The sequence below is a fragment of the Tursiops truncatus genome, chromosome 4 (assembly GCF_011762595.2).
Source record: "Tursiops truncatus isolate mTurTru1 chromosome 4, mTurTru1.mat.Y, whole genome shotgun sequence".
Classification (NCBI taxonomy): domain Eukaryota; kingdom Metazoa; phylum Chordata; class Mammalia; order Artiodactyla; family Delphinidae; genus Tursiops; species Tursiops truncatus.
The window spans coordinates 127,966,522-128,110,700 of NC_047037.1; the positions used below are offsets into that span (position 1 = coordinate 127,966,522).

General features: G+C 37.0%; 1 long non-coding RNA gene across 1 annotated transcript; it reads right to left on the reverse strand.

Moving 5' to 3' along the window:
• Positions 1-23,424: 23,424 nt before the first annotated feature.
• Positions 23,425-94,801, reverse strand: LOC141278609 (uncharacterized). The gene is made up of 4 exons (XR_012331579.1): positions 94,087-94,801; positions 72,830-84,603; positions 62,232-62,330; positions 23,425-23,874 (listed from the first exon to the last, which is right to left on the reverse strand). It is a non-coding gene; the product is annotated as an uncharacterized lncRNA (long non-coding RNA).
• Between the last annotated feature and the right edge of the window lie 49,378 nt (positions 94,802-144,179).

The window sequence follows — 144,179 nt, forward strand, 5'->3', positions numbered from 1 at the left end:
AACAACAAATGCTGGAGAGGGTGTGGAGAAAAGGGAACCCTCTTGCACTGTTGGTGGGAATGTAAATTGATACAGCCACTATGGAGCACAGTATGGAGGTTACTTAAAAACTAAAAATAGAATTACCATATGATCCAGTAATCCCACTACTGGGTATATACCCAGAGAAAACCATAATTCAAAAAGACACATGCACCCCAATGTTCATTGCAGCCCTATTACAATAACCAGGTCATGGAAGCAACCTAAATGCCTATCGACAAACGAATGGGTAAAGAAGTGTGGTACATATATACAATGGAATATTACTCAGCCATAAAAAGGAACGAAACTGAGTTATTTGTTGAGATGTGCATGGAGCTAAAGACTGTCATACAGAGTGAAGTAAGTCAGAAAGAGAAAAACAAATATCGTATATTAATGCATGTATGTGGAACCTAGAAAAATGGTACAGATGAACCAGTTTTCAGGGCATAAGTTAAGACACAGATGTAGAGAACACACGTGTGGACACCAAGGGGGGAAAACCACGGTGGGGTGGGGATAGTGGTATGCTGAATTTGGCGTTTGGGATTGACATGTATACACTGATGTGTATGAAATTGATGACTAATTAAGAACCTGCAGTATAAACAAACAAAAACAACGTATACTAAACTTTCTTTGGGTTATTTGTATGGAAATATGTTAATATAAATGTTTCAGACATTACATGAAATTTCTAAAAAAAAAAAAAAAAGTGAGTCATGCCTGAAGAGAGATTGGATCCTGCTCTGTGGTAGCCTCAAAAACAATCCCAAAATGCCTGATCATCTCTGCCATATGTACCCTGAAACCTTGTGTTCTGAGAAGCCCAAGACAAAGATGTGAAGCTTGTGTTCCAGATCCTCACATTTCCTTTACTGTCTCTCTCTTTTCTCACCTCAACCTCCTAGGAACTCAAGGCCTCCATTCTTTTTCTGACTGACAAAAGCCCTACAATAAACCACCTACTTTCCCTTCAAAATGTTCCATACTCCAAAAGTTACTTGCTTTCTTCCCCGACTGAGTCCTTACCAATGTCACCACTCTCACTAAAGTGTCCTTTACCTCACCGTAATATCTGGTAGAAGATTTCTACTAAAGCAATTAACGTGAAAGAGCATTAGCTTAATAAATTAACTTGAACAAGTGTTCGCATAAAGGAGACACTTGTTAATAAAATTATACCAGTGATGATGATACTATGTGTGGCAGAGTTTGCTATCTGCTTACCATAATATTCTGTTCTATTTTCCTTCCTGGGAACACAGCCTACTTCATATCCAAGGTTACTTTGGAAGCTGCCTGTTGAAGAACTTGCATTTACCAGGTTCCCTGAATGACTGTGTGGAGGAGGGCATCTTGCTAACCTGTTAACTGTTAATATGCACTACACAGAAACTTTGACTTTGTTTATATTCAAAAATATTGGGGTTAATTTGTATAACAGCTATAGTTACCGTTAAGTAATACATCATTCTTTTTTTTTTCAACTCACACACACACACTGTATTTTATTTTTATAAGAGATAAATAAACTGACACCAAGCATTGTAAATGGATGACCACAACAAAAGCAACAATGATTGCAAAATAATACACAATTCTTTTTTTCATAATATGACCTATTCTTTTCATGGCACTTTATGTCCATTCATTCACAAACAGAAGTACCAAACTTTTTCCCTATAAGGCCAAATAGTAAATATTTTAGGCACTGTAAGCCATAGGATCTCTGTTGTGACTGTTCAACTCTGTCACTGTAGCATGAAACAAGCCACAGACAATCCATCAAACAACCAGGCATGGCTGTGTTCCAAAACAACTTTATTTACAAAAAGAGGAGAAATGCTGGATTTAGCCCATGGTGTACTTTGTCAACCCCTCTGATAAATGATAGGTAATCAAAAATTGAACAACAGTCCCTTCACAAAAGAAACTAGAAACTTAGCTTTCAGGGTGCTTGATTGGGGCTGGAACTTCTAAGATGGTTTCACACTCTGATCTGGTTTCTCACCCGTTGTGACTGAAACATCTGGGGGCTGACTGAGCCCAAGCTTCTTTACACAGATCTCTAGAGGTCAACAACGGAAGCTGCAATCCTTAAGACCTTAAAACATGTAAACTGCAAAATGGTGGGCTGAGTGCATTGCTAGAGGTTTGTGCAAGGTAGAGTAGGAAGAGCAAAGAGAGTGAAGAGTGGTAAGGAAAGTACTACAGAGGCTTCATACAGGAAATGATGCTTCAGCTGAGCCCTGAGTATAGCTGAAGTGTAAAGTACTATGTAATCAAATGTTCATTTCAAAAAAATTATTGGTATGAATACAGAGAGATTAAAAATTAATAAAAGAGAAAAGCAACTTCAAAAACTGACTTTTGAAACTGTCTAGGCAAGAGATCTTAGCTAAGGCCGTGGAATTGGAAATGACCAGCAGAGGTGGAAATCATAATATATTTAAGACACAGAAACTGATAAGATTCAGAAGGTAAGGGGAAGTCCAGAAGAGTAGGATCAAGCCCATGTTTCTGACCTGGCAAAATGATTATGCTAACAAACAAAACACAGGAGCCAAGGTTTAGCGAGTGTCAGGGGTGGTAGCAAGAAATTACTGAGTTTGAATTACCTCTCACATATTCAGGCAGAGAGCTTCAAAAGACAGTAGGATAATTCAATAACAGGGACTAGAACAAAAACATACATTAATAATCTTCGGCATGTAACATAATAAATGAGTTAAATCAGGGAAAGTCTAATGAGAAAAGAGGCTTGAATAAAGAACAGTGGTCCACAACCCTACATTAAAAAAAAAAGTGATTAAAAAAAAAAAAGTGATTGATGAGCAGTTAAAACATGACTGGAAACAAACAGTGAGAAAGATGAGTGGAAAAACCACAAAAGCACTGGGAAAAATAAGTTTACAGGTGAGGTGAGTATTCTCACTAGATTTGGAAGTTCAAAAATCATGGGTGAGTTGTTCTGGCAAAAGTTCAATTGAGATGGAAATTTACTTAGAGTAGGTGATAAAAAGTGAGGAAAGTGTGTGTAAATAATACCCATAGAACTCAGCCATGAAGCAAAGAAAAGAAAAGAATTTAGAAAGAGTTCAAGGTGAGAGAAGAATCATATAATAGTGGAGAGACTTGAAATATTGAGGAGGAGCTATTGCAGAGGTTATGATAGAAAATAGAGAAGGAAGAAGTGCTATTTTATGAAGCAAATCCATAAGGAAATAAAGTGGGAGATAGCAAAGAGAAGAGATGGAAAATTTAAATAGAGGAACACCTCATCCTCCCATGAAGAATGTATCTGTGTGGAGGCAGAGTTCATGCCCTATCTCATCTCTGAAGAAGGACTTGAGGTCATCTGCATGGAGGGATGTGAACTGTGAACTCCCACATGGCACAGAGGACCTGCCTAAACACTGTGCTAAGAGACTTGACCAAACTTCAACTTGGCTTCCACCTGCACTAGACCATAATCCTAAAAGTAACCCTAACCCTCAGGCTATCTTTGCTCAAGAAAACACAAAGCTGCCAAACTGCAAAAAAGTACATTGTCCCAACCCACCTTGCTAAACCATTTTCAGTAATTATCTGCCTATCTCCTTCTGTAATTTTTCTACTTCCACTTTCCCCCCTAGTCTCTTCCCATTTTACTTCCCTATGGTCCCTTTTTGTTCCCTATCTGTTCTCCCTTTAAAAACCTCAGTCAATGTTGTCTTAATTGGAGTGAAACTCAGTTTATACTGGAGTCTCTGAATACAGTCAGTTTTGCCTCATTTAACAGTCAGTTTTTCTTGAACAAGGGTATGGGAGTAAGTGGGGGAAAACCTGAAGAAGGGCTCCATCATCCCCAACAACTACTTCACTAAACCACACTCTATTTCACCTCTGAGAATGGAAGTGTATGTGCAAGCAAAATCATGTTTAGACTTGGTGATTGTATCAGTTATCTATTGCTGCCTAACAAACTATCCCAAGTCTTTGTGGCTTAAAACAACAACAAGCTTTATAGTTTTCTTAATTCCGTGGATTGGCTGAGCTCAGCTAGGTGGGTGGTTTGCTGGTCATGATATTACAGTACATTTAACAGGATGTTGGACTGGAGCTGAACTTCTAAGATGGCTTTACTCTCAATATTTGGTGACATCCACAGTGACTAAAAATTCTAGGAGCTGATGAAGCTCAAGCTCCCTTGCATGATGCTGGATTTCAAGAAGCCAATAATGCTCTTTAAAACCTAAGTCTGACAACCCTCAGAATGGGAGAAAATATTTGCAAATGAAGCAACTGACAAAGGATTAATCTCCAAAATTTACAAGAAGCTCACACAACTCAATATCAAAAAAACAAACAACCCAATCCAAAAATGGGCAGAAAACCTAAATAGACATTTCTCCAAAGAAGATATACAGATTGACAACAAACACATGAAAGAATGCTCAACATCATTAATCATTAGAGAAATGAAACTCAAAACTACAATGAGATATCATCTCACATCAGTCAGAATGGCCATCATCAAAAAATCTACAAACAATAGATGCTGGAGAGGGTTTGCAGAAAAGGGAACCCTCTTGCACTGTTGGTGGGAATGTAAATTGATACAGCCACTATGGAGAACAGTTTGGAAGTTCCTTAAAATACTAAAAATAGAACTACCATATGACCCAGCAATCCCACTATTGGGCATATACCCTGAGAAAACCATAATTCAAAAAGAGTCATGTACCACAATGTTCATTGCAGCTCTATTTACAATAGCCAGGACATGGAAGTAACCTAAGTGTCCATCAACAGATGAATGGATAAAGAAGATGTGGCACATATATACAATGGAATATTACTCAGTCACAAAAAGGAACGAAACTGAGTTATTTGTAGTGAGGTGGATGGACCTAGAGACTGTCATAAGTGAAGTGAGTCATAAAGAGAAAAACAAATACCGTATGCTAACACATATATATGGAATCTAAAAAAAAAAAAAAAGAAAGAAAGGTCATGAAGAACCTAGGGGCAAGACAGGAATAAAGACACAGACCTACTAGAGAATGGACTTGAGGACACGGGGATGGGGAAAGGTAAGTTGGGACGAAGGAAGAGAGTGGCATGGACATATATACACTACCAAATGTAAAATAGCTAGTGGGAAGCAGTCGCATAGCACAGGGAGATCAGCTCAGTGCTTTGTGAACACCTAGAGAGGTGGGATAGGGAGGGTGGGTGGGAGGGAGACGCAAGAGGGAAGAGATATGGGAACATATGTATATATATAACTGATTCACTTTGTTATAAAGCAGAAACTAACACACCATTGTAAAGCAATTATACTCCAATAAATATGTTAAAAAAAAAACGAACTCTGAGATCTCACAGTTGCATCTTCTCTGTGTTCTATTGGTCAAAGCAAGTCACAGTGTCAGTAGGAAGGGAAATAGGCTCCCCTTCTTGAGAATGGAGTGGCACATAACCAACAGACATGGGAAGAATTGGCAGCCATATTTGCAGACATCCTACCATGACAATTCACATCTTTCCCACATGTAAAACCCTCTCACTCCCCTCCCAGCACCTTGAAGACCTCCCAGTATCTTGATCACCTAGTGTTATTAAGTGCTCATGGGAATATCCCACACTTAGATGGAGGAGAAAAAAACGGTTGATCAAAGTTTGGAGTTTGTGAAAGGCTTCAATGGGAGAGAGTAAAAAGAAAGGCTGCTGGGGCATGGAGTGCAAACCTTGAAATAGCTCACTTGAAGGAACATGGGGTGGGTCCAGGATGAGTAATGAAGGCTGTAAGGTGAAGAAAGAGATGATAGACTTTTACATTTATCCCATTTGATGAGATAAATCATCTGTTAAGTGGGGAACCTTTATCTTTATCCTTATCCCCTTCAATTACATCATTGGCACTGGTCCTAATCCAAGGGAGTGACAGTTTCCAGTATAGTCACTCTCTGCAAGCTTCAGCTTGAAAAATAAAAATTAAGAAGATGAAGTTCAGCACTTGCCTTTCAAAAAGGCAACTGTACAAACTGCAATAATACTTTCAGATGCTTGTTATGTCTCTAGCATCTGCATTTCACAACTATTCTGAACACGTAATTATAGTTTCTAGCAATTTTTTTTCCCATTGGGTCAGGAAATTCACTATTTTATGAAAGAAAAAATCAACCACATTTGATATATGTTATGCAAGGACAAGGTAATAAGCAAGATTTTCATAATGCAATGTAATATGCATCTCTAAGACAATTTATGAAGGAATAAAAGTACAGAGAGATTGGCATGAGATATCTCATCAGTTGATTTCCAAGGCAGACTGGGTCTCCAAAACCTTCTAAGGCTAAGAGATTTGGGGGAGAAAGGAAGAGGGTGAAGGTTTTTTTTTTTTGCTGACACCAAAAAAGAAACACCTTTTATTTTATTTTCTCAATGTGGTACTATAGTGTGAAGGGGAAATGTGTGGGGAAAAGGAAGAAAAACTCTCGGGAACTTCCATGGAAAACCACTCACTGGGAACATTTTGACCAATATTTCTAAATAGCTTTGTGCTGTATTTTACATCCTTCTCTTTCCCCTCTCACTGCAGAACTCTCCTAACCAAACCAATAGAAGACCCTTCTTCCTAAGGTCACAAGCCTTGACTAGGTTTTTTCCCAAACCAAGGAAGGGAAATTGAAAGTTGACAGGAAAGGAATAAATAGAGAGAAATAATAGATAGATAGATAGATAAATAGACAGGTAGATATAATTCATTTCCCATTTCATTTACTTTTTTTCTTTTACTCTCTTTATTAAAAAGATCTTCTAAAAGAAATTTCACTTATTTGAATCTAGTACTTCATTCTTAAGTCAAACTATGTATAAAGCCAGCTGAGGTATAAGGCCACACCCAACAGGCACCAAATAATACTACCAAAGCTACCACAGATGGGTGACAGAAAAAAGTTTGAGAAAATTTATTTTGCAGGGGAATTTTTTGTCCTCAGGCTATATCCCATGAGGGATGTAGAAAACCAGCTGGGTTGTGGAAACAACTGAGATGTTTAAAACCCAAATGCAAAAGATCTTCTCTGTAAAATTATGCATTAACTGGACACATTTTTATGGTCATTTATTCCATATTATTTTTAATTTTTAGATTTTTAATTGATTAGGAACCAATTTTAACTGAATTTTGTTTTATAATTATATAAACTATTTACAGGATGCAAAAATTATATCTGCAAAATGACATGTACTTAAAAAAGCCTAATTTATCCTCCAATCTCCAATGTAACTTCTTTAATTTTATGGTTTATCCTTTAATTTTTTTAATAAAAGAAGATGTATATATGGATAACACTTTTTCTCTCACAATTAATAAACTGTAGCATATTACAAAATTGGTTTCATCTCATATTTTCACTTATCCAGACAATTGTTCCATAGTAGTGTATGAAGACTACATAGAAAAGTTTCTCTGATTTTCCAAAGGGTAACCTGAATACAATATCTTTATATTTATATAATTATATTAGGCTCCATTTTTGGTCAATTATCAATTGATTTTCTACTATATACCATACAAATATAATGCATATAAATTATGTATATTTTGGTTATGAATTTCCTACTACAAACAGTATTAAAATTAACTAGTATATTCTTTTTCCCTTTCTTCTCCTGTTATCTCACATTTGGTTTGAAGTATTATCTTTTGTTTTCAATTATTAAAAATAAGGTGAATAATTTGTATTCTGTATTTTATATGGCTTCTCCACTTTGCCTCCATTTTTTATATTTGTACTATGTTGATATTGCCAGAGAATATAGCTATTACATATGTATGCTTCTCTGCTATAGTCATCATTTTATGTGACTTATACAGGTCAGTATATATTTTAAGCTCACAGTAATCCTGTTTTCAGCACTTTTCCAGTCATTTGGTTGTCTGAAAAATCTTTCTCTAGTAGATTCCTCAGGAAGCACTCATGAAAACAATGAATTCTAAGTTCTCATATGCTCATAGTAGTTTGTCTACCAGCCTTTATAGATAAAAGGTAGTTTGGCTGAATATAAAGCCCTTGGCTCATATTTTTTTCTCAAATATCATAATAGTGTTACTCCATTGCCTTCTGGCATAAAGCATTGACATAAGCAAGTCATACGAAAATCTGATTTTATTTGCATGATTAATTTGTTTTACTAAAATTTGTCTTGATATTGGTAAGTCTGGTTGATTTTCTCTGTATCAGTTTTCTGTTGCTGTGAAACAAATTACCACAAATATAGTAGCTTATATTTATTAAATATAACAATAAAATTTATTATCTCTCAGTGTTCATGGATCAGGAACCCAGGAACTTAGCAGGATTCTCTGCTCAGGGTCTCACTGCGATGAAATCAAGAAGTTTCAGGGGATGTAATCTCTTCTGAGGCCCGTGGTCTTCTTTAAAGCCCGCTGGTTGTTGGCAGAATTCAGATCCATACAGCTAAATGACTAAGATCTCTACTTTCTTGATGGTCGTCAGTTGGGGGACACTCTCAGCTCCAAGAAGCCATCCATCATTTCCTGCCATGTGGCTCTCTCCACAATATGGAAGTTTGCTCCTTCAAGGCCAACAGAATAGCCTTGTTTTAAAAGACACTATAAACATTTTTTATAAATATTTTTTAGAAGTCACGCTTTCTGTGTATTACTTGTTGAGTTATATATTTATTCCATGTTTAATGTTTAAAAGGAGTTGTAAGAGCCTAAGAAATATGTAGTATAAAAAACAGAGTAAGGAAATTAAGGCAAAGAGAAATTAGTGTAGAAGGAATAATGATTTATTAACAGGGTTCTCCAGAGAAACAGGACAAATAGGATGTATATATAAGTAGAATGAGATTTATTTTAAGAATTTGGTTCACAAGATTATAGAAACTGGCAAGTCCAAAATCTGCAGGGTGGACCAGCAGACTGGAGATCTAAAATGAATCAATGTTGCAGTGCAAGCCCAAAAATCATCTGCTGGCAGAGTCTTTCATTCTAATCAGGCCTTCAACCGATTGAATGAGGCCCACCCACATTATGGAGCATAATCTGCTTTATTCAAAGTTCACCAATTTAAATATTAATCTCATCCAAAAAACACCTTCACAGAAACAGCCAGAATAATGTTTGATCCAATATCTGGGCTCTGTGGCCCAGCCAAGCTAACCCATAATATTAACCATCACAAATGGCCAAGTTTAAAGTTATACCCCTAAATGCATAATATGAAATCATATTTATATAGCTGGTCTACAATTATATTCTAAGTTTTCTATCTAACGAAGCAGGGAATGAAATAGACTTTCCCTCTGAAAAACTTTTTTCTAATAGAGAAACTTAAGAGAAATATTTCCTGTGGATCCTGATGAAAAGGGCACTTTGCAGTACAGTAAGCAACCTACCAGTTGGCTTCTCTAAATAACACCAATGGTGAAGTTCCAACATCTAATTTCCATAAAAATAATTTTATGAGCAAACAAAAAATATGGCTTAATTCATCATCATCTAGGGTGGAATTTAGAATATTTCTGGAAGCACATGGATTACAAATTCTTTAGTCAATTCTCCATGAATATTATTACCCCCAACTCTTTTTTGATAAAAAATTGCATAGCAGGGAATTTTAAATTATATTCTCTGACTAAAACCTGAAGGTCATATGGCATGTAGGCACATAAGCAATAGCTAGCAGAGTTTTATACGTTAATGGGCCCATAGGGAGACTGACATCCCTTATTAAAATGAGAAACCCAACCAAGACTCAGGCTTGAATAGACTCTCATCCAACTACTGCATGGATTTGATCCAAGGTAGTGACTCTGGGAAGACCTAACATTTTACTTAGTTCTCAGCTGCAACTGAGGTCCCAAAGTCATCCATTATAGACCATGGCTACAAGTATTTTGACATGGAAAATATTGTGAACAGGTGTTACAAATCACCACAGCACCCATTTATAATGTCAGTAAAGCATTTGTAGAACAATGACTATTAAATCTAGAATTTAAGCTATGTTTGCCTTCTAGTGACCTTTTATAGTGAACAAAAGAGCCTTGTAAGGTACAGATTTTTCTCCAGTTCTACTAAGAAGCCAGAGTTGAAGATTGTTGAGATGTAGTGACAGATTTACCATAAATTCCATGAATGGCAGGAAAGAAAAATGAAACCAAAAGAAGGATGTTTGATCTGGAGAACACAGCAGGTCCAAGAATCTGACAATTATGGTTAAGAGTTGAAGAACAAGCAAGAAGGTAGTGAGAAAATTAGAATAATAAAATAAAGGACCCAAATGTTAAAATAGGGAAATTCCAGCTTTCAACTTCAGGAAAGACCCAGTTCCACTTAGAATTTCCAAGGTGTGATAATATAAATTAATTACTGATGTGAAATGAAGAAAAGTTTTTAGAGGAGAAAAGGCTAGGAGCTGTAAGCCTAGAGTTGCCAGAGTCTCAATGTCCATTAAGCCAACATATGCTCACTTCTCAGAATTATAAGTTGAATTTCAATGATTTACTAATTGTTATTCCCTGTTATTTAGGTAAGGTGCTTGATTGAACTGATTGGATGGAAAACAACAGCTAGAAAATTAAGCACAAATTGGTTCATAATTCATCCATGTTGTCAAGTCAATTGAACTCTGCATGTTCAGAACTTTGTCATCAGCAATAGTGATTAATGATTGAAAAGGGAAATATAGAAAAGTTAAATGAAGGAAAATGAGAGCTTGGATTTATACTGTGGTCCAGTTGGCTAGTTTTGAAATAACATTGACACACTGATAGTAAATGCAAAAGACTAGTGGTAGAGAAAGTGGTTAAAATTTCACAGAAAATTACTTCTAACAGAAATATTTTTGATTGCTCATCTTCTAAATGAATATTTTGTTAACAATCATCATTTTCAAGATGATTTTTCATCTTTCCATTGTGGTTACTAATGCAGCTGAGTGCCTTGTACATTCTTCTCCAGTGTTGTATATAAAAGGTCAACGGAAAAATAAATCACTTTTTTACAACCTATATTGTTGTAGGTTGAATTGTGTCCCCCAAGAACCCACATGTTGGAATAATGGCCCCCAGTGCCTCAGAATGTAACCTTGTTTTGAGATGTAATTGATTAAACTAAGGTCATCCTGGAGTAAGGTTGTCCTCTAATCCAATACAGTTGGAGTCCTTATAAAAAGGGGAACACATACATGCATACAGAGATTGAGTGATGTGTTGACAAGTGAAGGAACACGAAAGATTGCCAATAAACTCCAAGAATCTAGGAGTGAGGATAGAACATATTCTTCCTCAGAGCCCTCAGAGAGAAGCCACCTTGCTGACACCTTGAGCTTGGACTTCTTGCCTCCAGGCCTGTGAAGCAATAAATTTCTGTTCTTAAAGCTACCTAGTACACAGTATACTTTGTTATGGCAGCCCTAGCAAACTAATACACACAATATTGGGTCAATATTTTAGACATGGGTAGGGTGGATTAAAAGTTTGTTCATGAGGTTTAGTATCTATAAATTAATCGAATCCCTGAACTAAATAAGATATGACAGAGGCAAGAAGGACATTTCTCTGTGCTTTAAGAACACGTGGCAAATGAAAAACAAAAATTGCTGGCACAAGGAATGACAATCTTTGGTGCTTTCTCAGCTCAGACTTCAAGTATCTTCAGTTGCTAACTCCCCTGCATTTATTCTAAGACCAGCTAAGAGAAGAGAATTGCTGCCCTTCGTTGGGGAGTTTGTATTCTATCCAACCAAGTGGATAGAACGAGATACAAAGCCTCCCATTAAAAGTTTGCTAGGGGACTTCCCTGGTGGCACAGTGGTTGAGAGTCCGCCTGCCCATGCAGGGGATGCGGGTTCATGCCCCGGTCCGGGAGGATCCCACATGCCGCGGAGCGGCTAGGCCCGTGAGCCATAGCCGCTGAGCCTGCACGTCTGGAGCCTGTGCTCTGCAGCGGGAGAGGCCACAATGGTGAGAGGTCTGCGTACCACAAAAGAAAAAAAAAAAACTCTTGGCATTGATCAGGAAGTGAAGAGAAGAGAGATGAAATAGCATAACTAAGCTATGGAAATGTGAAATAATGTGGAATGTTGTTTGCCTTACAAATGTGTTTGGGCCAGGGCATCATCTTAATGTGGAAGAGTAGTGAAAGAGGAGTTTGTTCAAATTATGAATGATTTTGTATGCCATGCTGAGTTGAGACTTTATCCTCAATAATACGAGGAGACATGAAATGACTTTCAACTTAGTGGGAGGTCATTGAGTTTTAGAAATCCTATTCATATAACAGCCAGGAAGATGATTGAAGGAGTTTAAGGTTAGCAGCTGAGAGATCCTCTCCCATCAAGTCATTGCAATAATCTCATAGTGAATGCTGATGCCTGGACTAAGGTAATGGCAGTGCAAAAAGGGAAAAGATTTAGATACATATTTATGGGGTAGAATGGGCACTTGAACCAGATTGCCTGAAAAGGAGGAGGAAATCTACAAAGTGTAGCAGGTTTCTGGCTTGGACATCTGTGTTGATGTGGTGTCATCAACAAGAGTGGAACATAGAAAATGAGGGTCAGTTTGGTAAGGATGTGTAGACTCTGAGATGTCTGTGAAACATTCTTCCAGGGAGCCCTGGAACACACTTTGTGAAGTTGTATTTTCATGATATGGTGGTTGTGTATTTTGTCAAGTGGACTGGATCTCCATATCCCAGATTTTCTTCTCTTCTTGTGAGAGTAGGTGACAAGAGCCACCTTGCATAGGATTTAAAAGACAGAAGTGAAGTATCAACCAGATTTTTTTCCTTTGTAGTTGTTGTAACTGGACATGAGATGCTGTAGCTACATACCCATGTTCTACCTGGTAACTAATCATGGTGGCAGCATTCGAGCCTGCATAATCTCCTGTCCCTACTGTAGACCCCTCTTCAGCACTGCATCTTTGACTCCTGGGTCAGGTGAATCACAAATTGCCAAATTCTTCTACAGGACACCCCCCTTATCAAAGTAGGAGGCTTAGCGGTATTAGGAGACTGATGAGAGTCCCATTCCATCTGCATGTGTCCACTCATCTCATTGGCTCCAGTTTGTCCTCAAAGGTTCTACCTCATCATCAGAGGTTACAGCTTGTCCATGCTTCCCTTCTTGAATGCCTGCATTGATGACTTCAGGTTGCAGTACCAGATACAGAAGGAAGAACCTCTGATATACTGTGAACCAGCTCCCAAAATTGCATAAGGTCAAATCTCTATAGGAAATCCCTATTAGGTCTACTTCTCTGATTAAACCCTGATGGACATAACAAGAGTAGTTTTTATAGACTGCTTTGTCATTGTACACAGCTTTGAAAACATAGTCCAATGCTCCAGACACTTTGGCCCCTGGGGCAAAACGTCAAAATTTTATGGTTCCACCAGCCTAGGGCACCATTGTTCAGTTTTAACATTAAGCTAGTGGTCCATCTCCTCAAGCTGAGAAATGATGTCTACAAAAATGGGCAATTTAAAGCAGAGTGTGGCAAATGCTCTCTATAAAGGGCCAGATAGTAAATAATTTAGATTTGTAGCCCATAAGGTCTTTGTCACAACTATTCAGCCCCCATTGTTGAGCAAAACTAGCCATTGACAACACATAAATGAAAGAATATGGCTGTGTCGAAATAAAACTTTACTTATAAACACAGATGATGTGTTAGATTTAGCCACTGACCATGGTTTGCCAGTACCTGATTTAGACAAAATAGTACAAGTTCTTTATCATAAAAAGTGCACTTTAAAAATTCATTAATACATTTAGCATGGAGAAAAAAATTAATGTCGGGGTCAGATAGCCTAAGATATAATCTCAAGTCTAGCACTTTCTGATGCTCCATTTCCTCATTTTAAATGAAGATATAAAGATAAGTACAGTGTTGTAAAATATGTCCACAAAGTTTTTGACGTGTCTCTTTTCAAAAAAATAACATCTAATTCCCTTCCCCTTGAATATGAACTGGACAAGGTGACTCATTCCAAGGGAATAGAACAATGCTGAAGTGGCATTTACACAATTTCCAAGGATAAGTTAGAAAAAGGTGATTCAGCCTCAACTTGACTCTCTCTTCAGGTACTCACAACCTAACTGCCAAGATATGAGGAAACCAAGTGGCCAAATGGAAAGGTCATATATAGGTGTTCTGACCTTAACCCCAGCAGTAGTCCCAGCTGACAGCCAGCATCATCTGTCAGACATGCAAATGATCAAGATATCCCATGATTCTCATCCCCAGCCTTTGGGCTGGTCCAGTTAATGACAAGTGGAATTGAAACATTTGTCTCCACAAGCCCCACCTAAATTGCAGAAACATAAGTAAAATAAATGCTGTCATTGTTTTAAGTTACTAAGTTTTGGGGTATTAGTAACACAACAATAGATTGCTAGAATATAAAAACTCCTCAGTTATTACAGTAAAAGAATTTTGTAGGAATCTCCCAAACCTACTAACCTACTGACTTGTATCTTACTACCATACACAAGCATGTGTGTCAACTGACTATTTTTTTTTAAATGGAAGTATAGTTGATTTACAGTGTCATGCTAGTTTCAGGTGTACAGCATAGTGATTCAGTTATATATATATATTCTTTTTCAGATTCTTTCCCCTTATAGGTTATTATAAAATACTGAGTATAGTTCCCTGTGCTATACAGTAGGTCCTTGTTGATTATTATATATATAGTAGTATGTATATGTTAATCCCAACCTCCTATTTTATCCATCCCCCCACCTTTCCCGTTTGGGTAACAAGTTTGTTTTCTATGTCTATGAGTCTCTTTCTGTTTTGGAAATAAGTTCATTTGTATCTTTTTTTTTTTTTTTTTTTTAGATTCCATGTATAAGTGATATCATATGATATTTGTCTTGGTCTGGCTTACTTCACTTAGTATGATAATCTCTAGGTCCATCCATGTTGCTGCAAATGGCATTATTTCATTATTTTTTATGGCTTAGTAATATTCCATTGTGTATGTATGTATATGTGTGTGTGTCTATATATATATATATATATATATATATATATATATATATATATATCTCACATATTCTTTATCCACTCATCTTTATCCACTCATCTGTCGATGGATATTTAGATTGCCTTCATGTCTTGTCTGTTGTAAATAGTGCTGCAATGAACATTGGGTGCATATATCTTTTCGAATTATAGTTTCCTCTGGATATATGCCCAGGAGTGGGATTGCTGGATCATATGGTAGCTCCATTTTTAGATTTTTTTAAAGAACCTCCATACTGTTCTCCATAGTGGCTGCCCCAAGTTATATTCCCACAAACAGTGTAGGACGGTTCCTTTTTCTCTGCACCCTCTCCAGCATTTATTATTTATAGACTTTTTAAAGACTTTTTTTAATGTAGACAATTTTTAAAATCTTTATTGAATTTGTTACAATATTGCTTCTGTTTTATGTTTTGGTTTTTTTGGCTGCTAGACATATGGGATCTTAGCTCCCCAACCAGGAATTGAATCCGCACCCTTTGCATTGGAAGGTGAAGCCTTAACCACTGGACCACCAGGGAAGTCCCTATTCGTAGACTTTTTGATGATGGCCATTCTGAGCAGAGTGAGGAGATACCTCATTTGTAGCTTCCTAACAATCCAAAGAGAGGATTTAAGAGGCAGAACATGATGACCTAACCTGGAATTTGGCCAAAACCCGAAGCTTAACACTTCTAATTATTTCAAGAATGATGTCATGGGACTTCTGATGACCAGCCTAGAATAGGACTAGAGCTGGCCAAACCACCTTTATTTGAAATGAAACACTACTGCAAACTTAAAGCCTTGTGAATTTTGAACTAGAAAGTTTGGCCTTTACTTTATTTTGGCCAGCGTGCTTTCCAACAGAAGTGTAAATCATATTTTTTAAAAAGTTACCTCAGAAAACACATGAATAGTTACAGGTCAGTTACAATTGGTTCATTTAAAGTTCTTTCTTTCTTAAGTTCAAGATAATAAGATGGAGTCCGGGGCTTGGGGGAACAGAATGTCTACACTTTTGGTCTAAATATTGGATCTATGTTTGTGTATTTTTATTTTCATAAGGATGGAGATAATACTGAAAGTAAAAGAAAACAGAGACAGAATAAACCTAGAAACATGGGTTTGTAGTTTGATATGATGACATGTATATGACGATCAGAGAAGTAAGGGTGATAGTTGTATAAGTGAGTAGATGTGAGTGAATATAAACATTGAAATTACAGGATAACCCTTAAAGAGAATGGAATACAAGACAATACTTCAACTTTATTTCCTTATAGCACATTTTCCCTTTCCCAGAGCTACACACTGGTGACACTGGCCTACATTTTCTCCAACTTACCATTCTGTCCCAAAATGCCATAACTTTGCCACTCAAGGATCTTTTCCTGGAATGTCCTCGGGGTAGGTTTTGAAATGAAAAAAATATCAAGTCATACAGTCCTGGATTTGGAGGACAGCTGCCTCTAGCTAACTGTGTAAACTTGAGCATTTGTTATTTATGACCATCAATTTCAAGACCTGTAAAATAGAGATATAGAATATCCTTCTATATGGTGGTTATACAGTTCAAGTAAGAAAATATTCATGAAACACTTACCACTACATCATAGAATAAGATGTAGGGCAAGTTCAGTAAGGAATTATTTCCCCAGAACCCCTAATTTCTTACTCAGTGACTCCTATTTATGCTTTGCAATCCTTATGCAGTGTCACTGCCTTTTTACGGTCCTTGCCAAGACCCCCAAGCAAAGTTTAACTTCTTTCTCCAGGCTGTAATAGAATGTTGGCCACTTTGTATTGTCTTAATATGATTATGTGTCTGGCTGTCTCATGTAGATTTGGGACCTTATTAATTCCTTGTGTGTTTTATCCCTTCATGATGATAGTCTAGAAATTTTTATTTTGTAATAAAGGCATTTATAAACATGTCATTTATAAAAATTAGTATGTGCCATTTGAGAGAACTGAAGGGTGGATTACTCAGTATTTGGAAATGTTTTAGTCTGCCTTATAGAGTCCATCACTTCCCCTCATCTGGTTCCCACTTGCCCAACTGTCACTATTATTTGATTTATGGCTGGTCCCTGCTCGTCTTTATGACCTTGCCTTCATGTTTTCTCAAGTCAGAGGGTTTTTTGGTAAACCTATACCCTTATTAATGAAATACGACCAATCAATGCTATAAAGTACTCTTGAAATGTGTAAATATTATACACTGTCCAAAGGGGCAGTACTAATTGCAAAAGGAATGGATGGAAAAACCACTGCTGTACAAATTTAATTTTAGAAATACATTTTTCTCCTAAGTAAGGTGTTCACAAAAAGATTAAACTATGATCCTTTTAAATCTACATATTCTTAAGCTGCTAAATTTCTAGAAATAATAATTATTATGTAGCTAATATTCTGTAGAGATTTAATATGGCACAAGCACAAAACTGAAAACTTTTTCATCTCATTTTTATCACTATGGCAAACCTTAAGAGAGAGATATTATCATTGTGTCAATTTCACAGATGAGGAAGTCCAATTAACAGGAGACTAATTCATAGTTTATTAGCCTGGTTTGAACATTCTGTACAATTTATATACAGACTCATGTATTGGCAGAATTAACCACCACCTAGGGTTTATGATATTTTTATTATTACCTTTTCTTATATTTGGGTAAGTGTATCAATGACCTATGTGAAGACTTTATTGGTCATCAATAAAGTGAATTTGCTTATCTGATTACCTTCTCTCATCTTAGAACTTGCATGAATGGGAAAACAGATAAATACATTTCATTAGAAAAAAAGAAAGCAGAGAAAGAAAAAGTCACTAAAAGTTCAGGATTGGATGCTTCTTACTATAAGTAGTAAAGGGAAGAAATCTGGGCAGTCAGATGAGCAGATGAAACATTCAAAGAAATGTTTGTGAGCAGATGAAACATTCAAAGAAAAAATGTGGTCATCCTGGTAGTCATTTTTATTGTCTTTAACCAGTACTGCAGAGGTCTAAGACCTAAAGTAAATCATTTTTTCATTTACTCCACTGACTTTGATGTAATAAACAGAAAGCTGATCTGAGGTAGCCTTTCAAATTACTTATATATACTGTAGGATTACTCCAACATCTCAGATGATTTTCCAAAATAAAATCATGTAAGCCTGCAGACCACATATTTTTATTGATACACATTTCACCTTAACACACATATACCTTGAGGGTAGAGGTTAAAGCACCTAGATGTTCCTAACATGGTCCACTAGTCTCTAAGGAATAAAGACTTGGGGTCATTTTTGCAATCCATCAGGTGTGGTTGAATCTTTTCTCCTGGCATCTTCCTAGACCATCACTGTGGCCTGGATCCAATAGGAAATCACTCATTAGAGCAAACTCCAAAAACTTGATCTTCTAGAGGGAGGAAAGCAGAGGGAGAGAATACTGTGCTTCAGTGAGAGTAACTGGATGGAGAAATAAAAGGTAATACTCCCATTCTGTGGTTGGTTCCTCCAGGAATTTTGCTGTTTATATCCTTGATAAGATTACCTGTCTGCAAATTATAAAACACCAATATGTTGTTTCTAGATGTGATTAGTATGTATGCTGGTTTGACCACCTCATCAAAAGTGGTTATAGGTTTTATCGTATTGCTATGCAAACTAGGCATCCCTAATGTATTGATGCTGATAAGTTTAGTGGTGTTGATTACTACTGAGGCAAGAACTGGACTTAGAATCATAATTCATATATTCAAACACTCTACAACTTTGCTGTGAGACACTATAATGTAGTAAAAGACATCATCTTTGAGATCATATGGTTCTAAATTCAAATATACTTATACGATACACACACACACACAAACAAAAATTAACCTCTTTGTGACTTATTTTACACACATTTAAACTAAGAGAAGTAATATTTTCCCTGCAATATTATCTTGAGAATTACAGATAAATGTTATAAAATGCATGATGCACATGGTGGACACAGAATAAAAAAATTATTAATATTATGAAAACAGGAAAACACAACAGAGAAAATCAAAGCCCAAGTGTTGGGTTTGAAATGATTAACAAAGTATATAAACACCTAAAAAGACTAATTTTTAAAAAGAAAGGAAGGTAGAATGGAAAGAAGTGAAGAAGGGAAGGAGGAAGGAAGGAAACATCAGTAACCAGTTACCAACATTAGAAATGAATGTGGGGACATAACTACAGATCCTACATCAAATGGTTATTAAGGAAATATTTTGAAGACATTTATGTTCAAAATAATTCAGTAAATTTGACAACTGAGATAAATAGATAAATTCCTTGAAAAAAAAAACACAACTCACAAAAACTGATGCAAAGTAAGAGAAAAATCTGAATAGCACTAAAGAAATTGAAGTCATAATTTGAAACCTTCCCACAAAGCTACAAAGAAAGCTTCAGACCAAGATGGTTTCACTGATGAATTCCATCAAACATTTATACCAGTCTTGAATAAACCCTTTTAGAATATAAAGGATGAGGGAATAACTTTTCAACTGATGTTATGAGATCAACACAGCCTTAATACCAAAACCTAAGAAGGACATTACAAGAAACAAAATCCCTAATGAATATACATGTAAATATTCTTATCAAAATATTAATAAGTCAAATCCAGCAATATGTAAAGGGACAATACATCATGACCAAGTATTCAAGACTGACTTTACAACTGTAAATCAGTCAATGTAATTGATTAACAGAATAGAGGAGAAAAATCATGTGCATATATCAATGCATGTAAAATAAGTTGAGAAATTCAACAAAAACTCATGAAAAAAATCTCAGTAAACTAAAAGTGCAGGAGGACTAACTCAATATTATAATAGACATCTATTGAAACCTACTGCCAGTGAAATATTGAACACTTTTTCAAGATTAAGGATGTTGACTTTCACCACTTTTATTTAGTATCGTTCCAGAGGTTCTAACCAATGAAATAAGGTTGTAAAAATTGAGTAAGGTCATAAAGATTGGAAAAAAGGAAATAAAAGTGTATTCAGACATGATTATATATATAGCAAATCCTAAGGAATATTGTTGATGTTCAGAATATCCCTAATGTCAAATTAATTCTATGCTAAGGAATGAAAGAAATATCCACTTATTGTTTGTATGCTTTATCGGTTAACATATTCATCAATATATTACAGGTTGTATTTGACTATTACTTCCATGTAGAAGAGGAATATTAATTCAGGAATAAAGCATATATAGGTTGAGTACCTACCATCAAAATTGGCCCTACCCTCAAGGAGTTTTCAGTCTTGTAAATTCCAGGGCTTGCTTAATATGGGACTTGGATCACACTCACATTTTACAAGTAAATTCACAACCAGCTAGTATGTATGTTGGTTCTGCTGCCCAGGAACTACAACTTACTGGTCAGCCTCCCCACTGTTATCATATACATAAATCTATTGTTCCATGACCATTTACTAGTCAGGTGGGATAATAAGTACATCTGAGAAGTGACAATTCTTGGGTAGGACAGGGTCCTAGAGAACTTGTCACCGAACACAAGGCAAAGGAAAACTATTATTCAGATTACCTTTAGATAATCTTCCTAGAAAATAGATTTCATATAGCTCTTTTATTGTTTCCAATTTATAGAGGAGGGCAGAATACCATCAGAGTAACAATTTACAATTTCAGGAGTCAGAAATTAAAGGCCTGGGACCATAATTTTAAAACCTGTGCAGCTTTTAATGTTATTCTTTTTACCCTCATGCCATAGGTCAGGTTGCCCAGGAAACAAACTAGACAGGGATGTGTATGCAGGTGTTAATTAAGGACAGTCCTCAGGAGCACCTGTAAGGGAGATGGGAGGAGGCAGCAGGACTGATCAGAGGGAGAGGTTGAACCATGATGTGGTTGCAGTAGAGGCTATCAGTGATGCCTCAGGGAGCTCTAAAGCTGGTTGGCCCTTTAATGATGGGTAAAGGGGGCCATCTTCTTAGCACCTTTGCACCTTCTCATCAACCAGTCATTGAAGGTGGGCTGTTCCACCCTTAAGGTTCATAACCATAACCATGGGCAATGTTGTTTCCTTTGGCAGCGGGCAATTCCTGAAGGTGGACTCAGCTGTGCGCTGTCAGCAGGTAACATTCTTTGCAGCAGGAAGAATGAGTGTCTTCAGTGCTAAAGGGAGCACCCAGTAATGTATAACAACATCCTGTACACCCCACAGTAAATTGCAATAAAATTCTGGAGCAGAAGGAATCTGTGTGTTTCAATGAAGGCATCTAAGAAGTAGGGGTTTATGGAGCTGCATCTCACATTGAAGCCAGGGGATGGAGAGAAGAACTAGAGGCGCTCCCAAGCAGAAATGAGCACGCATCAGGCTGTTTGGGCACCTGATTCTAGAAAGAAGCAGAAGCAAGGAGTAGGTCCAGGTCTAAGAGGCAGCCCTGATGCCAAGCAGTTAAAAAGTGGTTGTGTGCAGAGCTCCCTCACATGTGACAGGGAAGCAGTGACTCGAATAGATAGCAGAGCACTGTTCCTGAGCCCCATTTATGGCTCAGGCTGTACTTCTTGATAGACTGGTAGGTCATGGGAAAGCCAGAGCTTCTGGTGATGAGGTGGCAGCCACTTCAAGATGCATTGTTAGAAACTACTAAAAACGAACGAGAAACAGTGGCTATTTCAGTAGGAAGAACTGGAGAGATAGAAGATATATTTTCATGCCTTTCTTTTTATAAATTCATGGGGCTAAATATAGTAGAATTAAAGTGATTTTTACTTTTTTTGTGTGTTTTTCTGTATTTTTTATTTTTTAATTTATTTTTAATGTTTTTATTTTTTTTTACTGAAGTATATTTGATTTACAATGTATTTTTAAAATAGAGTAATTGAATTAGTATCATCAGGGTCAGCAAAATATTACATAAGAAAGGTTATATGAGAGTGTCACTTCCACCTTACAGCCATTCTACCATGCAAAGTACTCTTCTGAGCTCAAGCACTACTTGGGCCATCAAACTTTCTTACCTTGCTTTCTTTCTATTTTTATTTTTATTATTATAGTTACTAGTATTTATATTATTATAACACATAATTAATACATATTATATAATATATGGTATATTTTGCAATTACGTATTTTATGTATAAATGTAATATTTTATAATTATGATACATAATTGTTTTATATACTATTATATTTATATAAATTAATATTTATTATTCTATTGTATTAATGCACCCTATTTATCCTTTGCTTGATCTATAATAGTCCTCATAGGTTTCAATATTTTTATCCCAAAATGCATGCATTTAGGGTGAGTTAGCTAAAGAAGATAGCTTCTATAGGAAATGAAATTTTAATCTGGAAGAAATGAAAATTGCTTCATCTCATATGGAGAGAAACTCACTCCAAAAAAAAAAAAATGCAAACCCGCCCTAATGTTGCAAGACATGTCTTTGGCAGTGACCTTTTTTGTGCTGTGTAGCCACTGGGTTATCTAGAGCCCTGTTGGGTGAGCCAGAAAACTTGGAAATGTTCAGATAAGTCAGGGTCAATGTGACCTTTTATGTACTCAATTCTTGGGAAGGTTGCTAGCTTAAAACGTCTCTGAACGTAAACAAGAGAAATAGTTACTATTCCAAAACTGAAACTAAACTAACAGGTTGGAGAAGATCATTTACTGCTCCAGAGATTTGCAAAAGGAGATGATGGCTGTATAAATTTATGACAGTTTTATCAAATTACTGAAATGCCTTGCATGTGAACTTTATTTTGAACATGCTGATAGTTTTCATATAATTTCTCTGTATTATCTATCAGGTTGTTAAAATGTTTTCCATATGCAAAAATTAGTTGTAAAAAGCATCCAGACTATTATTAGTGATTGATTATTCAAGAAAAAAAGCATAGCTCTTTATGTCATATGAACAAACTTTGGCTCTGATGGTCATGTAAATACGCAAGCTGAAACATATAGGGTGATAAAAGCTGAAGAGACTGGAATATTAGAGTCAGCTTGCTGAAGTAATGTATGTCCACTTGATTTCTCAGGAAGCAATGAAATATGGTGAAGGAACAGGGGTGATATAGAAGAGACCCAGAGAGAATACTTTAAAACATTTTTATAACTTAAAGTGAAATGGTCAGGTGATGTTGTCTAGTATTTTAGAGCATGGTTTTGAAGCCAGACAAGTGTGAATTTACAGCCTGGCTTCCCACTTACTCCACACATAACTTACGAATGCATTCCCTCTGAGCCTCAGTTTACTTCTCTGTGAGCTGGGGATTAAAAGATTGCCTCGCTCATAGAATTGGTATGTGTAATAAGTGAGATAAAAATGAAAAGCAACTAGCAACTACTTATTATTGTTGTTAGAGTAAATGAGTTTTAATTGTTACATAAGCATAATAAATGGTAACTTTATTACGAAAATTGAAAGCAAAATGTCTAAACAGGATATTGTGTTTCACCTCCTTGGCTAATATTTTTTATAAAACCTGCATTTAACAACTAATATATAACATATTTTCCTTCCAAATGCAAATCTTAACATTTTGTCGCATCGTTTAACGTTCCTTTTGTTTCTACCAATCCTAACAAAACAACGTATTTCTTCCTCTCCCTAATGATTAACCTCCAATAGGATATATGAGGGAAAATCCAGCACCAGCTGCTAGCCTGATGTATTTTGCAGTTTCTAAGAGAAAAAGGAACAGAAACACTTGTTCTGACCATGCTATAGCTCCCAGGGCTGGGATGGCACCAGTAGGAGTCCGTGTGCCATGGTGCTCAGCACGGCTCTGCCAATCCTAAAAACAAGAAGAAAAAAAAAGGTGTGTTTATATTGGCTGATTCATTCATGTTTTTTTAAAAGGAGCAAGTATTTATTGAACACTCATTATATGCCAGAGCACTGTATGGATACAGATAATAAAATATATATTCCTATATGAGTAAAACATACTCCCTTATTTCAGAAGAACCTATGACTCAAGTTTCAGGCAGAAACAGATTCTCGACATGCTACATTAATCAGTTATTTTTATTTTATATCGCACACAAGGTGTTGTTCCACTCAACATAAATATGGAATATAATAGAACTATAGCTTTTTCATTAATAAAATTGAATTGTAGCATATACCATGCAATTTAAGATCAAATTCCTATTTTTAATGTTTGCACTAGCCATCTTAAATACTTTGTGGGAAAAAGTTCAACTAATAAACAATTCAATCTCTGTTGAATAAAATGGGTTAATGAATTCATTGACAATTAATAATATAATCATAGAATTAGTTGAAATAGTTTCAAAGACTACCTTCCAAAGGCCTAGATGGTTTCAGGGGTGAATTTTTTCAAATGTTTAATATATAATGTTTTGTTATTCAAACTATCCCTTATCTTACAAAAAAAAATTCATTATGTATAATCATATTAGTAATAACAAAATTTTATATATCACAAAAAATTACAGACAAATGTCACTAATGAGTATAGATTTTAAGGTACTAAATAAAATATTTGCAAATAAAAGTCATACAGTAAAACTTTATAGGTATAATTTATCACAAGTCCAAGGAGAAAAATCATATGGTTTCCCAATAGGTACCCAAAACTTAATTTGTAAAAGTTAACTTCTATTCCTGATTGTTTTTTTTTAAACTTAGAATAAGAATAGATGACTATTAATTTAATGTAGAAAATTATACACATTTATGTATATATAAATAAAATAAGCAAAAATCAGGTCTAATGGTGAAATTTAAAAGCATTTCTATTAAAATCCGTCACAGGCAAGATGCTCATTTTTCCATAATTATTTTCCTGTAAGTACCAGTCAATGAAATACAGTATAAAAATAAATGAAATGTGAAAATATTAAAGGGGAAGAAAACACCACTACAATTATTACAGGTGATATAATTTTATATCTAGAAGCCCCAGTTGGAAAATTAGTAAACTCAGAAAGGTGACGAATTGTAAAACTAAAATACCTATAAATCAACAGTTAGTTGGAGTATTCCAGTCTCTTGAAGTCTAGTTAATATGAGGCATTCTATGCACTGTGGAAGTTCAAAGCCATCCTCAACATTCTTTGTTTTTTTTGGGGGGGCGGGGGGTACGCGGGCCTCTTCACTGTTGTGGCCTCACCCGTTGCGGAGCACAGGCTCCGGACGCACAGGCTCAGCGGCCATGGCCCACGGGCCTAGCTGCTCCACGGCATGTGGGATCTTCGCGGACCGGGGAAAGAACCCGTGTCCCCTGCATCGGCAGGCGGACTCTCAACCACTGTGCCACCAAGGAAGCCCCTCAACATTTCTTTTTAATTTCCAGGAGGCTTGTGTTCTCATAAGCACATTTGGCTCTGCGCTCCTGTTTTGACATGGGCTATGTCTCTTGTGTTAGAAAATTGTATTAAATAGTAAGAATATAGGCTTTAAAGTAGAATTGTATACAGAAACAGTACTCATGTACTTATTTTTCACCCATGTTAAAATCAGGTATCATTTATAAACCTGTTAAAGAAAGAAGCAAAATATATTCTCTCTTCATTTTTTGATTGTTTATTGAAAGAGAAATGGTATAACATTTTAAATTGAAATAGTATGTCCCTTATTCTTCATTCAGTAGAGTGTTTATTTCATAAATCTTAAATTTACTGAGAGGAAGAAATTTGTTAACTCTCTTAAAGAAACAGCATGCTACTGGAATCTCCATAAGACAAGATTTCCCTTTTATACCTCTTGAAAATTCTCACTACAGATGTGAGAGATGTTTGAATTGAATGTTTAACCTGTAAATAATATGATCATAATTTCATTAGTTCATTAGTTTTAACTTGCATGCTACAAAGCTTGTACTTTTTTATTTCATTTCAGTTATCTTAATAAGCTGATTTGTCATCTCAGCATTACTTGAGAATCTGTGAATATTTTAAATTACTAATAGTGTCTTCAAAATGTGTTCCATAAGACACAGGACAGAGATTCATTCTTGGGAAAAATATTTTCTAGAGAAAAATATGTTTGAAAGTAGTTCTTAAAAAGAAATAATTTTGAGTAGCTCTTTTTTAAAAAGTTTTCCCAGTGATTAAACAAGCAAAATATTTGAAAACAATGTTATATAATTTGCAAACATGATATGTTCTTTAAAAATACATAAATCTTCTCTCAAGACTTTCTCTCTTTTTAGATATTGTTGATTGATTCTGTGTGCATGAGACCAACACTATGTGAACTGATTTGAACAAACTCTTCAACTTATTCATCAGTCACCACTCAGGAGAGTAACACATATGAGAAAAAGAAAAAGACTGATATTTCCCTATACGTACTTACCACTTGGGTTTCTACTAAGATCATTTACATGTGTAATTTTATCCAGATTGTCTCAGAGAGGATGGTGAGTTTAAGACATTTGGATGATATCAAGAGAATCTAGAGTGCAAACCTGAACCTCTTACCCTTCTCTCCAATGATGACTTGTGTTGCCTTTGCATTTTCATCTGTGTAATTTATTCTACTCACAAAATAAGAAAGAGTTCTATCATTGTCTATTTTTCTATTATCTTTTTAATTGTGGCATAATTTACATGGAGAAAAATGCCCAGCTTTTAAGTGTAGAATTCAATTAACTTTGGCCAATGTGTACACCCACATAACCACAACCCAATGAAGATACAGAGCACTTGCATCACCCCTGAAAGTTCCCTCTCTTCCCTTTTCCAGCCTATCCCACTCCATACCACCTCTGTGCAACCATTGTTTAGATTTCTGTAATATCATATAAAGTCACATAAAAGGAGCCATACGGTATGTTCTCTTTTGCACCTGGCTTCTTTCACTCAACTTAAAGTTGTGAAATGCACCCATGTTGTTCTGTGTATCAGTAGCTTGTTTCTTTTTTCACTGTTACTGCATTGTATGATCACGGCACAACTTGTTTATTCACTGGTTGATGGGTATTTGGATTTTCTTTTCTGTTTGAGTTTATCATGAATAAAACATCCATGAATTTTCTTATATAAATGTTCTTGTGGGTGTATGTTTTATCTCTCTTGTATAAATGCATAGGAGAGGAATTTCTGATAGATATTTGTTTAGTTTTATAAGAAACTGCCAAACCATTGTCCAAAGAGGTTGTACCATTTTATTCTCCCACCAGCATGTCTGAGTTCCAATTTTTCCACATCCTCGCCAACAGTACCATCAGCCTTTTTAATTTTAGCCATTCAAGTGGGTGTTAAGTGCTATCTCATTGTAGACTTCAGGAAAATACATTTCCCCGAACACTAACGAAGTTGATTATCTTTCCATGAGTTTATTGGCTGTTCATGTATCTTCTCTTGTGAAATATCTTTCTGTTTTTTGTCTTTTATATGAGGTTTGTCTTTTATTATTGAGATTTAGGAGTTTTAAGAATATTTTTAATACAAGTCTTTTGTCAGATATATGTACTTTGAATATTTTGCCCAATCTATGGATTGTCCTTTCAATTTCTTAACAATGTCTTTGATAAACAGAATTTTAATTTTTCTAAAATCTGACTTACAATTTTCCTCTCTTATGGTTTTTTCCTTCCACATCTTATTTAAGAAATCTTTGTCTATCCTGTGATTGTGAGGTATCCACTATGTTTTCTTTGAGAAGTTCTATAGGTTTAGCTTTTACTTTTTGGTTTATGATTCATGCCAAATTAATCTTTGTGATTCATTACCTTTAGACGCTGAGATTTAATAACCAGAATCTCACTTATTTGACCTTGAAAGTTAATAAACCCTACTACTTTGTTGAGTAGAACAACCTCCCTTAATATAAAGTGAAACTCATATAAAACCACAATGAAAAGCAGAAACAAGCATAACTATAGTCACCTGACATCAAAATAATCCAAGGTCAGGGTCTTCTCACCTTAGACCCCACTCATCTGCCCCTAAACAGAACTCCCTTTCACAATATACTGCTACTTTATCCTCCCATCTTTTACTTTATTCTATTTCTGACAGTTCTTCCTTTCCTCCCGAGGAAAAAAAATCAAAATATACCATGTTTTATGAAGAAGATCAAAATGTAAAATCCCCTTCCCAAAGATGTGTTTTTGAAGTGGGTTTTCTTTGTGGAATGTTTGATTTGTAATAAGCATTCATATTCTGAGTAAATAGAAAATCCTTGTTTCACTCTTCTAACAACTTCATACTTCAAAAACCTGGGAGTCATCTAACTCCTCCTTCTATCTCAACCACACATTTAGCATTGTCAAGTAAATACAGGTCACCCAGCTACATTTGAATTTCAGTTAAACAATTAATAATTTGTATGTGATCCAACAATTGCTTGTAACATACACTAAAAAAATTATTTGTTGTTTATCTGAAAATCAAATGGAAGTGAACATCCTGTATTTTTATTTGCTAAATCTGGCAACTCTACCCACATCCAATTCATCACCAAACCCACTAAATCCTAATTTCTCAATATTTCCTAAATTAAGCCCATTTATTTCCATCTCTACTATTCGTACTCTTGGAAAAGACACCATATTTATACCCAGATTGCTTTAATGACTTCCTTACTAGCTACCAATCTCTATTCTAAACATTCTTCACTCTCTGTTAAAGCCATAAAGATTCTTTTAAACACAACCCTGATCACATAACACCCTCTTCAATCATTCCTATTGCTTTTAAGATAAAGTCCAAATTCCTAAACTTGGCTTTCACTGCTACCTCTTACCCGTCCAGGTTATCTCTAAGCAATCATGATCTTGTATTCTCCATATATTCCAGTCATTTTGAAAAAACTTTCAGTCTCTTGAAGAAGCTAGACCCTTTGGTTTTAATATTCACACATGAATTTTCTTCTACCTAGAGCATTCTTTCAGCCCATGAGTCTCACTCACCATTTCTGCTGGACCTTGGTCTGTTTTCCCCTAGATGATATATTATTTTCCCTTCCCCTGCTCTGCTCTTATTCAACTCTCTAAACTGATGTTGTAATCACCCCCTATTTACCTATTGATGAAGGAGAGATTCCTACCCTCCAACTATGGTGATGGCTGAACCCTGACACCCAACACAGGACAGATAAGACTGACAGTAGCATTAGTCACAGATACTCATAGCCTGGGAGCCAAAGACATTGCACAGAGACACACAAGGGTTGCACTTGGGTGCAGAGTGAACAACCAAGGTCTGTGGGAGGCAGGCTTTGCAGTATCAAGAGGGTGAGGTGCCCCTGGTTACCACAGGAGGATGTGATTGGCTTGTTTGAGTTACTATGTGGGCTGGCAGAGAACACCATCTCTACTCAGGATTAAGCAGGAAATGTGCCTTGTCCCCTTGATAAGAAGAGTTGTTTGACTAAAGGTCAATATCAATGGGAGAAGAGTGGGGAGGAGAACTTGCGATTGGACCATTCAAGGCCCTCTCAGTTTCCTCAGATGTCAAGGCAGCACATAATATTGGACCTTAATTTTAGGCCTTACACCATAACTAATGAACTTGTAAGGATGTACAACATATCATGCCTCCATCCAAAATGACACCTGAAAAGGATTAGATTTACCTCTCACCAAAGTCAGAAATGTAATTAAATGTAATGTCAGCCCAGCAATACCACTCCTAGGCATATACCCGGAGTAAACCATAATTCAAAAAGATACATGTACCCCAATGTTCATGGAAGTACTATTTACAATAGCCAGGACATGGAAGCAACCTAAATGCCCATCAAAAGAGGAATGGATAAAGAAGATGTGGTACATATATACAATGGAATAGTACTTAGCCATAAAAAAGAACAAAATAATGTCATTTGCAGCAACATGGATGGATTTAGAGATTGTCATACTGAGTGAAGTAAGTCAGACAGAGAAATACAAATATCATATGATAACACTTATATGTGGAATCTAAAAAAAGGATACAGATGAACTTATTTACAAAACAGAAGTAGAATCACAGATGTAGATAACAAACTTATGGTTACCAGGGGATAAGGTGGAGGGGAGGGATAGATTGGGAAATTGGGATTGACATATACACACCACTATATATAAAATAGATAACTAATAAGAACTTACTGTATAGCACAGGGCACAATCCTCTGTAATGGCTGATGTGGGAAAAGAATCTTAAAAAAAAGAGTGGATATATGTAGATGTATAACTGATTCACTTTGCTGTACACCTGCAGTACACAACATTGTAAATCAACTATACTCCAATTTTTTTTTTAATGTAATGTCAGGAAAATTGTCCAACAGTTAAAAATGGGCAAAAGAGATTACTGGTTGTCCTTTCAGTGGAGTTATGGAAGCCAGGGGTTATCTGATTCTTTTTAACTATGTACATTTGATTCTATTTCTAATGATTAGGTGATTTTAAAGCTCTGCAGAGGTAGAAGTCACATTGCAGAAAACTGATGGTAATGTAAATGATTCTTATTTATATCACTGCAAATGAAGTTTGTTAGTAGAAATATTTATCCCCAGCCTGCAGATGACCCTAAACATACATCATGAGATTATATTTTATCATCCTGTAGGATATTAATCAGTTTTGTTCCACCTATTAGTAAATTCATGTCAGCACTCCTGATTATGTGTGTGTATATATGTTTATATATTCTTCAAATTTTCATTTGAACAAGTTTGAACATCTTCCTGGTTCTCTCATTAATTAGGGAGTTTAATATCATCTTTGATACATGTTTACATTTTCATGAGTCATGATTTTACCTTTTTGAAAATTATATCTTAGCAATGAAGATAACCATGATTTAAAAGAAAAAAAATATATCTTAGTAAAGGAAATACAAACATACTTAAATGTAAATGTTGTCTTGAATGAGGCAGTGAAACTAAGATTTTTTTAAATTTTATTAGTTTTTTTTAAATAATAGGCTTTTATTAGATTTTTACATTTTATTTAATTTGTGAATTTAAAATGATAAATATTTAAGAGAACTAAGTAAACATACCACAAAAAAATAAAATAAAATGGGACAGGAAAGATATATGTGCCCATTTAAAAAGTGTAGCAATTTTTATTTATTTTAAAGTATGCATATTCTCTAGTCCTTAGTCTAACACTAAGGGCATTAGCCCAGGTCCAATCCTTTGCTTGGAAATACTGAAGAATGTTTCACCCTCAGGGAGTGCAGAAGGTTCCAGTTTTGCTTTCTTCCAAATTCAAAGTTTGGCTGTTCACTCTGGTGACTGAACTTTCTTTGAAAAAGCTTAATTCCAAAACTCCCCTTACCCTTAAAGTAGCTTAGGTCACACCTGACAACTGCAAGTGTCATTTTGACTGACAAAGCATAAAAGTGGCTTGGCAGCAAATTTTCATATACAAACAGTTGCTAAATGATAATTCTGAATCTCTGAAACATCATTAAGAAACCTGACAGTATGCAAAAACTGAGATTTTGTTGCTAAAAGTGAACATCATTAATTTCCGAATATAGTTTACATGTGACTTGGCTTTTACCATTTGATGCACTTCTTATGTAAATGAGCTTGGTGAGAAGCAGTGGCTGCAGGAAACCGGTGGGCAGAGAGGTTCTTTGCGAAAGAAGCAGGTGATTCTCCACCACCATCCTCTCCCAAATCTGAACAAAAGTAAAAAGGAAGACCCTAGAAAAGTTCTCACTACACTTTCTCTTGGACCCATTCCCATCACGATGGGCCCAGTGAATTATACTTTTCCACCTCAGGGCAGGGAGCAGTTATGTACTGGGCCCTGCAAGGTCAGATGGTTCAGAAAAAGAATGTAACCTGGGGGAAGAGGGAGGATGGGATGGGCAGAGCTCCCCAACAAGTTGCTTGCTGAATCCTGTTTAGTCTCCCGCCCCACTCCCCACCCATTTAAGCAAAAAATGACAGCATTCCTGGCTTCTGGTGCACCATCCCAGCCATTTTTACCAAGTCCAACTGGCTTTGCTACAACAAGAAACTCTAATGAACTAAAGAAAGCCTTCACATGCAAAAGCAAAGTGCTTGCCGTGTTCCCTGTAAAACCAGTGAAAAGATAATGTCACTGAAACTCACCACAAACTATGCCTCCTTCACTAAACTCTCTCCAACTCATCAGCCAAAAATTACCCCTCCCCCTCAACACCTGTAAGCATTTATTGCCATTGCCCCTCATTCTGCTGTGTACATATACTGCTCCTGCTGTTATTCTCAAATTTGTGTACAAGTTTTCCTTCCTCAACTAGAAAGTTAAACTAAGAAAGAAACCAAGAGAAACCATGGGCCATGCCTTTTGTATTTAGTAAGCAAGCTCAGGATTTATACTTAAGTATATAAGAGTTTAATAATAATGAGTTCCCCATACCTCGATACCCAAGGTAGATTACAGCCTTTGCTCTGGAACCAATGAATCTTGTTATGTTAACTTAAGAAGGACAAGGGTAAATCCCTTGCCCCTCCATACCAAAAATATAAATCTTTTATATTTATGAATTAGAAAAGAAAACTGAGCTGGGTCCAGTGGTCTTAGGAAACCCTGAAATGCAAAAAAGCTTCATAGAAGCTTGGAATGGCTGATACATTAAGAAAGAAAAACAATTTTTTAGTGCCTTAAAAGTCATTGTTGATGATGTAGAGTAGATATAATTCTTTACTACATTCCTAAAGACTAGAGAATATATTTCCAAAATATGTAAACCGTTTTTATGCTTTCCCTTAAAATATTATAATCAGCACCATATAATACAAATTCACTAAAAAGGAGTCAGAACCACTGAGGTTACTCCAGCAGTTGGGGATTAGTTTATTGCTGAGTGTTAAAGAAACTTGAATAGCAAAGGACTTAGTTATTGGGTTTTCTATTTGGGGACCACTCAGTTCTTATAGTTTAAACTGAAGCTGACATTTTAAGTGAATTTATTAGTCTTACCTCATTCCAGGACCAGATGGTAGTCCATCTCACACACATGGACACCTTGGGTTATATAACTTAATCCAAAATGGACATATTAGTATCACATCTGTTTCTCAGATGGTGAACTTTCCAAGGCCAGTTCCTTAATTTGATGTCATATTCTAGCTTGCAACTGAAACTTCCTCTTATACCACCCAGGAATCAAATATGTTATACCAGTAAAATATCATTCTGCAAATTGTACATTATAGCCTTCAGGGTGAGATTAAGATACTAAGTTTCTGGTAACCTGTGATAAAAGAAATGTTCACATATTGAGATATGGGCAAGTCATTCTGGCTTATACATGAGTTAACTTGCATTTTATGCTAACTAAAATAGCCTGTTTGTGCTATCAAACATACATTGTACATCTGCTTTAATTATTAAAGAAAGGTGTGCATTGACCAGAAGTAAAGAATGTCCATGCTAAAAATAAAGATTAAATGCTTCCCTTCCTGGGATGCCAGTGCTGGTACTCCTTCCATACTAAGACTCCCTTACCAGGTGCCAAGGCATTACTGACTAATTGTGCATGAGCTGATCTGTTTTTATAAACCTTGAAGGAATGTATCCCTCACTTGCTTGATGTTCTTTGTTCTCACAAGACATAAAACTGTACTGAAAACCAGGCTTCTCTAGAGAAGTTTCTCAAAGTAATCTGGGAAGCTGGCTTCCAAACTATAGTCTTCAGTTTGGCTCAAATAAAACTCTTTTCTATTCCTATTGTAAAAAAGAAAAGGAAAGGGGACCAGCCCTCCAAGGCTCTGCAGAGGGTTTGTCAGCTTACTCAGTCCTAGAAGTAAATATTTAAAGTAAGAATGAAGTTCCCCCAGAGGGCTAAGAAAATCAAGTTAACAAGATTATATAGTAGAGAATAAATTAGGAAGGATTAAGAGGAAAAAATATAGTTGGTAGCTTTTTTAATACAAATTTTCATTTCATTCATTCTAAGATACACAATTAATGAGATCTTATAATTGCTAGTAGCCAGGCTGTTGTCATACCATAATTGCCATTACCTCATACAAGCCAAATTGATATTTTTCCTGGTGGTATAACTATCAGCCAGCAAACTATTTAAGGACAATTTGATGAAGAAATGTGAATCCTGACTGTTACCTGAAAATCTTCCCTTGATATTGGCTCATAAGATCCAGAGAGTTTACATATTGCATCAAGGTTTACAGAATAGGTGTCATTGGAAGAGAATTTCAGAAACAGCAGAGGAATATTCTTAAGAAATGCTGTGCTACCAACATTCTTAACGGCACAGATGATGATATTGTTGGAAAAGCACTAACGTCAATGCCTCCAAGTCAAAAAGCATTTCTGAAGAGATGTTATGTGAAAGCATCTTAAGAATAAACAATTTACTTGGCATATGTTCTTTTTACCTATGCTAAAGAATGATATGTGATAAAAATACATCTCTAGATATAAAAGAACTATTTTAATGACTATAAAATAAAAATTCTAGGTTATAAGAGAGCATTACTACATAGTTCAATTGGTAGGGCTCCTCTGTTGTAGTACATAAAACAATGGATCTTCTTCCAATTGACGGTGTCTTAGATTAAATGATATACAATATCTTTAGATTATTGGGCACAAAAGCAAGATTCAAGCCAGAAGACCCCCTTAGGAATTCTTTCTCTTTCATCCAAAGCATGCAACCCTCAAAGAAGGCTTTTCTGCCATCTGGTTGTCCCTGTGTAAGGGAGTCTGAGAATGTTGATGGGATTACAGAAGAAAGAAGATCCTTACAATAGGGCTAAAGGCATCACAATGAACATCTCAATAATGTAGTCTCCTGAACATGTCACCTCAGATTTTACAAATCCAAGTGCTGAAAATTGTCTCATCACTTTAATTACTTTATATAATTTCAGAGATCACATCTATCATTATATAACAATTGAAAGTTTTGTTGAGAAAAGTGCATTTAACACCATAGCCATATTTTGTTCAAACTGTGCAGCAATGCATGGTTCTGTGAATGATGTTCCTTTTATCATTAAGTTGTACCATTTTATAAAGTGTTCTCAAACAGCTACTATTTTCCACTTGAAAACTGAAAGCATCTACACTCATATGTCTTACTGTTTCCATCAACAGGACTTTACTATTCCAGGAATATAAAAGTTTATTTGCCCAGGAATATAACAGTTGCAAATCACTTTATTTTTCATTCCAAGATCTTCCTTCTTTCATTCCAAGATCTTCCTCAAATCTTCAATAGAAAGAACCAAAAGAAAAAATATAGCCCAAGACTCTTTGAAACCCTTATTTCAAAATCTTTGCTATACACAACAGAACTAAACAATTATATTATGATTCTTACCCGATCACAACCAAGTCCCTGCACTGAAAGACCTGCCTTAAACCAGAGTTCAAAATCTCACAAATATCTCAGTTTTGTCCTCCTCCACCTGAGATACTAACAAGGTTCTCTCAAAGTAGTGTTCTCTTTTCCACAGTAAGAATAAACTCAGCTTTGTTTTATCAACAATTTGGTGGTATTTTGGTGGAGCTGCCATTCAACACAATATTTTATATGAATTCTCAATAGATTTAGGATTCAGGAACTTGGGTCTAACCTGTAAAGACTTTGCTTTATTCAGCAAACCCATGCCAGTAGTAATGGAAGCAGTACTTACTAGTAAAATAAACATAGTTCTGCCTTGCATCTTCCACATATGGTTGAGGAAGAAAATTAAATGAATTTATTACAATATATAAAGGCAACTGAAAAATTTTTTTCCAGTAATTTCGTGGACTAAAGATTCCAAAATCCTCCTGAAATACATCACCAAAAAAAAATGTCAGGAAAATAAAACCTTTGAAATAAGTAGAACATACAAGGAAATAAGAGAAATCACATCTCATTAAGGTAAAAACACTGCTCCAGGAATGATAACTGTCCCATACCCTAAGAACATCATCAGAGTCTGGTGGTCTGGTGGTCAGAGGCTTGGGTAGGTGGTAGAGAGGCCTGGAGTACTAAGTCAACTAAGCCTTGGATCTGGGTAGAGCAGAGAACCAGACTAATGACAACCCTACCTAAAGCTGAGGCTGAAGGAGAGCCACACCCTGGAAAAAATAATGAAAAAGAAGAAAAACTGTACAACAGAGATAGAAAGAAAAGAAAGTTTATCATTTCTTCAAAACCCAAAATCAAAGCCACCCACCATGGCATAAATGCAAAAGCCCAGGGTGAGAATTTTAGTTAAAAATGGACACCAGTTGATGGTACCCCTGGGTATTCCATAGGAACAAGGGCAATTCCCTTCTAAATAAAATTACCTTTCACCCAAACCTCACAGGATTCCCAAAGGTGGTTACAATAAGCATATGCTCACATTAAAAAAAAAAAGTCAGAAGTAATCTAAAGTAATAAACTATGTTCAGTGAAAATCAGTTGTAACACCAAAGCATATCCATAAAGATCTGAGATATTAGATAAAGAGCATAAAGTAATTATGTATAAACAAATATGTGTAAGGAATAAGAAATATGTGTAAGGAAATCAAATATATGTAAGGAAATATGTGCAAGGAAATCAAAGAGGGGATTGAAGCAAAACTATAAAAATGACAAAGAAGATTTGAAAAATAAAGAATTTCTAGAAGTGAAAAAATATAGTAATTAAAATTTAAAACAACACAAATGTAAAGCAGAAGAATAGACAAAGTTGAAAAGAGCATCAGTGAGTTGGATGATACATCTGAAAAAATTATATGAAAAATATGAGGTTAAAAGACATGGAGAAAAGGGTAAGAAGTCTTAATATGTCTATTCTGAGCTCTAGAGGTAAATTATGGGGAGAAGGGGAAGGACAATACTCAAAAAGATGATGGCTGAGATTTCTCCCAAAGTTTTGAAAGACATGATTCCTCAGGTAAAGGAAGTCCAATGAATGTCAAATAGAATAAACACTAATATAACTATATTGAGAAGAGGGAAGAAAGCACAAGACACAGTATAAGAAAGTTCAATCCTGAGTCACCATAACATCCAGTAAGTAAATTCATGAATTATAACATGGCAGGATACACACATTATTTATGGAGATGCACATTATTTACAGAGATGCACAAATTCCAGGAGAAGCAATTAGAAAATAGAGTTAAATAATGCCTCTGGGAAAGAGGATATGGAAGCAATAAAAATGTATGAAACAGAAATAGTACATACCTAAACCTTTCCCCTTTTCACTATAAAGATTTCCCAGTTCCCTGATAACCTTTGAGTATCTACCAAACACAAGCAATGGTCGATGACTCCTTTGCTATGGTAAACTCTGAATAAATGACCTCTCTCCATTCTCATTTGGGTGGTCTTCCTTTATTTCCACAATGTATATGGTTCATCTTACAATGGGATTCTATGTCAGTGGTAAAAATAATGGAGTAGATTTGTGTTCACATATATGTAAAACTCTCCAAGATATATTTTTTTAATGTAAGTTTCAGAACATTGTATTATATACTTTCTTTTGGGTAATAAAAAAGACATAAACATTGCTAATAGTAGATAATATTGGAGAGCCACCTGGGGGTGGGTAAAATGTCCTTTACTTTTTAATTTTTTACTTCTCCATACTGCATGAATTTTTTTACTCATATAGATATTCTCTTGCAAATGCAATTCTGGGTCAGTTTTATTTCTTTTAATAATATATTAGGACTATTCCTAGATGGCAGAAGTTTTTCTCTTTTAGCTTTATACATCCCTAGAAGTTCCCCAGGCTTCTTGGGACGTTTCATTTAGAATTCCAGGGAGCCAAACAAGCTTTTCAAACATGAGAGTCTCTGCAATTAAGATATAGGCAAAGATATCCTAGAATTTAAAAACTTGAAGGTAGTTAAGGTCTTAAATGTTTCTATTTGTAGGAAGAGATAAGGCATCTCAAACTGATAACCTGATCAATCTTAGTTTGATGGTGTAGGAAAATGTGTTACATGTAAAGCTACTCATCCTTTAGAGCACAACCTTCTGTTATCTGATTCTGATTCTAAGGAAGCTCCTGATCTTTCATTGCCTTTAGTAGATAACTAATGGTGATACAAATAATTCTTGTCTATCTACATGTAAACAAATTCTCTCATTTGAAGAGACAACTCTCCCCACATCCAAAAGAGATCCAGTTTTGCAAAGATTTGCAATTCATTTCAGTATTTCTGATTCATAAATATCTCTGCTATTTTACTTTTTCTTTGAACTACTTGTATCTTCTGCCTGGGACCCTCATTAATAATGAGATAAATAAAAATCTTTAATATGTGTTCATTTTATATCTGTATGAGAGTCATGATTTTAACTTTTTAGAATGTTTTCAATGACCTGTGCTATCAACTGATGGTGAAAAGAAACAAATATTTTCTCTGGGTACTGCCATTAAACAATGAGAGCCTGGGTTATGATTCCATATACAAGTGGAAATATAACTTATCTGAATCTCATTTTGTATCTTCTCCATCAACTGAGAATAACATTTCCCCCAGGAATTCTTGTAGTGATTAAACGAGATAAAATTCATTCAATGAGAGAATTGAATGAGTCTGATATTAGAGCAGCATTGTCTACAGATAAAGAGCATTTGCTGACTCACCCACCAGGTGACTCCTGGTGGGTCCCAAAATAGTTTTAGGATGGGGGTGGGCTATGTCATGCCAGAAAGACCAACCATGCAATTGGAGGGTTGGGCCTTTCAGCCAGATAACTTCTGCCCAACCTCCAGGGAGGAAAAAAGAGCTAGAGATTGACTTCAATTGTGTGGCTTATTATTTCATCAATCACACCTAGATAATGAAATCCAGATAAAAACTCTAGACATCAGAGTTTGGCTGAGCTTCCTGATTGGTGAGACAAATGTGCCAGGATGGTGATATGTCATGATGACATGGAAGTTTTACGTTTGGGACCCTCCAGACCTTGACCTGTGCATCTCTTCATTTCACTGGTCCAGATTTGTATCTTTATAATAAAGTTGCAGTGCTTTCCTGAGTTCTGTGAACCCTCAGATTTGTAGCCATTTGTCAAAAGCATGAGTAGCCTGAGAATCCCCAGAGCTTGCAGCTGGTAAACAAAGTAAAGGCAGTCTGTTTAAATATTGTGCCCTTAACCTGTGAAGTCTGCACTAACTCTGGGTAGTTAGTGTAGAAATATGCACACTTACCCTTTCTATGGCTCTCAATTTTCCCATATATGAAGTGGAAGTAATGATGCTACTTACCACTCGTAATGTTGCTATGAGGTTCAAATGTGTTAACATTTGTAAAGCATGTTAAATTATGCCTGGCAACAACCAAGCATTATATAGATGGGTTTTTAAAAATAATAATAATAACCTTTAATATCCTTTCTAATATTAACATTCTATAATTCTATGCCTCTCAGCATAATTGTTAAAGTATGTGCTATAACACAGCTTGATAAACCCCAGACATAAATTAGAAAATGATTTTTTAAAGATATACTAGAAAGAGGGACCTTCAAGATGGTAGAGGAGTAAGAGGAGTAAGAGGATCACCTTCCTCCCCACAAATACACCAAAAATACATCTACATGTGGAACAACTCCTACAGAACACCTACTGAACACTGGCAGAAGATCTCAGACCTCCCAAAAGGCAAGAAACTCCCCACATACATAGATAGAGCAAAAGAAAAAAGTAAAAACAGAGAAAAAAGAATACAGACAGGACCTGCACCTCTGGGAGGGAGCTGGGAAGGAGGAGAAGTTTCCACACACTAGGAAGGCCCTTCACTGGCAGAGACAGGGGGTGGGCGGGGTGGTGATGTTTCGGACCCACAGAGGAGAGCGCAGCAACAGGGCTGCAGAGGCCAAAGTGGAGAGATTCCTGCACAGAGGATCAGTGCCAACCAGCACTCACCAGCTTGAGAGGCTTGTCTGCTCACTTGTTAGGGCGGGTGGGGGCTGGGAGCTGAGGCTCGGACTTTGGAGTTCAGATCCCAGGGAAAGGACAGCGGTTGGCTGCATGAAAACAGCCTGAAGGTGGCTAGTGCACCACAGCGAGCCAGGAGAGAGTCCAGTAAAAAGTCTGGAACTGCCTAAGAGGCAGGAGACCATTGTTTAGGGGTGCACGAGAGGAGGCAATTCAGAACAACACCTAAACGAGCTCCAGAGACAGGTGCGAGCTGCTGCTATCAGCGCGGACACCAGAGACGGGCATGAAATGATGAGGCTGCTGCTGCAGCCACCAAGAAGCCTGTGTGCAAGCACAGGTCACTATCCACACCTCCCCTCCAAGGAGACTGTGCAGCCCGCCACTGCTAGGGTTCGGTGATCCAGGGACAACTTCACTGGGAGAACACAGGGTGCACCTCAGGCTGTTGCAACATCACACTGGCCTCTACCGCTGCAGGCCCGCCCTGCATTCCGTACCCCTCCCTCCCCCCAGCCTGAGTGAGCCACAGCCCCTAATCAGCTGCTCCTTTAACCCCATCCTGTCTGGGCGGGAACAGATGCCCTCAGGTGACCTATACACAGGGCGGGGCCAATCCAAAGCTGAACACCAAGAGCTGTTCGAACAAAGAAGAGAAAGGGAAATTTCTCCCAGCAGCCTCAGGAACAGCAGATTAAATCTCCACAATCAACTTGATATACCCTGCATCTCTGGAATACCTGAATAGACAACGACTCATCCCAAAATTGAGGTGGTGAACTTTGGGAGCAACTGTAGAATTGGGACTGGCTCTCTACGTCTAATTTGTTCCTGGTTTTATGTTTTAGTTTAGTATTTAGAGCTTATTAACATTGGTAGATTTGTTTATTGGTTTGGATGCTTTCTTCCTTTTTTTTTTTAATATAAATATTTTTTTCTCTTCTCTTTTTCTGAGTGTGTATGAGTATACTTTTTTGCGTGATTTTGTCTGTATAGCTTTGCTTTTCTCCAAGGGTTCTGTCTCTCCACATTATTGTGTTTTTTTCATATAGTTTTTAGTGCTTGTTATAATTGGTGGAATTATTTTAAGGTTTGCTTGCTCTTTTCTTTCTTTTTTTTTTTTACTACGTTTCTATTTCTTTTTTAATACTTTTTAATTTTTTTATTTCAATAACATTTTTATTTTATTCTTTTCTTTCTTTCCCTTTCTTTCTTTCTTTCTTTCTTTCTTTCTTTCTTTCTTTCATTCTCCCTTTTCTTCTGATCTGAGTGGCTGACAGGGTCTTGGCCTGGTGTCAGGCTTGACCTTCTGAGGTGGGAGACCCGAGTGCAGCACATTGGTCCACCAGAGACCTCCAGGCCCCATGTAATATCAATCAGTGAAAGCTCTCCCAGAGACCTCCATCTCAACGCTAAGACCCAGCTCCACTTGACAACCAGCAAGCTACAGTTCTGGACACCCGATGCCAAACAACTAGCAAGACAGGAAAACAACCCCATCCATTAGCAGAAAGGTGGTCTAAAATCATAATAAGGTCACAGACACGTGAAAAACACAAGCAGACATAGTCCTGCCCACTAGAAAGACAAGATCCAGCCTCATCCACCAGGACACAAGCACCAGTCCCTTTAACCAACAAGCCTACACAGCCCACTGAAACAACCTTATCCACTGGGGGCAGACAACAAAAACAATGGGAACTATGAACTTACAGCCTGTGAAAGGGAGACCGCAAACACAGTAAGTTAAGGAAAATGAGAAGACAGGAAAATACAGCAGATGAATGAGTAAGGTAAAAATCCGCCAGACCTAACAAATGAAGATGAAATAGGCAGGCTACCTGAAAAAGAATTCTGAGTAATGATAGTAAATATGATTCAATATCTTGGAAATAGAATGGAGAAGATACAAGAAATGTTTAAAAACGACTTAGAAGAAATAAAGTGCAAACAAACAATTATGAACAGCACAATAAATGAAATTTAAAATTCTCTACAAGGATTCAATAGCAGAATAACTGAGGCAGAAGAATGGAGGAGTGACCTGAAAGATAAAATAGTGGAAATAACTACTGCAGAGCAGAATACAGAAAAAAGAATGAAAAGAATTGTGGACAATCTCAGAGACCCCTGGGACAACATTAAACACACCAACATTCTAATTATAGGGGTCCCAGAAGAAGAAGAGAAAAAAAAAGGGACGGGAAAATATTTGAAAAGATTATAGTTGAAAACTTCCCTAATATGGGAAAGGAAATAGTTAATGAAGTCCAGGAAGCACAGAGAGTCCTATACAGGATAAATCCACGGGGAAATATGAGAAGACACATATTAATCAAACTATCAAAAATTAAATACAAGGAAAAAATATTAAAAGCAGCAAGGGAAATGAAACAAATAGCATACAAGGGAATCCCCATAAGTTTAACAGCTGATTTTTCATAGAAACTCTGCAATTCAGAAGAGATTGGCAGGGCATATTTAAAGTGATGAAAGGGAAAAACGTACAACCAAGATTACTCTACCCAGCAAGGATCTCATTCAGATTCGAAGGAGAAGATGAAACCTTTACAAATAAGCAAAATCTAGAGAATTCAGGACCACCAAACCAGCTTTAAAACAAATGCTAAAGGAACATCTCTAGGCAGGAAACATAAGAGAAGGAAAATAACTACAATAACAAACCAGAAACAATTAAGAGAATGGTAAAAGGAACATATATATCGATAACTACCTTAAATGTAAATGGATTAAATGCTCCAACCAAAAGACATAGACTGCTGAATGCATACAAACATAAGACTCATATATATGCTGTCTACAAAAGACCCACTTCAGACCTAGGAACACATACTGACTGAAAGTGAGGGGATGGAAAACGACATTCCATGAAAATGGAAATCAAAAGACAGCTGAAGTAGCAATTCTCATATAAGAAAAAATAGACTTTAAAAAAGACTATTACAAGAGACAAAAAAGGACACTACATAATGATCAAGGGATCAATCCAAGAAGAACATATAACAATTGTAAATCTTTATGAACCCAACATAGAAGCACCTCAATACATAAGGCAAATGCTAACAGCAATAAAAGGGGAAACCGACAATAACACATTAATTAACACCCCACTTTCACCAGTAGACAGATCATTCAAAATGAAAATAAATGAGGAAACACAACCTTTAAATGACACATTAAACATGATGGACATAACTGATATTTATAGGAAATTCCATTCAAAAACAACAGAACAAACTTTCTTGTCAAGTGCTCATGGAAAATTCTCCAGGATGATCATATCTTGGGTCATAAATTAAGCCTTGGTAAAATTAAAAAATCTCAAGTCACATCAAATATCTTTTCCGATCACAATCCTATGAGACTAGATGTCAATTACAGGGAAAAAAATCTGTAAAAAATACAAACACATGGAGGCTAAACATTAAACTACTAAATAACCAAGAAATCACTGAAGTAATCAAAGAGGAAATCAAAAAGTACCTAGAAACAAATGACAATGAAAACACGACCATCCAAATCCTCTGAGATGCAGCAAAAGCAGTTCTAAGAGGGAAATTTATAGCAATACAATCCTACCCCAAGAAAAAAGAAAAATCTGAAATAAACCACATAACCTTACACCTAAAGCAACTAGAGAAAGAAGAACAAAAAAACCCCAAAGTTAGCAGAAGGGAAGAAATCATAAAGATCAGATCAGAAATAAATGAAAAAGAAATGAAAGAAATGATAGTGTACATCAATAAAAATGAAAGATGGTACTTTGAGAAGATAAACAAAATTGATAAACCATTAGCCAGACTCATCAAGAAAGAAACAGAGAAGACTCAAATCAATGAAAATAGAAATGAAAAAGGAGAATTAACAACTGACACTGCAGAAATACAAAGGATCATGGGAGATTACTACAAGCAACTGTTTGCCAATAATATGGACAACCTGGAAGAAATGGACAAATTCTAAGAAAAGCACAACCTTCCGAGACTGAACAAGGAAGAAACAGAAAATATAAACAGGCCAATCACAAACACTGAAATTGATACTGTGACTAAAAATCTTCCAACAAACAGAAGTCCAGGAACAGATGGCTTCACAGGCGAATTCTATCAAACATATAGAGAAGAGCTAACACCTATCCTTCTCAAAATCTTCCAAAATATAGCAGTGAGGAAAACTCCACCAACTCATTCTATGAGGCGACCCTCATCCTGATACCAAAACCAGACAAATATGCCACAAACAAAGAAAACTACAGGCCAATATCACTGATAAACATAGATGCAAATATCCTCAACAAAATCCTAGCAAACAGAATCCAACAGCACATTAAAAGGATCATACACCATGATCAAGTGGATTTATCCCAGGAATGCATGGATTCTTCTATATATGCAAATCAATCAAGTTATACACCATAATAACAAACTGATGGATAAAAACAATATGATCATCTCAATAGATGCAAAAAAAGCTTTTGAGAAAATTAAACACCGATTATGATAAAAACCTTCCAGAAATTAGGCATAGAGGGAATTTACCTCAACATAACATAGGCAAAATATGACAAACCGACAGCCAGCATCTTTCTCAATGGTGAAAAACTGAAACTATTTCCTCTAAGTTAAGAAACAAGAAAAGGTTGTCCACTCTCACCTCTATTATTCAACATAGTTTTGGAAGATTTACCCACTGCAATCAGAGAAGAAAAAGAAATAAAAGTAATCCAAATCAGAAAGGAAGAAGCAAATCTGCCACTGTTTGCAGATGACATGATACTATACATAGAGAACCCTAAAATGCTACCAGAAAACTAATAGAGCTAATCAATGAATTGGGTAAAGTAACAGGATACAAAATTAATGCACAGAAATCTCTTTCTTTCCCATACACTAATGATGAAAAGTCTGAAAGAGAAATTAAGGAAACACTCTCATTTACCATTGCAACAAAAACAATAACATACCTAGGAATAAACTTACCTAAGGAGACAAAAGAACTGCATGCAGAAAACTATAAGACACTGATGAAAGAAATTAAAGATGACACAAACAGATGGAGAGGTATACCATGTTCTTGGATTGGAAGAATCAACATTGTGAAAATGACTATACTACCCAAAGTAATCTACAGATTCAATGCAATCCTTATCGAACAACCAATGGCATTTTTCACAGAACTAGAACAAAAAATTTCACAATTTGTATGGAAAAACAAAAGACCCCGAATAGCCAAAACAATCTTGAGAAAGAAAAATGGAGCTGGCAGAATCGGACTCCCTGACTTCAGACTCTACTATACAGCTACAGTAATCAAGGCAGTATGGTACTGGCACAAAAACAGAAATATAGATAAATGTAACAGAATAGAAAGCCCAGAGACAAACTCATGCACTTAGGGTCACTTTAACTTTGATAATGGAGGCAAGAATATACAATGGAGAAAAGATAATCCCTTCAATAAATGGTGCTGGGAAAACTGGAGAGCTATATGTAAAAGAATGAATTTAGAACACCCCCTAACACCATACACAAAAATAAACTCAAATGGATTAAAGACCTAATTGTAAGGCCAGACACTATAAAACTCTTAGAGGAAAACATAGGCAGAAGACTCTATGACATAAATCACAGCAAGGTCCTTTTTGACCCACGTCCTAGAGAAATAGAAATAAAATAAAAAATAAACAAATGGGACCTAATGAAACTTAAAACCTTTTGCACACCAGAAGAAACCATAAACAGGATGAAAAGACAGGCTTCAGAATGGGAGAAAATATTTTCAAACAAAGCAACTGACAAAGGATTAATCTCCAAAATATACAAGCAGCTCATGCACTCAATATCAAACAAACAAACAACTCAATTCAAAAATGGGCAGAAGATCTAAATAGACATTTCTTCAAAGAAAATATACAGATTGCCAACAAACACATGAAAGGATACTCAACATCACTAATCATTAGAGAAATGCAAATCAAAGCTGCAATGAGAACGATACCAGGGAGAGCTTCAAGATGGCGGAGGAGTAAGACGTGGAGATCACCGTCCTCCCACAAATACATCAGAAATACATCTACATGTGGAACAGCTCCTACAGAACACTCACTGAACGCTGGCAGAAGACCTCAGATTTCCCAAAAGGCAAGAAACTCGTAGGACCTGAGTAGGACAAAAGAAAAAACAGAGACAAAAGATCAGTGACGGGAGCTGCACCTCGGGAAGGGAGCTGTGAAGGAGGAAAGGTTTCCACACACTAGGAAGGCCCTTCGCGGGTGGAGACTGCTGGTGGCGGAAGGGGAAAGCTTCAGAGCCGCGGAGGAGAGCGCAGCCACAGGGGTGCGGAGGGCAAAGTGGAGAGATTCCCGCACAGAGGATCAGTGCCGACCAGCACTCACCAGCCCGAGAGGCTTGTCTTCTCACCCGCTGGGAGGACGGGGCCTGGGAGCTGAGGCTCAGGCTTCGGAGGTCAGATCCCAGGGAGAGGACTGGGGTTGGCGGTGTGAACACAGCCTGAAGGGGTTAGTGTGCCACAGCTAGCCGGGAGGGAATCCGGGAAAGAGTCTGGACTTGCCAAAGAGGCAAGAGACTTTTTCTTTCCTCTTTGTTTCCTGGTGCACAAGGAGAGGGGATTAAGAGCACCACTTAAAGGAGCCCCAGAGATGGGCGCGAGCCACGGCTAATAGCATGGACCACAGAGACAGGCATGAGACGCTAAGGCTGCTGCCACCGCCACCAAGAAGCCTGTGTGTGAGCATTGGTCACTATCCGCACCTCTCCTCCCGGGAGCATGTGCAGCCTGCCACTGCCAGGGTCCCGTGATCCAGGGACAACTTCCCCGGGAGAACGCACGATGCACCTCAGGCTTGGGCAATGTCATGCCGCCTCTACCGCTGCAGGCTCGCCCCACATCCATACCCCTCCATCCCCCTGGCCTGCGTGAGCCAGAGCCCCCGAAACAGCTGCTCCCTTAACCCCATCCTGTCTGAGCAGGAAGAGAAGCCCTCAGGCGACCTACACGCAGAGGCGGGTCCAAATCTAAAGCTGAACCCTGGGAGCTCTGCAGTCAAAGAAGAGAAAGGGAAATCTCTCCCAGCAACCTCAGGAGCAGCGGATTAAATCTCCACAATCAACTTGATGTACCCTATATCTGTGGAATACCTGAATGCACAATGAATCATCCCAAATTGAGGAGGTGGACTTTGGGAGTAACGATATATACTTTTTTCCCCTTTTTTTCTTTTTGTGAGTGTGTATGTGTTTGCTTCTGTGTGTGATTTTGTCTGCAAAGCTTTGCTTTTACCATTTGTCCTAGGGTTCTTTCTATCCTTTTTTTTTTTTTAATTACTAAAAAAATTTTTTTCTTAATAATTATTTTTTATTTTAAAAACTTTCTTTTCTTTTCTTTTATTTATCTTATTCTTTCTTTCTTTCATTTTTTCCTTCCTTTTATTCTGAGCCATGAGGAAGACAGGCTCTAGGTGCTCCAGCCAGGTGTCAAGGCTGTGTCACAGAGATGGGAGAACCAAGTTCAGGACACTGGTCCACAAGAGACCTCCCAGCTCCACATAATATCAAATGGCGAAAAACTCCTAGAGATCTCCATCTCAACACCAAGAACTAACTCCACACAAAACCAGCAAGCTACAGTGCTGGACACCGTATGGCAAACAACTAGCAAGACAGGAACAAAACCCCATCCATTGGCACAGAGGCTGCCTAAAATCATAATAAGGCCACAGACACCCCAAAACACACCACCAGACATGGACCTGCCTACCAGAAAGAAAAGATCCAGCCTCATGCACCAGAACACAGGCACTAGTCCCCTCCATCAAGAAGCCTACACAACCCACTGAAGCAACCTTAGCCACTAGGGACAGACACCAAAAACGTTGGGAACTACGAACTTGCAGACTGCGAAAAGGAGACCCCAAACACAGGAAGTTAAGCAAAATGAGAAGACAGAGAGACACACAGCAGATGAAGGAGCAAGGCAAAAACCCAACACACCTAGCAAATGAAGAGGAAATAGGCAGTCTACCTGAAAAAGAATTCAAAATAATGATAGTAAAGTGTGATCCAAAATCTTCAAAATAGAAAGGAGAAAATACAAGAAACGTTTAACGAGGACATAGAATAACTGAAGAGCAAACAAACAGTGATGAACAACACAATAAATGAAATTATAAGTTCTCTAGAAGAGATCAATAGCAGAATAACTGAGACAGAAGAATGAATAAGTGACCTGGAAGATAAAATAGTGGAAATAAATACTGCAGAGCAGAATAAAGAAAAAAAAAAAGAATTGAGGACAGTCTCAGAGACCTCTGGGACAAAATTAAATGCACCAACATTCAAATTATAGGGGTCCCAGAAGAAGAAGAGAAAAAGTAAGGGACTGAGAAAATATTTGAAGAGATTATAGTTGAAAACTTCCCTAATATGAGAAAGGAAATAGTTAAGCAAGTCCAGGAAGCACAGAGAGCCCCATACAGAATAAATCCAAGGAGAAACATGCTAAGACACATATTAATCAAACTATCAAAAATTAAATAGAAAGAAAAAATGTTAAAAGCAGCAAGGAGAAAACAACAAATAACACATAAGGGAATCCCCATAAGGTTAACAGTTGATCTTTCAGCAGAAACTCTGCAAGCCAGAAGGGAGTGGCAGGACATATATAAAGTGATGAAGGTGAAAAACCTACAACCAAGATTACTCTACCCAGCAAAGATCTCATTCAGATTTGACGGATAAATTAAAACCTTTACAGACAAGCAAAAGCTAAGAGAATTCAGCACCACCAAACGAACTTTACAACAAATGCTAAAGGAATTTCTCTAGGCAGGAAACACAAGAGAAGGAAAAGACCTAAAAAAATAAACCCAAAACAACTAAGAAAATGGTAATAGGAACATACATATTGATAATTACCTTAAATGTAAATGGATTAAATGCTCCAGCTAAAAGACATAGATTGGCTGAATGGATACAAAAACAAGACCTGTATATAAGCTCTCTACAAGAGACCCACTTCAGACCTAGGGACACATACAGATTGAAAGTGAGGGGATGGAAAAAGATGTTCCATGCAAATGGAAATAAAAAGAAAGCTAGGGTAGCAATTCTCATATAAGACAAAACAGACTTTAAAACAAAGACTATTACATGAGACAGAGAAGGACACTACATAATGGTCAAGGGATCAACCCAAGAAGAAAATATAACAATTGTAAAAATTTATGCACCCAACATAGGAGCACATCAATACATAAGGCAAATACTAACAGCCATAAAAGGGAAAATCAACAGTAACACAATCATAGTAGGGGACATTAACACTCCATTTTCACCAATGGACAGATCATCCAAAATGAAAATAAATAAGGAAACACAAGTTTTAAATGATACATTAAACAAGTTGGACTTAATTGTTATTTATAGGACATTCTATCCAAAAACAACAAAATACAAATTCTTCTCATATGCTCATGGAACATTCTCCAGGATAGATCATATCTTGGCTCACAAATCAAGTCTTAGTAAATTTAAGAATATTGAAATTTTATCAATTATATTTTCTGCCCACAATGCTATGAGACTAGATATCAATTACAGGAAAAAACCTGTAAGAAATACAAACACATGGAGGCTAAACAACACACTACTTAATAACCAAGAGATCACTGAAGAAATCAAAGAGGAAATCAAAAAACACCAAGAAACAAATGACAAGGAAAACACGAAGACCCAAAACCTATGGGATGCAGCAGAAGTTCTAAGAGGGAAGATTATAGCAATACAATCCTACCTTAAGAAACAAGAAACATCTCAAATAAACCACCTAACCTTACACCTAAAGCAATTAGAGAAAGAAGAACAAAAACCCCTAAAATTAGCAGAAGGAAAGAAATCATAATGATCAGATCAGAAACAAATGGAAAAGAAATGAAGGAAACAGTAGTAAAGATTCATAAAACTAAAACCTGGCTCTTTGAAAAGATAAACAAAATTGATCAAACATTAACCAGACTCATCAACAAAAAAAGGGAGAAGACTCAAATCAATAGAATTAGAAATGATAACGGAGAAGTAACAACTGACACTGCAGAAATACAAAGGATCATGAGAGATTACTAGAAGCAACTATATGCCAATAAAATGGACAACTTGGAAGAAATGGACAAATTCTTAGACATGCACAACCTTCCGAGATTGAAACAGGAAGAAATAGAAAATATGAACAGACCACTCACAAGCACTGGAATTGAAACTGTGATTAAAAATCTTCCAACAAACAGAAGCCCAGGACCAGATGGCTTCACAGGTGATTTCTATCAAACATTTAGTGAACAGCTAACACCTATCCTTCTCAAACTCTTCCAAAATATAGCAGAGGGAGTAACACTCCCAAACTTATTCTACAAGGCCACCATCACTCCTATACCAAAACCAGACAAAGGTGTCACAAAGAAAGAAAACTACAGGCCAATATCACTGATGAACATAGACGCAAAAATTCTCAAGAAAATACTAGCAAACAGAATCCAACAGCACATTAAAAGGATCATACGCTATGATCAAGTGGCGTTTATCACAAGAATGCAAGGATTCTTCAATATATGCAAATCAATCAACGTGACACAGCATATTATCAAATTGAAGGACAAACACCATATGATCGTCTCAGTAGATGCAGAAAAAGCTTTTGACAAATTTCAACACCCATTTATGATAAAAAAACCCTCTAGAATGTAGGCATAGAGGGAACTTTCCTCAACATAGTAAAGGCCATACATGACAAACCCACAGCCAACATCGTCCTCAATGGTGAAAACCCGAAACCATTTCCACTAAGATCAGGAGCAAGACAAGTATGCTCACTCTCACCACTATTATTCAACATTGGTTTGGAAGTTTTAGCCACAGCAATCAGAGAAAAAGAAGAAGTAAAATGAATCCAGATTGGAAAAGAAGAGGTAAAGCTGTCACTGTTTGTTGTTGACATGATACTATATATAGACAATCCTAAAGCTGCTACCAGAAAAATTCTAGAGCTAATCAATGAATTTGGTAAAATAGCAGGATACAAAATTAATGCACAGAAATGTCTTGCATTCCTATACAATAATGATGGAAAAATCTGAAAGTGAAAGTAAGAAATCACTCCCATTTGCCATTGCAACAAAAAGAATAAAATATCTAGGAATAAGCCTACCTAAGGAGACAAAAGACCTGTATGCAGAAAATTATAAGACACTGATGAAAGAAATTAAAGATGATACAAATAGATGGAGCGATATACCAGGTTCTTGGATTGGAAGACTCAACATTGTGAAACTGACTCTACTACACAAAGCAATCTACAGATTCAATGCAGTCCCTATCAAACAACCACTGGCATTTTTCACAAAACTAGAACAAAAAATTTCACAATTAATATGGAAACACAAAAGACCCCAAATAGCCAAAGCAATCTTGAGAAAGAAAAACGGAGATGGAGGAATCAGGCTCCCTGACTTCAGACTACACTACAAAGCTACAGTAATCAGGACAGTATGGTACTGGCACAGAAACAGAAACATAGATCAATGGAACACGATAGAAAGCCCAGAGATAAACCCACACACATATGGTGACCTTATCTTTGATAAAGGAGGCAAGAATATACAGTGGAGAAAAGACAGCCTCTTCAATAAGTGGTATTGGGAAAACTGGACAGCTACATGTAAAAGAATGAAATTTGAACACTCCTTAACACCATACACAAAAATAAACTCAAAATGGATTAAAGATGTAAATGTAAGGCCAGACACCATCAAATTCTTAGAGGAAAACATAGGCAGAACACTCTATGACATAAATCACAGCAAGATCCTTTTTGCCCAACCTCCTAGAGAAATTGAAATAAAAACAAAAATAAATAAGTGGGACCTAATGTAACATAAAATCTTTTGCACAGCAAAGGAAACCATAAACAAGATGAAAATGGGAGAAACAACCCTCAGAATGGAAGAAAATATTTGCAAATGAAGTAACTGACAAAGGATTAACCTTCAAAATTTACAAGCAGCTCACGCAGCTCAATATCAGAAAAACAAACAACCCAATCCAAAAATGGCAGAAGATCTAAATAGACATTTCTCCAAAGAAGATATACAGATTGCCAACAGACACATGAAAGAATGCTCAACATCATTAATCATTAGAGAAATGCAAGTCAAAACTACAATGAGGTATCACCTCATACCAGTCAGAATGGCCATCATCAAAAAATCTACAAACACTAATTTCTGGAGAGGGCTTGGAGAAAAAGGAACCCTCTTGCACTGTTGGTGGGAATGTAAATTGATACAGCCACTATGGAGAACAGTATGGAGGTTCCTTAAAATCTAAAAATAATGCTACAATATGACCCAGCAATCCCACTACTGGGCATATACCCTGAGAAAACCATAATTCAAAAAGATTCATGGGGCTTCCCTGGTGGCGCAGTGGTTGAGAGTCTGCCTGCCGATGCAGGGGACACAGGTTCATGTCCTGGTCCGGGAAGATCCCACATGCCATGGAGCGGCTGGGCCAGTGAGCCATGGCCGCTGAACCTGCGTGTCTGGAGCCTATGCTTCACAACGGGAGAGGCCACAACAGTGAGAGGCCCGCGTACCACAAAAAAAAAAAAAAGTGTCATGTACCACAATGTTCATGGCAGCTCTATTCACAACGGCCAGGACATGGAAGCAACCTAAGTGTCCTTCAACAAATGAATGGATAAAGAAGATGTGGCGCATATATACAATGGAATATTACTCAGTCATAAAACGGAATGAAACTGAGTTATTTGTAGTGAGGTGGATGGACCTAGAGACTGTCATACAGAGTGAAGTAAGTCATAAAGAGAAAAAAAAATACTGTATGCTAACACATATATATGGAGGCTAAAACAAATTAAAAATGGTCATGAAGAACCTAGGGGCAAGATGGGAATAAAGATCCAGACCTGCTAGAGAATGGACTTGAGGATATGGGGAGGGAGAAGGGTAAATTAGGACAAAGTGAGAGAGTTTCATGGACATATATACACTACCAAACGTAAAATAGATAGCTAGTGGGAAGCAGCCGCATAGCACAGGGAGATCAGCTGGGTGCGTTGTGACCACCTAGAGGGTTGGGATAGGGAGGCTCGGAGAGAGGGGGATGCAAGAGGGAAGAGATATGGGGACATATGTATATTTATAAGTGATTCACTTTGTTGTAAAGCAGGAACTAACACACCATTGTAAAGCAATTATACTCCAATAAAGATGTTAAAAAAAAGAAAAAGCTGCAATGAGGTATCACCTCACCCCAGTTAGAATGGGCATCATCAGAAAATCTATAAACAATAAATGCTGGAGAGGGTGTGGAGAAAAGGGAACCCTCTTGCACTGTTGGTGGGAATGTAAATTGACACAGCCACTATGGAGCACAGTTTGGAAGTTCCTCAAAAAATTAAAAATATAATTAGCATATGACCCATCAATCCCACTACTGGGCATATACCCTGAGAAAACCATAATTCAAAAAGAGTCATGTACCACAATGTTCATTGCAGCTCTATTTACAACTGTCAGGACCTGCAAGCAACCTAAGTGTCCATCGACAGATTAATGGATAAAGAAGATGTGGCACGTATATACAGTGGAATATTACTCAGCCATAAAAAGAAACAAAATTGAGTTATTTGTAGTGAGGTAGAGGGACCTAACGGAACATATTTTTAAGTATACTTGATATTTTATTACTTATATACATTTTTCCAAACATATGAACAAAACAATGGGAACCAAGATTTTTTCCAAATGGTTCTTAAGACAAGTTTGACTCTCAGAGTATTTTTTCTAACAGTTTTCAAATTCCAAATTGTGGATTTATTTCAGACCCCACCTGTAAGTCTGAATTGGCTTATCTTATTAAGTACAGAACACAAGGAAAACCCTATTTGTAATGAGGATATGTAAAATAAATATGTTTTTATGCGTTATCTCTCCAGGACTATTTAAATGTGATCTTTCGAGAAGTGGGATGCGTGAAGATGGCTCAAAGTTTACAAATTGCCAATTAAAAGATTATTAAGCTCTGGGGATGTAATTACAATATGATATTTATAGTTAACAATATTGTATTTCATGTTAGGGAGTTGCTAAAAAGGAAGTGTTCAAAGTTCTCATCATAAAAAAATTTTTTGAGGTGATAAATGTGTTAACTAACCTTATTTTGATAATCATTTCAAAATATATGTTTATACATGGTAAATCATTACATTGTACACCTTAAACTAATACAGTGTTACATCTCAATTTTATCTCAATAATGCTGGAAAAAAATAAGTGAGGAGAAAAGTTATTATATAAACTGTAAAAATATTGATTTGGCCTCAAAATATGTTCTTTTATGTACAGAAATCTGCCTTATATGAATTAAAACAACTACTGTAGTAAAATCCATCTCTATAGCTTGAGAAAATGTTTAGGGAAAAAATGTTTAATATATCATATATAAAAAAAAAATCTTAATGTGGCCATTTTTTAAACTTAGACCACTGTAATCTGACAAATTTAGGTTTCTTGGTGTGCTTCTGCTTACCACCTGTGTGACCTTGCATTAGTTATTTAACCTTTCTGAGCCTCATTGTTTTCATTTGCAAAATGAGAGTCTTTGGGGGACTGTGAAAATATAGATTTACCAAAATCTGTAGGCCTTATAGGACTGCCTTCTAAGTTACAGCCAAAATTTCCATTAAATTTCCTCTGGTCACCCAAGTTGGAATTAATCACTCCCTGTCCATAAACTTAAGGAAGTTAATGGTTAGTTTGTTTGTACTTATTTTACTCTGCCTCATAGCACTTGTTATATTCCTTTTCCTCCCAGTAAGGTAGGTGTTTGTGTGTGTATCACTCTTTTTACCAATAAGATACAGCTGGTATTTACTGATCACATACTAAAAGCCAGGGTCTGAGCGCCTTGCTTACATATCAAGACTTCACATCAACCCTGTGAAGTAGATTATCCTCAGTATTATTCTAATTCTACAGATGAGCAAACCGGAATTCACAGAGGTTAAATCATTTGCCCAAGGTCAACACTGGCTAAAACATGAGCTGAGGTTCAAACCCAGGCTCTCTGACTCCACAGCTCTTGCTCTGAACTATTCAAGCCATCTATTACCAAGCTTGATGCTTTTCATGTTAGAGACATTCAATAAACTTGGGTTCTGTGCTAAATTGATTTATTATTATCTTATTCTAATCCTTATAATAGCTATGATTTATTATATGGTGTATTAATAGATATGAAATTAATTGACTGATTTCTTTAAATCTATTCCTTAGTGGTACAGAAATAATGTGAAATTACTATTGCAAATTGCTAGGACACTCACTGGTAGCATGTGACCTACAAAACTGATTTACTACATGCATAACTCTTCTTTCCTTCTGGCATGGATTATTCACCCTTCCTCTCCACAAGCTCCCAATTACGGTTACTAATGGGTGTGTGCAGACCCATCCATTTCTTTATAATTTACTGTAATCCCCAGTAAATGACATTTCCAACTATCCATAAATGCCAATGGATTTGGATTTTTCTCATTAAAAAAAAAAAACCTTTATTTGCAGCCTAGCATCTCTTCACCTGCTATATAATAAGTATTCCAGAAATCCAAAATAGAACTTGCTTGGAAACTCTTCTGAGCCCAAATAGATAAACAAATTGTCCAAGTTTTGTTGACTATCACAAGTTTCCTAGAGGTGAGTCATCTGCTTGTGGCAATTAGATACTATCTACTTTGGTGTTCTCTGCATGCAGGATATGCACAGGGAGCATTTCAGTCAAAAGATAAGGAAACTGTGATGTTGCGAGACATCAGCTGGCAAGAAGGTCAGGACTATTAAATGCAGCGTGTACTCTCTCCCATCCCAATGGACATCTGAGGGTAATACAAGCTTTTCAATAGCTGAAAGTTCACAGATCTCAAAACATCTCTTAGATCATTGAAAGATGGACTCACGAATTACATGGCAAATAAAATTCTCGCATTGTAAACAGAGATTCTACTTTCTTGAAGTCATACTTAGACAAGGTGAACCAAATGTAAGAAGAACTCTGACTTTGTGTACCATAAAAGCCTATCAAGCTTCTTGTCCACCCATTGCTTAACGCTGTGGAAAACTGCTACCCTCACACCACAGGCTCTGCCTAGGAAGCAACGCTAAGGGGTTCCTTACACATAGATGGCTTTGTTATGTAACATCCATTAACACATAGGTTTTCTGTGAGCCAACACACCTGGTTAAGCCAAAGCATCAGGACTGAGAATCTCAAGGCTTGCCATCACATCCAGTAGGTGACCTGAGATAAACAAAATTACATCCAACCAGAGATGACGATAATCAACTTAGCTGATTGATTTTTTTTCTTTTGGGGACAATTCAAACCAGAAATACAAAAGGTAAGTCAGTCAATTGGTAGAAGATGAAGAAGTTGAAAGATATACAAAGAATGAGCAGCATAGACGCCATGATACAAAAAAAAAAAAAAAAGCCATGGGTGAGAAAGAAGAAAAAAAGCTAAATGGGGGATGGGGGGAGTCACAGAATTTGGGAGAGAGGTGTAATGTGGTAGCAACAAGAGTGGTAGAGAGAGTCTAGCATCTTGGAAGAGCACCAAGCTCCTGTTGCTGAAGACACCAGAGCCTCTGTCTATTAAAGTCACCACACTAGACACTTCGGCTTCCTGAACTAGGGCTATCACCACAAGGGCTTGTCCTACAGCTCTTCCTCAGATCTCTTAAACCGGGCTGTGAAGCTGATTCCTGCTTTCTCTATCTCCATGTGACTCTTTATTTTAAAAACTTAAAAACATTAAAGTGCCTTGAGATAATCTGAAAGAGTTATCCTTGCCACTAAAAGACACTGTCTGCCTTACTGGTAAATAGAGCTAATTTCTTCTATGATGACACAAATGAGCATAATTATCTATGTCTACCTTAACTAATTCATGAAGGAAAATTTTTCAATAATTACAATTTTAAATCTTGAAAAAATAAAATGATTATTTTGGGGTTTTTTCTTACTCAAATTTTTATTTTGAGAAACACGAAAACTTTGGAAAAGATAAAAGGCTTATACAATGACCAGCGTATACTCCTTACCTAGATTCACCAAGTGTTAAAATTCTTCCACATTGGAAAGTAAGTTTGAGACAATGTGACATTTCACTGTAAATACTTAAGCAAATATTCATACTCATACATGAGATCATATAGATAAGAGCATCCACAGTACCATTCTTGCACCTAAGAACACAAGTAATATTTTACATATATATATTATACATATAACACATAAAATATGCTAAAAAATATAATGACTTTCGTTTTCTTTTGTTCTTTTTTTTAATCCAGGTTACAATTGAGTCATGTACTGAATACTGTTGATGTGTATCTTTTTGTGTGGGACAGTCACCCAAAGAGTCTTGGCCAGTCATACAATATCCCACATACTGGATGTTTCCTCTTGTTTGAGTTTGGAGTTATTTATTTGCTCCTCTATTTTTTGTGACCAGGAAATTAGGTCTAGACACTTGACTAAATGCAGGTGAACATTTTTTGAAACAATATTCCACAGGTAGGATTGTACATTCCATATTGCATCACTTCAGAAGACATATAATATCAAGTTATCCCACTAATAATGATATTGAATTTTATCCCTTGATTAAATATCAACTTCATCTACTGTTACAGAGACACATAATTTTTTTTGCAATTGTGGGGTGATAGTTTAACACTGTGCCTCATGATTTTTTTTATATAACCCAATGATTATAATATCCACATTGATACTTACCAAATTAACTATTTCACTATCTAATTTCTCCCTACATTTGTTCTTTAGAATATTGCCTTGATTTAAAAGTAAGTGTTTTTATTGCCCCCTCCTCCTTTTCTCTTTTATTGTGCCTAATTAGTCATGGATCTTTTAAAATAGTGTATTATAATCAATACACTGTCAGTATTCTTTTCGGTGCTTTTTATTTTCCCAAAATTGGAAATTGGTATCCTCTCTAAGATGCCCACGTTTGAAGTGATCCCATTAGTCTTCAAGATTTTTCTTGTTTTCTGGCACATGAAGATGACCCAGGATCACCTTGAACTTGGCTCCAGACAAAAAAAAAAATCAATACTTCTCCATAGTTATTTTTGTTTAACTTTAAAAACAATATCATTAATTCTATAATATCACTTTGGATGTTTTACTAATCAGCTTGAAGCAGCAATTATAATAACTACCATTTCTGGAGCAATCCATAAATGCTGAGACATTTTCTCATAGTATCTCATGTAATCCTTGCAGATGAGTAACTAATATTTTATTCATTTTACAACTAAAAACAAAACAGGGGAATAGGAAAATTAAGGAATTTGCTTAAGGTCACAGAATTATGTCCAAATCTTACGCCCATACTCTCTTTTTGACTTTGCCAAGGTGTTTCTCTGAGATTTATAAAGAGGAACTACCCTAGGCATTGACCTGGTCTGTAAAGCCTATATGTGTGAACATTCAATGTCCAGTTAGGTGAGATGCTGAAACAATTAGACTTAAATTTTAATATCAAATTTCTAAAGTTCCTAAGTCATTGCTCAAATGGCTAAAGTCTCAACGTATTATCCCCTTGTAATGTACACTCCTACTTGAAAATTGTAGTGCTTCATGAGTACAAAAATAAGTTCCTTTCAAAGGTATCTAACTGGCATTTGATATATATTATAGTAAAAGTATACTGGAGAGAAAAATGTCTCATGCCTCATCTGAATTGAATAAGTGATGCTTTTGAACATAATTAAATAGAAGAGTTTAAAAATTATAGAATAAATTACACTAGGTAGTTTTCTAAAAATGATTTCAAAAGACATAATTAATGACCACACTATTTTGATTGAGGTGTCATTTCTCAGGCATGAAAAACCACCTAATTCATATTCCTATACTTAGAAATATTGGCTTTAACCATCAAAGTCTAATCTTTTGAAAGTCATGACCACAGCAACCACCTCTGGTCAATTTCTGCATGTAGAGACCAATATGACCATTCCAGAAATGCAGAAACAAAAAACTCTCCCATGACCCTCATCACATGACTTGTCACCATATAGTTACTGATATTCTCCCACAAGCCTATGTCTTTTATGCTATATTTCTACATAAAGCAAGTGCATTGCACTTAATAGGTGCTTTAAGAATATGTATCAAATGATGAAAAAGCAGCAGTTCAAATGCTCATCATTGTAAATAGAATATTCATATTGTATTATATGATAAAGCCATTAATTAAACAAATATTTATCAAAGCACTTAGGGAGATACAAAACAAATAAGAACCAGTCCATAGCTTTGAAAACCTTATGGTCTGCAAATTAAAACAACAACGAGATATCACTACACACCTAAGAGAATGGCCATAAACCAGACACTGACAACACCAAATTCTGGCAACAATTCATGGCTGGTGAGAATGCAAAATGGTACAACCACTTTGGAAGACAGCTTAGCCATTTCTTATAAAACTAAACATACTCTTACTATACTATCCAGCAATTACAATCTTTGATCTTTATCTGAATGAGGTGAACAAATGAGATGAACATTTTTGTCCAAAAAAATCTGCATACTTATGTTTATAGCAGATTTATTCATAATTTCCAAAACTTAGAAGCAACCAAGCTGTCCTTCAGTAAGTGAATGGATAAATAAACTGTGGTACAGCCAGACAATAGGATATTATTCAGCACTAAAAGGAAATAAGCTCCCAAGCCATAAGAAGACATGGAGGAAGCTTAAATGCACATTACTAAGTGATAGACACCAAAATGAAAAGACTACATAACATATGATTCTAACTATAAAACATTCTGGAAAAGGCAAAAAATATGGAATAAAAAGATCAGGGGTTGCCAGGGGAGCTGGGAGGCAGGTACAGATAAATAGAGCACAGAGGATTTTTAGGGCAGTGAAAATACTCTGTATGATATTATAATGATGAGTACACATCATTTATACATTTGTCCAAACCCCTAGAATATAAGGCCATGTATTTACAGTGGCAGAAAGCACAGTAAAAATAACAAATTAGTGCTATACCTAATGACTTGTAGTGATTTCCAACAAGGAATTTTTGAGTGAAAAGAGCTATTGTAAGATCCCCTGTTGTAAAATAACCAGCAATATTCATATATAGACATATTTCCATGTATATTTCTGTATAGGCTTACACAGTCAGGGATTATTGAATAGACTAATGTGAGAAGTAAAGAGAAAGAGGATAGGCAGCTAAAGAGAATTTACAAAGGATGAATGCTAGCCACAATTGAGGATATTCAAACATTGCAGGATATTGGCTGTGAATAAAACTGCCAATGAGGAATTTAAATAAGTGAAGCCTGTCAAATCAACCACGTTGAAGGATATATACTTTCTAATATGTATGTATATACATTATGTATATATGTATATAATTTTTGTCATGTTTATTTATAGTCTCACATTTTTGGAAGTAGGTATTATATAAACCATAAATATGCAATAGATTTTTAAAACTTTCTATTTCAAACAAGGAAGAGTCTTCTTCTAGCCAGAGCATTAAGGAAGGGTTCTTTGGGTAAAATGACATATTATTTGGGTTTAGTGGAATCTGGCTTGAATTTTGAAAGAAAAGATGTCAAAAAGGTGGCGTGAAGAGAGGTACAGCAATTGGAAAGTAAAAGTCAGTTTTATATATGAAGACATTATAATCCTACTGGAGGACAATGAGGAATACCATATGTAGCAAAATTTCAGGGAACTATTCTAAAAATATAAAGAGCAGACTTTTGTATGTATTAAATAATGGGGTGAATTTGGAGAGGTTTAAAATAAACAGTTAATATCAGTTAACTTCTGACCATTGTGTACTTTCATTCAGGGAAATTATTTCTTAGTCTGATGGGAGACAATGTTTATTGAGCACTTAGTACACACCAAGTTCTATTCATATGGCATTAATCACCACCTTCCAACACCATCTAGAAGATCAATACTGTCATTATCTCTATTTAAAGATGAAGCTTAGACAAGCTATGTAATTTGGCCAAGGGCACACAGCTAGTAACTATCCAGGGATGCAAAGCCAGACAATCTTGGGGAGTGGCCAAGATGGCCAAGTAGGGAGACCCTGAACTCACCTCCTCCCATGGGCACACCAAAATTACAACTATTTACAGAGCAACTATCAAAGAGAATGACCTGAAGACTAGCAGAAAACATCTTCTACAACTAAAGATATAAAGAACGAACCACAGTGAGTCATGTAGGAGGGGTGGAGATGTGGTAGAATCAAGACCCATACCCTTGGGTGGACGTCCCACAAATGGAAGGATAATCACAATTGCAGAGGTCTTCCGCAGAGAGCAAAGGTTCCAAGCCCCACTGGGCTCCCCAGCACAAGGGTCTTGCACTGGGAGAAGAGCCCCCAGAACATTTGACTTTGTAGGCCACCAGCGCTTGGTTTCAGGAGGGCAGAAGGCTGTAGGAGAAACAGACTCCACCCTTAAATGGTGCATGCTAAGTCACACACTCCAAGACCCAGGGCAAAAGCAGTCATTTGAAAAGAGCCTGGGTCAGACCCACTCATCTTGGAAAGCCTCCCAGAGAGGCAGGAGAAAACTGGAACTCACCCTGGGGACAGAGACACTGGAAGCAGCCACTTGGGGAGCTCTTTTTACTATAAGGACACTGGTGCTGGCAAAGGCCATTTTGGAGTCCTCTCTCTAGTTTATTAGTGCTGGGACTGGTCCCACCTACCAGCCGGTTGGCACCAGGCCTGTACTCCCCATGCCAAGCAGCTAGATTGGTGGGAACACAGCCCTACCCAACAGCAGGCCAGCTGCTATAGACCTCTCTGAGTCCCCAGCTGCCCCAGGACCCAGCCCTACCCACCAATGAGCTGACATCAGCTTCCAGGAACCCTGGCCCCCAAAGCCAGAGGTTCCAGGGCCCACTTCCTCCCACCAGTGAGCAAGCACTAACCCCAGGACCTGGCCTCACTCACCAGCAGGCTGGCACCAGTTCCAAGAGCCCCAGGCCCCAACCCAGAGACATGATTAATATAATTACCACTGTTGTATGTTATATATGAAAGTTGTTAAGAGTAGAGCCTGAGCTGTCATTACAAGGAAAAAAAATTCTCTATTTCTTTTATTTTGTATCTGTATGAGATGATGGTTTTTCACTAACCTTACTGTGGTCATCATTTCATGATGTATGTAAATCAAATCATTATGCTGTACACCTTGAACTTATACAGTGCTGTATGTCAACCATATCTCAATAAAACTGAAAGGAAAAAAATAAGCAAACAAATAAATAAATAAACAAACCAGTCTTAAAATAACAATGAGATACCACTACAGACCTATTAGAATGGCTAAAATCCAAAAACTAACAATACCAATTGCTGACAAATATAAGGAGCAACAGGAACATGTGTTCATTCCTGGGCAGAATAAAAATGGTACAACCACTCTGGAAGACAGTTTGGAAGTTTCTTACAAAGCTAAACATAGCATTACCATATGACCCAGCCATCATGCTTCTAGATATTTACCTAACAGGTGTGAAAAGTACTTCCACACAAAAACGTGCACGCAAATATTTATAACAGTTTTACTTATAATTGCCAAACATTAGAAGCAACCAAAGTGTCTTTAAATAAGTGAACGGATAAGCAAACTGCAGTATATCCATACAATGGAATAAGTTATCAAGTCATGCAAAAATATCTTAAATAAATATTGCTAAGTGAAAGACACCAGTTTTAAAAGGCTATATACTATATGATTTCATTTATGTGAACTTCTGGAAAAGGCAAAACTTTAGAGTTGGTAGAGAGATTTTTACCAGTAGCTTCACTGTCATTTTTTAAGGCAGTGAAACTATTCTGTATGAGTCTGTAGTGGTGTATATATGACACTCTATATCTGTGAAAACTCAGAATTGTACTAGCAAAAGAGTGGATTTTAATGTACGTAAATTTTTGTAAAACAATCTAAGAGGTCAAGGGATACCATGATGTGACAATACAATCTAACTGTATTACAAGTATACAAAACAACATCACTGAAAGGGATGAGGAAGTAAGGTACTGATCTAAATAATTTTGGAAATTAATAAAGACTATAAGACTTTTAGGCAAAGTACTATGCATGGCTTTAGTTAGTAAAGTTGTTTCTCATGGGTACATGGGCTAACAATTCTGAAACCACTATTCATGTTTCAATTTCATGTGAAACTGAACAATTAAGTATTTGATGGTGGATAGTGGGGGCCAGATTTCTCAATGTTGTCATAAAAGTTACAGACAAGCAAGGGGGAAATGCTGGAATGATCCCCGTGTATACTGGTAGAATTGGAGACATCCATATGAACTCATGCTTAGCTTAATATAAAGATGGATACATATAGAAATATTTATAGATATGCATAGATATATGGATTGGTATACAAGTATATTTCCTTCTCTGACAGTTGAGAGAATCTAGAGGCAACAACACCCTAATAGCAGTAGGCATAGTGCTGACCTTAGTTTCTAATACCATTCTCCAATAAAAGGAACCAGGTTTTTTCTGATAGTAGTCCCTGTGATTATTGATAAGGTCAGAAAGAGCCCCAGGGGCAATAAAGATTGAAGGTAGTGGGAGATGGAATGTCAGAGTTTAGCACTTCAGAAATGATGGGTAAAGTTGCAGAGGATAACCAATCTGGTTTGTGTTCCTGGGGGTGGTGCAAGTGACGGTGAAAGCAAATATAGATGACAGGATTAAGACACCATGAGGGTCACATGGCCCAGGGAATGCAAGTACAGGCAATACAGAGGCTGACTTCGAAACAAAGAAGTATCAATGGCCTTGATGATGGAGTAGTGTCCTCTGTGTCATTTCTTCTGCTGAGCTTGCCAAATAGGTTATTATTGCCAGAGAACAAGAACAAATCACAAATTGAAGTATCATTTGCGGAAGGGATACCATATTCGTTTTCATGATCCTTATATTCTAGGCTTAGAAAGTGATTTGGTCTTATAACAACGCAATTTCTTCTCCTTAAAAAAAAAATGCAAACGGCTAATGTCAAAAAAAGAAATTCAAAATTTCTTGTGTGGTAGAATATGTGGTCTAGGCATCACAACACATCGGATATGATATTCTACCAGCAATATGTGGGAAAGGCTTACAGAGTTACTCAGAAATTTGATATGCTACCCCTACATTTGGGGTTCAGGAGGGTGGATGGAGTCCAACCTCAGTGAGAAATTGTAGAGAGCTAAACTCTCCACATGTACATCCCCTCTCATGAAATCAAGGACATTGCTCTAATAATTCTTCCTTCTGTCCTGCACCAATAATATATTTCCTTCTCCTGACACATTTCTATTTGCATACAAATATGCTATTATTTCTCCCACATTTAAAAAATAAGTTTTGTTCTATCTTAATCCTACTCTTTTTTCCAGCTACTGTGTGGTTTTCCTGTTCCCCTTTATAGAAAAACTCCCAAGCTTACTCTCCACCAGCTTCTCTTCTCCCATTTGTTCTTGAACCCATTCCAATCAGTTTTTCCTCTTACCACTTCATCATACGCTTGTCAAGGTAATAGACCTCCATGTTGCTAAAACCAAAAGTCAATGTTCTCATCTTAACTTCTTTGCAGTACTTGACATGGTTGAACACTCCCTCCTTAAAATAGTTTTTAATTGGTTTCCAGAAAACTACACTTGATTCTGCCAGTTTCCTTTCCTACCTCATAGGATGTACTCAACTGCCTTTGTAACCTTCTCTTCTTCTTCCCCTTCTAAGTGTTGAAGTGTTCCAGAACTTTGCCCTCTACTCTCTGTACTCTCTCTCTCTTGATTCAGTCTCATGGTTTTTAAAGTATCATCTATATGCTTATAACTCCCCAAAGTAAGTTTTTAATATGGCACTTTCACCTGAACACTAGGCTCCAACTGCCTACTTGATTCCTCTACCTGGACACCTAACATGTCTAAAACCAAACTCTTGATCACCACAGACCTCCACTCCCCATAATAATCCAGGTCTGTTAATGGCTACTCCATTCCTCTGGATGCTTAAGCCAAAAGTCTTGGAGTTATTCTTGACAGGTTTTTCTCAAACCACATACCTAATCTTCCAGAATATTCTGTCAGCTCTACTTCAAAATGTATTCAAATGCACTGTTTCCCACCACTTTCGTGCTACCAAAGTAATCCAAGACACCAGTGCCACTTGCCTGGTCCCCTTCCTCCACCCCTATGCTGCACCATGGCCTATTCTACCAGAGTCTATTCTCAACCCCGCAGCCAGAATGGTCCTGTTAAAACACGAGTCAGGTTGTGTCATCCAAGCACTCAGAGTAAACGCCCAAATCTTCCAATGGCTTTCAAAGCCCTACACTTCCTGACCCAGTCCTCAAACATGCTCAGGCTTTCTCTACCTGTTGTTCCCTCTTCCTGGACTTGTTCTTTCCCTGGATAGCACATTTCTCAACCTCAGGTTTTTGAGGGTTTTGTTCAGATATCATCTTGCAACTGAGACCTTCTCTATCAACACATTTTACTGTTTAAAATTGCACCACCCACCTCAGCCCCTGGCAATTTCCATCCCCTCCCACTTTTTGTTTTCCCCCTTAGCACGTGTCACCTTTTGATATCTCTCTCTTCTTTGAAATTTGTTGATGAATACTCTTCTTTTTTTAGTGTGTAAGCCCAGAGGAGCAGAGAGATTTTCTTTCCACTGCTACTTGTCTAGTCCCAAGAACTGAAGCTGGCTCCGACTAAGTACTCAACAGATACTGAATTCATTGAATTAGTGATTGTTTGAAAATCAAAGAAGAGGGCAGCATGGCTGCTCATTTCATAACTGGCAGGCATACCATTAAACCCAGTCTTCAGACACGTCCTTCCATTACCTTGTCAGGAAGCAGAAGTGTGAGGATCAAGGGAAACATACTCAACAGAGCACTATGCTTCTAGTGAAGCATGCAATGTTCCAATCTTTCATTGCCATCAAATAATGTCTTGTGCAAGCCCAATATTTTCTCTTTGTGGAGAGAATGTTGGCTTCCCAAAAAAGAAAACATTTTTTTTCTTGATGCTCTTTTAACTACAAAGGAAAAAGAGTATATTTGGACTTTTTTCTTCCTAGAAAACTGGACTTTATTGGTAACTTAAATTTGTGGGCTGTATCTTGTTAAAATTACTTTATTGTTCCATTGTACATATATTTATTGAAATCTTACAATGTATTTATTTATTTAATCATCAAATAGGTATTAGGTGCCTAATAGGTGACAAGGAATGTGCAAAACAACTCAATAAAATTGACAGATTTATTTTACTGGACTTAAAAATTTTCATTACAATAAAAATTATATAAAATAACAGAAACTTTTTACCCTTTGACCAGCATCTCCCTATTTCCCCCTCCCCTGAGTCCCTCAAAACCAGCATTTTATTCTTTGCTTCTATGAGTTTGACCATTTTAGATTACATGTTGCTATGGACTGAATGTTTCCATCCCCCAAAATTCATATATAGAAACTCTACCCCGCAATGTGATGGTGTTAGGAAGAGGGACTCTTGGGTTGTAGTTAGGATTAGATGAGGTCTTGGGCAGCACCCTCATGAATAGGATTATTGCCCTTCCAAAAAAGAGTTCCAAAAAAGCCTGCTTCTCTCTGCTCCCTGACATTTGAAGGTGGAATGAGAAGTAGGCCATGTACAAACTGGAAGAGTTTCCTCACCAGAACCCAACCATGCTGGTTCTCCAATCTTGGACTTTCAGCCTCCAAAACTGTGAGAAACAGATTTCTGTTGTTTATGAGCCACTCAGTCTGTGGTAGTTATTATGGCAGCCTGAATGGACTAAGACACACATTTAAGTGAGATCATGCAGCAAAATTTCAGTTATGTGAGATAAGTTCTGGAGGTCTAATTAATGTACAGCAATGTGACTATAGTTAACAATACTGTATTGTATACAGGAAATTTGCTAAGAGGATACGATCTTAAGTGTTCCTACCACAAAAAAAAGAAAAGGAAAGGAAAAGAGAAGAAAGGAGAGAAGACAAGAGAAGAAAAAAGAAAATGGTGTCTCTGTGTGGTGACAGATATGTTTGGCTGTGGTGATTATTTCACAATGTACACGTATATCAAAACATCAAGTTGTACACCTTAAATATAAATAATGTTACGTGTCAATTAAACCACAACAAAGCTGAAAATTATATAAAATAAAATAATGAACATTTTAGAATTTAAAATCATTGTATTCTACATTTTGTTCATAGGTATTAATCCTGAAAGTGAATAATGGTGCACTGCATGCTACTCTAAGACTGTGCCTCTCGGTATCCACTAGGCATCTCTTCATGTCCCCATGCTAAACTTTTACTGTGAATGGACAATTTACAACAACTACAGCCTGAAAATGGAATAGAAATCAGGAGCTAGATAGCTCAGGAAGGAAAATCTGGGTCACATCAGAAGGCAAGCTCCATAAGTCTGAAGAGAATGAGAGGAATCTTGGATGGGTAGTGAAGGAGATAATAGATATCAGTTATAGCCTTGGAACTAATCAGAGGAGAGGAATGACTAGAGTTCATCCCGTTAATCCTCCAGCCACCATATTGAAGTCGTGGCTGGATGTAGTGGGTTTCATGCAGTACATCTGAGCCACAGAGGCGTGCCCCTCAGTGACACTTAGGGCTCCTCCCAGATCTCCTTGAGTTCCTTTCTGTTTCTGTTAGCCCCACCCCAACTTTGGTGCCTGTTTTCTCCCAGTGGTCAGCATTTGACACTGTTCTTTGAAGAACTGCCTTCAGGGGTTCCAGGTTTGCCTATAGGCTTCCCAAGTACTGGGAAGCTTTCATCCCTTAGGTGCAGCATTAGCCAATGACTGCCAGGCAAGCGACTAAGAAAGCCCAGCTCCCTGGCCTCCAGCAGAGACAAACTGAGGCTAAGCCACACACCAGACTTCCCCTGCAGAATCAGGGGAATCCTCTGCTCTCCTCCATGATCTACTAGTTTCATCTCTACCTCTGTCTTTCTTCTCCTGCCTTCTAACAGATTTCTCCTAGGAACACTTCCTTAATAAATCATTTACCACTAATGCTTGTCTCAAAGTCCACTTTGGGGGAACTCAAACTAAATCACCCTTCTTGGTCTCACTTTCAAGCATACCCCAATAGATCACCTTTTCTTATTCTATAGTAATAGGCAACCCCTTAGTGACACTTAGTCAATGACAATATCGCTTTCCAGAATATAGCCCACAGAGCTTCCTCTCTTCCAAAATACTTTTATACTGAGGAAATATACACATGTGTTTGTGCATGTTTTAAATTGCAGGGGGGAAATGAGATAAAACATTTTAAAGCTCTGGAATATTAATTGCTTTTATTGAGAAGTGATCTCCTTTTCATATTTCCTTCTCTATACTTGCATGACTCTGCAGCCTCAGGGCAGTTTTATTTGTCTCACTCTTGTTCTCTGAATGAGCTCATAATGCCATGATATCACTCTCACTGTGGTGTTTAGTTTCAGCAGCTCAGTCGGAGCCTGCACTTGCAAAAAAATGTACTTTGCTTCTTGGTTCAAAGATGGGATGACAGCAATGTTGTCTTCATGGCAGGGCTCAGATTCCACCTGGTTCACTCCAAGATGCGTGTCTGCTCAGAGGACGGAGGTGAGCCCTGCAGGTGGCCTGTCTAAGCTCGTCGATACAGCAAGTTTCATTCACTCATCTGGTCCAGGCAGGCCGACTGCCACAGGGAGCAGTGCCCTTAGAAGGAAAGGAATCTGTGGCTGGAAGTTCATGTAAACCATCTAGTCCAAGACTTCACTTTCCGATGAGGAAACTGAGGCTGCTCAAGGTCACGTGAGGTGTTGGTGCTGGCTCTTAGTTTAGAACCAGTATGTCCATACTTCTTGGCCACCCCACTGCTGGAAAGGACTATGTTTTTGTCCCTTTCCCTTGAAAAAGGCCCCTTCAAGTTCCTGCCTGTGACAGTAGTAATTTTTACCACTCCCTCTATGAGAAAGACAGATGGAGCTCTTCCAGATGAATCACAGCTTTGGCTTTTCATTCAACAAATGTCTACAGTGAGTGAAGTTAGACATGTCTATTTTATACCATGCTGACCAGTGAGCGACCTGGTGTACAATAATGCTCAGCAAGGAGGAGGAGATTGGTAGGCATTTCTACCCAAAGTTATAAAATGGAAAGTCTTTGACTCTACGGCATTACGGTTACATAGCCAATTATACTCCTGTGCCCTGTACTAATGGCAATGTTATAATTTTTCTTTTACTATTGAAAGTGTCATTAAAAAAACTTTCATTAAAAGAACACATTTATAAACAGTAGACCACATTGATGATTTTCCTTATTCCAAGTTCTAGTGCTCTCGACTTTAAGTAGCCATTTTTATTAGTAATAAATAGTTATTATTAATATTTATAAAATAATAAGTATTGATTATTTAAATGGATCAAGTTCAAAGCAAAATATGAGATTTCAATTTCAGCAGAATGTTAAACAGAAGTAGGGCTAAGAAAAGGGAATAAACTGCATTTCTGGTCATTACAATTAATAGAATTTATCATTTATAAAGCATTCTGATGATTAATTTTATGTGTCAACTTGGCTGGGCCAGAGGGTGCTCAGATATTTGGTCAGATATTATTCTAGGTGTTTCTCTGAGGGTGTTTCTGGATGAGATTAACAACTGAATTGATAGACTAAGTAAATTTTCCTCTCTAACGCGTTGGGTCTTACCCAATCAGTTGAAAGCCTGAACAGAACAAAAAGGCTGACCTTTCCCCCCAAAAAGGGAACTCCTCTTGCCTGACTGTCTTGAGCTGAGACATCATTTTTTCCTGTCTTCAGACTCAGACTGAAACATTGGCTCTTTCAGGGTCTTCAGCTTGCAGATGACAGGTCTTGGGACTTGTCAACTTCCATAATCACATAAGCCAATTCCATCTATATAATATATAAATATCTATGTATATAGGATTGGCTCATGTGACATACAGATATAGATAGATATAGATAAATTTACTATTGTTCTCTTTCTCTGGAGAGTCCTAATACAGGCACCTACTATGTGCCAGGAATTATTGTTAATTTCACAACAAAACAATAAGATACATATTATTCTCCCTGTTTTGCATACGGGAAAACAGAAGCTATATAACTTTTAATGACTTATCTCAAGACTTCAAAGTAAAGAATATTTCCAGGTTTCAAACCCAGGTCTGTCTGCTGTCAAAGCCTGGACTCTATATACCAGTCCACCTCCCCAAAGCCTCACATCGTTTCCTTTTCAGTTCTGCACAGATCTTTCTGAAATGTCTTTGTCCTCTTTCCTGCTTTTGTGGTACAGTGGACTGATCAGAGTTGAAGGTTTCTTTGATGTGTTGGGACCACAACATGCCTCAGGACTGTTGTTCCTGAGCATGAATTTGTCTTGTACAGGTCTGTGCATGTAACTGCTTAAAGAGGAGAGGACTGCCCTAAATCTGTCCATACTGACCATAGGATATGTCCTGGAATACATCCTTCCCCTTGATTTTTAGGCATAGATCATGCAGGATTGATCCATATGTTGATGCACTTATGTTAACGAAACACCCATAATTTTAAACATACAGACCTTGGTCTGCTCTTACTCATAGCCTCATCATCTCCACAGAGTGAAAGCAGGATTTCCATTTGGGAACCAGGAGATTTGCAAAGGAGCTTTATTGACATGTGGTAAAGTGCTGGATGTTTTGTCAGACACAAGACTTCACTGAGCTCAGTTGTACAGATATTAATGCTGAGTTTCAAAAACAATGGAAGTTGAAGATGGACAGATTGTTTCACTGTGTAGTGGTTTCATGGGAAGGAGGACTCTCTTTGAAGTCAAGGAGATGGATGCCTGCGACAGATATAGAGTGCAAAGTGCAGTCAAGAATGGTGCTCACGTGTCACTCTTACATACTTTCAACTTGGCTATTTTTAAGTCAAGTGTCTTCAAATATGTCAAAGACACTTGTTCTAATTAAGAATTAAAGGCCATGGCGAGATGGGATTTTTTTTTTAACTAAGCTAATTTTTAAACACAGTTGAGTGCATCTGGAAGCTTTTTTTCAATTATAAATACCACATTTTTCCCTCCTCATGAATGGCTAATCCAAATTTCCCCGTGTTTAAATGTCCTAATGCATATATACATATATAAATATGTAATCTGTATATGTGTATATATGTTAACAGTGTGAGTAAATGTATACATAATGTGTATGTTTATGTATGTATATATGCATATCAAAAACAAGTATGGGAAGTGTTAATCCTAAGGTCAGTTTTACATGAAAAGTTCCAAATACTTCATTAATAAGTACCATAACTAGAATATTTCTATTTCAATGCCAAAATAGAAAAGCAATAAAATTATAATTATGTTCTATTAAAGGTATTTACAATATTTTGGACAAAGAAAATTGTCATCTTGACTTATTAGTGACTTGTCAAGTATGATGAATTCTCTTTGGCCAACTTGTTAAAGCAAAATCTCCATGAAAACACACACATATGTACACTCAAGTAACTTGTTTCAAGATTAAAAAAAAAAGAAATTGCTTATCACCTTAGAAAGCAGTGTTGGAGGTGCCAACTGGAATATCCAAAAATGTACAAATCTAGAAGGTAAACTTGGAGTTGTAAGAGATACACAAGAGATAGTATTGCAAAGTGGTTAGCCATTCAAATCCAAAACATGAGGAATTCATTCTGACCAGGGCTTTTAACTGGGTAAAACTGTGTGTGGATCAAGGACAAAGGTGGTGATGTCTGAAAAGGAGACATAGAGACTGGGGAAAGTATGATATATTCATGGAACAGTGAGAAAACCTTCTTGACTAGAAGCAAGTGTCCTGAGAAACATATGTCAGTGAGTAGGAACCGGCCAGATTATGGAGGCTTTTAAACATATTCAGATTGGACTAGGGATCAAGGTTTAGTCAGTTTTTTAGTGTGAATGATATGGTATAAATGGTGTTTGAGGAAAACTGATGTCATCATTGCAGACCAGAAAGAGATCAACTAGAAGGTTTTCTGACAGTTGAGACTGGGTTATCCAGTGTATGCAAACATAGGACTCTGCTCCTCTTCATCATATTTACCATGCTTCAACCCACTTCTCTGTCTACGTTTACCATTAGACTGTAAACTTCATGGAGGCAGGAACTATTTCTCTCTTATCACTGTAACCACTGAACCACCTGCCATATTGCCTGGCAGAATAGTTGGGCAATACATAGCTCTGAATAAGAGAATAAATAAATGAACGGAGCTATTATTGAATACAGGCCCATGAGATAATGAAGATTTGAATGGCAACAATAGTTTAAACAGAAGATCTGATAGAGAAAGATACTGAAACATGGAAAGTTAGACTAGCATGATTTTCTATAGAAAATGCAAACGGGGGCTGAGACAAAAATATTAATAGTCTGCATTTGGACAGAATTTAAGAATTCACATAAGTGCTTTCACAAACAACAATTTTGAGCTACTCCATCCCATATTTCCAATCCCAAATAGCCAAAATATGTCGATACCATTGACAAAACCTAAAACTTGAGTTGCAGCACGGGTTTCAAAGATTTGATAAATCAGTTGTGGTCAAGTTGAGTTTGAAAAAAGGCAGAATACTGAAATGTAAATGTCTATTATTCAATCAAACACATGGAACACTCAAGTGAAAGGGTGGGTCTAGAAATATAAACTTACAGTCTTTAAGAATCATGAGGGCTTCCCTGGTTGTGCAGTGGTTGAGGGTCCGCCTGCCGATGCAGGGGACACGGGTTCGTGCCCCGGTCTGGGAAGATCCCACATGCTGCGCAGCGGCTGGGCCCGTGAGCCATGGCCGCTGAGCCTGCGCGTCCGGAGCCTGTGCTCCGCAGCGGGAGATGCCACAACAGTGAGAGGCCCGCGTACCAAAAAAAAAAAAAAAAAAATCATGAGAAGCTTTCAAGTGAAAACTAGGCCAGTTTAAAAACATGTGTTCATTCTCCGATTATTAAAAGTTTACTTTAAGGTAGGTATCAATTGAATTTGTCAATTTGTATATCCAATAAACTAAAATCTATTAGTTTCAAGGCTAATACTATTTTTAACTAAAAGAAATGGAGTTAGTAATGTAGGCAATGTCCTCAAATCCATGTTGTAGCGTTCCTATGCTAGCTAAGCTTTCTTACTAGTATTTGCACTTCCATTGTAAAGCATCATTATAAAATTGCACTTTCTTCAGAAAGGAAGATAACCCTGACTTTCCTCCTGTGGACAAGTATTGACAATGCAATGCAGTGTTTTCTTCACAGTGAAACATTTTCATGAAAAGCCAGCAAATTAATGCTTATTTTATACACACATTAAGAGGCCCTTCTGACAAAACGTGTATGGATGAAAGTAAAATTTGCAATCTCTCTCTCTCTCTCTCTCCTCTCTCTCTCTCTCTCTCTCTCTCTCTCTCTCTCTCTCTCTCTCTCTCTCTCTCTCTCTATATATATATATATATATATATATATATATATCTTTCTCTCTCCAGGAATTGAATCCAAAATCATGATGCTATGTCCACAATTTTTTAAACAAGTCACATAACTGTCTCAGAAAAGAGGAATCATGAACAGTTTATAAAATCAAAACTACTTAAGATGTCAATTGCTATCTGTGAACTATGAACATATATATCCTTTAAGCTATATTCAGATTCTCACAATATTATTTTTTACAATTTCTATTATAGTGTTTTTACTTTTTTTTCAACTATTAGTGAAGGAGCTTATTTTTGGTCAAGATTGTTGTTTATAATTCACTTTTCTGGTTTTCACACACACGAAAAATATTGAAACCCACTCATCAAACATTTTGCAATTTAACAAAACCTTGAAGTGAAAAGTTTTCCAGAAGTTTTTAGAGTGAAAAATATGATCAAATGACTTAAGACAAAGCCATGATTTCAACTTGAGTTTTCACCATTTTCTTGGATTCTGAGGCTATTAAGAAAAACATGATAGGCAATTTGTTAAACTAAATGACATATTTTTTGGAAGAAAATGCCCTTAGATAAATTAGATTAGAGTAACATTTCACTGAAACATGAGCCACTGGAATATGAAATTTAATAGGTGACATCTGACTTAAATCTCATCCAAGAAGTTGTTATCGGAAGTAGCATAAGCGTCTCCGCAGGGCACATGGCACAGCCTTACCTAGCGAGTTAGCTAATACAGAAGCCTCTAAAGACAGCATAAAAGTGATTCTCGTTTTGAGTTTTGAAAACACTTTTGGACAGTGAGTGATATTTTTCAATCTTGTAAGCATTGCTTTTTCAGTGAGGTCTTTCCATCCTATACAGAATTCCATTTTAGAGCACAAAGTAACCAGCCTTTGCTAACTCCTTCCTAACCTTTGAGTGTTTCTCTAGAATATACAGTTTGGGAAGGCCTCTTTTTGTCTACAGGGACAGATCTTAAACGTGGAGTAGGCATGCCCTAGTATGGGGAGATGTAAGGGTGATAAAAGAGTCTTCTCCCTTTTCTCATTCAAAACTGGCTCTCCTATTGGCCACTTTAAATTCCCACCCAGAGTGACTGCATTCAGGTGACTCTTAGAAAAACCTGTAGGTAATGACCCAGAATGGAGCAGGAAGATGCTGGGATGGAGGAAGAGCTACAAAATATACTCCTCAGGATTTTACTAGAGTCATAGCTCCCTCTCCCCTCTTTTTCTCTCTTCCTCCTCTTCTTCCTTCATCTTTTCCTCTCCTCCTTCCTCTTCTTCCTCTTCATCTCCTTCCCTCTCCTTCTCTTCTTCTCCCTCTCTCTTCCTCCCTCTCACTCCCTCTTCCTCTCTCTCCCTCAAACATTGAGATTTGAATGCAGGACAATTAAAAGGAAATGTGGAGTCATAGTGCTGGAGACCATGAGCACTCCAGCATCAGCACCAAAGAGTCAGCAGAACAGGACTGGACTGAGCTCTAAAACTCTGCTCATTACAGTAAATATTTACCTCAAAAATGATGTAGAATGCAAAACATCCTTCAGGATGGTATCTACCCAGTGTGGCAGGGAGTAAATAATTGTCTTCCTTTCTCATTTATTTCACAAATATTAAATAAGAAACTACTATGTGCCAAGCACTTTTCAAAGCATTGGAGGTACAGTGATAACAAGATAGATAAACTCCTGCTCTCATAGAGGTTAGACTCCAGTCAGATGGCCATAGACAAATAGCTATTAAAATAAATAAATAAACAAGAAAAATATGACATGGACATAAGAGCCAGGGAGAGAAGTACAGCAAGGAGATAACATGGAGAGTGACTTAGTGGCTAATTTTAATTGGGTCCAGAATAGCCAGACCAAAACATCAATGAACGCTGAGTGAGAGTCCTCACCATTTGTTTTTAAGTGGAGCTGGGAAGTCTTGTGCAAAGGCCATGAGGTAAGGAGTAGCTTAGCACTGAGGAATTGAAGAAAGGCTTAGAGGAAGAAGGGAGGACAACACAAAATGAGGCTGGAGAAGCAAACAGAAACCAAATAATGAAGGTCCTTGTATGCCATGCTAAGAATATGTAATTTTATGCTGATTTTATACTCAAGATCCTTAAGGGTGTCAAATAATTAACAAATCTCTCACTGCCTCCATTTCACATTCTATAACTATTAACTGCTGGGCTCTCAATCAGCCAATTATTGACCTATAATATATATAATATATATATATATATAATATATTATCTAGCTATAATATTTCTCTCTGCACTACAAAGCATTTGATCATTGCCATATGGAGGCAGACAAAAGCCATTCCTCGTGATCCAGAGAATCTGTTGATTCATGTCTCCCTCACTGCCTATCAATGCCTGGACAAAATAGTATTTCTAAAGGTCTTCAATTTAAATTGTAGGCTATTCCTGGAAATGGCAAAATAGAAAAGCCTAACCAATGTCTAATATTCTATTATTTGAAATTCTTGAGTATCTTAAATACAAAAAGAATAAGAGGAAGAACAAAACCAAGTGGCATCAAAATCAGAACAGGAATTTAAATTTTATAGTATCAGTGGTACAATAAACATATTAAAATTAGTTTTGCTTGAAACATCACTCAAGACTTTTAATCTCTCATAAGTCTTTGTCTCTGCCACCTCTCTTTTAAAAATAAAATGTTCAGGTTTTCCTGACTTGCAACCCTATATCCACAAAAACAAATATGTTTTTTGTTTGAACTTCTTACAAGAGGAATTTGATGGCCTATTTTCTGATAATGACTGTGCACTCGTCCCTTGATTAATGGCTTATATGTTGATCCATAACTCATAGTTTGTTTTATACTTCTAAATCATTCTCCACTATAAATAAAATATTTGTGCCAAAACACAACCTGGAATCTTATTTTGAATTGACTATTAGAAAAGCTAGGTTCTCTGGTTAAACGCTGGTGACTCACAAGTGAACCTCCTCTAAATGTATGTTTTGGATTGATCTACTTTTTCGCTTAAATTACTGTGTAAAGTGATATGGTTGGAAAGACTAGTTTTAAATCTTTCATTTATCTTATAAACACTGTCCCATAACTCATCTTTGCACTTGCGTGAGAACACTCCCCTTCAAGTGAGTACTTTTACTTTTTAACCATATATCGGCACACATCTCACTCAAGACTAGTGACCATTTTTAACACATGAGTATAACAGTGGAAAATTAGACTTCAGTGCTTAAAATTTCTGGGCTTAGGTTTATATATAATAATCATAAACTAACTTTCTGGTAGGGTATTTCATGTATACTGGTTATATTTCATGTATACTGCTTATTATAAGCTGTGTCTCCTCAAAAATATTTATGTAAAGTCCTAGCCCCCAGCACCTCAGAATATGACTGTATTTAAACATAGTGACTTTACAGAGGGAATTTCATTAAAATGAAGCCATTATGGTGGGCTCTAATCCAGTATGACTGATATCTTGATAAGGAGAGGAAATTTGGACATAAACACATACAGAGGAAAGACCATGTGAAGACAGCCATCTCTCAGCCAAGAAAGAGAAGCCTGGAACAGATCTTTTTCTCACAGCCCTCACAAGGAACCAACCTTGATTTCAGACTCCTAGCCTCCAGTCCTGTGAGAAAATACATTTCTGTTATTTAAGATACCCAGTCAGTTGTACCTTTTTATGGCAGCCCTGGCAACCAATACACTGGTCTCAGATAAGCATTTGTGAAGAAGACTAGAGATAGCTCATAGAATTTTATGTCTTATGATAAGTCATTTTCTAGCTACATATATTTAAAAGCACATAAAGTAAATACCATAGGCAGCATAGAGAAATTGGGATAAATCAAAGCCATAGTAAATCTACTACCATTCTGTGAATTTTCACTTTCACCAAATCACATGATACTGTAAGAGATGACTTTTGTGAAACATTCATCTTACTACCCATTAGCATTCCTCCCAGCGATACTAACATAAACTAATAAAGGAGCTCTTACTCTTTCCTACCCATTGGCTACCCTTAAAATCTTCATTTTATCCCCACCCTTTTTTATTATACTTTGTCTCTGGGTCCTTTAAAACACTGTGTGGACAGAACATCTTATTACAAAAGGGCTGAAGAGAAGTATTGATTCAGTGCGCTCCTTTCTTCTGCATCACCAACGATAATTAATGTTCTTGAAGATGGCAGAGGAGTAAGACGTGGAGATCACCTTCCTCCCCACATATACATCAGAAATACATCTACATGTGGAACAACTCCTACAGAACAACTACTGAATGCTGGCAGAAGACCTCAGACCCCCCAAAAGGCAAGAAACTCCTCACATACCTGGGTAGGGCAAAAGAAAAAAGAAAAAACAGAGACAAAAGAATAGGGACAGGAGCTGAACCTCTGGGAGGAAGCTCTGAAGGAGGAAAAGTTTCCACACACTAAGAAGCCCCTTCGTGGGCGGAGACTGCGGGCGGCGGAGGGGGGAAGCTTCAGAGCCATGGAGGAGAGCGCAGCCACAGGGGTGCGGAGGGCAAAGCGGAGAGATTCCCACACAGAGGATCAGTGCCGACCAGCACTCACCAGCCCGAGAGGCTTGTCTGCTCACCTGCCGGGATGGGCAGGGGCTGGGAGCTGAGGCTCAGGCTTCGGAGCTTAGATCCCAGGAAGAGGACTGGGGTTGGTGATGTGAACACAGCCTGAAGGGGGATAGTGCACCAGAGCTGGCCGGGAGGGAGTCTGGGAAAAAGTCTGGAGCTGCCAAAGAGACAAGAGACCATTGTTTCAGGGTGCATGAGGAGAAGGGATTCAGAGCACCACCTAAACAAGCTCCAGAGATGGGCGCGAGCTGCGGCTATCAGCTCCAACACCAGAGACGGACATGAAATGCTAAGGCTGCTGCTGCAGCCACCAAGAAGCCTGTGTGCAAGCACAGGTCACTATCCACACCTCCCCTCCCAAGAGCCTATGCAGCCTGCCACTGCCAGGGTCCCATGATCCAGGGACAACTTCCCTGGGAGAACACAGGGTGTGCCTCAGGCTGTTGCAACGTCACGCCAGCCTCTGCTGCTGCAGGCTCGCCCTGCATCCATACCCCTCCCTCCACCAGGCCTGAATGAGCCAGAGCCCCCGAATCAACTGCTTCTTTAACCCCATCCTTTCTGGGCGGGAACAGATGCCCTCAGGCGACGGACACGCGGGACGGGCCAATCCGAAGCTGAACCCCGAGAGCTGTGCGAACAAAGAAGAGAAAGGGAAATCTCTCCCAGCAGCCTCAGGAGCAGCAGGTTAAATCTCCAAGATCAACTTGATGTACCCTGCATCTGTGGAATACCTGAATAGACAACAGATCTTCCCAAAATTGAGGCGGTGGACTTAGGGAGCAGCTGTAGACTTGGGGTTTGCTTTCTGTATTTAATTTGTTTCTGGTTTTATGCTTATCTTAGTTTAGTATTTACAGTTTATTATCATTGGTAGATTTGTTTCTTGATTTGGTTGCTCTCTTCATTTTTTTTTAATATATAGATTTTTTTTTCCTTTTTCTCTTTTTGTGAGTGTGTATGTGTATACTTCTTCGTGTGATTTTGTCTGTAGAGCTTTGCTTTGACATTTGTTCTGTCTGTCGGTTTTTTTATTTGTTTTTTTTTTAGTATAGCTTTTAGCACTTGTTATCATTGGTGGATTTGTTTTTCAGTTTGTCTACTCTCTTCTACGTTTCTTTTTTTTTTCTTATTACTTCTCAATTTTTAAATTTTTAATATATCTTTTTATTTTTATAACTTTATTTTATTTATTTTTCTTTTCTTTCTTTTTTTTCTCCCTTTTTCTCTGAGACGTGTGGCTGACAGGGTCTTGGTGCTCGGGCCGGGTGTCAGGCTTCTGCCTCTGAGGTGAGAGAGCCAACTTCAGGACGCTGGTCCACAAGAGACCTCCCAGCTCCACGTAATATCAAATGGCAAAAATCTCCCAGAGATCTCCATCTCAACATCAACACCCAGCTTCACTCAACGACCAGCAAGCTACAGTGCTGGATACCCTATGCCAAACAACTAGCAAGACAGGAACACAAACCCACCCATTAGCAGAGAGGCTGCCTAAAATCATAATAAGGCCACAGACACCCCAAAACACACCATCAGACTTGGACTTGCCCACCAGAAAGACAAGATCTAGACTCATCCACCAGAATACAGGCACTAGTCCCCTCCACCAGGAAGTCTACACAACCCACTGAACCAACCTTAGCCACTGCAGACAGACATCAAAAACAGCGGGAACTACGAACCTGCAGCCTGCAAAAAGGAGACCCCAAACACAGTAAGATAAGCAAAATGAGAAGACAGAAAAAAACACAGCAGATAAAGGAGCAAGATAAAAACCCACCAGATCTAACAAATGAAGTGGAAATAGGCAGTCAACCTGAAAAAGAATTAAGAATAATGATAGTAAAGATGATCCAAAATCTTGGAAATAGAATAGGGAAGATGCAAGAAACATTTCACAAGGACCTAGAAGAACTAAGAGGAAACAAGCAACGATGAACAACACAATAAATGAAACTAAAAATACTCTAGAAGGGATTAATAGCAGAATAACTAAGGCAGAAGAACGGATAAGTGACCTGGAAGATAAAATAGAGGAAATAACTACTGCAGAGCAGAAAAAAGAAAAAAGAATGAAAAGAACTGAGGACAGTCTCAGAGACCTCTGGGACAACATTAAATGCACCAACATTCAAATTATAGGGGTCCCAGAAGAAAAGGAGAAAAAGAAAGGGACTGAGAAAATATTTGAAGAGATTATAGTTGAAAACTTCCATAATATGGGAAAGGAAATAGTTAATCAAGTCCAGGAAGCACAGAGAGCGCCATACAGGATAAATCCAAAGAGAAACATGCCAAGACACATATTAATCAAACTATCAAAAATTAAATACAAAGAAAACATATTAAAAGCAGCAAGGGAAAAACAACAAATAACACACAAGGGAATCCCCATAAGGTTAACAGCTGAACTTTCAGCAGAAACTCTGCAAGCCAGAAGGGACTGGCAGGACATATTTAAAGTGATGAAGGAGAAAAACCTACAACCAATATTACTCTACCCAGCAAGGATCTCATTCAGATTTGATGGAAAAATTAAAACTTTTACAGGCAAACAAAAGCTGAGAGAGTTCAGCACCACCAAACCAGCTTTAAAACAAATGCTAAAGGAACTTCTCTAGGCAAGAAACACAAGAGAAGGAAAAGAACTACAATAACAACCCCAAAACAATTAAGAAAATGGGAATAGGAACATACATATCAATAATTACCTTAAATGTAAATGGATTAAATACTCCAACTTAAAGACATAGATTGGCTGAATGGACACAAAAACAAGACCCATATATATGCTGTCTATAGCAGACCCATTTCAGACCTAGGGACACATACAGACTGAAAGTGAGGGAGTGGAGAAAGGTATTCCATGCAAATGGAAATCAAAAGAAATCTGGAGTCGCTATTCTCATATCAAAAAAAGTAGTCTTTAAAATAAAGACTATTACAAGATACTAAGGACACTACATAATGATCAAGGGATCAATCCAAGAAGAAGATATAACAGTTGTAAATATTTATGCACCCAACATAGGAGCACCTCAGTGCATAAGGTAAATGCTAACAGCCATAAAAGGGGAAATCGACAGTAATAAATCATGTAGGGGACTTTAACACCCCACTTTCACCAATGGACAGATCATCCAAAATGAAAATAAATAAGGAAACACAAACTTTAAATGATACATTAAACAAGATGAACTTTATTGATATTTATAGAACCTTCCATCCAAAAACAACAGAATACACTTTCTTCTCAAGTGCTCAAGGAATATTCTCCAGGATAGATCATATTTGGTTCACAAATCAAGCTTTCATAAATTTAAGAAAATTGAAATTGTATCAAGTATCTTTTCTGACCACAACGCTATTAGACGAGATATCAGTTACAGGAAAAAATCTGTAAAAAATACAAACACATGGAGGTTAAACAATACACTACTTAATAACCAAGAGATCACTGAAGAAATCAAAAACTACCTAGAAACAAATGGCAATGAAAACCCGACGACCCAAAACTTATGGGATTCAGCAAAAGCAGTTCTAAGAGGGAAGTTTATAACAATACAATCCTACCCCAGGAAAGAAGAAACATCATCTCAAATAAACAACCTAACCTTACAGCCAAAGAAATTATAGAAAGAAGCAAAAAACAACCCCAAAATTAGCAGAAGTAAAGAAATCATAAAGATCAGATTAGAAATAAATAAAAAGGAAATGAAGGAAACAATAGCAAAGATCAATAAAACTAAAAGCTGGTTCTTTGAGAAGATAAACAAAATTGATAAACCATTAGCCAGACTAATCAAGGAAAAACGGGAGAAGACTGAAATCAATAGAATTAGAAATGAAAAAGAGAAGTAACAACTGACACTGCAGAAATACAAAGGATCATGAGAGATGACTACAAGCAACTATATGTCAATAAAAAGGACAACCTGGAAGAAATGGACAAATTCTTAAAAAAGCACAACCTTCTGAGACTGAACCAAGTAGAAATAGAAAATATAAACAGACCAATCACAAGCACTGAAATTGAAACTGATTAAAAATCTTCTAACAAACAAAAGTCCAGGACCAGATGGCTTCACAGGCAACTTCTATCAAACATTTAGAGAAGAGCTAACACCTATCCTTCTCAAACTCTTCCAAAATATAGCAGAGGGAGGAATACTCATAAAACTCATTCTATGTGGCCACTATCACCTGAAACCAAAACCAGACAAAGATGCCACAAAGAAAGAAAACTACAGGGCAATCTCACTAATGAACATAGATGCCAAAATCCTCACAAAATACTAGCAAACAGAATCCAACAGCACATTAAAAAAGATCATACACCATGATCAAGTGAGATTTTTCCCAAGAATGCAAGATTTCTTCAATATATGCAAATCAATCAATATGATACACCACTTTAAAAAATTGAAGGAGAAAATCTGTATAATCATCTCTATACATGCAAAAAAAAAAAACCTTTTGACAAAATTCAACACCGATTTATGGTAAAAACCCTCCAGAAAGTAGGCATAGGGGGAACTTACCTCAACATAATAAAGGTCATATATGACAAACTCACAGCCAACATCATTCTCAATGGTGAAAAACTGAAACCATTTCCTCTAAGACCAGGAACAAGACAAGGTTGTCCACTCTCACCACTCTTATTCAACTTAGTTTTGGAAGTTTTACCCACAACAATCAGAAAAGAAAAAGAAATAAAAGGCATCCAAATCACAAAAGAGAAATAAAGCAGGCACTGTTTACAGATGACATGGTACTTTACATAGAGAAACCTAAAGAGGCTACCAGAAAACTACTAGAGCTAATCAATGAATTGGTAAAGTTGCAGGATACAAAATTAATGCACAGAAATCTCTTGCATTCCTATACACTAATGATGAAAAATCTGAAAGAGAAATTAAGGAAACACTCCCATTTACCATTGCAACAAAAAGAATAATATACCTAGGAATAAACCTACCTAAGGAGACAAAAGACCTGTATGCAGAAAATTATAAGACACTGATGAAAGAAAATAAAGATGATACAAACAGATGGAGAGATACACCATGTTCTTGGATTGGAAGAATCAACATTGTGAAAATGACTATACTACCCAAAGCAATCTACAGATTCAGTGCAATCCCTATCAAACTACCACTGGCATTTTTCACAGAACTAGAACAAAAACTTTCACAATTTGCATGGAAACAGAAAAAACCCCGGATAGCCAAAGCAATCTTGAGAAAGAAAAATGGAGCTGGAGGAATCAGGCTCCCAGACTTCAGACGTTACACCAAAGCTACAGTAATCAAGGACATATTGTACTGGCACAAAAACAGAAGTATAGATCAATGGAACAGAATAGAAAGCGCAGAGATGAACCCACACCCATGTGGTCACCTTATTTTTGATAAAGTAGGAAAGAATATACAATGGAGAAAAGACAGCCTCTTCAATATGTGGTGCTGGAAAAACTGGACAGCTACATGTAAAAGAATGAAATTAGAACACTCCCTAACACCATACACAAAAATAAACTCAAAATGGATTAAAGATCTAAATGTAAGACCAGACACTGTAAAATTCTTAGAGGAAAACAGGCAGAACACTCTATGACATAAATCACAGCAAGATCCTTTTTGACCCACCCCTTAGAGAAATGGAAATAAAAACAAAAATAAACAAATGGGACCTAATGAAACTTAAAAGCTTTTGCACAACAAAGGAAACCATAAACAAGATGAAAAGACAACCCTCAGAATGGGAGAAAATATTTGCAAATGAAGCAACTGACAAAGGATTAATCTCCAAAATTTACAAGCAGCTCATGTAGCTCAATATCAAAAAACAAACCACTCAGTCCAAAAAGTGGCAGAAGACCTAAATAGACATTTCTCCATAGAGGATATACAGATTGCCAACAAACACATGAAAGGATGCTCAACATCACTAAATCATTAGAGAAATGCAAATCAAAACTACAATGAGATATCATCTCACACTGGTCAGAGTGGCTATCATCAAAAATTCTAGAAATAATAAATGCTGGAGAGGGTGTGGAGAAAAGGGAACCCTCTTGCACTGTTGGTGGGAATGTAAATTGATACAGACACTATGGAGAACAGCATGGAGGTCCCTCAAAAAACAAAAAATATAACTACCATACCACCCAGCAATCCCACTACTGGGCATATACCCTGAGAAAACCATAATTCAAAAAGAGGCTTCCCTGGTGGTGCAGATGTTGAGAGTCTGCCTCCCGATGCAGGGGACATGGGGTCGTGTCCCGGTCCAGGAAGATCCCACATGCCACAGAGCAGCTGGGCCCATGAGCCATGGCCACTGACCTTGCATGTCTGGAGCCTGTGCTCCGCAACGGGAGAGGCCACAACAGTGAGAGTCCTGCATACCGCAAAAAAAAAAAAAAAAAGAGTCATGTGCCACAATGTTCATTGTGCAACTCTATTTACAATAGCCAGGACAGGAAGCAACCTAAGTTTCCATCGACAGATGAATGGATAAAGAAGATGTGGCATCTATATACAATGGAATATTACTGAGTCATAAAAAGAAATGAAATGGAGTTATTTGTAGTGAGGTGGATGGACCTAGAGACTGTTATACATCGTGAAGTAAGTCAGAAAGAGAAAAACAAATACCATATGCTAACACATAGATATGGAATCTAAAAAAAAAAAAAAGGTTCTGAAGAACTTAGAGGCAGGAGAGGAATAAAGATGCAGATGTAGAAAATGGACTTGAGGACACGGGGGGGGAAGGGTAAGCTGGGACGAAGTGAGAGAGTGGCAGAGACTTATATATACTACCTAATGTAAAATAGATAGCTACTGGGAAGCAGCCACATAACACAGGGAGATCATCTCGGTGCATTGTGACCACCTGGAGGGGTGGGATAGGGAATGTGGAGGGAGACACAAGAGGGAGAATATATGGTGATATATGTATATGTATAGCTTATTCACTTTGTTATAAAGCAGAAAATAACACACCATTGTAAAGCAGTAATACTCCAATAAAGATGTACAGGAAAATATAAAGAAGAAAATGTCTTTTCTTATTTGAAAAAAAATAATAATAAGATAAATAATTAATGATCCTATTAAAGTAATATGGTTTTAATTCTGGTTTGAGTTGCTAAGAACTAAGGATAACATAAAAATCAATAGAACTTTAAAGAACTATGATTCCCACAAACCATAATCTGAAATAAACACTGTATGTCTCAGGAAATCTAAGGATATGTCCCTTAAAATTCTAATGCCAACTTGCAGTGCCAAGCAAATGCCAGCAGTTTCAGACACATGAGAAGGGAAAAACTAGAAGTCTGTAAAACTCAGAAAAATTTATTGTCTTATCAGCAAACTATTTTAATTTGTGTTTGTTATCTGTATGAACTAAAATGTATGATCCTTCTTCCAAAAGGAAGCAAACAATGACAACAAATTGTTCAGTTTTAGTCTTTGTAAAACCAAAAGTACATAGGAAAAGTTACAGTAGGATTTTATCCAGGATTTTAAAGAAAGTATGTTAAAGTAAACTACAGGAATTCTCAATGCCACGATGAAGTAGCCTCTCCTGTCCATTGAAATGTCCCATCCTCTTACCCACAAATTTTGGTATTTGACACAGTTCTAAATCATTTCTCTCTATAAGATGTAAGAAATCACATTCTTTCATTCCTGTCTAATATAATGGATAAGAAAGCACAGATACAAAACAAAGTTATGGGGTGTGTTTGTTGCTGACATCCAAGGGGACAAATCTAATTAAGGAAAGGTGGCCACAGTGGTTTCTAGGCAGTGACCAAACTCACCATCATGTATCTGGTGACATCACCATTCCAAGACAATGGTCTATTTTATATCAAGCTCCTCACAGATGACTATGATTATTTGGAATCTAGAGACTCCAAAGAAGAACTCTGGAAAGAGCTGTGGTTACTATCAATTTCCTAACTCAATGGGCTAGAGTCTGGAACAGGGCCCTATAAGGACTAGGAACACTAACCAGGAGCCCAAGGCAGAAAGTCAGGTATACCAACAGAAGCAACAAGAGGGTGTATGGGCTTTCTGCACCTGGGGCACTCACACTGGCCCATGATTCAGTGTGACTACACCAAGTACTGAAGCGACCAGCTATAGACCACACAGTGTGGAAAGTATGGGCTTCTCCTGTACTAAACAGAATAAACCTGCAGATGCCAGGGGTCAGCTGAACTGGAGAGGAAAGGCAGGATCTAGACTTTTTGTCTAATAGGTAAATTGATTTGTATTTATCATATTTTAGTTCATTATTAAAATGGGCCTTAGCCTTTTAGAAAGCCACTTGCTAAGCCTTTCACCTAACTTACTAAAATCAAATGAAGAAGTGACATCACCACTGAGTTCTGGCCATACAACCGTTAAAAAATAATAAGAAACATTAGACTGAAAAACAAAAAGGTAAGGTTTTTTTTTTTTTTGCAAAGCTGTCTTGTTTCCAGAATAAGGTTTATTTCAGGAAAAGGATTATTCCAGAGTCTTCAATGAATAAAAAGTTTGGCTATTCCAAAAGAGAATAGTTCTTAACAGATACTTGTGGAACTCATATTAAAACAAGCCCAGCAATAAAAACTTACTTTTGAAAGTTTTTTTTAAATATTACAACATGTAGGAACCCTAAATATATTCCAGTTCAATCATTCATTTTGCTTATGAGAAAACTGAAGTTCAAAGAGTGTCTTTCTATTATTTTATTTGTCAAATAAATAAAATTTGCACAAAAAGCACTATACAAATATAAGGTATATTATTATTACTATCTATAATTAGAAATAAAAATATAAATAGTTTGAGGGTGGTCAAATTGAAAAAGCACACGAAAAAGTATTTAAGAGATTTCCACTTCCAGCAAAGATAGAATTGTAGGGGCCAATTTATCCTCCGACCTAAAACAACCAAAAACAGAAAAATATGTGAAACAACAGTTTTTTAAGACCTGGCTATCAGACAATGAGAGATGAGAAATGAAAGACAGCTGTCCCAGCTTACTGCCTTGAAAGATTGTTCTAGATCACATCACAGTGAGCTGGAACATAGCAGAAACCATCAGACTTCCTGAGTTGAGGACACAGAGATGAGAGTCTGAGAAGAGCAAAGCAGCTATTCCACACAGCAAAGTATGGGATGAAACTAACAGCAAATTAGATATTACCGATGCAAAAATTAGTAAAGTTAAAGCCATACCAATAGAAATGACCAACATGAAACACAGAGCAAAGAATCCAACAAAAATTTAAAATGAACAGAGCATCAGTGAGCTGAGGGACATCTTCAAGGGGCCTCGTACTTGTGAAATTGGAGACCCAGAAGTAAAAGAGCGTGAGAGGAGGATAGAAAAAAATATTTAAAGAGTGAATGGCCAAGTTTTTTCCAAATTTGATAAAATCTATAAGCCAGCAGATCCAAAAAGAAAAAAATAAAACTAAACAAACCTCAAGCACAAGCAAAAATAAATAAATAACTACACCAAGACATATCATAATCACATTGCTCAAAACCAGTGATATTCAAAAAATTTTTGAAAAGCAACCAGAGAAAAAAAAATACTGCATTCGGAGGAACCAAAATAAAATTAGTGTCAGATTTCTCTCCAGAGGGGAGAAAAGTAAGGATAAACATCTTCACAGTACTGAACAAAAGAAATGTCAACCTACACTTTCGTACCTATCAAAAATATCTTTCAAAGATGATGACTAAATAAAGATGTGTTCAGAGATACAAAAGTGAAGTAATTCATCACCAGCAGACCCACACTAAAAGAAATGCTCTTGAGGTAGATCGAAAATGATACCAGATGGACATATGGATTTACACAGAAGAATGAAGAGCACAAGAAGTATAACTACAAGGATAAGTATATCCTTTGAAAATATCTTCTAAAAGCAAAGATCAAAAAAAGACATTTTAAGATAAACAAAAGCTGAAAGAATTTGTTAACACTAAATCTGCACTAAAAGAAATGTCAAAGGCTGTTCTTCAATCTGCAGGGGGAAAATGTGATATAAGACAGATATTTAAATCTGCAAGAATTGAAGGCCACTGGGTATGGTAAAAAAAAAAAGGGAGTAAATATGAAAGACTTTTTCATTGTTATTCTTGTAACTTCCTTAAAAGACCACTGGCTATTTAAAGTAAAAATAATAGCATTCAAAGGGGAACTTTTTACTTTAAAAGTAAAAGGTACCACAAAATAGCACAAAGGATAGCACAATTATACTACTTCAAGGTTATTGCTAGGAGAAGTGGTAAGTGTTAACTAGGAACTGTGACATGTGAAGTAGTACAACATTGATTCTAAATAGACTTAGATAAGTTTTAGGCCTAGAGCAACTACTAAAAATTACTAAAAACAAGCACTGCTAAGAAGCCAAGAGAGCACATAAAATAGATACTTTAAAATATTTGGTTAACTCACTATTAAGAAAATAGTAAGAGAAGCCATGGACTGGAAGCACATGTTTCCAATACATATGTATTTTTTTTAAAGGGCATAAATATTAATATAAAGAACTCTTACAACTTAGTGATAATCAGACAAACAATTCAAAAAAGAAATGGGTAAAGTATTTGAACAGGCAAAAGAAGCAATACAAATGACCAAAAAGCACATGAAAATGTGCTCAAGATCACTAGTTATCAGGAAAAAAAAAAGGCAGTGGCTAACTATCTATGATGGATAGGTTAAGTAGCTTGAATGTAGTGATTATTTTATAATATACATGTTTATCAAATTGTACACTTTAAACATACATGTCTTAATCGTCAACTATATCTCAATTTTTTTTTTTTTTTTTTTTTTTTTTTTTGCGGTACGCGGGCCTCTCACTGTTGTGGCCTCTCCCGTTGCGGAGCACAGGCTCCGGACGCGCAGGCTCAGCGGCCATGGCTCACGGGCCCAGCCGCTCCGCGGCATGTGGGATCCTCCCGGACCGGGGCACGACCCCATTCCCCTGCATCGGCAGGGGGACTCTCAACCACTACGCCACCAGGGAAGCCCAATATATCTCAGTTTTTTTAAATCACAATGATATACCACTTCAAACCATTCATATACCTAATATGTGACCCCAAAATTCTGCTCCTAGATACTTAAAAGAAAAGAAAATATATATCCACAGGAACACTTGCATGTGAATGATGATTCATAATAATTAAAAACTACAAATAACCCATATATACATTAATGAGGGAATGGATAAGCCAATTGTGGTATATTCATTTAATAAAATACTGTTCAGCAATAAAAAAAAGAAAAACTGAAAAGTGCAGCAACAAGAATCAATCTCAGCAACATTATACTGAATAAAAGAAGCACAAAAGAGCACATATTTTGTGATATCATTTATGTGAGATTCTAAAACAGGCAAAATTAATTACAATGATAGACATTTGAGCAGCAGTTGTTTGGAGCTGAGGGTGCTGGTTACTGACTGCAAATAAGCACAAAGGAAATTACTGGGGTTGTGGAAATATTACACAGCTTGATAAAGACCGCGGTTACACAAATGGTTAGATTTGTCAAACCTCATTGAACTGTGCACTTAAAACATATGCATTTTATAGCATGTAAATTATACTTTGATAAAGTTGATTTTAAAGTAAAAATGTGCCCTGAACCAGATATTTATAGTAACAATTCTTATCCATGCTCCAACAATAACTGCATCATTTTAGCCTCCTCAAGTTTCATTGTCCTGATGTATAAAATGAAGCATCAGTGATTTGTCCCTTCCATTTGGACAGTTTTGAACAGTTTCAAATGCTAAAATCAATTTAAGTATAGTCCATAAACTTCCTGTACCTAGAAGTTATCTGTGTACCTAGACATACATACACACACACGCACGCACATACACACAGAGTATAAGAAGCTGCCTTTTCATCTGACATGCTAACTTAATGGTATTTACATTTTAAAATACAAAAAAAAGTTTTTATTTCATAGTTTCGAGGCTGCCATAATGTTAAGTGATCTTCACAACTACTGTGAGTTGAGAATTGCTTATTGTTACTGTGTTATTATTAATAAGACCAATTTGGGGTCCTCTAGTATCCTTATGAGTCCAAATGAGATCATACTTTCTGCAGAACAGTCTTCTTTTTTTAATTTATTTTATTGAAGTATAGTTGACTTACAATGTTGTGTTAATCTCTGCTGTACAGCAAGGTGATTCAGTTATACATATACATTCTTTTTCATATTCTTTTCCATTATGGTTTATCACAGGATATTGAATATAGTTCCCCTGTGCTCTACAGTAGGACCTTGTTGTTTATCCATTCTCTATATAACAGTTTGCATCTGCCAAACCCAAACTCCCAATCCATCCCTCACCCACTCCCTTCCCCCTTGGCAACCACAAGTCTGTTCTTTATGTCTGTGAGTCTGTTGCTGTTTCATAGATAAGTTCATTTGTGTCATATTTTAGATTCCACAAATAAGTGATATCTTGTGGCATTTGTCTTTCTTTCCCTGACTTACTTCACTAATCTCTAGGTGCATCCATGTTGCTGCAAATGGCATTATTTCATTATTTTTTATGGCTGAGTACGATTCCATTGTATATACGTACCACATCTTCTTTATCCATTCATCTGTCAATGGACATTTAGGTTGTTTCCATGTCTTGGCTAGAACAATCTTCTTGAACAGTCCTGCTGCTTAGAATAAGCAAGCACCACATGCTGCCATTGACTTTTCAGAATCACAAGAAATATTTAGCACACTTCACCCTGGTACTTTGGTGTTACACGTGTTCACTACCATCACTAGTCTACTGAGGACACAATTCATAAGACACCAGAATGAAATGAATCCCAGAACATTAAAGTGGTGATGCCCGAACTTGCTTGTTTATAAGAATCACTTGCCCCCTCCCACAACAGACCTAGTGAATGGAAATCGCTGGAAATAAGGACTGGGATCTATATATTTAAGCAAAACCCTCCGTCACCCAACCCCCCACACAGGAACTGTAAAGGTCAGGCAAGCGCAGGAAACAGTGGCTTATCATGAGAAGCCACAGAATTTACTTGAGTCTCAGCGGTTCACTTCCCAGAATATTTGACAAATTTAGTGGGCTCAGATTTGGATTGTCTATTTCTCTCAAGCCTCACTGGTAATTAGAGAAGAGGAGATGGGCGGTAGATTATAACTAGATAGCCAGATTCTGAGGCCAAGGGTGAAGTTACCATGGTGTTGTTTTGTGTTACACATAAGTGTACCTGGGGCCATTTTTATCAAGCTATCACCTCCACATCGAGCAGATATTCCAACCTGGACCCTGAAAATCAAAATCAATCATGGTGAGACAGGCCTGGGACCTGGAACCCTTTGCTGCAGTGCTGCAATGCTTGTACCTGGACACACCTCTCCTCAAGCAACAAAATACAAAGAAACTATATAGGACTAAAAATAACTGTGTGCATGTGTAGTTGGGGCAAATTCTGGACCAAAAGATACAAAAAACTTAAAAAAAAAAAGCAACTAAAAAAACCCCTGTCACTTCTGAAGAGCCAGGAGCAAACAAAAATGGTGTTGGGAGCAAAAGCAGTGTACTGAGCATGGCCCCTGCACTCAACATCACCTAAGGGGTCGGCAAAACATGTAAGCCACCCCTCTGGTCTGACCCCTGGACACACTCCTACCTTCATCCCATATAAGGAACAAGCTTGCCCCTCCTCAGCCAGCCAGTGAGCAAGGGAACCTGTTACTTGTTTTCACTCCCTCCTGCAGCCAGTGCAGGAGCCCCTGTAAAGCCTTATCTGAATTTCTTGTCTGGCCTCTAGTCAATTTCTATTGATTGGGGAAGGCCAAGAACCCTGGTTGGTATCAATGGCATTTCTCACTCAAAATATCCAGAATTTGAGTTTCCAAAGCAAGGGTCCTAATGTGCTGGCAGATGTTGGATGTGTATCTGATAGCCAAATGCTAGAGCTCTGCAGAGCAGCTACTGCAGGCTGAGTGACAGGTCCAGAAGATGGCTCATTTAAAACATGCTTAAAGGCTTAAAGACAAGACTCAAATGTAATAACGGTAGCTTATCTCTAATTTAAGAGGCAGGCAGTAACCTCATTTTACAGCCCTCCTGTCATTTGACGGTTGTTTATCTTTTCATAAATCAATGACCTAGCAGCATCCAGGTTTCCTCAGAGGTCTGGAAGGCATATTAGTGAGCAGGTAAACCAAATCAGGGAGGGTCAAACTTAGTCCACTAGTCCAGTGAGAATCAATACAGCTTAGTCTCCCCCAAATCACCTGTAATCAGTTTCCTATGTCAGTTTACCAGTGAATAAGGAAACAGGAAGTCACTAGAAAGTATTAAGTCTCTCCAAAGAAAATATATGTGCCATTCTGACCAGTGTCAGTGGGGTTGGAGTGCAGAAGGAAATTTGAATACTCTGAAACTGACATAGGAAAAATTTGACCACAATCCAAGCTCTCCCTTTTCCTGGTTTACAGATGGACTGTTTCAGAGGGGCCAGCTGGTCCAGTCCTGGGAAAACTTCAAAAACATCATACCAGGAAATGTAGACAATATCCAGAATATTATCTGTGGAATCAGCTGAGGCATTTTTATTATAAAAGTTCTGGAAATTCTTCAGTAAATGTGTTAGTGACATTTTTTAAAATATCTAAACCTGTTGAATTTTTCCTACTTCTGTAATTGTTGGTTAGTCAGAATTCTCTAATTCAATAATTTCCAAGCCTAACTGATTGCCAGATCTTTTAAAAAATATATATTCCAAGTCCCACCTTAATTCCGTGGTCTGGGATGAGATCCAGGAATATGTGTAATAAAAATCCTCTAACCTGACAAAATTATAACTGGCATTTGATTTGTTCAATGCAAAAGTTGCAGAAATTAAGGAATCAGAAAAGATATGGCAGGTGGACAGCTTTAAGGTACAACAGTTTAAAATGAAACTAAAATATATAAACATATCCATTTGCTACACCTGTGGAGTAAAGAATTTTTTTCTCCTATAGGCCTCCTGAATGAAGAGTAAAACCATCTTTCTTGCACATTTCACACCCACAAGACAGGGTGTACACTTTCTGGTTTTAGTTTCTTTAAAATAGAACAAGGACTTAAAGACATTTGGAAAGAAATCTGAACATACGCCTTTAGATAGTTACAATATTTTCCATCACAATTTCCTTATGCACATACAATAATAAACATTGTGACTCTCTCCTCAGTCATATTTTATCAGTTTACATTATTGACACTGTATCATTAGTAGGATTAGGAACTAACAGCACAGCTCTGGAAAGCACATACATCAAATGGCATGTGCGGAAAAGCTTTGGAATATTCGAGAATGGGCTACAAGCTGAGAGTAGTCAGCTTGTTGTGGTCACTAGCCAGGATGTTTTACTGAAGTAAATGAGAAAGTTTTTTAAACCAGAGAGTGAGGTGAGTAAAAACTCATTAACTGAATCTCTACAGTATTTCTTATGAGCTCTACACACAGGTGATTAGGACAATTATCTGAGATTGGGAAATCTCACCCTGAACCAGAGCTTCTCAAACTTGAATGTGCATCCAAATCCCCTGAGAGTCTTGCTAAAATGCAGATTCTGGTTCTGTGTGTCTGGGCTGGAGCCCAAGAATCTGAATTTCTAACAAGCTCCTAGCTTGTTGGCAATCTGAGGGAGATGCTTTAAATGAGATTTTTATTATGTCACATGAAGTTTTTGATGAATAGCAAAAAAAAGAGAGAGAGAGAGAGAGTCAGTATGGCAGCAAAATTGTAGTTGAAAGTGGATATTCTTACACTCTAATTTTTTAAATCTTGTTAATAATATTAAATAACTTACCTTAAACAGAAGAGCTTATGAACAAATCATTTTCAATATCATGATTTTTTCCCCAACTATTGTGGGGACTAAAGTTTCTGTTTAACAGAAAGAACTTTTAGGGAGCAGTAGCAAAATGCGTTTTCATTTTCTGTTGATGTCCACATTAACGATTCTCTTCTTTTGTCCTCGCAGTGAAATAGAAATTCAACTCTTTGCTCTTGTAAGTTTTGGCTTACAGGCAAGGAAATTCTATTTATATAAAACTTCACCAGGATACCTTCTTCTAACTGTCTTCCAATACTTGCTGTACAGTTTGGGTTTAGCCAGTGAGAGTAGCTAACACAAAGCCAAAATCAGTGATTTCTTGGCAGTAAATATCTCCTTGATGAATCACCTTAGGAAAGAAAGCAGTGGAATTTAACAGTAGGATGAGGAAAGAAAGTAGAAGCAGGTTTGCTCTTACTGCAAGTGGTTTATTTCAACTGTCAATACCTCACAAAAGAAATTTTTAATCAGAGTCCCATTTCCTCCCTCTGTATGTCTCCTATCATGATTGACACTTGATTGGACATATTTTTGGCAATCCATGGCGTGACTCTAGCACCAGCAAGCATGCTCTAATCACGATATGTTCACACATTGGACAGGATATGGGGACTGGTATCTCTACAGAAGGAGCATTTGCTCCATGTGGCCTGAAGGGAAGCAAGTCTGAACCCACATGCAGGGAGGGAGAGGCTGGTCTCTATAGAGTTTAGGAACGCAGCTCTTCATCATCAGTAAGCCTTCTGGCAGCCCGTGTGGTAACCATGCAGAGCAGGTGAGCATAGCTGGGCTCTCATTACGAGCCAGAACGCTCAATGCCTCATCTGTAAAGGACATCATTTACTACTGACAATTCACATCCAAGACTTTAAACTCCTACTTAGATGAAAAGTGTTACTCTAGTGTACACAGAGCAATTCCCTTCAAAATCATGGCAAGCATTTTAGGGAATAAAAGAGATGTAATAATAAGTCTACAAGGGCTGTTATTTGTTAAGTCCAGCATGACAGTCATGTCCACATTCTCATGCATTCTAAAAATATCCATACATGAGAACTTTGAGGTTTTTTTATGTTGAGAGATGAAGATGCTACTTGCAATGGACCCTGCTACTTCAGCAGTGGTCCAGCTTTTAAAATTCTACTTCACTATAATTTGTAATAAACGTTTCTCTGTGATCTCTTAACTGTGCAATTATCAAAACACGGTTCTAATCTCTTAGAGGCCAGAGATCCCCTTGAAAATATAATGGCATCTGTGGGCCGTTTTTCCCAGGACACAAAAATAACCTGCATACAACTTTCAGGTGTTCATAAGATGCCCTCAAGATTTTTTTCCTGTACATGGCTACCAGGTTACTAATTCCTATTCTAATACAATATAGATATTCTCTGAGCCTTTTCAAAGAAAGCGATGCATATACTAAACCCTGTAAGCTCTGGGTAAGAAGTCCAGCAACTTCTATTTCACTCAAAAAACTGTCGGCTGTCAGCCCCCCACTCCAGGAAAACATTGGGGAGGTAACAGGAATCACCTACTGTGAAGTTCTGATAGCCACCGGCTTCCTGTGCTGGGTCCAATGGCCCAGGCTTCAGTTATCCAAGACAGTTCATTTGGTGCCAACAACAGTACCCGTTTAATTGTTCAATGTCTCCAAGTTCGGGAACTACTTCTCAATCACTATCTGTGGCGTCATTGCCATTCTGAATCATGCAAATGAGGATGTCATATCCTCTGACTCAGAAGGCTTTATTTCATTGAAAATTATTTTAAGAACTGCAAGCAGAGAATTGGTCTTTGCTTAGATGTGATTTCCAAAAGACATCACTTTGTCTTTTGTCACAGGGATCCACCTGATGTGGAGAGAGACTGGGAAGTGTGCAGGGGGAGATCCTGTGGATCAGAGCTTGGAACCACAAACATTTGTCAGCAGAAGAATGCACCTCTGCTGAAAGGCTGTGATCCACAGTCCTTGCCAAATTTGGTGCAGCAGCTAATAGTACGTTTCCGTGTGTGTACTTTTCTCCCTATTTTCCCCAAGGAAAGGGCGAGTCAGGATATGCACACATAGCACGCAGGACTGAAATAGCCTTGATTAAAGTAGTTCAGTAGCTATTTAGTGAGGTTACTTGGCTTTGTCCATTTCGAGCACCAAAATCTATTCTGCACTGGACAGGCAGTGTACCCCTAGGCCAACAATCTTTGTACTCTTGTACTGTGTACTGAAACCCTAGGCAGTAAACATAGTGATTATGAAAAAAAAGACATTAAAAATAAGATTTGAGTCCCAATGGGCTAGCTGTGTGAATTTAGGCAATATACTGAGACTCTCTGAACCTCAATTTGCCCAGTGACAAAATGGGGTGGTAACGGCATTTATCACAAAATTGTTGTGAGGATTAAATGAATTAACATAGTACAAGTAAAGTTCCTAGGTCAGTGTGTCACATGTATTAAGTACTATGTGATGCTTAGTTCTTATTATTACATAAGTTATCTGTGAATCATCTCTTTAACTCAGATTTAAGCCAGAAGAAACATGTGTTGGTTTTAGTTTACAGAACAAAAGACAATATAGCATAGACTTTGGAGTCTGGTAGCTCATCATACTGGAAAATACTGTAGCAGTTCCAAGTCAGTCAAGTTCAAAAATTGTCTCTTAGCTGAGTGACCTTGAGCTCAGTGTCCTCAACTATTAAGTAATACTAACAGGTGCTTCCTACTGGGATTTTATTGGCACTTAAGTCAAGCAAAGCAGATAAAGCACTTAGTCCACAAGAAGTAAGTGTGCATTTAATGTTGACCATCATTATTACTAAAAAGTAACATAAGCATGAATGTATACAAACTATAGAATATAGGCAGTAGACACCCATGCATTTTAAAACTATTGATATTACACTTACTCTGGGCCAGGTATGGTTCTTCACACTTTATTTTTAAAGAAATCTCTTGTTTGGTCGTCCTAACAACTCCAGGAAGCAAGTACTATTATTTCACCTTATTTTAAATATGAGGAAACAGAAGCCATGCCATTGCCAAGTTGCAGACTCAAAATTCAATACTAGGTTCCCAAGACAATGCTCTTCAAGAGCCATCCAGTAGAACTCTCCACAATAAAGGAGCTGGTCTGTCTGTGCTGTCCAGTACTGGTATCACTGAGCCCATGTGGCAATTGAGGTCTTGATGTGGTGAATGTGCCTGAGGAAAAGAAGTTTTATTTTATGTAATTTAAATTAATTTAAATTAATGTTAAATAGCCACCTGTGACTAGTGGCTACCATATTGGAGAGCACAGCATAGACCACCATGTTGCATTACTTTACTAAAGGGTTAATTCCACTAAAGAAGCTAGTGGAGACCCTTATCCACACTGTTTTTTTTTTTCTACACTTGTGTACACTGGTTTCAGTTCCTTGACTCAGAAGCTTTATTAAATATCTTCTTTTTAAAAAACTGGACTTTTCTGATAACACTAATTATCCTCAGTAAATGGAGACACTGCCTCCCAAACACCCACTAATAATGGCTCATTGTTTACCTTTTTACCACTTGCTCTGAGAATGACTTTTTGTTGTGCTTGCTCAATGCCAGGCACTAATCTTCAGCTACTTTGAGGACAGTTTTCTGCATGTGCCCATCGCCTGTTCTCTAGGTAAGGTAGGAGTTCTATTTTGCTCTCTTTTGCAGAACTAGTAACTTCCTGATTGGTGTCTGAACTGAAAATGGAGAGCTGATGGACAGAAACAGACATCATGACTCTCTATGTAACACCACGAAATGTGACTTTCCTTTGATCCTCCAAATTATGCTCTTGCTTTTGCTTCTATATCATAAAATCGGCTTCCCGGAACATACCTGTCTGATTGCAAATGACCAGTCCTCACCTCCTCAACCTACACCTCTTTATCCCCACTGCTGTGATTTAGCCAAGTGTGACCTGTCCAAGTTCAGAGAGACTCAGAAAAAAATCAAAAAGAGGAGCACATTTTTCCCCTGAGTTAAATTTATATTGCAATGGAGAAAAAAATTCATTTGAATGATTATCTATGCATCTTGCTGCCCAGTCTTATTTTGGCTTCATCGTTTTATTCAATTATCTGTGCTCTATCCAAACAAGCACTGTTCCATTTATAAATTGGACTAAGAGTATGAATCTGTCACTTTTACCGAAATCCCTAGTATAACACCACTCATAATTAGCATTTTCAAAACTGCATTTCCAAAAATCACTACTGGGATCACACATGACACAAACTTGAAATCCTAAACAAACTTTTAAAATATGGTATTAATGGTTATCCGGTGATTTCTCAAACAGAAGTCAGTGGCATCTCCAGGTAGTTCAGCCTGCGTTGCTGTGCTCAGAATCAACAGAGAAGTTCATGAGCAAATCTCCTGCTAAGTCATTTCCTCTCTTTGTTTTCAGATTGGATATCCAAGCAGAATATTCATATCTTGTTCTTAACACACTGACTCAGCCTTGCCACAGTTCTGTGGGCAAAGTGGGTATGTGTATTGTGGGTTTATCTTACTTAATTTTTAATGATATCAGGGTGGTGATTTTGAGAGCTTTTCATTACTCTTGTTTTCTCTGGATTCTCTCTTCTCTCCCACCTTCATTCCTATTGATGTGTTCATAGGTTATCATTTGTGTGATTTTTGAGACACAGTGAATCAGAGGGATTAACAGATCATTGTGATACACAAATTGTTTTCATAGATATAATAGAGGGCACTTGGGCTAGCACTTATCAGAAAGAAAAATAAATAAAATTAAATGAAAGTTTTTAAAAAACAAAAAATGAAGCTCACTATGGAGCTCTCAAGATACCCGAGAACCCCATCATCAGTGTAATACTTGTCATCTGGCTGCCACCAAGCTCCTTTCATGCACACAAATGCCTCTGTCCTCTGCTTGAGGTTAGCAAAGACTTTCAGTCAAAACTTGCATTTGTAACTCATAAATGTCAAAAGCTGATGAACGTTCCTGCTCGGTGGGTTTGTATGGGTAGGTAGAGGTGAACTTTAAAACACTGTAGAATTTGTCTGGGAAGCTAAACTAGGTGAACTCATCTAATGTGAGTTCAAAATTATGAAAAAGAAAGATATCAGTGTTACCCTCAAGTGTTTTAGTTTGAAGCATTTTAATGTAAGCATTATTGTTTATAATTACTGTTAGTGGAAAAAACATCCTCTGTGCTCTTGATCTAATTTGGTTTGTATCAGTACCCTCCATATCAATCAGAAAGCAACTCCTTGGTAGGAGAGAAATAGAATTCAGAGACAGAAATTAATTGATTAAAAAACATGGATTTTTGTTATTAATCTCTAAGAAACAATAAAAAGTAGCAACAAGTTTTGAGTGCTATTTTCTGCCATGTTTTATTTATTTTGATATTCCTGAAATCTAGAACATGTGTTCATTCAACAGGCAGGCAACCTGATAGGTAGTGGGAATACAAGAAAAAAATAGCTATAAACCTTGCCCTCAAGAAGCTCACAGTTTACTTATGAGGTGTAAACATACTTTTTTAAAGTCTTAAGTGCAATGATAGGGATAGAATCAGAGAACACAGAGAGACATCTGACCCATCAGGCTTCTTGGAGGAAGTGGAATCTGATCTGTGATTGGAAGGCTACATAGAAAGTAACAATGTGGAAAAGAGGTGGAGGGAGAGCACAGGGAAGTGAAGGAGGAGCATGGTGCACAAGGAGAATGAAAGCATTTCCACATTGCTGTAGAGGAAACTATAAAGTAGAAATACGCCTGAGAGGTCAGAAGAGGGGGCCAGATCTTGAGGGCCCTGTTTACAGTAGATGATAGAAAACATTTTAGGATTCTAAGGAAAGGAAAAGAAATGTCAAATTTGTTTAATTTTATTTTTTGTCAAATTCTTTTTCTGCATCTATTAAGGTGATCAGGTGGCTATTAACCTTTATTCTGTTAATGTGGTACATTGCATTTATTAATTTGCATATGTTGAGCCATCCTTGCATCCCAGGGATAAATCCCACTTGTTCATGGTGTAAGATCTTCTACAGGCAATTCTGGCTTCATAAAATGAGTGTAGGAAGTGTTTCCTTCTCTTCAATTTTTTGGAAGTGTCTGATAAGAATTGGTGTTAAGTCTTTTGAAATATTTGTTAGAAATTACCAGTGAAGCCACACAGTCCTGAGCTTTTCTTTGTTGGGATGTAATTGATTACTGATTCAACCTCCTTACTATTTATAGATCTGTACAGAGTTTCAATTTCTTCATGATTTTAATAATGTATCAGTTAGCTTGTGATGCACAACAAACAACCCCAAAACCTAGTTATTTAAATGAATGACTATTTGGTTCATGATCCTGAGGGCAGTTCTTCTGGCCAAGCCAGCTCATCTGATTCTACTTGTCTCTCCCATGTCTGTGAGTTAGCTGGCAAGTTGACTGGAAGCTAGATGATCTAGGATGGTATCACTCACATGATGGACGGAAGCTATCTGCACATTCCTTGGTTTTCCTCCATGTGGATTCACATCCACCAGCCTACTAGCTTGGGCTCATTCACAAAGTGGTCTTAGGTTTCCCAGGTCAGCGAGAACAAAAGCTACCAGGTCATTTGAGTCTGAAGCACACAGTGTGGAAAATGACATGACTATTTCTAAGTCTTTCAGGTATCTAGGAAAGGAATTGTTCATGAAATGATTCATAGATTTGAGAAAGGGTTGAATCAGCATGTAGACCCTGGAAACCATCGGAATCAAGCTAAAGTGGAATCAAGGGCTGTCACCATCCAATGGAAACATATTCACTCTAAATTTAATTCATGTATCTCAGGATCCATGATTTTGTAGAAATCTAGCTGCCTGGAATGTCTTCTCCCATCACCACAACTACCAAGCACTTCTGGGAGTCCCTAGCAGGTGTCTCATGAGGGCTCAAAAACAAATCCAATCAGCTAGAACTCACTTGGTATTCATTGGATATTTCTATTTTACCTGCCCCAGCTGCCTCTGGTTTAAGTAACATGCTAGCCTCTAACATCCCTGCCTTTTATTCTGGGTACATCCATTTATGATTAACATTTCAGCTTCTACCTGATATCTCCACTGAAGATTATAGCTTCTACCAAGGCCAATCACAATGCCAAATATATATGATGTTCTGACAGAGTTGGGGAGGATATACCTCCATTTCTTTGATATGCTCAGGCGGATACTAAAGGATTTATACTCTACCTCCAAATATTGTACATTTTATTGAAAATATTTGTAACAGAATGTAATATTAAGAAAAACTGACTTGTTTGCACTATAAAGAAGAAAAACTGGGGGTGGAGTCAAGATGGCAAACTAGGAGGACGGGAAATTCACGTCTCCTCACAACTAGGGCACCTACCAGCACTGGTGGGGGACCACAGACACCTAAGGGGACAGGAGGAACCCCCAGCACCTGGGTAGTATGTGGGGCATTGAGAGAGTGAAAGGGGAGCAGAAGGGATCCCACACCCAAAGGGGGAAATTAGGGGACCATTGGGAGGGAAGAGGATCAAAAGGGAGCATGGCCAGGTTTCCCCTGCCCACTTGAGCCCGCAGGAGCCTGTTGAGATCCTGGGCTTGATCCTCTGCCCACCGAGGCCCCCTCCAGCCAAGTGGGTCCTGAGGGAGGGGGAGGGAGGGAAGGGAGATCAAAAGTAAAGGTCAGATCTCTGGGACCGGCAACCCTGAGGGATGGCTGGGGGAGGGGAGGGGTTCCTACACCCAGCGGAACCCACCCACAGTTAGGGGTCCAGTGGGGGGATAGGGAAGACACTGGGGGAGACCCTGGAGGGGGGCCCAGAGGAATGGAAGGGAATGTGGCCAGCACTTTCCCTGTCTAATTAGGCACCAGGGAGCCTGTTGGACTCCTGGGTCTAATCCTTTGCCCTCAGAGCCACCCTTCTGCCACGCAGAGCCCAAGCACCGACCCTACACCCACACCCAGAGCACTACCTCTACACTCGGAGACTCCCTCCAAAGTTCTGGGCCTAAATCCCACCCACACACCCTCACCCAGGACCTTACCTCCAAACTCTGGAACTCCACACTCCAGAGGCTGCCCTTTGAATGTGCTGCCTCTCTCTTTCTGTGCAGGTCCTAAGCAGAGGCCCAGACCTATGGTTGAATGTCACGCCACCTAGGCCTCACCCGCAAGGCATTTTCTTGTTGTGTGGGTTCTGAGCCTAGGCCCTGCTCCACCCTAAACTCTGCTCCTGCCTAAGTTCCACCCCCGCCTAAATTCTGCCCTAGATAGCCAAGGCTTTTTTTTTTTCTCTTTTAGATTGTGGTTCTGTTTTACTTTGTTGTTGATTCATTGTTGTTGATTCATTTATATTTTTATTTTTTCTATTAAATCATTTATTTTCCTAATTTTATTTTATTTTTCATATTTTGTTATTGTTCTGCTCCTTTTCTCTTGTTGCCCTATTTTTTTTTTCTGTTGTAGTTTTGTTTTACCTTCTTGCAGTTGTTTCAATTATATTTTTATTTTTCCTAATATATTTTTCATCTTTCTAATTTTATATTGTTTTTTATTCTTTGTTATTATACTGCTCCTTTTTTTTTCTTTTTTCCTTTTTACCACACAATGCACCTTGTGGGATCATGGTTCCCAAGCCAGAGGTCAGGCCCAAGCTTCTGTGGTGGGAGCTCCCAGTTCAAACCAGTGGATTAACAGAGAACCTCAGAACCCAGGGAATATTAATCAGAGTGAGGGCACCCAGAGGTCCTCATCTTGGCACCAAGACCCAGCTCTATACAAATGCCTGCAAACTCCAGTGCTGGATGCCTCAAACCAAAGAACCAGTAAGACAGGAATACAGCCCCACACATCAAAAAAAAACCCAAAAGAGAAAATAAATGAAGATGAAGTAGGCAAACTTCCTGAAAAAGAATTCAGAGTAATGAGAGTAAAGATGATCCAAAATCTCAGGAACGGAATGGAGGAAATACAATAAACATTTAACAAGGATCTAGAAGAATTAAAGAGCAAACAAACAGTAATGAACAACACAATAACTGATATTAAAGATATTCTAGAAGAAATCAATAACAGAATAACTGAGGCAGAATAATGGATAAATGAGCTGGAAGATAAAATACTGGAAATAACTGCCAGGGAGCAGAATAAAGAAAAAATAATGAAAAGAATTGAGGACAGTCTCAGAGATGTCTGGGACAACATTAAATGCACCAACATTCGAATTATAGGGGTCTCAGAAGAAGAGAAAAAAAGGGTCTGAGAAAATATTTGAAGAGATTATAGTCGAAAACTTCCCTGACATGGGAAAGGAAATAGTCAATCAAGTCCAGGAAACAAAGAGAATACCATTCAGGATAAATCCAAAGAAAAACATGCCAAGACACATATTAATCAAAATATCAAAAATTAAAGTACAAAGTAAAAATATTAAAAGCAACAAGGGAAAAGCAACAAATAACATAAAAGGGAATCCTCATAACGTTAACAGCTGATCTTTCAGGAGAAACTCTGAAAGCCAGAAGGGAGTGGCAGGACATATTTAAAGTGATGAAAGGGAAAAACCTACAACCAAGATTACTCTAGCCAGCAAGGATCTCATTCAGATTCAACAGAGAAATTAAAACCTTTACAGACCAGCAAAAGCTACGAGAATTCAGCATTACCAAACCAGCTTTACAACAAATGCTAAAGGAACTTCTCTAAGCAGGAAACACAAGAGAATAAAAAAACCCACAAAAACAAACCCAAATCAATTAAGAAAATGGTAATAGGCAAATACATATTGATAATCACCAAGAATGTAAATGGATTAAATGCTCCAACCAAAAGACATAGACTGGTTGAAGGGATACAAAAACAAGACCCTTATATATGCTGTCTACAAGAAACCCACGTCAGACCTAGGGACACATGCAGACCAAAAGTGAGGGATCAAAAAAGATATTCCATGGAAATGGAAATCACAAGTAAGCTGGAGTAGCAATTCTCATCTCAGGTAAAATAGACTTTATAAGAAAGACTGTTACAAGAGATAAGGAAGAACACTACATAGTGATCAAGGGATCAATCCAAGAAGGCATAACAATTATAAACATTTATGCACCCCACATAGGACCACCTCAACACATAGGCAAACGCTAATAGCCATAAAAGGAGAAATCGACAGTAACACAATAATAGTGGGGGACTTTAACACCCCACCTACACCAACAGACAGATCATCCAGACAGGAAATAAATAAGGAAACACAAGCTTTAAATGACACAATACACCGGATAGACTTAATTGATATTTTTAGGACACTCCACCCAAAAGCAGAAGAATACACTTACTTCTCTAGTGCACACAGAACGTTCTCCAGAAGAGATCACATCTTGGGTCACAAATCAAACCTTGGAAAATTTAAGAAAATTGAAATCTTACCAAGTATTTTTTCCAACCACAATGCTATGAGATTAGAAATCAATACACGAAAAACACAGTAAAAAACAGAAATACATGGAGGCTAAACAGTGCACTGCTAAATAACCAAGACATCACTGAAGAAATCAAAGGGAAAATTTAAAAAATACCTAGAAACAAATGACAATGAAAACATGATGATCCAAAACCTATGGACACAACAAAAGCAGTTCTAAGAGGGAAAGTCATAGCAATTCAAGCTCACCTCAAGAAACAAGAAAATCTCAAATAAACTATCTAAGTTTACACCTAAATCAACTAGACAAAGAAGAACAAAGGAAATCCAAAGTTAGGAGAAGGAAAGAAATCATAAAGATCAGAGTAGAAATAAATGAAATAGAAACAAAGAAAACAATAGCAAAAATCAATAAAACTAAAAGCTGGTTCTTTGAGAAGATAAACAAAATTGATAAACCTTTAACCAGATTCATCAAGAAAAAAGGGAGAGATCTCAAATCAATATAATTAGAAATGAAAAAGGAGAGACTACAGCTGACACTGCAGAAATCCAAAAGATCATAAAAGACTACTACAAGCAACTATATGTGAATAAAATGGACAAACTGGAAGAAATGGACAAATTCTTAGAAAAGTGTTGAACCAGGATTGAACCACGAAGAATTAGAAAATATAAACAGACCAATCACAGGTAATGAAATTGAAACTGTAATTAAAAATCTTTCAGCAAACAAAAGTCCAGGACCAGAAGTCTTCACAGGAGAATTCTATCAAACATTTAGAGAAGAGTTAATACTTATCCTTCTCAAACTCTTCCAAAAAATTTCAGAGGGAGGCATGCTCCCAAACTCATTCTATGAGGCCACCATAACCCTGATAACAAAACCAGACAAAGATATCACAAAAAAAGAAAATTAGAGACCAATATCACTGATGAAGAGAGACGCAAAAATCCTCAACAAAATACTAGCAAACAGAATCCAACAACACATTAAAAAGATCATACACCATGATCAAGTGGGATTTATCCCAGGGATGCAAGGATTCTTCAATATACACAAAACAATCAATGTGATACACCATATCAACAAATTAAAAAATAAAAACCATATGATCATCTCAATAGATGTAGGAAAGGCTTTTGACAAAATTCAACACCGATTTATGATAAAAAAAACTCTCCAGAAGGTCGGCATAGAGGGAACCTACCTCAACATAATGACAGCCATGTATGAAAAACCCTCAGCAAACATCATTCTCAGTGATTCAAAACTGAAAGCATTTCCTCTAAGGTCAAGATCAAGACATGGATGTCCACTCTCACCACTATTATTCAATATAATATTGGAAGTCCTAGCCACAGCAATCAGAGAAGAAAAAGAAATAAAATAATACAAATTGAAAAGAAGAATCAAAACTGTCACTGTTTGCCAATGACATGATACTATACATAGAAAATCCTAAAGATGCCACCAGAAAACTACTAGAGGTAATCAGTGAATATGGTAAGGTTGCAGGATACAAAATTAATGCACAGAAATCCCTTGCTTCCCTATACACTAACAATGAAAGATAAGAAAGAGAAATTAAGGAAACAATCCCATTTACCATCGCAACAAAAAGAATAAAATACCTAGGAATAAACCTACCTAAAGAAGAAAAAGACCTGTACTCAGAAAATTATAAAATACTGATAAAAGAAATCAAAGATAACATAAACAGATGGAAAGATATACCACAATCCTGGACTGGAAGAATCAATATTGTGAAAATAACTATACTAACCAAAGCAATCTACAGAGTCAATGCAATACCTATCAAATGGCATGTTTCACAGAACTGGAACAAGAAATTTTACAATTAGTGTGGAAACACAAAAGACCCCGAATAGCCAAAGCAATCTTAAGAAAGAAAAATTGAGCTAGAGGAATCAGGTTCCCTGACTTCAGACTATACTACAAAGCTACAGTAATCAAGACAGTATGGTACTGGCACAAAAACAGAATTATAGATCAATGGAACAGGATAGAAAGCTCAAGGATAAACCCATGCACATATGGTCAACTTATCTTTGACAAAGGAGGCAACAATATACAGTGGAGAAAAGACAGCCTCTTCAATAAGTGGTGCTGGGAAAACTGGACAGCTACATGTAAAAGAATGAAATTAGAACACTCCCTAACACCATACACAAAAATAAACTCAAAATGGATTAAAGACGTAAATGTAAGTTCAGACACTACCAAACTCTTAGAGGAAAACATAGACAGAACACTCTATGACATAAATCACAGCAAGATCCTTTTTGACCCACCTCCTAGAGAAATGGAAATAAAAACAAAAATAAACAAATTGAACCTAATGAAACTTAAAAGCTTTTGCACATCAAATGAAACCATAAACAAGATGAAAAGACAACACTCAGAATGGGAGAAATTATTTGCAAATGAAGCAACTGACAAAGGATTAACCTCCAAAATATACAAGCAGCTCAATATCAAAAAAACAAACAACCCAGTCCATAAATGGGCAGAAGACCTAAATAGACATTTCTCCGAAGAAAACATACAGATAGCCAACAAATACATGAAAAGATGTTCAACATCATTAATTATTAGAGAAATACAAATCAAAACTACAATGAGGTATCACCTCACACAGGTCAGAATGGCCATCCTCAAAAAAATCTACAAACAGTAAATACTGGAGAGGGTGTGGAGAAAAGGGAACCCTCTTGCACTGTTGTTGGAAATGTAAATTGATACAGCCACTATGGAGAACAGTATGGAAGTTCCTTAAAAATCTAAAAATAGAACTACCATATGACCCAGGAATCCCACTACTGGGCATATACCCTGAGGAAACCATAATTCAAAAATATACATGTACTACAGTGTTCATTGCAGCACTATTTACAATAGCCAGGACATGGACCCAACCTAAATGTCCATTAACAGGTAAATGGATAAAGAAGATGTGGCACATATATACTATGGAATATTTCTAAGCCATAAAAAGGAATGAAATTGAGTTATTTTTAATGTAACTCACTATTTTTAATGAGGTGGATGGACCTAGAATCTGTCATACAGAGTGAAGTAAGTCAGAAAGAGAAAAATAAATACCATATGCTAATGCATATATATGGAATTTTAAAAAGTGTTGCTGATGAACCAAGTAGCAGGGCAGGAATAAAGACGCAGATGTAGAGATGGAATTGAGGGCATGTGAGGGTAGGGGAAGCTGGGATGAAGTGAGAGAGTAGCATTGACTTATATGCACTACCAAATGTAAAGGGGATGGCTAGTGGGAAGCTGCTGCATAGCACAGGGAAATCACCTCTGTTCTTTGTGATGACCTAAAGGAATGGGAATGGGAGGGTGGGAGGGAGGCTCAAGAAGGAGAGGATATGGGGATATATGTATACATATACCTGATTCACTTTTGTACAGCAGAAACTAACACAACATTGTAAAACATTTATACTCCAATAAAGATGTGAAAAAAGAAAAACTTGTTCTTATTTATTTATTTTTATTTATTGCTTTTTTTTTTGCTTTCTTTTTGTTTGTTCTTGCTTTTAGCTTTCTTGTTTATTTTGTTTTTGCTGATGTAAACTTACAAATGAATAAAAACCTCCACCTTCACCAACCCAGAGGAAGACGCCACAAATTGTGTTTTTAAAAGTATAACTTCTCCTTCTCCCACAACTTGGGGGAGAGTACACAGCTTTTATATTTCAGGTCCACAAAGATAGAATAAGTCAGGAAGAGGGATAAAAGGGATGTTTGAACTAAAGAGAAAGAATTACCCAATCTCTAGTGGCTTCCCTGAGTTAGAAGGAATTCAGTGATTACTTTCCTTGAGGAATGTAATTGTGCCCCCCCCCCCACCTTCCACCCATACTCAAGGGAAGCAGGACCTCTGGGAAAAGGTTGGATAAAGGCTTGAGGACTGATCATTTAGAAGTCTTCCTAACCAGATCACAGAGCCACCCACTTTTTAATGGAACAGGGAGCCTTAAACATGAGCATCTCATAAAAGTCAGTGATGGACTGAAGGGTTTCCATCCTTTCTAACATGGGAAAGCATCTTGGTTGCTGTAAAGAGCCTAGCACAGGGTGAACAATCACCAAACCATGACCGAGTTTGAAAATCCTGCAAACCTGGATGGATAGAAACTGAGATTGATTTACTTCACTCAGCAAAGCAAATGTAGTGGTTTTCACACACAAGTGAAGAAAATACAGGTTACACAACTTCTTCAGTTTTTATCACCAAATTTCTCTCTCTCTCCCTAGGATCCAGGCAGCTGGCACTGGGCCAGGGAAGAATTCAAAACCAAATATTAAGCCATATTCGCAGCAACCATTTCCCTCACACAACCACCTCTTTGTTATCACACCAAGCCATCTACCTGGATCTCTGTGCCTGAGGATAAATTCTCTCCCAGAACATTGAACAATGTCTAGTGCAAATAGATCTCTAATGTATCTGTCATATTTTACCCAAATGTGGCCAGTGAGTTCTGAATTCCAGAGGTGGGTACACATGGGACTCAAACCCTCATGCTGGTTCTCAAAGGAAATATGAAGCTGAAAAAGTCAGGTCCCCCAACATATTAGTAAACAGGTCATATTTATAACCTGGACTAGAATTTGCCAAATGTTAAAATGAAGCCCATAATCAGAGTGAATAAACACATTAAGAGTTTATTACTTGCTCACATCACAATCAGATGGAATCAGCAAGGGTTTCTGCTCCATACAGTCATTCGGGGATGCAGTCTTCTGACACATTGTAGTAGCACCATCTTCCCAGGCTTCATCCTTCTCTGCATGAAGCCAGTGATAGGGTGAAAGCCAATGATGTGACAAGAGCATGTGAGAATGTTCCATGGACCAAGGCTTGAAGTTGCATGTAGCACTTATCTCCAAATTCCACTATGACAAATTCAAGCTCATGGTCCCCACACATTTTTGTTCACTGCAAAGAAAGCTGGGAAATGCATGCCCAGGAATCACTGGAAATTAATTTAGTAAACATCTAGCTAGTCTCAAGTCTAAGCCACAGGAATCATAGCTCTTTTTCCCTCCTTATGTTTCTCCATTTTCCTGGGTTGGATGTGCTACTGACTGAGGAAATCACAGAAGAAAGTTTTAAATTATGACTATTTTCCAATGGCCTCAACAATTTACAAAAATCTTAATTTTTTGTGTGAGAGTTAAATTCTAGAAATATGTAGATGGATCAACTCCTTATTTTAATAATTATTTCATGGTGATTCTCTAATTTATTCTGGTGGATATGGTGACCAGGCAATGTAAAATACAGGAAATCTAATTTTTAGTTCCTCAGAAAGGTACAAACATTGCCTTGCTCCATAATTTTACTAATGCGATGGGAGATTGGCATTTGCACTCAAAAGCCTCTCCAGGCTGAGGTCACTGCTATGGCCCTGGAGACTTGGCTTCAGGAGGCCAAACCGCAGATCTGAATGCTCCCTAGTGAGTTATGGGAATGGAATTGAATATGCATATGCTTGGGGTGGGAGTGTCCTCATCAAGGAGGCTACTGAGTCCCTGCCTTCTGTGGAAGACTGAGAAGTAAGTCTATGAGGCTAGACAGGTAATCTACTTGTTCTCCCCTTGGAAGTGCTGGAGACAGGGCACACTTTCCTGCCAGACTCCCTTTCCAATATTCCACACTGCATTGCCCTTTTACTGACTACATTCACCCACAAGGCTACACCAGGAAATTAGTTTAGGGAGGGTCTCACATAAAACTTCTCTTTCTTAATATTCTATGAATTCAGTCTATCTTCAGTCAGCCTCCAATTTCTAATGAATTCCTTCATCTCTAAATATATTTCAATTCTTTCCATTTATCTCACTGTCAATTTTTGTCCAAGATCCTGTTCTGTTAAAGGCTGTCTTACATGAGGTAAAAATAACTTTAAAAGTTTCAGAGACATTTTAAAAGGTTTAGGGATTCAGAAAAGTTGACACAAATTTCAAAGGAGAAAGGATCAAAAAGAATTTTTCATGATGTGGTCCCCTGAATGTCTACAAAAAATCACCTGGGCTACTTTTATTTTACAATGCAGATCTCTGGGCCCCACTAGAGACCTACAAATTCAGACTTTCCAAGGGATAGAGTCAGGATTCAGAATTTTTAAGCCAATTTCCTAGGTGATTCTAATTCACATTAAAACTAAGATTTACTAAACTAAAGGATAATTAGGTTCCTTGATAAAGTACATTTATCTTATCTCAAGAAAAAAGTTCAGTATATATTTATGGAGATTTGCAACCTGTCTATATTATTATTATATGAGTAGCATAATGATGACTATGAAGGAAAATTAAGTGCTCCCCATCTCACACTTACCCTTTACCCCAGCAAAAGGCTGATGTCCAAATAGATACACCATAATCATTGAGCTGGGTGATTCATTCAAGAATATCCTGAAGGCACCATGACATCTCCACCTCACTTTCTTCGTAGAAGACTAGAGAGGGAGAGGAAGACAGGAGGAAGCTATTGCCTCTTTCTTAACCCCTCCCTGGATTGTGGGGGTGGGGGAGGAAAAGGAACATTGAACTTGTCCTTCCTCCTTCAAAGGTTTGACCCAATAGACTCTCTCATAAGGTGTTTTAGTTATCTACAACTGCATAACAAACTAGCTCAAAACTTAGTGGCTTAACAATATGTTATCTCCGTGGTTCTATCGGTTGAGTAATTTCAGCTGGAGAGTCTTGCTTGGTATTTCTCATGCAGTATCCATCAGGTAGCAACTGGATCTGGAGATTTCTGAAGGTTCACAGGACAGGTGTGCAAAATCACTCATATGGCTAGAAATTGATGCTGGTTGTCAGCTTGGAGCTCAGTGTGGCCTCTCTCTGTGACTTGTGGCTTCTCACAGCATTGAGATGGTGTGGGAGGTCTGAGAAGGACTGGTCATCCCAGAGCAAGCATTCCAGGCAGAAACTGCAAGACTTCTCATGTACTAGCCTCAGAAGTTCCAGAACATCCCTTCTAATTCATTCTATTGTTTGAGCAAGTCACTTATGGAAATAGTCTTCTTGTTATGATGTGGGTGGTGATAAGGTCTCATTAAAGAAGAACATGAGGTGTGGGAGATAATCTAACAGCCGTCTTTGGAAAATACAATCTTCCATAGAGGGTGGCTTGGAAATATGGTACAGAGCTTGCTTCTATTTTCTATGAAGGGAACTTGGAAGGGAATGAAGAAGGTATCCAGGATTCTGGGAATGGGATAAGATAGGCCCAGTAGGTTATACAGAAGGTAGCATTGGGAAATTCTGAGAGGCCAGCCAAGCCCAGATCCCTGTGGTTCAGCGTGCCTTGGTGTTACAAAAGAGGGAACAAAGGAAGGGAGTATTCATTACCTATAAAAATATGCCAGGGGTGAGGATTGGGGGGGGTGCAGAAACCCACACTGCACCACTTCCACATGGAGTGAATAGACAGCACAACTATATGTACACATACCCCATGCTGATGACAAAGAACAACACAAATGTTCTCAAACAATCCTTCCTCCTCAGGCATGGGATGGGATGCACTGGGAAGTGCCCAGAATGCACACAGACATGAGGGGCAAGAATAAGAGGGAGTTACTGAAAGAGAAAGATTGCCTTTCCTTCTTCTCTACTAAGTTCCTTGAAGTTGGACAGAAGATAGTTACAGAAGACAGTGATTCTTGAATATGAATGAATATGTGCTTCCATGAGACTGAGAGCTTAATAATGAGATTAGAATGCAAAGCACTATTCAAGGTTGAATTTATCAGCATGGATACCTTAATGGTATTTTATACTTTTCTTCTATGTACCTCCTCCCCACCTACCCCCTAAAGGCAGGAACAAGGGGTTGTGAACTTGAAAAATTATAATAACAGCTTAAAAAATCCACTCCATGTTTGAGTACTATAAAAATGCTCAAGCAAACTTTCTATATGCAAATACTTCTTTGAAATAAAAAATTTGACTTACCCTCCAATAAGAAGATCCTGAAAATTAGACCTAATTGTTATGTCAGAGCAGGTTCTCTGGCAAAAAGGATGTGAAATGTGGGGTGTTTTTGGTTCCATAGAGATACCTGTTTCAATCCAGGAATAGTGCCATGTGGTCATTTACAAATGTCTGCCCCTGCCATTAGTCTGTAAGCTCCCTGAGGGCAGGAGACCATCGACTGTATTTCTATCATCCAACATGGTACTTTGCACAGGAAGGTATTCAGTATTTGTTGAGTGAATGATTGAGTTGAATTGAAGAGTCAAAGAGGCACAGAACTCTAAAGGTAAAAGAGACTTTTGAGACCATTTAATTCAACCTTCATCTCCCAAATTATGATTCTGATTCAATAGAGCTTGAAGAACCTACTCACCATAATGATGAATGTTGGTGTCAGAGCAAGGACAGGAATACATGTCTCTTGTCTCTGCATCCTGGGGTTTCCCAACCAAGTACATTTCTTTCTCCACACTGTGGTGACCGAGGAGAACTGGGTATTAATCACATGGGTTCAGTCTGGTTGTGTCTCCAAGTTAATATCAACAATATTTCCTTGCTTTTCCCCTCTCACTTCAAAGGCATATAATTTAATTAAAAGAAAAGGTTCATAAGTAGAAAAAAATGTCCACAAAAACTATACCCATCTAGAAGGAAGAAATAAGGGCAGAAAGGGGGTTCTTGTCTGACCTGATTTAGCAATAAGTACATGGTATATCAAAGAAACAAATCATATCACCTCACTGAAAAATATCTAAATTCAGTTATTCATTCAACAATATCTATTGACCACCTACTATGTGCCAAACACTGTTTTAGGAGTTGAGGAGCAGCAGCAAATAAGACAAAGTCCTTTCTTCAAGTACATTATACTCTAGTTGGGGAGGCAGAAGTAAATACACAAACAGGAGAATTTCTGAGAGTTATGAGTAATCTGAAGTATAGCAATATCATGCTGGGTTATGGGACAACTGCTGGATGAGAGTTTCCTTTGGTGTGGATGGCCAGGAACGACCTATGAAGAGGTGATATTTCATCTGGGATTTAAACAATAAGAAGGAACTTGCCATGCTAAGTGCTGAGGAAATATTGTTTCGAGCCAAAGGAACAGCAAGTACAAAGAAGTAGAGGCAGTATGATTTTGAGGAAAATGAAGAGAGAAAAGGAGGCGGGGAAAGAGCTTGAGAAAAAGCAATATAATAACAATAATAAAATTTTTAGTATGAAAATACATGACATGTTTGGAAACAAGCAATTCTGATGTGGCTGAAATAGGATATGGATGGGAATGAGACTGAAAACAAGGCTGAGAAGCAGTGAAGGGCATTTGAGAGTCTAGACTTTATTCTTCAAATAATAGGAAATAAAGGGATTTGTTGGAATGGATGAAAACAGACACTGGGTGGAAGCATGAAGAGACTAGAGGCAAGGAGTACAGATAAAAGATATTGATTAACATGGTCCAGTTAATACTGGGAAGCAGAAGTAGTAGAGTGGCACTGGTCTAGGAAACGAGGAGAGAGAATTAAGGGACATTTCAGGGATGGGATTATAATATGTGTAGGTACCAATTAGATGTAAGGGTTGAGGGAGGGGAGGGATCAGAAAACTTTATGGTTTCTGGGTAGTGGTGGAGGGGGAACCAGTAGTTAACATACATAGGAGCAATTATTTGAGATGAGTTCAGTGCAGGTCATATCTAGAGGGTCAGACATCTGTGGAATAGCCAAGGAGAGCTGTCTGGCCAGCTATTGGGAGATGAGGTCTGGTTTTGAGAAGGAAGGGGTAAAGATGCAGTTGTGGATGTCATAGGCATATAAATGAGAGTTAAATCCGTGGGAATGGATGAGGTTACTTAGAAGAGGAAGGGGGTTGAAGAAAGAGAACGTTGAGGAGAAGAGGGCAGTAAAGACGAGTAGAAGAGAACCTTAGGAGACAATTTCATTTAAGGTGTAACCGAGCAAAAAAGAGCCAGTGAAGTGTACTAAAAAGGGATGTAGAGTGGTAGGAGGGAAATCAGAAGAAAGTATTGTGTCAGAAGTAATTGGATGAAAAAAGAAGGGAATCAAAAGTGTCAAAAATACTGTCAAGAAGAGAGTAGACCATAGCTGGAGTTTTATAATTATTATTTCTGTAGATTGACCAAATTCTATCCAGAAGGATAGTTAAGGATACATTGCTATTCTGAAAATAAATATAAATTGTGCCAAAGTGCATAGTTTTCTGCTCCAATGAAAGCTTTGCCCACTTTCAAATATGAGCACTTTTAAATTAAAATAAGGACCAAGTTCACAGTTAGAAGTATTCCTTCCTCCCTCCCTTCCCCAATTGCATGTAAATGATGAATAAATAATGTAGCAATTTAATAAGTAACTGTACTTTTGAACTTACCTTTAATAGGAATCCACCAGAAGAGTGATTTTAAAGAAACACTATAAAAATATTCTGCTTATGTTTAGTCAAATTAAGGCTTTTAGGGAAATAAATGAAGGAGATAAATAAGAGGAGTTTACTAGTTTACTAAAAATAGGGTACTTTGAACAAAATAGAAAGCGGCATGCATGTCTTATGTATACAATTGATACAAAGTAGTGTTATTTAGCTTCTTACCATTGTTACCTGAATGGATGATCATCTATGAATTTTTAATTGCAAGTTGCAATCTGAGCTCAATCAAAATTAATACCTATCAAAACAATAGATTTCATTTTTGTCTGCACAGTATAATTACCACATTGACGTAGTACCTTGCATGGCATGTTATCATGAAGGTCAGACCATGGTCTTTCAAACACATCATTTTCCTTGGACTCTATCTTAACATCAATCACTTCAGAGGACCTCTGCTAATGTCATTACAGAGACATAGAAAATAAGGTCTGCCACGTTATTAATGTGCCATTATTTTGCAAAAGAGAAAAATCTAACAAGAATTTAAAGAAAAGAGGTAGGTGGGAATGGGAAGAAAAACATATCAAAATGTGAAAATCAAGGAAGACAACTTGTTCAGATTCCAACAGTCCACAACACAGTACATTATACCTGTCTCATAAATTTTCCTTTAGCTTGGGATAGAAAATTAAGTTACCACATTTCTGTGATTTAAGATCTTTGAATTTGATTTGAATAACTGTGTCTCTGAGGTTGTTTCACTACATTTTTTCCTAATAAGGTAAAGCTTTTTTATTATTTCAAGAATTATTCACACCACATTTTTGATCCTCTAAGATCTTAAAATGCAAATAGTGTTTACTGATTTTATTAAAGCATTAAAATGAATGCTAGGTAATTGTCATAGATACTGTTGATTACCTACCCAACAAGTCTTCCTTCTTTCCTATAAGAACCATGATTTTATTCAGCCATTCACCCTCCCCTCTTCCCTGGAGAAATCCTAATTAGCCTAACCTAATGGTGAGCCTATCATTGCCCAGGAAAATGATATTGGTCCCAGGATGAGCCTATGACCTAAGATGGCCCAATCAAACTGGAGAGAAGGCTTATACTCTCCATCTTTCCCCTAATAGACACCAGCAAGGAAAATAATCTCCCAAATGTCACAGAGAGCCATCTTGGTTCCCCTGAGAACCATACTTCAGATCAAGAATGGCAGAGCAGAGTTACAGAAAAAAAACCTGAATTTTCAATGACTCCATTGAACTACGGTTTATTATACCTGGACCCCACTTAACCCTTTTGATTACCAAAAATGGAAGAAAATAAATGTCCTTTCTGTTTAAATATATTTGGCTTGATATTTTCTGCTATATACAGCCAAAAGCATCTCAAGTAATTTTGTAATTTACCTAAACTCTTAAATTAAAACAACACTGTGTATTCACTTTATTCTTTCCTCACATATTTAGGTGACATATTTCTAATGTATTTGAGGATATAGAGGCATGCTAAAGCCAAATTATGTACCAAATATAATCTAACTAAGTTATGATTAAAATTCCCAGGGCCTAACATGCCAACAACACATATTCCTTTAAGATATGTCATTTCCTTATGGCACCAGTCACAATTTTAGTCTCACAATCAATAAGATTTAACATTCACAAGCATCCCAAACTCCTCTAATTTGCAATATTCCTCTAGTATCACCTTAATCCAAGTTACCATAATAATCCCTCACCTGAATCCCTATAATTATCTTCTAGCTGCTTCTAGTGCTGCTGTCTCTAAAATTTGTATTATACTTCCCACAGCAGCCAGAATGACCTTCCTAAAACATAAACAAGATCATATCACTTATTCAATACCTTCTAATGTCTTCCATCACACTCAGAATAAAACCCAATCCCCTTACCCTGGTTTACAAACACCTAAGTGGTCTGTTCCCTTCCTACCCCTTGGACCATGTCCGAACACTCTTTCCACACTCACTAGACCCCAGCTACACTAGACTTCTTTTCTGTGCCTCAAATGCTCTCCCCTTGTATCCAAGTTAAGGACCTTTGCCATAGATATTCATCGCTCCTGGAAATTTCAACACATAATCTTTTCATAGCTAATGTCTTCTTTTAATTCTGATTTTTTTTAATTTTTTAAAAAATTATTTTTTTATATGGCAAGTTCTTATTAGGCATCCATTTTATACACATCAGTGTATACATGTCAATCTCAATCTCCCAATTCACCACACCATCACCCCCACCCCCACCATTTTCCCTGCCTTGGTGTCCATAGGTTTGTTCTCTACATCTGTGTCTCAACTACTGCCCTGCAAACCAGTTCATCTGTACCACTTTTCTAGGTTCCACATACATGTGTTACTATACGATATTTGTTTATCTCTTTCTGACTTACTTCACTCTGTATGATAATCCCTAGATCCAACCACGTGGCTACAAATGACCCAATTTCATTCCTTTTTATGGCAGAATAATATTCCACTGTATATATGTACCACATCTCCTTTATCCATTTTTCTCTTGATGGGCATTTAGGTTGCTTCCACAATCTGGCTATTGTAAATAGTGCTGCAATGAATATTGGGGTGTTTTTGTCCTTTTGAATTATGGTCTTCTCTGGGTATATGCCCAGTAGTGGGATTGCTGGATCATATGGTAATTTTATTTTTAATTTTTTAAGTAACGTCCATACTATTCTCCATAGTGGCTGTATTAATTTATATACATACCAACAGTGCAAGAGGGTTCCATTTACTCCACACCCTCTCCAGAATTTGTTGTTAGTAGATTTTCTGATGATGCCCATTCTAACTGGTATGAGGTGATAACTCATTGTAGTTTTGATTTGCATTTCTCTAATAATTAGTGATGTTGAGCAGCTTTTCATGTGCTTCTTGGTCATCTGTACGTCTTCTTTGGAGAAATGTCCCTTTAGGTCTTCTGCTCACTTTTGGATGGGGTTGTTTGTTTTTTTTAATATTGAGCTGCATGAGCTGTTTATATATTTTGGATATTTATCCTTTGTCCGTTGATTTGTCAGCAAATATTTTCTCACATTCTGAAGGTTGTCTTTTCATCTTGTTTATGGTTTCCTTTGCTGTGCAAAACTTTTAAGTTTCATTAGGTCCCATTTGTTTATTTTTGTTTTTATTTCCATTACTCTAGGAGATGGATAAAAAAGATCTTGCTGTGATTTGTCAAAGAGTGTTCTTCCTATGTTTTCCTCTAAGAGTGTTATAGTGTCTGATCTTACATAAGTTCTCTAATCCATTTTGAGTTTATTTTCGTGTATGGTGTTAGGGAGTGTTCTAATTTCTTCTTTTACATGTACCTGTCCAGTTTTCCCAGCACCACTTATTGAAGAGGCTGTCTTTTCTTCATTGTATATACTTGTCTCCTTTGTCATAGATCAGTTGACCACAGGTGTGTGGGTTTATCTCTGGGCTTTCTATCTTGTTCCATTGATCTATATTTCTGTTTTTGTGCCAGTACCATATTGTCTTGATTACTGTAGCTTTTTAGTATAGTCTGAAGTCAGGAAGCCTGATTCCTCCAGCTCTGTTTTCTTCCCTCAAGACTGCCTTGGCTATTCGGGGTCTTTTGTGTCTCCATACAAATAATAAGAATTTTTGTTCTAGTTCTGTAAAAAATACCATTGGTAATATGATAGGGATTGCATTGAATTTGTAGATTGCTTTGGGTAGTATAGTTATTTTCACAATATTGATTCTTCCAATCCAGGAACATGGTTTATCTCTTCAAATGTTGGTATCATCTTTAATTTCTTTCATCAGTGTCTTAGAGTTTTCTGCATACATTTCTTTTTTCTCCCAAGGTAGGTTTATTCCTAGGTATTTTATTCTTTTTGTTGCAATGGTAAATGGGAGGGTTTCATTAATTTCTCTTTCAGATTTTTCATGATTGGTGTACAGGAATGCAAGAGATTTCTGTGCATTAATTTTGTATCCTGAAATTTTACCAAATTCACTGATTAGATCTAATAGTTTTCTGGTGGCATCTTTAGGATTCTGTATGTATAGTATCATGTCATCTGCAAACAGTGACAATTTTACTTCTTCTCTTCCAAATTGTATTCCTTATATTTCTTTTTCTTCTCTGATTACCGTGGTTAGGACTGCCAAAACTATGTTGAATAATAGTGGTGAGAGTGGACATTCTTGTCTTGTTCCTGATCTTAGAGGAAAGGCTTTCAGTTATTCACCATTGAGAATGATGTTTGCTGTGGGTTTGTCATGTATAGCCTTTATTATGTTCAGGTAGGTTCCCTCTATGCCCACTTTCTGGAGAGTTTTTAATAATAAATCGGTGATGAATTTTGTCAAAGCCTTCTCTGCATCTATTGGGATGATCATATGGTTTTTATTCTTCAATTGGTTAATATGGTGTATTACATTGATTGATTTGCTTATATTGAAGAATCCTTGCATCCCTGTGATAAATCCCACTTGATCATGGTGTATGATCCTTTTAATGTGTGGTTGGATTCTGTTTGCTAGTATTTTCTTGAGGATTTATGCATCTATATTCATCAGTGATATTAGCCTGTAATTTTCTTTTTTTGTAGTGTCTTTGTCTGCTTTTGGTGTCTGGGTGATGGTGGCCTCATAGATTGAGTTTGGAAGTGTTCCTTCCTCTGCAATTTTTTGAAAGAGTTTGAGAAGGATGGGTGTTAGCTCTTCTCTAAATGTTTAATAGAATTCACCTGTGAAGCCATCTCGTCCTGGGCTTTTGTTGGAAGATTTTTAATCACAGTTTCAATTTCATTACTTGTGATTGGTCTGTTCATATTTTCTATTTCCTCCTGGTTCAGTCTTGGAAGGTTATACCTTTCTCAGAATTTGTCCATTTCTTCCAGGTTTTCAATTTTATTGGCATAGAGTTGCTTGTAGTAGACTCTTAGGATGCTTTGTATTTCTGCAGTGTCTGTTGTAACTTCTCCTTTTTCATTTCTAATTTTATTGATCTGAGTCCTCTCCCTCGTTTTCTTGATGGGTCTGCCTAATGGTTTATCAATTTTGTTTATCTTCTCAAAGGACCAGACTTTAGTTTTATTGATCTTTGTTTTTGTTTTATTTGCTTCTATTTCATTTATTTCTGCTCTGGTCTTTATGATTTCTTTCCTTCTGCTAACTTTTGGTTTTGTTTGTTCTTCTTTCTCTAGTTCTTTTAGGTGTAAGGTTAGATTGTTTATTTGAGATGTTTCTTGTTTCTTGAGGTAGGCTTGTATAGCTATAAACTTCCCCCTTAGAAATGCTTTTGCTGTATCCTATAGGTTTTGGATCATCGTGTTTTCATTGTCATTTGTCTCTAGGTATTTTTTGAGTTCCTCTTTGATTTCTTCAGTGATCTCTTGGTTATTTAGTTACGTATTGTTTAGCCCCCATATGTTTTTGATTTTTACGTTTTTTTCCCTCTAATTGATTTCTAATCTCATTGCCTTGTGGTCAAAAAAAATGCTTGACATGTTTTCAGTTTTCTTAAATTTACTGAGGCTTGCTTTGTGTCCCAAGCTGTGATCTATCCTGAAGAATGTTACGTGTGCACATGAGAAGAAAGTGTAATCTGCTGATTTGGGATGGAATGTCCTATAAATATCAATTAAATCTAGCTGGTCTATTGTGTCATTTAAAGCTTGTGTTCCCTTATTAATTTTCTCTTTGGCTGATCTGTCCATTGTTGTAAGTGAGGTGTTAAAGTCCCCACTATTACTGTATTACTGTCAATTTCCTCTTTTATAGTTGTTAGCAGTTGCCTTATGTATTGAGGTGCTCCTATGTTGGGTGCATATATATTTATAATTGTTATATCTTCTTCTTGGATTGATCTCTTGATCATTATGTAGTGTCCTTCCTTGTCTCTTGTAACATTCTTTATTTTAAAGTCTATTTTATCTGATATGAGTATAGCTACTCCAGCTTTCTTTTGATTTCCATTTGCATGGAATATCTTTTGCCATCCACTCACTTTCAGTCTGTATGTGTCCCTAGGTCTGAAGTGGTCTCTTGTAGACAACATATATATGGGTCTTGTTTTTGTATCCATTTAACAAGCCTGTGTCTTTTGGTTGGAGCATTAACCCATTCACGTTTAAGGAAACTATCTATATGTATGTACATATTACCATTTTCTTAATTGTTTTGGGTTTGTTTTTGTAGGTCCTTTTCTTCTCTTGTGTTTCCCACTTAGAGAAGTTCCTTTAGCATTTGTTGTAGAGCTGGTTTGGTGGTGCTGAATTCTCTTAGCATTTGCTTGTCTGTAAAGTTTTTAATTTCTCCATCAAATCTGAATTAAGTCCTTGCCAGGTGGAGTAATCTTGATTGTAGTTCCTTCCCTTTCATCACTTTAAGTATATCATGCCACTGCCTTCTGGCTTGTAGAGTTTCTGCTGAGAAATCAGCTGTTAACCTTATGGGAGTTCCCTTGTATGTTATTTGTCATTTTTCCCTTGCTACTTTCAATAATTTTTCTTTGTCTTTAATTTTTGCCAATTTGATTACTATGTGTCTTGGCATGTTTCTCCTTGTATTTATCCTGGATGGGACTCTCTGTGCTTCTTGGACTTGGGTGGCTATTTCCTTTCCCATGTTAGGGAAGTTTTCAACTATAATCTCTCAAATATTTTTTCAGGTCCTTTCTCTCTCTCTTCTCCTTCTGGGACCCCTATAATGCAAATGTTGTTGTGTGTAATGTTGTCCCAGAGGTCTCTTAGGCTCTCTTCATTTCTTTTCATTCCTTTTTCTTTATTATGTTCCACAGCAGTGAATTCCACCATTCTGCCTTCCAGGTCACTTATCCGTTCTTCTGCCTCAGTTATTCTGCTATTCATTCCTTCTAGTGTATTTTTCATTTCAGTTATTGTGTTGTTCGTCTCTGTTTGCTTGTTCTTTAATTCTTCTAGGTCTTTGTTAAACATTTCTTGCATATTCTCGATCTTTGCCTCCATTCTTTTTCCGAGGTCTTGGATCGTCTTCACTATCATTATTCTGAATTCTTTTTCTGGAAGGTTGCCTATCTCCACTTCATTTAGTTGTTTTTCTGGGGTTTTATCTTGTTCCTTCGTCTGGTACATAGCTCTCTCCCTTTTCATCTTGTCTATCTTTCTGTGAATGTGGTGTTTGTTCCAGAGGATGCAGGACTGTAGTTCTTCTTGCTTCTGCTGTCTTCTTGCTTCTGTAGTTCTTCTTGCTTCTGTTCTTCTTGCTTCTGCTGTCTTCCCTCTGGTGGATGAAGGCTATCTAAGATGCTTGTGCAAGTCTCCTGTTGGGAGGGACTTGTGGTCCCAATCATTTTTTTTTTAAATAAAACGTCCTCACAGGGGCCTCCATCAATCACCCAAGCCAAAATAATTTCTCAGCCAACTGTTTATCACTTTTGCATAAACCTTCATACCACTTGACAATTTTCTTGTTTGTTTAGTATTTTATTTGACTAAATTAATAAATAAATGAAAGCATCCCTGCTTCAGTATATATCTTAGGCCCAGGTAAATGTACTCTTTTGTGCTTAGTTCAGGCATATGATAATGAGTTTGGAAATCCCAAATGTCATTGGACTCAGTCTAATGTATGTACCAACAATAGAATCAGATATCATGGGAAAAAATGCCTAAGCCCAAATGATCATTAGAAAATATGTTACCATGATTAACAAAAAAAAGAAAAATTAAAAGAAAAAACAAATGTTCAAACTAGCTTATCCCTTGGAGTCATTAGCTTTAAGTCAGAAAGACCAATGAGATAGGATAGCCCCAGACATTGACTTGCATTGGAACTGTGTTCACCAGTTGGAGTTATTGTTGACCAGTGAATGGTATTTGAAAGCCATTAACAAAAATCATGTCATAATTATGGAGTGAGCAGAACGTAGAGCAACCATGAAGAGGAAGATCAGATGAAACTCTGTGAAAATATGTGGGTTTACTTCATAGAAGATTGCAGTGATCTCACTGTCTTACTCTAAGGCAATCAAAACAGGTCCTTATAGTGAAAGAGGATCGGGTTAGCTATCTATCATGATCATTATCTTTATAAGCCATCAATTTAGTAATTTTAAAAAGAGCCAGACATTTTGTGCAAGTAGGAATCATCTCTGCCTGTACACACTCTGAAAAGCAGATATGTCCAGTAACTGTTTCCGTGGTTATCTGCAGCGATTTCTTTCTCTGCTTCACTACTCACTTTGGAAGGGAAGGAGACTGAATGTTATCCTCAGACAAATGAGGATCTTTTTAATAATGGAATATGCATAAAAAATAGAGATCCCTGAAACTATTTTTTTCACCCTCACATCAAGGAAATCCTGAAAATTTTTCCTGAACAGATGGTCTCTCAAGTAGAATTTGTCAGGACCACCTTCCATCCATTTAGAAGAAATAGCTGATTCACTTTGTTATACAACAGCAACTAACACACACAACAATGTAAATCAATTATACTCCAATAAAGATATTTTTTTAAAAAAGGAAAAATATAATATACACTTTTTAACCTACTCCTCTTAACCTTCCATTTTTCTAGAAACCCAGGTTTGCCCAAACCAAAACCGTACCACAGGTTCAGACATATTAGAACAAGTAAATAAAATCTGCTTGCAATTCATAGTTTTAGTATAAAATGCCCAATTTTAGAAAAGTGTTTCTGCATGTTAGGTTGACATTCTAGGTTATATGTTCTTTGCAACAGAATTACTGTAGGTTTCTGAGAACACAAGTTTGGCAGCCTAAAATTCCTTATACCAAGGATATGAAATGCTTAATGTATATAAGCCAATTTCCAACTGCTTACTTCATTATCTACTTGGCCCATATGTAAAAGATATGTACTTGATGAAAACATTGTCTTTTACTCTCATCACTCACCTCATGCTGTATAAATATCTATCTTTAGAGTTTACTGAACTCACCTGGAAGCTAATTCATTTTGAATTCAAACATTTGCCAAAGAACTTCAATCAGTAGACAGATACTACAGAAAAATTACAGGTGTTCCTAAAGCACATTTTGGACCTAATATGCCTTAGAAATATCTTTTTTCTTTTTTGAAATATTGAGTCAAAATGTTCTATGTTGGGAAATACATAGGTTCTTTGCCTTCCTGTACTTGTCTCCTCTATTTTTCACCCATTTCAGTGAGTACAAAAGTTCTTCACTTGAAATTTGTTTTTGACAAACAAACACAGGGAGGAAAATGAATGAATAAAAACTATTTGGTTAGATGCAATTGCTTGGAAGCAAGATAGTGCCTAAATGAATAAAAATTTGCTATAAATAAGGAAAAAAGTGAATCTGACCCTAAGTTGTTTTTAAAATAATCCATTTGAATTCATCAAGGAGAGTAGGGGATATGTTTTCTTTTCCAAATCCATTGAATTAAAAATTCTTTGCGGACAGGAAGCAGCTTAGACCAGTGGATAGAACAAATTTGAAAATAGATAAGAATAGTAGCCCAGGTTTTAAACCACCTTGTTAGCTCTGTTAGGTAACTTATTCTCTCTGGGCGTGAAGTTCCCATCTGTAAGATAAGGATAATACTATCTATCTGATGAGGGTTTTGGTGTGAATTGAAAATCTAAGCATCTGATTCATGGTAAATTCTCAAGAAGTATTTGCTCTCTATGGATTCCCCAGCTCAGGGTTTTACATAGTTCTTACTCAATGGATGTTTCCTGAACAAAATAAAATTGAAACTATATCCACGCTGTGAAATATGTACTATTACATAAGGAATTATGACAATTACTGGGGCTTTTTTCAACTTTAGATTCTTCTAAACTTTAGATTGCTTCCAGTTTCTCATTTGTACTTATTCTATCTTCCCACTCACTCCTACATCAAAATGGAAAATTAGTGTATCATTACAATCTTTTTAAATGTATGAAAAGTCACATTTTATATACCAATCTTGGTTTAGTCAGAAAAACAAGGTCAACAGCAGCATTACAAGGAAATAAATGAAATATAGAAATTAAGAGTACACAAATATAAAATGATGCAGCATTGAAGGCTTTAGAAGATGGTGGGGAAAGCCATCAATCCCTAGGAAATTTGAGAAGCTGCCACAGCTATGAAGTGGGACCTTGTAGAGAGATCTGGAAACCACTTCCTCTGCCACAACCTAGAGAAATCACAATCTAGAGAAGTCAAAAAATGTTCCAGAACGACCAAGTGGAAGCTTGTAGAAAGGTCTAGACACCAGCTGCATCTAACCATCAAGACCTTCCCAAGATAAAAGTTTTACTTCACTTATACCTTCCAAATATCACTCAAGTTCCTCTTATTGGTAAATTCTAACCCAGCACCAGGTAAAGGGATTCAGGTAAATGTGTTTCACTGCCTCAGAAGGGGCTGTTAGTGATGGTGCCAAGTTGAAACAACCACAACAAACCCAGCACGGTCCATACAGTATCCTTGTTAACTGATTAACTCATCATCCATCCTATCACTATAACTATCTTAAACTTCCAAATGAAGAAAATGACATCATGCTTCCACCTAAACTAATGCAACTAATCTTCATACAATCAATGACATTCTAATCATCTAATGGAAGAGGAGATAGACAAAAGGTCCACATCACTGCTGATACTTTTTTTAAATTAATTTTTATTAGAATATAGTTGCTTTACAATGTTGTGTTCATTTCTAATGTACAGCAAAATGAATCAACTATACATATACATATGTCCCTTCTTTTTTGGACTTCCTTCCCATTTAGGTCACCACCATACATTACATGGAGTTCCCTGTGCTATACAGTATGTTCTCATTAGTTACCTATTTTATACATAATATAAATAGTGTATATGTGTCAGTCCCAATCTCTCAATTCCTCCCACCCTCCCCTTTCCCCCTTGGTATCCATATGTTTGTTCTCTACATCTGTGTCTCTATTTCTGCTTTGCAAATAATATCATCTATATCACTTTTATAGATTCCACATATATGCATTAATATACAATATTTGTTTTTCTCTGACTTACTTCACTCTGTATGACAGTCTCTAGGTCCTTCCATGTCGCTACAAATAATCCAATTTCATCCCTTTTTATAGCTGAGTAATATTCCATTGCATATATGTACCACATCTTCTTTATCCATTCATCCGTTGATGGACATTTAGGCTGCTTCCATGTCCTTGCTATTGTAAATAGTGCTGCAATGAACATTGGGGTGCATGTGTCTTTTTGAATTATGATTTTCTCAGGGTATGCACCCAGTAGTGGAATTGCTGGGTCATATGATAGTTCTATTTTTGGTTTTTTAAGGAACATCCATACTGTTCTCCATACTGGCTGTATCAATTTACATTCCCACCAAGAGTTCAGGAAGGTTCCCTTTTCTCCACAACCTCTCCAGCACTTATTGTTTGTAGATTTTTTGATGATTGCCATTCTGACCACTGTGGCTACCTAACTACCTATGAAAACTACCTCACTGTAGTTTTGATTTGCATTTCTCTAATAATTAGTAAAGTTGAGCATCTTTTTGTGTGTTTGTTGGCCATCTGTATGTCTTTTTTTTTTTTTTTCTTTTTTTTTTATTTGAAGTGGGCCTCTCACTGTTGTGGCCTCTCCCGTTGTGGAGCATAGGCTCCGGACGCGCAGGCTCAGCGGCCATGGCTCATGGGCCCAGCCGCTCCGCGGCATGTGGGATCTTCCCGTACCAGGGCACGAACCCGTGTCCGCTGCATCGGCAGGCAGACTTTCAACTACTGCGCCACCAGGGAAGCCCTGTATGTCTTTTTTGAAGAGATGTCTATTTAGATCTTCTGCCCATTTTTTGATTAGGTTGCTTGTTTTTTTGATATTGAGCTGCATGAGTGGCTTGTATATTTTGGAGGTAAATTCTTTGTCAGTTGCTTCATTTGCAAATATTTTCTCCCATTCTGAGGGTTGTCTTTTGGTTTTGTTTATAGTTTCCTTTGTTGTGCAAAAGCTTTTAAGTTTCATTAGGTACCATGTGTTTACCTTTGTTTTTATTTCCATTTCTCTAGGAGGTGGGTCAAAAAAGATCTCTCTGTAATTTATGTCAAAGAGTGTTCTGCTTATGTTTTCCTCTAAGAATTTTATAGTGTCTGGCTTTACATTTAGGTCTTTAATCCATTTTCAGTTTATTTTTGTGTGTGGTGCTAGGGAGTGTTCTAATTTCATTCTTTTGAAATACAAAGTAGAGGCAATGTAAAGCAAGGACTTCTGTGTAAGAAAGACTTTTTAAGTTCAAATCCTGGCACTCCTTTTTGACCATTGTGTGACCTCTGATAAATTTTGTACCTCTCGGAGCCTTAACTTCTCCAGCTGAAAACTTAGAAAACCTATTTTCTAAGACTACTGTATTATCAAACATGAAATGTCTAGCTCATAATAAGTGCTCAGCAAGTATTAGCTCTTATCAATATTTAAGTGGCATGGATAAGTAAACGTTTCTCGCTGATAACATTTCCTGATGCTCAACAGTATATTAAATTGTTTTCATACCCAACTATGTATATGTTTGCATATTGCATAAACTTTCTAAAAGAAACATTTGATGAAATTTCCAAAGTTAAATGATCAATTTCTTGTTCCTGGTTAGGTAGTCTAAATATAAAGATACAGAAGAGTGTGATTAAACAGTCAAGAGTTGGCAGCAAAATCTAAGAAAAGGAAAGGCTAAAGATCTGAATCATATACAAATTGCAAGATCAGCTCCTGAATAATAAGAAATTAACTGTTTACCCAAAAAATCAGCAGTCCTATTGTATCTAAATTATGGCAAGGGTGACTTCAGGGAGGAATCAACTTTCCCTACTACAAAGATCTAACCCATAGGTTTGTAACTTAATGCTCTGACTTCATGTCAGAGGAGAAAAATCTCAACTCAATTATCCTACCAGAAAACACAAATTTGTTTACACTGGCAGGCTACAACATCATGAAAAATTATAACTGGAGAAAAAGACCAAAAAAAAATCTGTGGCAATCAGAATATTTGAGATGTATCTCTTCATAGCTTGGATGGTTATTCTTTTATTTGGACAAAGCATACTGAAGGTTTTTCAATGTTTGTACTGCAACTCATCCATACTTATGATATAATATCCAAAAAAGCAGCCAGCAATCCCAACTTCTAAGGCTGCCAACCACAAAAAAATTACTTAGCACAACAAAGATCTTTCTTAACCATAAATGACATTATCTTAGGCCAAACTTCCTAGACAGACTTGGATTGAAACAGTTCTTTACCCTAGGGCTATTGACTGTGTAACAGGCATACTGAGGGGGGAAAGGCAAACACAAAATGTAAGTGAATTAGATTAACTCTTCAAATACCTCAAATTTTGAATAAATGAGGACATGGACTTTTTGAACAGCAGTTCTTTGAGTTAAGCCATTTCTTGCTATGTGTGCTCTGTGTGCAAAAATCCTGGAAAGTGTAGAATGCTTAAAATCATGTTTATCGTTCAAAAAAAATCAAGGTTGCAAAAATATAAACTGTATAAATAAATATCACCTAACCTCAATATGGCATTTGGCTCTAACATTAAAATAACAGGACTTATGAGAAAAATAATATTAACCCAAACACTTTGAAACCAGAGTTTCTCCTATGGTAACCGAAACCCTTTCATTTTAGGACATTTCTAATGGCTGCAAACTTTTCCATCCATAGCAAAGACATGCATATCTACCCACCACTGTTTCTAATTTTACTTCCTGGAAAACTGAATAAAAGTACTTTTCTATTTGATAAGAACTCCCGAAATGACACCATGTCTTCTTTCATCTAAACTAAACGCATGCAATTTTTCTTAATATTATTTAGGTTTCAAATCCTTTCTTTATTCTGCATGCCTTTCCTTGAAAAACTTTCAGTTTATCAGTATCACCTTCCCAGTGTGGCATCCAAATAGTGTGACAAACGATGTGAGATATGGTTAGTGGGTTATTATTACTCTACCTGTCACCTCCTTGTCACTGTGGCTACCTAACTACCTATGAAATCTAACGTTGAATTAGGTTTTAGGCAGACCCATTACATTATTGACTTATGAGTTCATGGCTGACAAAAAACCCTCAGTCCTTTTCATAGAAATTAATGTTAAGGTACATCTTGGCTAGTCTATATTTGTTCAGTTGATTCTGAAATCATTGTAACATCTTTCTTTAATCCTATTACATTTCATCTTGTTAAACCTGGTCCTTTATTTCAACCTGATTCGGGATCCCGATTCTGTCATCCAATACAATAGCTAAACCTCCAAAGTCCATGTTAACTTCGTGTTTCCTAAGCACATCCACAATATTGAGTAGGCAGAGTCTTAAAAACCTGTGGCATGTAACCAGAGACTCTGACATTCAAAGATACTGATTACTTTTCATAGGTCAACCTAGTATTCAAAGATCCTGACCACATTTTTCTTTTTTGTCCACAAAGGTATTATCTCTAAACCATAACAAGGTGGTATATCTGTAATATTTATTTATTTATTTTTGGCTGCGTTGGGTTTTCGTTGCTGGGCACGGGCTTTCCCTAGTTGCGGCGAGCAGGGGTTACTCTTTGTTGTAGTGCACGGGTTTCTCATTGTGGTGGCTTCTCTTGCTGTGGAGCACTGGCTCTAGGTGCATGGGCTTCAGTAGTTGTGGCACACAGGCTTCAGTAGTTGTGGTTCATGGACTCTAGAGTGCAGGCTCAGTAGTTTTGGTGCATGGACTTAGTTGCTCAGTGACATGTGGGATCTTCCCAGACCAGGGCTCAAACCCGTGTCCCCTGCATTGGCAGGAGGATTTTTAACTACTGTGCCACCAGGGATATCCTTATCTGTAACATTTTCTTCCTCATTAATCAACCTATAAGCTTTATTAAAAAAATGACTTTTGGATATTTGAAAGGCTTATTCTAAGTGAATTCATAATCACTTGTAGCAAGTACTTCCGGTTTTCCAAAGGGCTCAAAAGAAATCTTTGAGTTAATCTGTTGGAATATTTTGTCCCAAATTGATAACCAAGCTCATCAGTCCATAGTGTTCAAAATCTATTTGTTTTCATTTCAGGATGTCAGTATCTATTTTGTCAGCGTTCACTCATTTCTAGTTTTTTAGCACCTCTATCATTGTCCAAGACATTTCACAAAATGCCAGAAGTTGGAATATAAAAAACTTAGTCATGGTATAATATATTGCTAGATGTGGTTAGTGATTATATTGTCTAGGATTTTTGGTCATTTGTTAGTGTAAAATTGTACTGTACATTTTCATCCTTTGACTGGTTTGGTAACAAGGTTTGGAAAACTTCCATAAAATGAGATAGTTTCCCCATTACTATTTTTTGGAAGGATTTATGAATGATTGCAACTAAGTCTTTTTTAAATATTTGACAGAAATAGGGAAGCCATGTGAGCCTGGAGTTGTCTTTGATGGAAAAAAAGTATAATTCTGAGTCAAGTGTTTAATAGTTAAAAGACCATTCATATTTTCTACTTTTTTAGGATTAGTTTTAGTAAATTGTTTTTTCTAGGAATAGGCCGATTTCATCTAAATTCTCAAGATTATTGATCTTGATATACTCAAAATATTTTTATTGCCTTTCTAATGTCTGATGGATCTATAGTAATATTTTCTTGTTCTTATATGACATTTATTATTTGTGTCTTCTCTAATTTTTCCTGATAAATCTTCTGAGGGATTTACCAACTTTATTAATCTTGTCACAAAAACTAACTCATGACTTTCTTAGTTTTCTCTATTATATTTCTATGTGATTAATTTCTGTTCTTATCTGGTTTTTTTTTTTTTTTTGGAATTTCTACCATCTTTGCCTTTTACTTGCTGTTCTCTTTCTAGCTTCTTGAGATGATGCTTAATTTATTAATTTTCATATTTTCTTCTTTTCTAAAATATTTAGTTGTCTCTACATATGCCACTAATAACCTTCAATTTAGCTATGAAATGTTTCATTATAATTTCATTATCATATCATTCACTTTCAAATATATGATGGTTTTCTATTTTTTTATTGGTTTTTAAGTTAATTGCATTGTGATCAGAGAATCTCTATTTTTCAGTCTTTTTTGAGAAGAGCTCATCCTCAGTATCTTCCAGTTATTTCCTGGTTCTAAAGAAGATCTTCCATTCATGTTTCCCCTCTACTTTGAGGACCCCTCATTTCTCTAGCCCAGCACTACCCAAGAGAACTTCCTGTGATGACAGAAATGTTCTATATCTGCACTGTACAATGCAGCAACCAGTAGCCTCATGTGGCTATTAAACACTTGAAATGTGCCTAATAAATCTGAGAAACTGTGTTTTTAATTATATTTATTTTTAAATTAATTAAATTTACATTTAAGTAATTAAGGTGACTAGTGGCTACCATATTGGGTTGCACACCCAATCAACTTTTTTTCTGTCTGTTAGTCAGGATCCAGTCAGGAAGGAGTTATCTGAACAGAGAGAAAGTAGCATAAATAATTAACTATAAATTTGTTAAGTAGAGAAAGAAAGAGAACTCTAAGGCAACAAAAAAGTAGCAACTGCAGGAAGCAGCTTCCATTCCTTACAACTGAGGGAGCAACAAAAACAACAAAAAGACTCCAGAATATGTAAACTTAGAAGTTTGGAGGAGAGGCCCCCATGAACTAAGACTTAGACTTCTGAAGAGGGAATAGGGGTGGGCATAAGGGGACCACATGATGAAACTGGTTTAGCAAGTGTGGGAAAAACTTCAAATCGTATTCCACTGTCATGTCATGAAGGAAGTGCTGCTGTCAGGGTGAAGGAGTGTTGCTTAGGCCATGCTCAAAAGAACTTCAAGCAAACAGGAAACTGGCGGGAACCAACAAGAAGAAAACCTCTTCAGCCTCCTCCAGCCTTGTGGTCCCTCTTGTGTCCCTCTTTGTGCTATCTGCTGGCAAAGCCTAACAGCACAAGCAAAAGGTGGCTTGCAGAGTCCAGGTCCCAGCATCACCAAGCCTAGCCTACTATAGAGGAAGGTAGTTTCCAAGCTGAGAGCCAAAACTGGCACACTCTCTTATTTGCTTCTCCCTTCTCCTTGTCTCTCTTACTTTCCGCAAGCCCAATCTTATATAGCCTTTGAGAGAAAAAGCAAACCAGCAAATATGCCTCTGCAAAACTTTCAGTACTTAAACTAATCAACAGTTTCTTAAATCTTTGTTTCAATTCCAGTGAGAGATAGGGGAGAGAAATTAGCCCTCAATGGAGGTGAGAGAAAAGGAGAAGAGAATCCACAAAGAACAACCTGACTTAAATACTGCCATATTTTTACATACGTTTAAAAAAATTTTTATTGGGGTATAGTTGATTTACAATGTTGTGTTAGTTTCAGTTGTACCATACTTTTTATACAGATACCAGTAGAGAAAAATATTTTCTACTGAAAAAGAAACAGAGTGAGTGCAGTAAGTGGGGACTGACACCTGACACCTAAAGTGTTAGGAAGCAGCAGGAATTGGCGGGGACCATGGAAAGTACATGCCCATCTAAAGGGGGCAGTAGCTGCCCAACCAGCCAGGGACTGCAATGTGGTAATATGAGTCCATTTCCCAGATATCCTAATTTTCTGAGAGATGCCAGAAATCTGGATTTTTATGTGAAAGCTTCCAATTTCAAAATGTTGGCTCACAGAAGTTTTAAACACTGTATAAGCCAAATGAAACACTGAGATGGGCCAAATCTAGCCTGTGGCTGTGGTTTGGGACTTCTGCAGTGCAGCATGCAGACGAAAGGGGATCTGCGGGAATATAGGGACCTCAAGTATCACATCACATGGCCCACAGGAAAGAACAGCCTAGTTCAACATTATGTGATAACCCAAATTTTAATGCAATGTTGGCTTCTCATGTAAGGTTTTTTCTGTTCTTTCTTTTGTTTCCTTTCCTTTATTTTTTTGGTTATGGTCATTGATGACATTAAGACCAAGTCAACCTAACCTATCACTGTCGACCACTAAGATGATCACTCCCTTCAAAGTGGAGTTAATTTAAAATGAACACTCTGGGAGAAATAAACTGTATAAATCAAATATTTAATCATTATTCTGAAGTTTGGGAATTTACTTCAAGAGAGTTAGCACCTCTTTAGTTTCACCATGAGAGAAATGGTCAATCATTGGGATATCTAGTAGGCTATGTAAACTGGAGACAAATTGAAATAAACATCAATATATATACACATATACATGTATGTGTTCTACATATAGTATAATAATCCATTAAATCCCATGGTCTTTGGCAGAAACTTCTGTACAGCTCTATTACAAAATGACAAAGTATATTGCAAAATAAAATATGTAGACATTAAAACTAGAATTCAGAGTGCTGTGATATTTGTCAAATGTTTCAGTAGGTTCTTTGATGGTTGATTCTTTTTGTTTGAGTGTCAGAAAATCTTTTTTTACCCATATGGAAGCTGTACACATTTTCCTAAGCCACATGGAATAGACACTTTGACTTGTATGCAAAAAATCTGTGGTCTTTGGAAAGCCATTGTATTTTCTTGTGTGGTGCAGATGAAGCCATAAATAAATATATGTACATACATTGTATAAATTGTCATATGTTTTTGAATATCTTACTTGCTCTTATTCATCAGGAATAAATCACTACATAGACCCACATTTTGAAGGAACTGTAAACAGTGGATTTCATCAAATACAATATTTCTCTTCTGGTTTTACTTCCAACCAATTCAAGTAAGTACGTTACCTACATTAACTATCATCAACTTTACCTGCACAGCAGTTTGTACTTGTAAAAGAGGAACATTAGAGAGTATTGAAAACATGATTTTTTCCTCCTAAAATTTGTCTTTTTTTAAATTTATTTTTGTAAGCTAAAGAGAGGAGATTATCACTCTGCTAGAAACCTAGAAGACTGCATCTTCAGGTTTTCCTCTATTATGCTCTACATTTTAGTAGATCCTTCATGTTTAAGTCTCTAATAATAATCATTTCAAAGGCTTAAATGCTCAGAAAGGAAAAAAAAGTAGACCTTTAGATTATAGTAAGATTTACATATTGAATGGGAGATTTTGATACCCCAAAAAGATAAACTTATTTTCAAAAGTATACTTAAGTTTTAAATATTAATATTTACTTATTAGAGTAAAATAAATTCAAAAACCTAATTCCTTCTTATATCTTTAAATTCAACATAAAAGGCTTATTACTCCATTCATAACTCCAAAAAAATTAAGTCACTTTTAAAGAGACTGAGATTAATTTATAATCACATTTTTTAATTTACTTAGATTTCTTTAAATATTTCTTAGTTGCATTTGTATATTTAGGTACCTAATTTTCCAATTTATAGAAAAAAAAACTTTCTAAACGTTTAAGTAATTCTTCTGTATGTAACAAATTAAACTTATACATATTATGGATATCAAGTTCTTTTAAATTTTCCAATATTATCAATAAACTCTAAACTTTGACCTGAAAATCACAAGTCTAAATTGATTATGCTGATTGCACATTTTAAATTAGAATTACTTAAAGAAACTGTGGTTTCTTTAAAAAGAAATGCAATTTATTTATTTTTTCTCTCTTTTTTCTTGTTTTCTCCCATTTCTTCTGAGCAGTGTGGCTGACAGGGTCTTGGTGCTCTGGCAAGGTGTCAGGCTTATGTCTCTAAGAGTTCAGGACATTGGTCCACCAGAGACCTCCCAGCTCCATGTAACATCAAGTGGCAAAAGCTCTCCCAGAGATCTCTATCTCACGGCTAAGACCGAGCTCCACTCAACAACGATCAAGCTACAATGCTGGACAACTTATGCCAAACAACGAGCAAGAGAGGAACACAAACCCACCCAAGAGCAGAGAGGCTACCTAAAATCAAACTAAGGTCACATGCACCCCAGAAAAAACCACCAGATGTGATCCTGCCCACTGGAAAGACAAGATCGAGACTCATCCACCAGAACACAGGCACGAGTCCCCTACACCAGGAAGCTTACACAATCCACTGAACCAGACTTACCTACTGGGGGCAGACACCAAAAACAATGGAAACTAAGAACCTGTAGCCTGTGAAAAGGAGATGCCAAACACAGTAAGTTAAGAAAATGAGAAGGCAGAGAAACACACAGCAGATGAAGGAGCAAGGTAAAAACCCATCAGACCAAACTAATGAAGAGGAAATAGGCAGTCTACCTGAAAAAGAATTCAGAATAATGACAGAAAAGAAATTCCCAAATCTTGGAAATAGAATGGAGAAAATAAAAGAAATGTTTAACAAGGACCTAGAAGAACTAAAGAGCAAAGAAACAATGATGAACAATACAATAAATGAAATTAAAAATTCTCTAGAGGGAATCAATTGTAGAATAACAAAGGCAGAAGAAAGGATAAGTGACCTGGAAGATAAAATAGTGGAAATAAAGACCACAGAGCAGAATGAACAGAAAAGAAGGAAAAGAATTGAAGACAGTCTCAGAGACTTCTGGGAAAACATTAAAAGCACCAACATTCGAATTACAAGGGTCCCAGAAGAAGAAGAGAAAAAGAAAGAGACTGAGAAAATATTTCAAGAGATTATAGTTTAAAATTTCCCTAATACAGGAAAGGAAATAGTCAATCAAGTCCAGGAAGCACAGAGAGTCCCATACAGGATAAATCCAATGAGAAACACACCAAGACACATCTTAATCAAACCATCAAAAATTAAATATGAAGAAAAAATATTAAAAGCAGCAAGGGAAAAGCAACAAATAACATGCAAGGGAATCCCCATAAGATTAACAGCTGATCTTTCAGCAGAAACTCTGCAAGCCAGAAGCGAGTGGTAGGACATATTTAAAGTGAAGAAAGGGAAAAACCTACAACCAAGATTATTCTACCCAGCAAGAATCTGATTCAGATTTGATGGAGTAATTAAAACCTTTACAGAAAAGCAAAAGCTAAGAGAATTCAGCACCACCAAAACAGCTTTACAACAAATGATAGAGGAAATTCTCTAGGCAGAAAACACAAGAGAAGGAAAAGACCTATGATAACAAACCAAAAACAATTGAGAAAATGGGAATAGGAACATACATATCTATGACTAACTTAAAGGCAAATGGATTAAATGCTTGAACCAAAAGACATAGACAGGCTGAATGGATACAAAAACAAGACCTGTATATATGCTGTCTACAAGACACCCATTTCAGACCTAGGAACACACACAGACTGAGGGGATGGAAAAAGATATTCCATGCAAATGCAAATCAAAAGAAAGATGGAGTAGTAATTCTCATATCAGACAAAACAGACTTTAAAATAAAAACTATTACAAGAGACAGAAAGGACAATAATAATGATCAAGGGATCAATCCAAGAATAAGATATAACAATTAAAAATTTATGCACCCAACATAGGACCACCTTAATAAATAAGGCAAATGCTAACAGCCATAAAAGGGGAAATTGACAGTAACATAGTCATAGTAGTGGATTTAACACCCCATTTTCACCAATGGATGTATCATCCAAAATGAAAATAAATAAGGAAACACAAGCTTTAAATGATACATTAACAAGATGGACTTAATTGATATTTATAAGACATTCCATGCAAAAACAACAGAATACACTTTCTTCTCAAGTGCTCATGGAACATGCTCCAGGATAGATCATATCATTGATCATAAGTCAAGCCTTGGTAAATTTAAGAAAATTGAAATCGTATCAAGCATCTTTTCTGACCACAATTCTGTGAGACTAGATATCAATTACAGGAATAAAACAGTAAAAAATACATGGAGGTTAAATGATACACTACTAACTAACCAAGAGATCACTGAATAAATCAAAAAATACCTAGAAACATGACAATGTTTCTATGACAATGAAAATATGATGATCCAAAACCTATGGGATGCAGCAAATGCAGTTCTAAGAGGGAAGTTTATAGCTATACAATCCGAACCCAAGAAACAAGAAACACCTCAAATAAACAACCTAACCTTACACCTAAAGCAATTAACAAAGAACAACAACAACAACAAAAAAACCCAAAGTTAGCAGAAGGAAAGAAATCATAAAGATCAGATCAGAAATAATGAAAAAGAAATGAAGTAAACAATCACAAAGATCAATAAAACTAAAAGCTGGTTCTTTGAGAAGATAAACAAAATTGATAAACCATTAGCCAGACTCATCAAGAAAAAAGGGAGAAGACTCAAATCAATAGAATTACAAATGAAAAAGAAGTAACAACTGACACTCACAAATAGAAACAGTCATGAGAGATGACTACAAGCAACTATATGCCAATAAAATGGACAACCTGGAAGAAATGGTCTAATTCTTAGGAAACCACAATATTCCAAGACTGAACCAGTAATAAATAGAAAATATAAACAGACCAATCACAGGCACTGAAATTGAAACTGTGACTAAAAATCGTCCAGCAAAAAAAACCCAGGACCAGATGGCTTCACAGACGAATTCTACTTAACATTTAGAGAAGAGCTAACACCTATCCTTCTGAAACACTTCCAAAATATAGCAGAGGGAGGAACACTCCGAAACTCATTCTACAAGGCCACCATCACCCTGATACCAAATCCAAAGATGTCAAAATGGAAGAAAACTACAGGCCAATATCACTGATGAATATAGATGCAAAAATGCTCAACAAAATATTAGCAAACAGAATCCAACAGCACATTAAAATGATCATACACCATGATCAAGTGGGGTTTATCCCAGGAATGAAAGGATTCTTTGATATATGCAAATCAATCAATGTGATAAACCATATTAATAAATTGAAGGATAAAAACCATGTGATCATCTCAATAGATGCAGAGAAAGCTTTTGACAAAATTCAACACCCATTTATGATAAAAACCCTCCACAAACTAAGCATAGAGGGAACTTACCTCAATATGATAAAGACCATATATGACACACCTACAGCCAACAGTGTTCTTAGTGGTGAAAAACTGAAACGTTTCCACTAAGATCAGGAACAAGACAAGGTTGCCATCTCTCACCACTATTATTCAACATAGTTTTGGAAGTTTTAGCCACAGCAATCAGAGAAGAAAAAGAAATAAAAAGAATCCAAATTGGAAAAAAGAATTAAAGCTGTCATGGTTTGCAGAGGACATGATACTATACATAGAGAATCCTAAAGATGCTACCAGAAAACTACTAGAGCTAATCAATGAATTTGATAAAGTAGCAGGATACAAAAATAATGCACAGAAATCTCCTGCATTTCTATACACTAATGATCAAAACTCTGAAATAGAAATTAAGAAAACACTCCCATTTACCATGGCAACTGAAAGATTAAATACTTGGGAAAAAAACCTACCTAAGGAGACAAAAGACCTGCTTGCAGAAAACTATAAGACAGTGATGAAAGCAATTAAAGATAATACAAACAGATGGAGAGATATACCATGTTCTTGGATTGGAAGAATCAACATTTTGAAAATGACTCTACTACCCAAAGCAATCTACAGATTCAATGCAAGGCCTATCAAACTACCAATGACATTTTTCACAGAACTAGAACAAAAATTTTCACAATTTGTATGGAAACAGAAAAGACCCCGAATAGCCAAAGAAATCTTAAGAAGGAAAAATGGAGCTAGAGGAACCAGGCTCCTGGATTTCAGACTATACTACAAAGCTACAGTAATCAAGACAGTATGGTACTGGCACAAAAACAGAAATATAGATCAATTGAACAGTATAGAAAGCCCAGAGATAAACCCACGCACATATGGTCACCTTATTTTTGATAAAGGAGGCAAGAATATCCAATGGAGAAAGGACAGCCTCTTCAATATGTGGTGCTGGAAAAACTGGACAGCTACATGTAAAAGAATGAAATTAGAACACTCCCTAACACCATACACAAAAATAAACTCAAAATGGATTAAAGACCTAAATGTAAGGCCAGACACTATAAAACTCTTAGAGGAAAACATAGGCAGAACACTCTGTGACATAAATCACAGCAAGATCCTTTTTGACCCACCTTTGAGAGAAATGGATATAAAAGCAAAAATAAACAAATGGGACCTAATGAAACTTAAAAGCTTTTGCACAGCAAAGGAAACCATAAACAAGATGAAAAGACAATGCTCAGAATGGGAGAAAATATCTGCAAATGAAGCAACTGACAAAGGATTAATCTCCAAAATATACAAGCCACTCATGCAGCTCAATATCAAATAAAAACAGACAACACAACCCAAAAGTGGCAGAAGACCTAAAAAGACATTTCTCCAAAGAAGATATACAGATTGCCAACAAACACATGAAAGGATGCTCAACATCACTAATCATTAGATAAATGCAAGTCAAAACTACAACGAGGCATCACGTCACAGCAGCCAGAATGGCCATCATCAAAAAATCTACAAACAATAAATGCTGGAGAGGGTGTGGTGAAAAGGAAATCCTCTTGCACTGTTGGTGGGAATGTAAATTGATACAGCCACTATGGAGAACAGTATGGAAGTTCCTTTAAAAAATAAAAATAGAACTACCGTATGACACAGCAATCCCACTACTGGGCATATACCCTGAGAACACCATAATTCAAAAAGAGTCATGTACCATGATGTTCATTGCAGCTCTATTTACAATAGCCAGGTCATGGAAGCAACCAAAGTGCCCATTGACAGATGAATGGATAAAGAAGATGTGGCACATATATACAATGGATTATTACTCAGCCGTAAAAATAAATGAAATTGAGTTATTTGTAGTGATGCGGATGTGGATGGACCCAACATCTGTCATACAGAGTGAAGTGAGTCAGGAAGAGAGAAACAAATACCGTATGCTAACACATATATATGGAATCTACAAAAACAAAAACTGTTTCTGAAGAACGTAGGGGCAGGCCAGGAATAAAAATGCAGACATAGAGAATGGACTTGAGGACATGGGGAGGGGGAAGAGTAAGCTCAAACGAAGTGATAGAGTGGCATGGGCATATGTACACTACCAAATGTAAAATAGATAGCTAGTGGGAAGCAACCGCATAGCACAGGTAAATGAGCTCGGTGCTTTGTGATCACCTACAGGGGTGGGATAGGAAGTGTGGGAGGGAGACACAAGAGGGAGGAGATATGGGGATATATGTATACATATAGCTGATTCACTTTGTTGTAAAGCAGAAACTAACACACCATTATAAAGCAATTATACTCTAATAAAGATGTTTAAAAAAAAAAAGGCCAAGCTCATAGAATTAGAAAGTAGAATGGTAGTTGTGAAGGGCCAGGAAGGTGGGAGAAATGGCACATGTTGGCCAAAGTGTACAAACTTCCAGCTATAAGGTGAATAATTTATGGGATCTAATATACGGCATGGTGGCTATAGTTAAGAATACTGAATTGTATACTTGAAAGTTACTAAGAAAGTTAACCTTAAGTATTCTCACCACAAAAGTGCTAATTTTGTGAGGTGATGAAGGCGTAAACTAATCTTTTTGTTGTAATCATTTTACAATATATATGTGTATCAAATCATCACACTGTCCACTTTAAACTTACACAATGTTATATGTAAACTGTATTTCAGTGAAACTGGAATAAATTAAACTTTATAAAAGTGTATTTTCCTACATATCGTTGAGGATTTGAGAGTTATTTGTTATCATAGCATAACCACACCTATCCTGAGTAATATATAGACCAAATTCTCTTAACTATTATAAATACTTATAATACCAACGTAACAGTCTTCTCAAGTGCAATATTTACTGTAGACTTGGCCCTATTAAACATTTCTATACTTAATTCTAAATTTTTCTTAGCCTGAAAGGTGTTTGCCCACTGAATAACTAATCATCTCAAAATTTTTTGAAGTTATCTCCTGCAGTAATATTTCAGGATATCTTCTCAGCTTACTGTGATTTCTTAACCTGAGAAAGAAAGAAGGACTGGATCCTCTTTATGTCCACTGAGATGGTAAATTTAATGTGACTGCTTGGCTGAACCACAGGGTGACCAGATATTTGGCTGAACATTATTCTAGATGTTTCTATGAGGATGTTTTAGATGAGATTAAGTCAGCAGACTCTGAGTAAAGCAGATTGCTCTCCTTAGTGTGGGTGGACCTCATCCAATCAGTTGAAAGCCTGAATAAAACAAAAGACTGGTTCTGCCCCACTCCACTCCTCAAGAAAGAATTTCTCCATCAGACCGCCTTTGAAATTTGTCTACAACTTCAGCTCTTCCTGATTCTACTGCACACTGCCTTTGAACTCAGAATGGAACTCTACTGGGTCACCAGCCTGTTGGCCCAGCCTGCAGATTTTAGACTTGCCAGCCTCCATAATAACATGATCCAATTCCATATCATAAGTCTCTTTCTCTATATATACACATCCTGATCGCCCTGGTTTTCTGAAGAACTGATACACCCATGTTTTTCCCCCTATGGCCCTGGATCTTTGAGGTTGTTTCCATTTGTCTGAGCTTTGAATAGAAACAGATTGGAAATCAATTTCTTCTTACACTGCCTCCCATCTATCTTTTTTTTTTTAATATGTAGGAAAATGTGTGATTTTTGTGAGAAAATTATAGAATACACTTTCTGCATTTAACTGTTCTATTCCCTTCAGAGTATAATATGAAGATTCTTCAAAGAAACTTTTTTCAAGCAATTTTTATTGTGCTCTTTATACCAGAAAAAGAGTTGAGGTTGCTAATATATGTCTTTGAATAATCTGGTATGCAAACATAAAAGGATTCTCTTCTAGGGATATTGTCTTCTTACAATGTTAGTGTGATAGGTAAACAGATTTAGGAACAATTTTGTAGATCAAACAACTGTTCTACACTGTGTTAAATAGAGACATGAAATGATAAGATCAGCTAGAGGAAATAGCTAAGAATCTGTCCTCCACTTAACCATTAAGGGAAGCAGAGAACAGATTGCCCCACAGATGTAGAATAGATTTGCCCAGGATGTAACAAAAATTAAATGGGCAGTAAAAAGCAGAGCAGGATTTTTTTTGCTTTTTGATTTTGTTTTTAGGAATGGGAGCTCTCGCTGTATTTAAATCCTGTTTACCACTCATCTAATAATAATGTGTACTCAGGAGAGATTATATTTATTAGTACTCATTCAATCAATTGATCTTGCTATGTAGAAAAGAGACTGAGATCTAAATCCATTTCAGAGATTTAAATAGTATGAGAATAAATCGGAAAAATTAGTTTTTATGCAGTAATTTAAGGGTTTTAAAAATAGTATTTCTTCAAAGTAAGAGAAGTGATGAGGTGTGGAGACCAGACAACACAATTTGTAATCATAAAAATCTGTCTCCACTGTTGTTCCATTACATAGCTCTGTGATTTTATTAAGATTCAACCTCCTTGCCCACAAAAGAAGATAATCATAATTTATCTGCAGGTTTGTTATTAGAAGTAAAGCTAATATCTGGAAAATGTCTCTGAGTAAGTCCTAAATAAACAGATGCTATTATTTTACACAATTTTTAAATGGTAACTTTACCCTGTGCAAGTTGCATCTCATTGACATGAACTCATGGAATATGTAAAAATGTGTTGTTTTGTTGAATTTTTATTCTAATGAAGTGCTTTGCTGGAAATTGTATAATCTGCCTTCAGGTTTCTTGGTTAAAATGAAATGAAAAGCCATAATTTCTGTTTCCCTGATGAGGGAATTAGAAAGTGGAAAAAGAAATATTCTAGACCAAAACGGGGGTGGCAGTGGAATAAAGAACAAATATTGCAACAGATAGTCTTCTCTCAAGGAAATGTTGTACCCACATTTTACTGCTGACATCTGAAATCTTTCTGTTCTAGATGGAGATTAGGCAACTTGCTTTTCTAGGAGGAGCATTAATGTGGTTTTAAATAAAAAATGGTAGCATGTGTTGAAAACTTATAGGGGCAACAACAAAGTGGTCAAGAGAATAGTTTCTGAAGTTAGACTTCTCAGAGCTATGTCGTCTGGCTGTGTGGTCAATGTGAGCCCAGCTCTTCATCCATGAAATGAGGATAATAATAGTCTCTACTTCACAGAGTTGTTGGAGAATTAAATGAATTAATACATAGAAAGTAATTAGGATGGCACTTGGCATATACTAACATTTATTATTAGTTGTTATTATTGTTGATCAAACAAACAGAAAAAGTGCAAAACCTCCTACTCTGTCTGGGGAAAACACATAGAGACCCTAAGGAAGAAAATTCAGAATCAAGACCAATTCTGAGAGTGTTCTAGATCCTGACTAAATCTCTTTATAAGCCAATTTTCTCCTTCTCTAGCATTTTCATGTAAGTTAAGTCAAAATAAAACAAACACTAAAGATAGCCTCGAATAAGTCTTCAAAAGGCATTTAAAAATCTGAGAGTAGTATGTTTTTGTCCCAGTTTAATATATGCCTCATTTACCTTGTTTGGTTGATTTGTATTTGTCAGTTTTTGCTGCAATAATATTGTATAAGATACAGTCCCAAAATCTCACTGCCTTATAACAACTAACAGGTATTTTTCACATATGAGTCTATGAGGCAGCTGCAGTGACTATGTTCCAGAATATACATCTGGTTCCCTCATTCTAGATGTACAACATCCTTCACAGGCTGATGCACCCATAACTGCCTGGGATAAGTTCTTCTCATGGCAGAGGGCAGGAACACAAGAGATAAAGTCTAACAATATAAACAAAGTTAAAACCTTACTTGAACAGGAAGTATGTCATCCCATTGGCCAAAATCAATATTATAACTACATCCAACAACTTTGGAACAAGGAAGTAATCACCTCCTGTGCAGAGGATGTAGTATTTGCTGAACAATAATGAAGTCTATCACATTTGCCGAACTGCTAGGGTTCCATCAAGTTCAAGACCCAGACTGACCACTTCAATTAACCTTATTATACCGATGTGAGTCTCAAAAGTCAAAATGCATCAAAATCACAGAGGAACTCATTAAAAATATAAATGACTTGGCCCTGCCACCACCTGTTATGATTTAATAAATTTGAAAACGGGACTCAGGATCTGCATTGTTACCAACCTCACCAGTAATCACATCATACACCAAAGTTTGAGAATCCCAGGGAAAGCTGTACATGGAGATCAGAGCAAGTCATGACTGACTGAAGTTGCCTCCCTCTTATGTCTTGCTGCCCCAGTGGAGAAGGAAGGATAACACAATGGCAACATTCCCACCTGCAGAGAAAA